The sequence below is a fragment of the Dermacentor andersoni genome, chromosome 3 (assembly GCF_023375885.2).
Source record: "Dermacentor andersoni chromosome 3, qqDerAnde1_hic_scaffold, whole genome shotgun sequence".
NCBI lineage: Eukaryota > Metazoa > Arthropoda > Arachnida > Ixodida > Ixodidae > Dermacentor > Dermacentor andersoni.
This window is the reverse complement of record NC_092816.1, coordinates 96,069,345-96,208,568: the sequence shown is the minus strand read 5'-3', so window position 1 is coordinate 96,208,568 and position 139,224 is coordinate 96,069,345. Positions and strand designations below refer to the sequence as shown.

The 139,224-nt window shown below is 44.2% G+C and overlaps 2 protein-coding genes across 4 annotated transcripts; one reads left to right on the top strand and one right to left on the bottom strand.

Annotated features, from left to right (window-relative positions):
- Window positions 1–20,158: 20,158 nt before the first annotated feature.
- On the bottom strand, window positions 20,159–128,745 carry pcm (5'-3' exoribonuclease pacman). Of its 3 annotated transcripts, XM_050188808.3 has the most exons (39): window positions 128,528–128,743; window positions 123,038–123,169; window positions 122,827–122,927; window positions 121,659–121,756; window positions 119,436–119,545; window positions 118,663–118,773; window positions 115,001–115,086; window positions 113,151–113,238; window positions 112,870–113,038; window positions 108,418–108,485; window positions 108,173–108,320; window positions 99,607–99,745; window positions 99,432–99,521; window positions 96,850–97,006; window positions 92,478–92,597; window positions 85,327–85,496; window positions 84,011–84,137; window positions 83,424–83,513; window positions 78,681–78,784; window positions 74,481–74,594; window positions 70,185–70,259; window positions 67,459–67,546; window positions 60,201–60,314; window positions 55,191–55,289; window positions 54,077–54,256; window positions 51,915–51,997; window positions 46,838–46,921; window positions 44,735–44,870; window positions 41,511–41,700; window positions 35,149–35,354; window positions 34,575–34,724; window positions 32,037–32,211; window positions 31,650–31,707; window positions 29,332–29,413; window positions 28,012–28,134; window positions 24,599–24,644; window positions 23,300–23,652; window positions 22,826–23,041; window positions 20,159–22,479 (listed from the first exon to the last, which is right to left on the bottom strand). In XM_050188808.3, the coding sequence occupies exons 1-39, from the start codon at window positions 128,600–128,602 to the stop codon at window positions 22,117–22,119; spliced, it is 5,118 nt and encodes a 1,705-aa protein (XP_050044765.1). In that variant the 5' UTR covers window positions 128,603–128,743; the 3' UTR covers window positions 20,159–22,116. The 3 variants fall into 3 exon arrangements, with proteins under 3 accessions (XP_050044765.1, XP_054932389.1, XP_054932392.1); XM_055076414.2 differs by lacking the exon at window positions 28,012–28,134 and having other exon boundaries at window positions 128,528–128,745; XM_055076417.2 differs by lacking the exon at window positions 34,575–34,724 and having other exon boundaries at window positions 128,528–128,745.
- A 125-nt stretch (window positions 128,746–128,870) lies between these two features.
- Window positions 128,871–134,654, top strand: Spase12 (Signal peptidase complex subunit Spase12). Its single transcript, XM_050188918.3, has 4 exons — window positions 128,871–129,064; window positions 129,164–129,223; window positions 129,723–129,809; window positions 134,376–134,654. The coding sequence occupies exons 1-4, from the start codon at window positions 129,011–129,013 to the stop codon at window positions 134,481–134,483; spliced, it is 309 nt and encodes a 102-aa protein (XP_050044875.1). The 5' UTR covers window positions 128,871–129,010; the 3' UTR covers window positions 134,484–134,654.
- The last annotated feature ends 4,570 nt before the right edge of the window (window positions 134,655–139,224 follow it).

Sequence of the window (139,224 nt, the reverse complement as noted above, 5' to 3'; positions counted from 1 at the left end):
ATATGGTTACTCTTCAGGGACGACGGGAATTAATTGCAGGTACTGATCCAGTTCCCCGTCACAGAATAGTTATTCTGATCTTGCCCTGCAGCAAGATACAGCCCGTGGTCACGTGGTACCACATTAAAGCCAGTATAGCTCGGGTCTCTCTAGCTCGAGGGCTCTTATACAAAAATACTGAAAAAGAGAAATCGTTTTTCTCGGCAACTGCTGCACCACATTTGTTTAGATTTGTTACGTTTAAAAAGTGAAAAGCTAGTGACTATAACGGTAGCAATTATTCGATTTAGGCTACCCATGCTTTAATAAAAATTGTTGAAAATCGCCAATTTTCAGAAAATGCAACTATCAAGACTGCAACTCTGTAACTTGGCCAAGAAAAATGATATCACGATTGTGTAAATTGCATCTAATAGCACATCTAAAGCGTACAAGAATAAGTTTATTGATTGGAAAAGGCAGAGAGGTCGGCCAGAAAGTGGACTATCTGGCCTGCTACAAGGGAAGGGGAAAAGGAGAAGAAAGAGGGTCACAATAGGGTTGATGATGGGAGCAACGTCATGAAAGAACACATTGCATAAGTTCTACCATCACAAACATGAGTCCAAGCCTGTTTCACCTAAGAAACGTGAAAAAGCATGTATTGCCCCTATCGTCTGCCAACTCTCCGGCCATGCGCCTAGCAGGAGGTCCTCCGATAGTGGTCTTCTGTCTAAATGCCTCAAGGTAGCTGCCAGTGTCGGTCTTTTGCGCGCATGCATAGGGCATACCATGCGCACATGGTCTATAGACTCAAGAACGCCACACGCTGAACAGCCCAGAGAGTCCGCCAGTCCAATGATCTGCAAGTACCTGCACGTGAAAGCGATCGACGCCTAAACGTAGTCTGTGTATCAGGCAGGCATGAGGGTATAGAATTCCATGAGGAAAATAAAAATGCATAGTGGTATCCAGCCTTTTAAGGCGGACGTGGCGAGCGTCTGGTGGGGCCCAGTATCTTCTCATCGCACTCCTCATTAATTCCGACAGCAGGCATGTGAGGTCTGGTGTAGGGAACGATACAACAGTTCGCAGGCCATTGCTGAGGGCACGCCTTGCTTCAGAATTAGCCATCTCATTACCACTGAGCCCACAGTGTCCCAGTAACCATCGGAACATTATTCGGTGGTCTTTGTCTTTAGCACATGAAAGGAGCTCGGTGATCTGCAGCGCCAGAGCCTGATAGTCAGTGTGGTGCAGGAAGCATGTGACCTCATCAAAATTTGCAGCGCGGGTTTCGAGTTTGTGAAGATGCACCACTCTTGAGGTCATTTCCAGCAGATGTGACGAATCGCTTCCCAAATGGCCACACGCTTTGCAGGGGTTGATGTAGAATTATGGTTTAAAACGAAACTTCGACTCGGCGGATATCACCACAGCTGCTGTCGATGCCTTTGGTGATGCGGATCTGTCAGTGCAGTGTACTCATGAACGCAAGTCTGGTATTCTGATCAGATGTATGCGAGAGCAAGTTGCTGCAGTCCGCTAACGGGAACCAATGATTTCTTTAGTATGCTGGGGGCATGCAGGCACACTGAAGGTTGAACCATCACCCACGGTGGTTTGAGGGAGTGATATGGAAGGGCATAGCCTGATGTTGTGTGGGGTAGATGGCGGTGGAGTGCACTTGTGAAACTGCAGTCTGGCCGCTCATGCAGAATCGACGTCATTGGATGGCGATGGTGTCATGTGAGTAAGTGTAAATACACACAAAGTGGTTTCTGGGACATGCATACCGATAATGGCCAGACGCAGGCTTCCTCAACTGTGCCTTTGTTAGAGACCCGCCGTGGCAAGCCAAGGCATATTTTGAGTGCCTGTGCTTGAACGCCCTCTCTAATGTCCGTAAGCGGTAAATGCTCAAGTTTGACAGTATCGGGAGGCTGTACCAAATGTTGTAGCCTATGAATAAAGACTGGTAAAGTCGCAGTAACGAGCCCTCCATGGGGCCCCACTTCATGCCTGCTACGAAGCGAAGAACATGGCATAAAAAGAGCAAGTTTTTGCTTCAGCATGTTAACATGCCTCGACCGTGCCCAGGAATCTGTGGTGGGAGACATAAGGTATCACAACACCATTAATGGAGATTGAGTAGCGGCAGGCATATTTGCGCGTGAATGCAACCACATCACACTTTTCAGCAGCTACGAGCAAACCCTGATGCTGTAGGTATCGTGAAACAGATGACACAGCACGTGATCTCGCACGCAGTTGTATATGGGCATGTTGAACCAGAAGCCCAGATGCAGATGTCATCAGCGTATGCACCGTTGTGGATGTGAGCTGGAAGTTCACTCACCAGGCCAATCAGCGCCCCATTATATAAGGTTGGGCTGAGAACTCCTCCCTGAGGAACTCCACGGCTTACCTGATCACGAGTAGCCTCTCCGTCAGGCGTGGGCATGTAAACGAAGCGTAAGGCGGACAGAATTGCAGTATGACACATATGAATCTCAAATTTATCACTAATATAGGAGTAGGATTTTTGCAACACCTACGTAAACATTGTAACAAATTCACGTAAGATATAAATTGATATATACAATTTGTTCACTTTGGATGCTCTAACGGATGTAGTTTACAGAACTGTGATATCTGTTCTTGGTGCATAGCTATAAGTTTGTAAACTTCTTGCTTCCATTGTTCTTACTGTCCGGTTTGTAAAAATTTCTTGTGAAACTGCACTCTAGTTGCACTTGAATAAATGTCATGTGACCTCAAAGAATGGTTCCCTGAAGTGACGCCCTTATATGAGTATTTACAAGGCCTCATAGTAGGAGACAGTTCACTTTCACATTCTCTCGGAGGAGCCATGCAACAAGCGGATTCAGCTAAACATGTTAGGGGGATGTATGTGTTTTGTGCATATTTGGACAAATACACATCATTGAAAAAAGCCATGTAACATGCTGTGAAAGTTTTAGTACACAAAGATACAATTAAGAAATATTTTCCTCGCACCAAGTGCGATTACTTCTCGGTTGGATTTTTAAAAAAGTATTGGCTGTCAAGTTAATTGGGAAGGTGGCCCTTACACAGCTGCAGCCCTTACATAGTAAGATTTTTTATTCGTGTAACTGTCTTATGCTTCCCTATCACTAACCCGGCTTTGCCTTTCTGGCAAAACTGCAGCCTCTTCTTTTTACTGTGAGTCCCAGTATAAGTGTTGCTGCGCATGACTGCTATGGATTCTGATTTCAAGTGAATCCAGCTTGGTGTCATTTCGGTTACCGAGTGAATTTTATATATTTATGACCTGTGCATACAAGTGGCGATGCTTCCATCCCTAATAAATGCTGAGAATTATTAGAAGAGTTTCTTTCTTTTTTCACGAGTTGTTAGCATTGCCTACTGGAAACAGAAACAATACTGAGACACATATCATTCATGTGCATTTCACATGCCAGTCACTGATGTCTGCAGGTTTTTTATAGGGCCGAAAAACAAGCAAAGGAATTCGAAGCGAGGTGAACACACAGCAACATATTCATTCCCTAGGCATAGGCAATCCATACCATTAGAAGTAATTGATAATTGGTCACCCACTTCTCCTTAAAAAATATAAGAAGAGTCTTTTGTCCTGTGTATATATTTAAGTATGTTATGTTCACAGTGGAAATAATAATAAAAAAATTTTGTTTGTATAATTCCCCATTACTCGATGGTCCGACCGGAGCCTGTGATGTACCTTTAAATAAATATAGATATGCCGAGGCAGGGGGCAGAGCCTCCCCCCCCCCCCGAAAACTTCTGAGTGGGCTTGGGCCCCGAATCCTCCCCTTAGTAAGTGCCTGTGCCATGTAGCAGCGATCATTGTCAATCACGATCAAGAAATTCTATCCATATTGGGCCCAGTGGCGATCAAAAGTGACCGTATGACACCGCAATAAGTCAGCGCCGATAATAATTTTGTCCTGATAAACTTCATGGGCATAATGCAGAGGCACGTCTTAGCCTCAATGTCACAGGGAATGGAAAGCAGTACGTTTATTTCACATTTCTAAGTACATGTAAACATGGTTTACTTTCAACTACATGAATATTTCCTTTTGTCCTTTTCAGAAGCAGTAAGATGTAAGTTCAGCAGAATACGCCGACACTACATCTGCACACTTTTTGCAAGAAGATTGTTTTCTGCCCAAGTGGCAACTTTTGACAGCTAGATATATTGTGCACTGCATGGCATACACCACTGCCCCTCACCCCTCAGGTCCGACCTTGTATATGGCACCCACTATATATATATATCAGCATTAACACTGCCAAGGAATAAATATACTAAACTGCTGCCAACTTTTCCTAAGTGCACCAGGTTTGAATCATTGTCTTGTGGGGCACATTTTTTATTGTCAAAAGTAATTCATCTGTCTAATTTTCAACGGTCTACCAACAATTACATTTTATATGGAGAAACAAGTTGTATCAACAATCAGTACATGACCTAGTTAAAAACATTAACCTGAATATCATTGCAAACCGACGTGGTCAATGGATATGTGATTCTGAATATACTTGACAAATGTGTCATTCTCCCTTTTACAAGAAAAAAATCTCCTCATATACTTACTTCCTTGGCACCCTATCTCTGTTTACAGTTTCTACTTACAAGTACTTAGGAACTACCAATTTGTCATGGAACTTACTATGTGAACATCATTTCATTCATTTGCGTACCGTAAGCTCTCTATATTTAGACATAGGCACTTTAGAAACCACATTTTCTAGCGTTAAACTTCTTGCCTATTTTTCAATTATACGGGTGAAACACAAATGTGCCATTCTAGCATACATAGGACCTGTATACTGTGCGGGTGATATAAAAAGTCTTAAGTGGTTCACCATTCAATGCAAATTTAATGAATTAGATCTACAGCCAAACACAGATCTATCGAACCCACATATTATTATTATTATTAAACACATATTACTGTGTAGAACGAACAGCTATAAAATCCCCTTGAAAATGTTTGTATAATATTTTTATTTTATATATTGAATTACCTATATATTTAACTTTTTTGTGATCTCCTTCAGATTCTATATATCTGGGTTCGACTGCGTCTACAAGCGCTCTCGGTCAGACTCACCAATGTGAATTGCCAAAAAAAGAACAGTGAGAAATAAATACTTGAAGAGCAAAGGAAAAGATTTACACTGGAGTTACTTTTGCAACTTCCTTACAAGAAACATTCACTAGGCCTGACCTTATTTGGGTCACCATTAGTATCCAGGCAAACAAGAAACCACCATCCTTGTTCTTGAACACCAGTTTTTGTTATAACTAATTCATACAAGTAATGTTTCTGTGAACATTGAATGACTTGCAATCAGCTTCCTCCAAGAGAATAATATGCATCTTTCCTAAACGTTCTGTTAACTCTGTGCATCTTAGTATCCATGTTTTTTGTGCTTCACATGTTATCATGTCTAATACACAGTTTTATGATCACAGCTCTTAAAAAACATTGTGCTACAGTGTTTCATTTTTCATACTTCATTGTACCCTGCCTGCTTGGACTTCGTCCCTACAGTACTTCATAAACAAAATATATATATTTTTTAAATATGTGTTGGATGTAGGTTACGCTATATGAATAAAGAACTCAAATGTGATTCAAAGTGAGAAATACAGGCACGAGGGTGCAGAATTTTTAAAACCTAAGCAAACTGTTGCCTGCATGAACAGAGCCACTGTTAGAAGGTGACACTGATCTTCAATCTCCAGAATGATAGTGTGCTAAAGTAAAATACAAAGGTTACAAAAGTGGAGAGTGGTCATCAGAAGAAAACAGCACTGCATCCGTGACTGCCTTCTTCCTTGTCCAGTCATTAGGCCATTTTCTTCACGATAGAATGCTAGTGCATCAAAATGATTTTCATTACCCAAACCCAACATGAAGCACTACAATTGATAGGTCCATTGGTCAATGCTGACAACTACCTCAGCCAATCTATTGTCTTATTAAAGGCGAATGCCAGTACTTAACTGATAGTTTGAAAAAGATTGCTCACACTAAGAAACATTTAATAAGACACTCACTTTGAAATCGAGAGTTCAACGAGAACTTGTCTGGTCAGAGATGCTCATAGTCAAAGGTAAAAACAGACCCCGACCAAAAACATTAAAATAAAAGAAAACAAGACCTTTCGGCTCCCATATGGGAGCGTCCATTTTTACCTTTGACTAGAAACTCACTTTCCGTGGCACCACAGGTGGGTTACCGGAAAATTGTGAACGAGTAAAATGCAAAATAAAGATGCACAAGGGAAAAGCAGTGTTCGTAGTGAGAAATGCATGCATGCTCAGTTGTTATGTCGCCATGATCCAATAATGTGTTGGTCCACCAGGTCACAATATGACCTGCCAAGTTCTAAGTCACATCAAATATTTGTGACATTATTTATCCATGCTGTAAAAAAAAGTGTCTCTTAAATGTTCTTCACCCAGTAACAAACAACAAAAAACTTAACTCTAAGAATTACGTTTAATTAGAACATCCACACCCAGAGGTCTCCTTCAAACTAGACATTTAGCAGACAATGGCTTTAGCAACAGCAGGTTGCCATTATCCCTCAAGAGAAAAGTTTATAACAGCTGTGTCTTACCAGTACTCACGTACGGGGCAGAAACCTGGAGGCTTACGAAAAGGGTTCTACTTAAATTGAGGACGACGCAACGAGCTATGGAAAGAAGAATGGTAGGTGTAACATTAAGGGATAAGAAAAGAGCAGATTGGGTGAGGGAACAAACGCGCGTTAATGACATCTTAGTTGAAATCATGAAAAAGAAATGGGCATGGGCAGAACATGTAATGAGGAGGGAAGATAACCGATGGTCATTAAGGGTTACGGACTGGATTCCGAGGGAAGGGAAGCGTAGCAGGGGGCGACAGAAAGTTAGGTGGGCAGATGAGATTAGGAAGCTTGGAGGGTCAACATGGTCACATTTAGTACATGACCGGGGCAGTTGGAGAAGTATGGGAGAGGCCTTTGCCCTGCAGTGGGCGTTACCAGGCTGATGATGATGATGATGGCTTTAGCAATAGCTGAAGTTTCACTGACAATCATTGCTGTGTACCCTTATTTTGGCACTTGATGACCAAATTACAGAGTGGCAGGAAAATTTGCAGTTTGTGTTCTCAGGCTGGCACTGACTCGAACAGTCCTTGAATGCAAGGTGCCAGCATACAGGTAACAGTGCCTGGCCAACAAGGTCTGGGAGGTTGTAATGGTGTTTGGGCAGGCACTCTGCAGCCGCACCATTACATTTGCACCCCCCCCCCCCCCCACCACCACCACTACTGAGTTCATTATAGACAGCCAGACGGTGCAATCTGGCCTCCTCTGTTGATGGCACATGGTAAGTAGCCACCAGCAGCTTTTTTGTTTTCCTCTAATGTTTTTGACATCAGAGATGAGAAGCCATCACACAGAAGTCAGTGAGCTTTGCGATTAAGCCCTGTCAGTTAATGTTTTCCAATTAGGTTCCAAACTTAGCACAAGGTTCCAAAACTGCGCAAGGTTGCACAAACCTCTGCCAACACATCCTTAGGCATGCTATATGGGGTAATATTTTGTACCTTTACAAGTCCATACACATGCACTGCTTCCTTTTGAATGGTATAAAGTTAGGTGCTCGCAACCACACAGCATAATTGCGTACAAGCCATGGCAGCAAAGCGAACGCTGAAAGGCAGTGAGCACAGCTTCAACATATGCACTTGGCTAGTTGGAAATTCGTAGCCAACACCCAATACTTCGGTGGATTAATGACAAAGACAACATGAAATGGAGAACGAATACCAGCTTGCAAGTGATGGTTTATCGGGGCACCATAAACATATTTATACAGAACAGGCCCACACGTGGGCACAAGGAAAATGGGCAACAAACTGGATGTTTCATAAAGCACAGTATCACACGTGTTCAATGAAGTGGGCTTCTATTCGCTTTGTACCCCGCGCATTGTGTACCCACTGAAGAAAATTGTGATGCTACTTGGCCGGGTTGCCAAGACGCAGTCAGAAAGCACAATGCCAGCAACCGGCAGCAGCTAGGGTTCAACTTAAAAACGCGTCTTCTAAGTGGGTCTTATGACGGCCTTTTTTTTTTGCGACGGCCTTCTTTTTTGCGACATATCCCCATAGTTGACAGCATGTTATTTAGTGCGGTTGGACCTAGTCCCACGCTTTTCGCGGCACGAGAAGCCAGAATGTTAACCTCAAAGGGGTTGCACGCAGTCGTACCTGCAACCCGCGGGGAGCTCCACTCGCTTATGTCCGTGAGTCCACAGTTGCTGCATACAATGCACAATTTCGCGGCGAGGCCGTATTCCCGCTCACCTCTGGCGACCGAGAGGTTACCCCTGCACGTCCGGCATACTGTCATTGCAAGAAGCCGGCTGATAGCTTCCAAGTGAACGATCATGTACTCCGTCGCCGGAGGGTGCGCATCGCCGTTACGCGCGTTGCCGTCGCTTGAACGTACTAACGATGAACTAGCGACATTTTCCTCGTCAGCCTGCACTCGGTCGGCATCACCACCGTCACCACTGCCGGGATCCGGATCCAGCAGTCTGTTTCGCTGCTGCCGAGCTTCCACAGCGGCCTCGACGACGTCGGAGTCTGATGTAGCAACGGTTTCATTCGTTGCGACGTTTGCGGATATTTGTGGCACTTTCTTCCGAAAATTCAGGTGCGCTTTCTTGCGTTTCTTGCCGTATTTGTGCACAGTACTGAACTTAGGCCCCGGCATCGCGCACTAAAATGAAGACCGCTTAACACAATGTTTGACGGCGGTCCCATAGAATATATATAGGGCAAACTTTGTCGGTCCAATTTGGCGGTCCCATAGAGCGGTCCAAGCAGCAAGAGCCAATGAAGAGTGTCGTATTTCTCATGTGACAGTAACGACCCAATCACTTTCTCTATGACCCAATCACGACCTACTGTATAAAAGGAGGCATTGGTATAAGGGGTCGTGTATGTAGGTCGTGGACCCAATAGGCGAGTAACATGCGAGTAACATTGTAATGTTCTTTGCTTTTTTTTTTTCACATAATCATTCCGCGTGTCTATTGGTAATATAATTGAACGATTAATCGATTAAAGGTATCCCTCAAAACAATTAATCTTCATCAATGTCCATCTTTCATTTAATGGACTTACTCGATTGGACATGTTTCAGCAATCGTTTACGAAAGTTTGACATGAGTGGCGCGAAAATTTTGAAATCGTACTAGAATGGCGGTGCACGAGAAGTGCAGCGACTGTGGTAGAGCACACCGTGGGTAGGGCGACTGCTTTTCCGAGTACCAAGTGATGCCAAACCGAGCGCATCCTCTCTCTTCCCCTACACCGCACACGCCGCCCGAAGTGGGAGGCTTGATATGCCCTCGCAATTCAAGGCATGCTATAGAAACCCTGTCGTTGATGGTCGTGTCACTCTCAGTCCACTAAAGACGTGACACAGCATATTCGCGCCAGTTTCGAGCATGCATTTGACATAGCGATTGAGTTCATGTCGATTGCAGCAAATTTATAGCCTCCGAGAGTCTGTTCTCGCATGCTGGTTGTGTGGCCATTTAAAGAAGGTGTCGGTTTGACCCAAACATCCTAGGCAATTGACCTCCACTCTGCAGAAGATAGCATGTGGCTTAAAATCCTAAATCAGTAGCTTTCATTTCCCCGGTGCATACTGCAATTTCTTGCATACTTCAGTCGATTTCACCTTTGCCATTTTTTTTATTTCCTGTTTAACTGCATAGCTCAGGAATTCACTAGTGTCATGTATGCTCTAAGTGCCGTTTCATAACATACATCCATTGTCTATATTTTCAGCGGCCACTAGTGCCAACTATATTTAGTATTTAACAAATTAATTATTTTTCTTTATCAAGCTTTCTACACTTGTATTTCTAACTTGGTTCCACCTCTCAAACATTAAATACAAAACTAGATAACCTTGTTTCAGCCATTACAAAGTGCCCAGCAAAATTTTGATTAATAAATTAATCGATGAAAAACTCTGCATCGAAAGCAATTAATCGATTAAAGGCCAAATTATTAATGATCAATCGTTAATAGAGTAAACAAATGAATCGACCATCCCTATGCGCATTGTCATAGGTGTCGTTCTGGTGCAAAATAGCAAAATCTTTTCGTGTTGGTTTCTGCTCAACTCTCCCCACTTCACATTCTTCTACAATGCTCTGCGCACCCCAACCCGAGCCATGGCATCTTTCCCTTTCTTTGCAAATGGCCTGTTGATTTTATCCCCCATAGTTTATCGCGGATGGCAACAGAACACCTTTTCTGCCGGTGTTCTTTTCAGTTCAGCCCCCACCACTCACTTTTTAGTACTTGCCATGTCGCCGCTTCCTGCTTTCGTGCTGGGTTTTGGATATACGTTTGTGTTATGCTATGCATATGTGTGTCATGTGTCACTTAGCTGGTTCTGGTCTAACTTATGGGGCAAAACTGGCGTGCAATCACCAAACAGAAGCCATAACAGTCATACATACAGTGCAATATATGCTCAGCTGTCAAAAGAAAGCACAAGCCTGTTTCCTCTTATCTAGCTGTTATTACCCAAAAGCATAAATGCATTTATACGTGGCTGCTAAGGGCAACGCAACCTTTTCTAAAGACGGTGAGAAAGTGTCTGCAATCCCCAGACAATGCTGCATTAACATGCGAGCCAAATAATACACTGCATGCAGCAGGGAGCCTGCAATCTTGCATACAAGTGACTGCTCTCTCCATCCTGCAGCTTTCGAGTCCCTCGCCCTATTATGCACCCCACTTATGAAGTCATATATAGGCAATTCTTTGAGTTGCTTCTGCGTACGCATGTACATCCCTTAATATAGTCCAGCCCATCCTATCCCCAGACCTTTGTCAAACGCTAACCTTGAATGGTTACCACAAATTGTGTCTCCACAAGCGTTGATCGCAGGGCTCTTGTAGAGCAGCTTCCTCTTTCGATTGGTTGTCGGTGCAGCCAACGATGGTACAATGCCTCCCGGATGAATAACCTTTTACATCCCGCTCACCAGATGTGGTAAGAACACGTCTAAAGCAAACACAATGACATATGAACATGCATCGCAATTAAGTGCATCCATTTTCTCCCGTCTCCTGCAGTCCTCGCAGCCATCACCAGAAGGCAGCAGCGTGGTTGACATTCACGCTACGAAGCTATAAAAAATGTGATTTATAGATCTAGACAACAGCGCGGCGTGCCATATGTTCTTGTAATAAATTTCTCACACCACCAAGTTGGCTGGCCTACCACTGCAGAACATCAGTTAAGCCAAAGCAGTGGAGCTGCAAGCCACCACTTCTCTTTTACAGGCAAAAGCGGTATTGTGGATATGGAAGTCCGTATGGTACCCCAGCATATGCTCAACCTGGTAACCCAAATGGTCACAGCAGGCCATCAGCCATGTCACACAACATAGATCAGTTCTTGTTGGACCGCTTGGTCGCCTCTGGGGGAGGACTGGGAATTGTAAGTGCTGCTCCAGTTCCCCTTCTGACACAGAATAGTTCTGATGCCTAGCTGCTTGGAGTGAGACACAGAGGAGGGAATTTTCTCCTCCACAAACCTTGGCGACCATAGTATTGTGGTACAATCACAGAAGCTTTTACTGCAGCATCCATAATAATGATGAACTGATGATAAAAATGGGTTGGAGTGCATATTGCAGGCATTGCCAGATCCTGACTGGGAGCTTACCACTATGATTGAAAAGAAGTGTGTACAATCACTGCATTCTACCAGTGCTGACATATGGGGCAGAAACTTGGAGGTTGACAAAGAAGGTCGAGAACAAGTTAAGGACCACGCAAAGAGCGATGGGACAAAAAATGTTAGGCATAATGTTAAGAGACAGGAAGAGTGCGATGTGGATCAGAGAGCAAACGGGGATAGGCAATATTCTAATTGACATTAAGAGAAAGAAATGGAGCTAGGCAGACCGGCTATCCAGCCCAGCGTGGGCTGGATAGCCGGTGGACCATTAGAGTTACAGATTGGCTGCCAAGAGAAGGGAAGTGCAGTTGAAGACGGCAGCAAACTGATAGAATTAGGAAATTCGCAGGTGCAAGTTCGAATCAGTTGGTGCAGGATAGAGGTAATTGGAGATCGCAGGGAGAGGCCTTCATCCTGGCAGTGGACATAAAAATAGGCTGATGTTGATGAACCTCATGGACATCATGCAGGGGTATGTGCCAGCCTCAAAGCAGTTTCTTTCAGACTTGTAAATAGATGTAAACATGGTTTACCTCCATCAACATCTCATAAATATCTCATGTCCTGTCCTTTTCAGCAGCAGCAATTTGTAGGTGCAGCGGAAAAAGTCACTACATTTGCTAACATTTTGTAAGACTTGTTTTCTTCCAAGTGGCATTTTTGACAGATGTGCACTGCATAGCATTGTCATCACTGCCCCCCACCCCTCAGGACCGACCTTATATGTAGCACCACTATAGGAGGTGATCATGTTTAAGTTTTACATAATAGTGTTTAAAAGTTACCTGTTGCAGATAGTGTAATTCCAGTGCTTGAGCTACATTATTCCGAGAGATGGACATTACTCGCACAAGAAATTGAAACACAGATTCAACTAATTAATATATATTAACTTCTTAATTACCTCGTGGCACATATGCCAATTAACAAAATGTAGCCAGTCAGTTTGTAAAGCGTATCCACTTAGAATGAATTTACAAAATGACACCAGTTCGGAGATATGCATAAACAAACTCACCATAAATATGCACTGGTGTTCCAATCACTTCTTTAAGAAATTGCTGTTTTATGCATTAAAGCACAAAAGTAACTGCAACACCCATGTATTCCATCCAACAATATTGGAAATATATTGAAATTGGTGTTACACTGGAAATTAATTTCAAGTGGATACGTCTTGTAAACTCACCGGCTACAATTTACAATTTGCTACATGTGCCGTAAGGTAACCAAGAAGTTAATTAGTGACTTTTCGTTAATTTGTTGAATATGAGTTTTGATTCCTTGTGCTAATAACGTCTGCCTCTTCGAGTAATCCAGCTCAAGGGCCAAGATTATGCCATCTGCCACAGGCATTTTTTAAAATTTCGGAAACCTTAAAGATGATCACCCCGTATATGATCATTGACACTACAGAGGAATAAATATACTACACTGCTGTCCACTTTTCCTGTGCACAGTAGGTTCAATTTGGTGTCTTCCGCAGCACATTTTCTTATATTAACAATATCTTCAAATTAATCCATACATATTCGATGGTCTGTGAACAATCCTGTTTCATTTAGAGGAATAACTTGTGTTGATTATCAGTATATGATCTAAACGTTAGTCTGAAGAACATTCTGAACTGATGTGTTCAATGGGATGTGACTGTTAATATACTGACAAATGTGTTGTTCTCCCTTTTAGAAAAAAAAAGATACTTGATACTTAGGTGGACTTCCTTGATGCCCTACCTCTGCTTCAAGTTTCTAGTTACAAGTACTTAGGTGCAACCTTAACTAGCAATTTGTCATGGAATATGCATGTGAACAGTATTTCCTTCAATTGCCTTCCGTAAGCTCTGTATATTAAGACACAGGCATGCTAGAAACCATGCCCTCTAGTTTTCAACTTGCCTATTTTTCAATTATACGGGTGAAACACAAATGTGCAATTGTAGTGTACATGGGACCTGTATACTATGCGGGTAATATAAAAAGTGTTAAATGGTTCACCATTCAAAGCAAATGATTTAGATCTACAGTCAAACCCAGATATATTGAGCCCACGTATAATGAATCATTGTGTAGAACGTACCACGGCAAAATCCCCTTGAAATTTTTTTTATATTATTATTTTCTATACTGAATTACATATATATAGAACTTTTCTGTCATCTCCTTCAGATTCTATATATCCGGGTTCAACTGTCTACAAGTGCTCTCTGTCAGACTCACCAATGCGAATTAAAATAAATAAATAACCCAACGAGATAGAATTACTTGGAAAAAATATTTACACTGGAGTTATTTTTGCAACTTCCTAACAAGAAACGTTCACTAGGCCTGACCTTATATGTGTCACCATTAGTATCTAGGCAAACAAGAAACCACCATCCTTGTACATTAACACCAGCTTTTGATAGAACTAACAGACACAAGTACTCTTTCTCTGAACATTGAAGGATTTGCAATCAGTTTTCTCCAAGAGAATAATATGCATCTTTCCTAAATGTTCTGTTAACTCTGTGCACCTTAGTATCCGTGTTTTTTGTGCTTCACGTGTTATCATGTGTAATACAGTTTTATGATCACAGCTCTTAAAAAACATTGTGCAACAGTGCTTCATTTTTAATATTTAATTGTAACCTGCCTGCTTGGACTTCAGTCTTTACGGTACTTTATAAATAAAATAGATTTCTTTAAATATGTGCTGGATGTAGGTTACACTATACGAATAAAGAACTCAAATGTGATTCAAAGTGGGAAATACAGGCACGAGAGTGTGGCCTTTTTAAAATCTAAGCAAACTGTTGCCTCAATGAACAGAGCCAGTGTTAGAAGGTGAGACTGATCTTCAGTTTCCAGAATGATAGTCTGCTAAAGTATGATACAAAGGTTACTAAAGTGGAGAGCGGTCATCAGAAGAAAACAGCACTGCACCCATGCCTGCCTTCTTCCTTGTCCAGTCTTCAGGCCATTTTCTTCACGATAGAATGCTAGTGCATCAAAATGATTTTCATTACCCAAACCCAACATGAAGCACTACAATCGATAGGTCCGTTGGTCAATGCTGACAAGTACCTCGATCAATCTATTCTATTATTACCAAGTTCCACAGAAGGTGAACACCAGTACTTAGGTGTTAGGTTGAAAACGGCAAAGACTGCTCGCACTAAACATTTCAGCAGAAACTCGCTTTCCATGTCCCCACAAGTGGGCCATCGGAATATTGTGAATGATGAAAATGCTAAATAAAAGTGCACAAGGGAAAGGCACTGTTCATAGTGAACAAAGCATGCATGCTCGATTGTCATATTGCCACAATCTAATTATGTGTTGGTCCACCAGTTGGCAATACCAGCTGCCAAGTTGCAAAGCAATATTTGTGACATTTTCTATCCATGGTGCAAAAAAGTGTACCTTTTAAATGGTCTTCACCTAATAACAGCAAAGAACTTCTTGCAGCTCTAAGAATCGTGTTTAATTCACCTATACACCCAGAGGTCGCTTTCGAACCAGACGTTTAGTAGACCATGGCTTTAGCAATAGCTGAAGTTTATTTTGCCGCTGGTGATGAAATTATGTAGCAGCAGGAAAATTCGCATTTTATTTTCTTTGGACGACACTAACTCAATCGCTCCTTGAACGTAAGGTGCTGGTATACAGGTAACAGTGCCTGGCTAATGTCTGGGATGTTGCAAGTGTGTTTGGGCAGGCACTCTTGGAGCTGCACCATTACATTTGCCCGAGTTCATCCCAGACAGAGGTCGCAATTTAGCCTCGTCTGCTGATGCCACATGGTAAGTAGCCAGCAGTAGCTTGTATGCCTTTAACGTCTTTGACAGCAAAGATCAGATCCCATCACACAAAAGTCAGTGAGCTTTGCGACAATTAAACCCTGTCAGTTGGCACTTTCCAATCAGGCTCCAAACTTTTATTATTTTGCGCTTCTGCACAAGGTTGAATACATTTCTGCCACCACATTCTTAGGCTTGTTCTATAGGGTCATATTTAGTAACTTACAAGTCCACACACACATACTGCTTCCTTTTGAATGTTATGAAGTTAGGTGCACGCAACCACACAGCATAACTGTCTACAAGCCACGGCAACGAAGCAAATGCTGAAAGGCAGTGAGCACAGCTTCAACATATGTACTTGGCTAGTTGAGAATTCGCAGCCAACACCCAATACTTCGGTGCAATAATGACAAAGACAACATGAAATGGAGCACGAGTACAAGCTTGCAAGCGAAGGTTCATTGATGCACGATACAAGTACGTAGTAAGGAACAGGATCCGCACGTGCACACAAAAAAAAACAGGCAACAAACTGGAATGTTTCATAAAACAGAGCATCACACATCTGTTCAAAGAAGTGGGCTTCGTTTCGCTGCACACTTGGTTTGCCAAGACACTGTCCGAAAGCACACTGACGGCAGCCGGCAGCAGCTAGTGTTCAACATAAAACGTGCCATAGTTCCAATGTTACTAAGTGCTGTGGGACCCAGCCGCACGTTTTTCGCGGCGCGAGAAGCCAGCACGTTGAAACCTCAAAGGGTCCCGTCGTGTGACACTGAGCTTAGTGTCACACAGTAAGGCTACGTGCAACCGCGCTGTGTGCTTTACTCGCTTATTTTCGTGACTCCGCAGTTACTGCAGACAAGGCACAATTTCGTGGCACGGCCACTTTCTCGCTCACTTTCAACGACCCTGAGGTTGTTGCCGCTGCACGTCCGGCATAATGCCGGGGCAAGAAGCTGGTTGATGGCGTTCAAGTCAACAATCATGTACTCCGTCGCTGGCGGGCGTGCGTTGCCGCCGCGCACGTTGCCGTCGCTTGAACGCGCCGACGACGAACTAGCGACTTTCTCGTCAGCCTGCACTCGGTCGACACCATCACTGCTTGGATCCGGATCCAGTCCGTCTCGAGCTTCCGCAGCCACCTTGACGACGCCGGAGTTCGGTGTAGCGACGGTTTCATTAATTGCGACGGCTGCAGATGTGTGTGGCACTTCCTTCCGAAGATTCGGCGTTTTCTTGCTGCCGTGTTTCTTACGCGCCCCACCCGGCATCGTGCCAATCCGAATCGTGCACTAGACAGCGGCGGCGGCCCTGAACAAAAAGTTTATAAAACGGCGGTCCAACAATATAAGCGGCGACAGCCAATGAAGTGTGTTGCATTTACCACGTGACAGTCACGACCCAATGGTAGGGTAACATTGTACTTTTCTTTGTTTTTTTTTCCAAATAGTTATTCCGCGCGTCGTAACATGTTGTTGGTCGTAAGTTGTTTGTTTATTCTATGGCGTCGTTTTGGCGCGGAATTTTACCTCAACTCCAGCCATGACACCTTCCCGTTCTTGTAGTGACAGCAAAACTGCCATACAAGATGTTAGCAAGGGAAGGATCTCGCCCTTATCGGCCAGAATCCTAGACCAGAGAAAGTTAAATAGAAAAATTCAAATAATTTGGACTCCGGCGCACGAAGCCGTCCCCGGCAACGAGGTGGCCCACGAGCTGGCTCGAGATCTCTACCGCCGAGCCGCTACGCGGCCCCTCGATGACCGAGGGAGCGGATAGCGCATGCTAAAACATGGGGAGATCACGCAGCATTATAGATTGGCTCGTAGACTGGTATCCCCGCCAGACCCGAAATTAAACAACAGACAAGCAGTCGCGTGAAGACGACTACAAACTTATACGTATCCGCACTCGGTCATGGCGAACCACATGTTCCCCGAGGCCAGGAGCGATAGGTGTAATCTTTGTGGGGCGAGAGGGACCCTCGACCCCATAATATGGGAATGCCCGTACTCTCCCAGGGGAACGCACAAAATAGGTAGTAGAGACACCTGGGAGACCCTGCTGCGCAGCTCGGACTCTGAGCTCCAGCTCCGGCTCGTCCAACTGGCTGAAGAGGTTGCTGGGACCCAAGACCTCCCAGCCTGCATCTGAGGCGGCGGCACTCGCCCCCTGACCTGCGTGTCGGGGGGGGGGGGGGGGGGTGAGTGGATCAGCTTATCCGTTGGAAAATAAAGTTTATTCTATCTATCTATCCCGTTCTTGTGCAAGTGGCCCGTTTATCAATAGATTTCATTCCCCGCAGTTCATGATGGATTTTGGACACACACTTGTGTTACGCTATGTATATGTGTCATGCCATTTAGCTGGTGCTGGTCTAACTGTGGTGCAATCACTATATACAATAGTCAAAATAACACTGCTCAGCGGTCAAAAGAAAACACAAGCACATTTCTTCCGATCTAGCTTTTCCTGCCCAAAAGTACAAATGCATTTACATGTGGCATCTAAGGGCAACGCACCATTTTTTTTTAAAGACGGTGAGAACACGCTCGCGATCCTTAGGCAATGTTGCCATTGTGAACCATATAGGTAATCTGCTGCATGCAAAAGGGAATCCGTGATGTCGCATACTAATGACCGCTCCTTCTCTCCTGCGGCTTTTGAGTTCCTCCCCACATTATGTTGTTTACTGATGCTCTCGAGCGAAAGCTCGTGTTTGCGTGCGTACCCTGTCAACCTTAGTCCAGCTAGCCCATCGTATCCTATCACCGGTCCTTCGTCAAACGCTAACCATATGCGCTAACCCAGAGTTGTTACCTTAAGTGTGCCGAGGAAGGAGAAATAAGAGAGCAATGGGCATGGAGGGCACGTACAGCTGTTGGCGCCGCCCCTGCTGAGGGACTCCAGTATGAGTTCAATTTTGAATATGCTGCAGGGCCCCTTTAAGTCGAGGGTGAAATGAGAAGAATCACTTTGTTAAATCTAAAAATAAACAAATAAAAAAAGCAAGGCAAGGCTTTTTATGGAACAAATTTCCCAATGCAGAAGGTCTTGTGGGTCGAGTCTCATTAATAGACAACCAATACCTTGTAGACAACTTCAGACTGCTTTTTTTTTTTTTCAGTGGATGCCAATGAAAGTTGCGTAGTGCCTTCTGCTTCGTGCATGGCCCATGTGCATGAAACTTGGTGAAATGATGTAACTGAGAAGTGTGCAATTTTCTTTTTCTGCAATGTATTTTATGCTCACAGTCTGTGCACACTTATTTCTGCTGGTCACTGTACTTGCCCGCCAGGGGTACCGGACAGAAAGACAGGGAGGTTAGCCAGTTCTCAGACCGGCTGGCTGGTACAAACCGTCCAAGAACGTTGGTAGGCACTGGAACATACGTTCTGGCAGTAATGTAACCTTTATAAAACAATACCTCCATTCATTGTGCCTCCCAGAAACACATGAAATAACAATGCAGAAATTGTAGTTCAGCACGTCGTCACAAGTTGTCACTGCCACTAGCATACTGGTTTCCAGCATTTGCTTTGGATACCGCAAGGCTTCCACCATGTCAAATTTGCCATGTTGTCAGCTCTAGTTGGCTCAGAAGGCTGCTAGCTAGAACTCTGTTCAGTTCGAAATGGCAGCATCATATTTTACTGTGTTCAGAAATTACACTAACAGCACCCCAGCTCCAATATAGCTAGCAATGCCACAAGTAGTAGCCTGCTGTGCTAGCTGGTTCAACTGCAACTTTGATAAATTTTGTTTTGCAATATTACCACAGCATGTTTATGTAAACTTCGCCATCTTAACATGGCCCAAGCATCAAAGCGATCTGAAATAATCATTTCCTTAAAGTGACAGAAAAGCCAAGGTAGTGCCTTAAAAAGCCCCTCCCTAGGCCACATTGCAAATTTGGTTATACACTGCAAGTTGTATATGCAGTCTTTATCGAAATAATTTTTTAAATCTGTTCATTACTGAAAGAGCTTCCCAAGAAACAGCTTTCCATTACCATGACGCCAGAAGGCGAGCTTCGCTGTAAACATTCTCTCTGTTTGCTTCAACTAGCATCTGCAAGCCACATTCCTGCCTTCTCCCATACCAGAGCAGAGGAACAATGCCCGGTTCAAGTGATGAGCCATGCCCCCTCCCCCCCCTTTTTTTCTCTTCCATTTTAATGCTCGGCGTTTTTCCAGTGGCGGCTTGCACCTTCTGAAATCAGTCACACACCACGGTTGACGTAGCAAGCAGTGCCTCTTGCGGAGAGGTATCTGTGCGTGTGACCTTGACTCTTGCTCGAAGCGCGGCTCCCTCGAGAGAAAGGGTGCGCAGCCTTTTCAAATTTCGACTGTTTTCGCGCCGCACAACCTTTCATACTTAGCGGACATGATCAACATTGCGTGATCTACAAGCCACGTTTGCTTGTGCAAACAAACAAGTATTTGCAATTCCAAATCCTGGTGAGGGGCCCTTTAAGCCACGGTTCAAATGTTCAACCAACAAATTATAAATGTCTTTTGGCATTGCATGGCACCTTGCCTTGCCTGCTTAATGAGAAGAAACAAAAACAAAAGCACACAATTTTTTGAAAGAGTTTATTTACAGGAACGTTCCCTATGTATGCGTGCATTTAAGCTCGCTTACCATATTATCATACTTAGCTTCTGAAACATGTCCACATTGAAGATGATTCCAAACAATTGGTATTTACAAACACACACTTAAATTACATTCTCGGCAGGCTGCCGAGATACACAATTACACAGGCATGCAAAATGGCAGGTACATGTAAGAAGAAAAATGGTCACAATGAAATGTACAAATGTTCCGAACATTAATACATGGCTTCTGCCAAAGAACTGCATACCAGACTTACTACGGCGAAGTGTGGTGTCAGTATCAATGCACACACCGCTGCAAGGTACAGTGCTTCACAAAGTATGGAAATGACAGGTACAGTAGTACACATGGATTTGTATAAACTTCATCCTTCTGGGTTCAAGCAAACCAACTTCTTGCGTTGTCGTGTTAAATTTCTTTTAAGGCAATTACTAACCTCATTTACCTACTCATTTTATCACTGTATTCTTCTCTGAACATTACAAGTAAACACGGCCCCTGGAAGTATATCAAATAGTCGCCGATGGCAAACGTTGCTTCAGGAAAGATTCATATCTGGCAACGTGCACACGAAGAAGTGCTCAGACTTATTTACGAGTCAAAATTGCATAAGATAATGAAATGTCCTTGTAAAACACTCTGCTGCTTTAAAACATGTGCCACTAGCACACAACACAGCTGAAGTGCAAAGGATGATAAAAAAATCTGCAATTTGCTTTGTCAACAAAGGCATGCCAATCCGTAGCCATGCCAAATCCATGCACCTATAGTACTACCAATGATTTATGGTGGTTAAACAACTGCAGCACCAAACTCTCCTCTAGTAACTTTAGTAAGAAACTTTTTGGCTTCTACCAACAAATGATAGCAACAGTAAGGAGTGTATGAAATAAAGTTTTAAAAAGCAACAACAATCAATAAATCTGACACGATTCAGAAAGAGACGACAACCAGCCTTAGCGTGCCATAAAAACGAAACAGCTCATGCAAGATCACACACAACTTTCTATGCCAACGTCAGGAAAAAGTGCACAGTCTTTATTAGCTGCCAATTCTCACAGACGCACAATAATGGCATTAACAACAAATCTACTAACAGGCTTTTAGTAATGCTATGCCATTCATAAAAAGTTCCTAAAAAATACACCACTGTTTAGTGGTTTTCTCGAGTTTCAACGGCTCAAGAAAAGACAAAAACGCTGCGATAGATAATGTTAAGTAATCAATAAAGTACGCAATTTAAATCACATATGTTTAGGTATATCTGTTGGACAATAAGAGTCACAAAAGAGAGAGGCTCCCATTGATAACCACTGCTCGTTGTTGTTGGCTTGTACCTTCATTCTGGCTGACTCAGTAGCTAGATTGATCACCATTTATATTAGTCCATAATAAGGGAGATCAATTTTGCTTTTATGTAGAGTAGGGCGAAAATAAGCATTTCCTGTAAAGGAAATGATGTGCGTGCTCTTGAAATTGCAATTTGCCGCTGTAACGGCCTTGTGCAATCATTAAAAAGCAGCTATTACAAGCACAGCTCGCAAGCTCTGACGGTCTTCACCCCTGCGAAAATCAACACAGCTTAAGATATCGCAACATGAGAGCGAGAAAAGAACAGTGATCCAAGGGTTACTAAACCCCTCTGTGTATGTGATGCAAAGCACCCGAAAGCGCAATTACGAAAATCGAAGAAAAGAAATTAAAACGTGTGTGGTAAATGGGAATCGAGACTTTACACAGCGGGGCCACTCACAGAAGTGAACTGTAAACCAGCAAACCTAAGTCTGGTTTTATATCATCCGATCTGCGCGTCCACGGGCGGCACCTAATGAGCTTCCACGTAATACAAAAGGAGTTCTCATAGGAGCTTTGCCTAGAATGCCGAAAACACACTATGTGACCTGTGACTGAGCTCCTCAGGAGGGGGCATTGTCGAATTTAACAGCCAGCCTCGACCTGCGTGCCGGAGGCTTTGATTGGGAAGCAGCAGCGGGCACTGTGGCAGTGGAAGTCTGGTTAGGCTTGGCCTTCGCAGATTGCTGTTGTGCGCTTGCTGAAGGTGCGGTCACATCCGCTGCCTCTGGCTTCTTGGCAGATGATGACGCAGCAGACGGCTGCTTTGCAGGAGGAGCACTTAGGTCGAGATCAAGAAGCATCGGTGGTGGCACTGCCCCCACCAGTGGGTCCTTTGCACCTTTCGCAGTTTCCTTTTTCTTTCTCGGGGAACTTGAACCAGCTGCTGCTGTAGCTGGCTTGGGAGCAGGCTGCTTCCGCATGACCTGGAACAGACAATGGCAATTTTCACACTTGTGATGTGGCTACTGTGTGTATTATTTTTGCTATTTTGAACAGTTGTAAGCCTTGTCACTGCTGAGCTATAACATTGTCGGTGTGTTGCATGGAGAAGAATCAGTGCTTGTGTCTCGTCCTTGGTACTTTGTGGTTGCATGTGTTTGCGCTGTTGCAATTCTTATGTCAAGAATCTGCACTCAACAGCACAAATGCGCACGAGGCTATTACTGCCGCAGCTAGGCATCCACAACATCCAGAAAAACGACCACTCCCACAATCGTTCGCAAACCTTTGACAGGATCTGCCACTGCCGTAGCTGTGGGAGAGCCTCACCTGAGTGGGCACAAAGACGCTGGCCGATGCCGAGAGCTGGTGCTCATGGAAAGTGGCTGGCCGTGGAAGACAAGGCTCAGACTGCTGTTCCGCATGACGGCCACCGCCCCTCTGTGCCAGCTGCCTGTCCTTCTGTGGAGACCTGCCAGGAAGTTGGGGTCGCAGCAGAGCGTCCGGATGTGGCTGCCTGTGAAGCTGCTGCTGGTGTTGCTGGTACTGCACATGTAGGAATGAGACCCAACCATAAGGGCTTGCTGTAGTTGTGAAAAAATGTGTGAAGGTTGTACAGAGAACTTGTACAGAGAATGTTGAGAACTTCCAAGGCAGTGCATAGGGTTTATTCCAAAAGTTTCAGAGTGCTTAGGACAGTGACACAGGCAAGGTTGGAAGGTTGTACAAAAGGCGAGTAGCTGGCCAGGCAAGGCCTGAACAGCTACACTGACTTTCGAAATGGGAGTCTTTCAACACACTTACCAAAAGCATCGTAGGCCGTGGTGCAAAAACGTTGCGGGGATTGGGAAAGTAGGGGCGCTGTTGGTACTGCTCCTTGCCAGGTGATGTCGCCATGTACAAGGGTGTGCGGGTAAATGGTGCCGGCATCCTCGGCATCTGCCACGACAAGCCGTAGCTGGGCTGCAGGGGCTGCTCGGCTGGCGTGCTGTTCAGCGTCTCCATCAGGAGGCGGTTGCTCTCCACAAAGGAGTCCGGAATGAGAGATGCCTCACATGGGGGCGGCATCCGAAACTGCGTCCCCAAGCTGCCGGTACCACACAACGGTGGTGGTGGGTTTCCGAAGGGAAGAGGCAAGCTGGGTCGCTGAGCTCGCACTGCGCAAACAATGGATCTTTAAAGGCGTGCTAAAGGTAGGCACGAAATCATCATCATCAGCCTGGTTACGCCCACTGCAGGGCAAAGGCCTCTGCCATACTTCTCCAACTACCCCGGTCATGTACTAATTGTGGCCATGTTGTCCCTGCAAACTTCTTAATCTCATCCGCCCACCTAACTTTCTGCCGCCCTCTGCTACGCTTCCCTTCCCTTGGAATCCATTCCGTAACTCTTAATGACCATCGGTTATCTTCCCTCCTCATTACGTGTCCTGCCCATACCCGTTTCTTTTTCTTGATTTCAACTAAGATATCATTAACTCGCGTTTGTTCCCTCACCCAATCTGCTCTTTTCTTATCCCTTAACGTTACACCTATCATTCTTCTTTCCATAGCTCGTTGCGTCGTCCTCAATTTAAGTAGAACCCTTTTCGTAAGCCTCCAGGTTTCTGCCCCGTACGTGAGTACTGGCAAGACACAGCTGTTATTAACTTTTCTCTTGAGGGAAAATGGTAACCTGCTGTTCATGATCTGAGAATGCCTGCCAAACGCACCCCAGCCCATTCTTATTCTTCTGATTATTTCAGTCTCATGATCCGGATCCGCAGTCACTATCTGTCCTAAGTAAATGTATTCCCTTACCAGTTCCAGTGCCTCACTACCTATCGTAAACTGCTGTTCTCTTCCGAGACTGTTAAACATTACTTTAGTTTTCTGCAGATTAATTTTTAGACCCACCCTTTGGCTTTGCCTCTCCAGGTCGGGACTTAAAGAGGCACGGAAGCACTTTCTGAACACCAGCAACTACTCAGAGTAGCCGTGAAATTTCTCTCTCCCCCTTCCACCTGTAATGACATTGCAACATTTTTTTTCTTTTGTCCTCTACAAGCGCCAGTAAAGGTTGTTGCTCAAAGAAAGAATGACAGCTTCACTAAAACATGCTTACCTGTTATAGGAGTCGGCTGCACCAGCTGAGGGGCAGGCGTTTTCTTCTGCAATATATATAAAAAAGAAATCGTGGGCATAAGCTGCAATGCAATGAGCAGCCCGTGCATTACACTTTACACAGGAACCACAAAAAAAGTACAGGAACACTCAGAAAGTCAACAGCTACACCAAAACAAACCATGAAAGGAAATGTGGCCTCAAATGCAGAAAACGCAGAAATGCAAGTACCATAAGAATGAATGCAAGCATGCATGTTCAATGTTTTTCTGCACAATTAAACTTTCTTTTTCATGGTTACACTGGTAGTTCAAGTTATTTGACATATTCACCACGCTCATTCCATTAACAATAGTTTTACGAAGAAATATCCTGTACATCTTCAGTACGGTGCTGTGCTAGTCATTCTAATACCACATTTAAATCTACTTGCAATTTCTTTGAATGCACAATTGTGTTATGGCCACTTCAGTTATATGGCAGGATGCTAAACAATATTTTCAACTTTCCATTAAACTATTTTTTCACTTTTTTTCTCTACAAGTGCCAAGGGAAACAGAACACGTGCATGATTTGCATGGTTATACTACATCCTTTTTTTTCTTTGCATAGTTATTAGCCCAAACTTGAGGACCGTCTCGTGAGGGATCTCTTCAAAAATTTTTGAGGGGTGGACAACTTGCGACCAGAAAAAAAGAGAGGATTACGCACCTAAGCCTCTCTCTCCTTTCTTTTTACAATATGACTTCCTGCCGTTTTGAATTGTATGGTCACCAATTATGGATTCTGGATGCATCAATGAAACTAATGTGAGTCAGCGATGCACCCTACTGCAATTGCCAAACTTCACTGGGACAAAGAAATGCACATTGGTGATGCTGCCAAATGCATGTGTAACATGGGCCAGCAATTTGAACCTGCACCAGCCAATAGGAGTGCTTCTGTGTGTAATAATGTAATTATGGGGTTTTACGTGCCAAAACCACTTTCTGATTATGAGGCACGCCGTAGTGGGGGACTCCGGAAATTTCGACCACCTGGGGTTCTTTAACGTGCACCTAAATCTAAGTACACGGGTGTTTTCGCATTTCGTCCCCATCGAAATGCGGCCGCTGTGGCCGGGATTCGATCCCGCAACCTCGTGCGCAGCAGCCCAACACCATAGCCACTGAGCAACCACGGCGGGTTGCTTCTGTGTGGCAGCAGCAACGAATCGCAATGCCATTTTCCCACTTTTCAATCACTTCTTTGCTTTTATTTTTGCATGGCGAAATACGGCACTACAGCTATCTAAAGGTCAGACCTCTTCTCTTTGCGATGGTTTCTAAATGACGACCTTGCATCAATGAAACATTGCCACTGTGCAGTGCGATATCACTTTTCAACGCCCAACTTTTTATCCAATTTTTGTCGACAGCACACCAGAAAAATGCGATTTTCTCAATTCTACATCACTTTTCTTTTTAATATTTCCCCACGTGATGAAAAAACACCCAAAGGCATTAAAAAAAAAACCGAATAAGAAATTTTGACCAGTTAACTGTGCCAAGAACCCTGCTCAGAAACTACGCCTTGAATATGTAACAATAGGTTTTGCTCCAAACCCTAAATTTGCATTTCAGAATGCAGTGAGCTCAACTGTTATGTGCTCTGGAGAAAAGCCTCCTGAAAAGATCAAGTTGGAAATGAAGTTGCCATTTATATGCATGCAATTTTCAAAGGACTGGAGCCTCAATTCACTGACATCGAGACAATCAAGACTGAATTGAGTGAGGTTAGAGGGACACTAAAGGCAAATATTAAATCAATGCGGACTGTTAAAGTACCATTCCAGAGACCTCATAATGCTACTTTCGTGCCAACAAAAGATTTCGCTTAAGAGAAAATTGCATCTGAAGGGTCCACATAGCTTTAGCGCAATTCAAATCGCCTGCCCCCAAGTGGGGGAGTGGCGACGTTGCATATGCCATCCCTGCCCTTTACAGCTGTCTGTGAGTAAAACGGTGCCCGAAAGACCGCATTAAGTTTTTATGTGCAAAACACAACCGTGCGACCATGGCGAAACCAAGCCAAGACAGAGCGCTAGATTTGCCACTGCAGCTGCTCTTGGTCAAGTGCCGTGGACCGTTCGGGCATCCCATGACATCACGTGGATGTGGAAACCTCTGCTACTTGCAGTTTGGGGGAGTTTCGCCGGGAAACAAAACCAACACACTACGCGATAAGGAAACTACTGAAACGAGAAGCCGTGGGTGGCGCACATATAGTTGAGTGAAAATGAAACCTTTCGACCGCCCATGTCGTTAAGAGTAACGTCAATGAGTTTTTTTTCTTCTAAACATCGAATAGCACTGGGCAAGTAGCATTTTATTCTGTCTTATGATGCAATGCAATTATCTTTTTATTATGAGAGGTTGAGTACTGGCGACAAATAAAATGAGGAGTGCCTTCATCATTGGGCTAGTACCAGGTGAGTCGCAAATCGTGTCCTACATTTACCTCAATTTCTCGAGTACTAAAACTGTGTTCACGATAATACTGATGACTTCCTCAAGCAATAATCTATCACTTAAGCTTGACTTACTATTTGCCTTTGGTGTCCCTTTAAATACCTGAGAAACATGGCATGCGACACAATGTACAGTTTTGCCAAGAAGAATGACAGAAAGAAACGAAAAAAAAACTCGGGGTGGGCGAATATCTGAATTTAATATTTGAGAATATCGTAGAATACAAATATAAAATTACCCATTGACTATTTGTATTCAAAAATGAACCCTTCAATATTTTTGAACAATAGAAACTACCATCTGCTAAACAAAGTATTACAAGTTATCAGAAGTTAAACAATGACAAAAGCTTCTGAAGGAATGCCAATACAAGATGGATAACGTAAGTTTTGTTTTTGGTCTCGCGATGGAAGCCTCGTGTAGCATTTATGTTTTATGGTACAACCAATGATGTTTTCCTTGCAATGGCCCAGGCCCTTTTGCATAAATTAACAGCCCATAAGTCCTTCAGCTCTCATTTTTTTCTATTTCTGAACTTCGTGTCATTTTTTGCCTGCCGTTTATTAGCGTTTTTGTAAAGCTCCATTTCACACAGTGGCCAATAATTCTTGGATAGCTTGTTGCCAACCAGACTATAAAAATGTTGAAAGGCTACTTGTGCAATTTTCAATGACAATTAGTGATCTTGTGTTTAAAGCATCCTTGTCCTTGATTGTAAGCTGTCTTCCTTGGGATTTGTCAATACAGGAATGGTACCCAATTATATATAAACAATTACACCTACTGTAAGTACCTGTATGAGTCTCCCGTTTCGCTATTCAATATTCGTATTTGTATTCAATTTGTAATAGAAAAATTTCATATTCGTCTGCCTCTAGAAAAAATTGTATATAAAAGGACGCACAGTGACAAAGGCAAGAGCCTGGTGGGCTGCATCCTGTAGTGCAGACTTCTGGTTGTCCATGCAGGCGCTGGCAAACTTTTTTCCGTTCGGAAGGATGACAAAGGCCTTGAATTTCTTCGGAGGCTGTAAGGAATTCACCGACAATGCTAATGTGTTCGCGGGTGTGCGAGTATTTGAAGTTTGAACATGAATCACATAGTCTGTGCTGTCTCATCTGTACCATATTTGAGAGTTTATTGTTTGAAATTTCAGAATATAAGGGGTAGCAACTGAAGTCTACACTGAGAAAGACAGGTGAAAGAAGGTTGAGCCATAATAACGTGGTATAGAACGCCAGCGTGCGCTGTGCAGATCGTGCTAAGAGCAATGCATCAACGTGGCATCCGAGATTTGCGTGTGTTGCATTGTGTGGTGCCGTAAATCTTGGAAGCCTTGGCTGACTGCACTTAGCTGCCGTGGCTGGTGCCCACGAGTGAAGCAAAAAAAGCACACTTTTGCCAGAAAGGGGGAGCATTGACGGCGATAGCAAAGAGACAACTACAGGGAGTAAGGATCGTGCGCTCAGGAAAATATTAACAGATCTCACTCGAACACGCTCGCTTGCATTGTGACTTTACAGAAACAATGCCAGCGAGCGCTTCACACTGTGTCTTGGAAACTTGAGATTACGTGACCATCTACATTAGACGCGCAGGAAAAGCAAGATGCGCGTGAATCCACCAACCACTTCTACTCTACCTTTGCACTTGCGCGAAGAGATTACCTCCGACGCTGCAAGTTCACTCCCTCCCCATTGCCCCCTTGTGCAGAAGGAATCGTCAGCTCTCGTTTCTTTGAACGCTGTGAGCTGCTGTGCACCCACAACCTCAGCAAGTTTACCAATGCGTCCCGGTGGTGCGCTCTTTGATGGCAGCTTTGCCGCTCAAATTTTTCATACACAAGAAGGCTTGAAGTTTTGCCTTGGATGACATTTTTTTATTTTTTTTTGATAGATTTACTAGCCATACAGGCTTGTAAATCTAGCAACGGTACAAGCTTGAAATGGCCCTTAGTTAGTTAGATCAAACTCAGTTAGATCAAAACCGCATCACGAAATTACTTTGTTAAATCATGAAAAAGAATATGCGCTGTTGTCCCTCAATGCATCTGAGATCAGCAAATAAAAATGTTTCGTTACATAGCGAATTTTGTTAAATCAAGGTCTGTCTGTATTACTAGATGTTGTAATCAACCACTCTGTTAATTAACTTCTAAAGCTTTTGAGCATCACCGGTAAACTCTAAGACTCGATCACGTTGCTTTGATCTCATTTTTACGCACCTGTCCATCCATTCCAATGCAGAAGTGCTCTGGCTCTGCACCCATGGACTCTTTCGTGCACTTCACCAATTCCTCGAGGATGCTGCAAAGACAAAGTCAATTTAAAGCGTAAATACCCAACCTCGCTCCACTTAGGTTCTCAACACAAGATGCTGCATTGAACCATCCCCCAGGACTCAGCTTTGTAATCAGTTCCATTAATCTGTACCCGTCAATGGTGCATGCACAATCTTCATTTTCCTTTACATTTTTACAGCTTACATTTAACCTGGCGGCCGATAAGTGTGCATTAAAATGGTCACAGAACAACCTCTTTGGCAGTACCACTTTGTTCTTTTAAAAGAGATATGCATTTTATTTTATTTTTATTTGATCTAAAACCAGTCCTCAATTCTTTTTATTTTATTTTTAGTATTAAAGGAATGAAGTTCTGCCCACGATTTCTTCTGTGACTTCAACAAGTAGGCACCCTGCTGGTGTTGTTCCACTGGTGCCTATGAATACTGTATTTTTTCTTGTATAACCCACACCTCCAACAGACAACCCAGAGAGAAAAAAAACCTTGTACATACAACGCTCACATCTATGAAAAAACACTGCATTCGCGGCTCCACGTTGTATCTTTGGCCAGCGGCTCTGTTCCCCCTCTCTTCAGCGATGCTGACAGTTTTCAACTTTGGCTGCGTTGTAAGTGCAGCTCACCGTGGTCCAAGTTCTAGTTCGCCTGTGCCACATGCACTTTTTGCTGACTACTAAATGTAAAATGGCGACCCGTAAAGAGAATGGGCGACCATGAAGAAGGGGAGAAGGGAGCTTCAACACGCAGGGCTGGAGATAGGGTGAGCTTCCCTATGAGATACCAAAACAATGAATGGCGGAGAACTTTGCCTTGAGGTGTGGTGTCACGGCAGCTTGGTGTGCGCTGTCGTGAAGCCATAACTCAATGTGAAAATTGCGTGTAACCTGCACCCCCACTTTACTGTGAAATGTTTTGAACTTTTGGTGTGGGTTAAAATACGATACATGGCGCTGATAAGGGCTCTGCGTAAGTTGTAATTCCAAATTTGTGGCAGACGCTTGGTGCAGTAGATACAGAAGCCACATAGACAAAGTAGTACTGTGGTTTCTGCATCTGTACTGCGTGGAGCATCTGCCATGGACTCACTGACCTGTTCCATACGTAGCAGCCAACGCTGTTTGTTATTGCGCAACCAAAAAGTGCAATAACTAAAGCTGGGTGGCGACGCCTCGCTGAAGTTCCCGCACCATCTCGCTATGACGTCATGGATATCGCCAGCGTTTTGCAGGGCCTAGTTAATTCTTTAGCTAAATATGACGAGTTTCAGGAACTTTTGCTAAGGCACCCCGGCGTCAGTATGAGAAAATACTTTGGAATCCCTGACGTCACAGTGACGTGCCGGCGTTGAGGACTCGGCGCGAGATTCAAAAATTGAAACTTTGTTCATCATTTTCTCTTCTAACAAGCAACCTATTATTTCGAAATCAACGGCAACAAAGCTTTATCCGTCTAAACTGATTTAGTGTTTTGCTTTAGTGTCCCTTTAAAGGGCCCCTAAACCAACCTGAGCTCAAAAATTAGTTACATTGTGGCCAATATGTAGTCTGCAATGAACATATGTAGACAAAAGAATTTTTTTTAATGGTGCAGTAACAGCAAAGTTATAGGCATTTGATGAAGCACTATGCGATGGCCACGGTTTCTCCCTCTCGCTTTCGCTGCCCTCTCCTCCTTCGCCACACACTCCCACCAACTCCATGCAGTGCATCAAAAGCTACAGGTCACATCGGCACAACAGAAGGCTCCTGCAATGTCCATCCCCAATTGCCTTTTGGAGGTTGCTGACTGAATGGAAGCTTCACAAAAGGTTCAGTGGCATTACAATGGGCGAGCCCGCCTCCATTTTCAGAACGCACAGTTGGCTCTCGTCGTGTAGGTGCTGTTGTCCCTTGCTGACCGACCAACGAACGCACTTTTACCCTGGCGACGTCAGATGCAGCACCATTTAACGAGTGGAGCGGCACATTCCTGTGACCACTGGCTGCAGAGCACTGCATGTAGTCCTGACCAAAACATAGTACGTCGTATACTGGAAGCGCTAAGGCAACAAATTATACACAAGTTGTTGCAACACATGAAGTACGTAGTTGTTCTTAAGATTGTGTCACAGATCAAGGACAAATGCATTGTAGGAACACATAGAATTAAACTTTTATCACCACACTACTTGGGAACCTTCCACAGTGTTGCCTTCTAAGTATGAAACAGAGAGTAAGTGCTGTCGGAACAGCAGACATACCTCGCTGATGACGGAACCACTGGAATGCCTGAGCCTTCCTCCACCTGGTTCTTTGCTCCTGCAAGCAGTAAAGCAGAATAAGAAACCCACACATTCTCAAGCTCTAAATAGAAAATAACTGCTTTCCAACAGCTTAAGATGGTGTATGCAGCTTGACCATTACCTATGTAGTCTGCTCCCTCTTAGCTGACATTGACTCAGCTGATCAAACCCAGTCGAACTCTGTCTGTTGTTTTCCACTCTTAGGTTTAGCAAAGAACAAATGTTCCACGACCAAGCCCACATTTGGAATTAGGTCCCCTTGGCAGTAACCTTTCAATTGGGCATTGACTAAGCTCATGTTTGAGTCACAGTTATTGTTATTTGGAAATGCAATAATCTCCACACCTTTGAAGAGCTCATCCAGTGAGAGGGGAGTGCCCTGGTGCTGTGAGGAAGGGGATGCCTTCTGAGCAGCTGGCAGGGTACTGGGCATGGGGGCCGCCGTCGCCTTCTGCAACCCCAGCCACAAGGAGGCAAAGTCTGACGTGCTTTCGCCGGATGACTCAGGAGCTGGGGATGACTGCAAGCAAATGAAGGGGCCAAATTTGTCCTAAGAGCTTTAGCTATTAATTACAGTTGAACCTTGGTAGAACAAACACTGACATAACAAATTATCGGATGAAATGATCTCCCTTTACGGCCAGTCGCCACGGACAACAACTGCATGTGAAGTCAATCTGCTAACCTGTTAAAACCAACCTGCTGAGTATGACAAGGTCGCATTTGACAAAGATAGACAACAGTGTTAATTATGCTGAACCAACTAGCCCGCTGCAAATTTTCCTGAATGACAAAGATAAGTCCTTCTATCGAAACACTGCCCAGCCTTTCTGACACACCTTATCCCTGTTTGTAACTTTTACACCACGAATGAGAGAGAAGAAAGAATATAAAACATTTTTTGCCAATATTAGTGTGCGATGGACATGTGCTTATAATGAACATCAGATATAATGAGGTTCAACTGTAGTTGTGCACCCATGAGTGTTTCTGCCTCCTGCTTCCAAATGCAACCACCATGGTCAGGAATTCAACCCAGAACCTTATTCACAGCAAGACACCATAACCCTAGAGCCACTGCAGCGGGCACGCCAATTATCGTGTGCACATTTATACCAACTACAAGACACAATAGAGGGAAACAACGCAATGAACTATGGCATGGAAAATGATAGGGTGAAGTCTACTTACAGACAAGAAGACAGCAGAAAGGATTAAGAAGCACATGCAGCTACCTGATGATATGGTTGAGATTCAAGAGAAGGAGGTGGAGTTTGGCCGTCATGCAATTTGCAGAGTAGATAACATGTAATCAATCAGAGTAATAGAATGAGTGCCAAAGGAAAAAAAATGCAATTGATGATGACACAAGATTAGCTGGTGCGGCAAGGTTAGAAAACTTGCAAGCATAGAACAGAGTCAGCTGACACAAGATGTAGGTGATTCAGTCACTGAAAGAGGCTTTTGTCCTGCAGTGGGCATAAAAATAGGCTGATGCTGATAAAGAAACACCAAACCAGGTAAGGTTGATAAAGTGTCCTATCAAAACTTTGTCAGCAACTCTTTGGCACAAGACAGTCAACCTTCACCTCAAGCACACCCTTTCCGCTATGCCATGCTACCTCTCACTACATGGTGGTCATGTTGGTTTTAAAGTGCCACGCTGTCACACCAACTCGTACTTTCATTCATTCATGTCGAATACATCAACATAATAGAATCCTGTTTCTGCCTGCATCACCAGCAACCTGGATCAACCTGCATTCATGACTTACGTTGACAACAATGCACGAAAAAAAAGGTGGTGGCCGTGAACAATGGTCGTCCCGTACACTCGTTTATGTTGTCGAGGCGGTTTGTCATCTTTCTAAGTGCTGTGTGACTGCTGCGAACAGATTTGAGTTGATTTGGTACGAGACTGGGTGAGGGAACAAACGCGGGTTAATGACATCTTAGTTGAAATCAAGAAAAAGAAATGGGCATGGGCAGGACATGTAATGAGGAGGGAAGATAACCGATGGTCATTAAGGGTTACGGACTGGATTCCAAGGGAAGGGAAGCGTAGCAGGGGGCGGCGGAAAGTTAGGTGGGCGGATGACATTAAGAAGTTTGCAGAGACGACATGGCCACAATTAGTACATGACCGGGGTAGTTGGAGAAGTATGGGAGAGGCCTTTGCCCTGCAGTGGGCGTAACCAGGCTGATGATGATGATGATGATGGTACGAAACTGCTTTAGTGGCTCATACCTGCAGACACAGCTCCGATTAGGCCTAATGTGCTGGACAAATCGATCACAGCAAAACTTTGCCGCCAGCTAATATGATAATGAGCCACAAACCATTGCAGAAAGCTCGATGCTAATATACTCCTACAGGAGGCTCATCAACGATTGGTCGAGAGACCACACAAACAAATTAGGTTGACTGTTGAAGGGGTGTTCGGCATTTGAGTCCGTGGGCAGCCAATTGGCAACTACGACGAGCACTCGTGCAAGTGTAACCACTACTGAACAAGCGTATCCGATATGATCTGTGTGCCTTCCGGGGGCTGATCGGCCCAACCTTCACACATGCTTCCGGGCTTTCCATGTGTCCTGCTTTTGTTGTTCTCTCTGTCTGTGTCGCGTTAATTGTTTCGTTCGGTCCCACTGACCTGGTTTAACGTTATACCTGAAGATATTGCGCGCCATGGGAACACTGCGCGCGTCATGGCGCCAACCACAGCTGGGTCTTTCGCTGATTATCCGAAAAATCAAATAGCAGATATTCGGTTTATGAATAGAATATTCTGAGTATTTGCACACCCCTAATGATTACAAGAACTTGCATGGTTCGTTTATGTCAATTTCGAATTGATGATGTGGAGCCTGATGATGGCTTACCTTTTGTGCCTCAAATGGAGAGTTTGGAGAATGATGGAATCGGTTTTTTGCTTGTCGACGTTGCGGTGACAAGTCCTGCCAGCCGTTATCCGTGCTCGCATGAGTAGCCCGTGGTTGAGCCGAGCTGGTTCTGACCTTGTTGCCAACAAGCTGCGCCAGACAAAGGCAAGTCGACCAAAACATCCTATAGTGGTGCTTTCGAACGGTGGATTCATTGATTCATGGGGTTAAATCTCTCAAAGCAACAACGCAGCTATGGAAGACAGTGTAGACGTCACTCTAGATTAATTTTTACCGACTTGGTTTTCTTAAGTGTGCACCCAAATCCACGTACATGAGAATTTTTGCATTGCCCCGCCTCCTGGAATGTGGCCATGGGAGCTGGGAATCGAACCCACGGCCCAGTGTTCAGCAACATAACACTATTGACACTGAGCCACATTTTATTCCCTTACAAGTGTGAAATTAGCTGGGGGTTGCATTATAATCAGGTGCAGACTTAGTGCCTCACAGCTGTGCTGCCCGTTTGCACACACACATACGTTACCATGATGGGAACCAGGCACTGTCTCACCAGTGAGTATGAATCCGCTTGCTGTTGACGGCGTGCGGGCACCTGGTAGAGTTGCTGGCTCCGCTGCCCTCGGCTGCCGTGCGAAAGGTTCACCAGGAACAGAGTGGAGAGTCGGTAGCCATGGTGTTCCGAGCACCGCAGGGGCAAGCCACCGGCAAACGGCTCGTCAAACACCACTTCGCACATCTGTGGCTCATTATTCTCCACTATAGGAATCGGAAAGCGAGATGCTGTTAGAAGCTGGAACTTTCAGTGTCCGAAGTTTATTTGAATTTCGTTGGAAAGGAAGTGTCAAGACCAAAGGCTACACGTGCCTGACAGGATCAGTAAAAAAAAAAAAAGCTATTGTACTGTAAGCGGAACTCTAAATGCGCAATTGCATGCACGTAATTTACGAGCGTCAGGTTTTACTGTTGTGGAAAGCACTCCGTCACTGTCGCTTGTAACATTGCCGTTTTTTGGCCACGCAGGTAATTTTACATGTCGCCTACAAGTCTGCGTAGCGACTTCCGCCAGAGGCAGCATGATTACGCAACAGCATGGCAGCAACCAGTCTGCCCGCTTCAATCTGAATTAGCTCATGCAATTTTCTGTTTGCCATAACAGCAAAAAGCAATAAGTAAATACAGTCAAACCCGGCTATATCGAACTCGCAAAAAAACGCCTATCAGTTCGATATAGAGCATAATTCGATATAAGCCTGCTAAATAATTGGATGTCATAAAAGCACATCCCATTTATAAAATCACTTTATTGACGAAACTAGCTTAGTTTCGCATAAATTAGTCCTGCATTTTCTTCTGCTTGGGCAATTTCGCTGCCTGCGACGCACGCACTTCCCCACGTTGTCTAAGGAGTCCGAGCAGCTGAGGCCACAACCTTCCGCATTCGCGCAGAAGCACCAGACTAATGCGAGTGCACCAATCACTTCGGAGGATGTGGGCAAAGGACCGTAGTTGCTTTCCTCAACGTGCCTACTTTCATTTGTGCTCGGTACAATGTCGGCGATGTAGTCTTCGTTTCGGTATCTACCGTCGTCGCGACACCATCATCTGTACTCACAAACTCGTCCACCGTTGATTCGAATGTCCCGGAAATTTTGACAGCTCGCCCCAAACTTCGGCAACACCGGCAACGGCTTCGTCGCATTCATCAGAATTTACAGTCATCACCGAGCACGCGGAAACCGGCACGTATGAAGAACGCCTCGTACACGGCCATGCGTACGCGTCGGGCGCCATGGGCACCGGGTTGCGAGTCTGGCCACTTTAGCCCTAATCGTGCTGAGAGTGCTCCTCGGAATCTTGCACGCTGCGGGGATATCGCGTTCGACGCGATTTATGATTTCGATCTTCACGACGAAAGGCGAATTCTGCCGCTTCGTCACGGCAACACTATGGGAGAAGGCCCACAAGGCGCAAACACGATAAACCAGAGAACACGGAGGAAGGAAACTAAGGAGAGGCCCTACCCCCTCCGCGCGGTAGGAGAAAAGTGTGGCGGAAGTGACGTAGTAGGTTCTCAGTCTTTTGCTGCTTTTTTATTTTTTTTGTTGTATGGCCACGCCTTTTGGGCCACAATGGCGGCGTTGTTATGGTTTTGAGCGCTCACACGTGTTGCTCTGGTAGGTTTCGGGCCGTGGCAAAGGCGCTGAGTGGGCGGGTTTGCGTTAGTCACCGTGTCTTGTTGCGCTGTGTTACCTGCACGGTGCTCTGCCAGATGTTGCGCGAGCGCGCGCGCTCCGCGCGCGACACCACGCGCAGCGCGGCGTGGTTTCGCGAAAGATGTAAACAAGAGAGGAGGGTGGCCCAAAAGGCGGAGCATCGCCATGAGCAGCGCCAAATTCCGGCTTCACTTTTGCTTCACAAAGAGTGACGTCAGGGCCTCTCCCGAGTTTCCTTCCTCCGTGCCAGAGAAGCAGCCAGACAACTCGCACTTTCGCCATCTTGCACGAAGAGCGCACAAGAGCCTCTGATTGGCTGTCTGAGCAAGCGCTGTAGGCGGGCCAGGATCATTTTTTGCAGGGGAGTGTCAATAGATAGTGATCTAAAGAAAGGAAGGACGCTTGATTCTGAAACCCGTGAGGGAGCACGGCGAAGCGTCGTCAGGGGAGAGGGAGTGGGAAGTGAAAGATGATAGAGAAAGAGGGAGGATAATAGACTTCACTATGCGCGACAGGGGGAGTGTCGACAGCTCGCCCGAACAGCCCGAGGCAGCGCGGTCACGGTAGGGAGAGCGGTTGGATGGAGCCGCGCCGCCGGGTTTCTCCGCTACCGCGAGGGAAAGCCAACTTCTGGGGGCACTTTTCTGCCGCTTGACGTTCGATATATCGGGAGTCACTGCAATATTTGTTCGATGTAAGCGTAATTTTTGCTATATATACTCATTGTAACTATACCGTGACCAGAAATTGTTCGATATATAGAATAATTCGATGTAAACGGGTTCGATATAGTCGGGTTCGACTGTAGTAAAATTAGCCATCACTTTGTCTTATCTCAAGCTAAGGACAAAGTATAGGCATCGTCTCGTCATTATTATTAAGATTGGTTGTTGTTTTTTATCCCGCTGGCCTCAGACGCGACTGAGAACTGTGAAGGTGTTTTGAGTTTCGCTCACCAGAAGGCGTCACGACATTTCACGCTGGTGGCTGGTGGAATGGATTTCCACTGGCGACGACAGAATATTTAAGCTGGTTTAATAAAGCTTGACTACAGCATTTGCCTTGTGGCAAGTTTGCGATTTCTGTAAATGCACACGAACATATTTATTTGGACTACAATGTAAATTTGTTCATACTTTTTTTTTTTGTGATGTCGGGTTGCTCCACACCATGATGCGACAGGCAGACCCCGTCGTGTCGCTTGAATACTATGTGCATGTGGTTGCCACTTAATATTGAAAAAGCTTCATAGAGCATGCATATTGATAAGTACCAACACAAAGCAGAAGGCAAATAAGTACAGTCAAGATGAACATACTTACACAGTTTCATGCAATGATGCCATCGATTATCGATCTTACATAGTCTTTGTATTTACACCACTACCAATGAACACTCATGCCAGATCTGTTACCTTCAGTGGCTACTTTTAACCCTTTCAGTGCTGGGTTTTTCTCTTGGATATTATCAAATGAACACAATGGTTTATTTTTGGTTATTCTGAGCGGAAAAAATTGGCAGTGGGGGGGTGGGGGGTGTCATTGGGGGGTGGGGTCAGAGACCCCACCCCCCCTAGCAAATGATGGGAAGATTGGGGGGGGGGGGGGGGCTGCTGCTAAACCATAGGACAGATGGAAGAAACACACAATTGTAGTCTTTGCACTATGGTTTTCCAGGAGTTCCGACAAACCTTTCCGATGAATCGTAGAATGACCTATTAAACATGTCTCACAAACCTCATGCCACACAAATTTTTCTCATCCTTCAACTATAACAGGGTGTCTACCAAGTTGACATTTCCAAATTCGCTGAGTTTTCTAGGTTTTCCCTAAGTGCCTTAGCAAAATTCCCTGAGTGATGCAGAACCATGTTATTGCCAAGACGGGCTGAAACCATATCGCCCGATGCTGTCACTCTCTAGTAAGCATAGAAAAAAAAAAGACCTACTTAATTCAATTTGAATACTAAGGAGTAGTGTTTATGTTATTCAAAAAGAGAATAGAAGGGAGGGGTTAGTAAAATGCACAGCAAATAAAATGTCTTCATAAAAAAATTGCAAATGGAGTCTGACATTCTCAAATACAAATAGAAAGGAGATGCATGCAGAAGCAAATATTTTCGAATATGAGCTATTTCTATCAACTGATACCAAGCTCAGTGGTATGAGGCCCAAACTTTGTCACAATTTAGATTCTCTCTCAACAGCTCGTAAGTTCTTGCAACATCAACTGTCCTGACATACTCTCAGCCCGCGCACGATGCCTCAGTGTTGTGTTTCACTGCTTTAAAGAGTTTATTTTGGTTTGGGTGAGGGACACCTGCATCTCGGCATCAGCCAACACTTTGCTTTACTGCGAAAGCAATACTATGCCAGGTCTAACTGCTCGTCACATATGCCGTGGCCTCCCCAGAGCCAGCGCTGCGCTTAGCAGGTGGTGTGACGTCAGCTCTCTCCGTTGTTATGACGACGCGTGATGTCAGCTTGCTCCCCGCCCCAGCTAGAAGGGAGCCGCTCATTGCGTGTGCCGTGGCCCCCGAGCCGGCGCCGCGCCTAGCAGGTGGTCTCTCCGTTGATATGACGACCTCCTCCCCTTGTGCTCGCTCCGTGGCGGCTTCACTGGAATATATAGTGGTACGCTACGCGTTGGTTGATCAGTATCGCCATGGAAGTTACCGACGAAGAGTCTATATCTGAATCTAGCTGCTTTACTGCTTCGGAACAGTTAAATTCTAAGGCGAAAGCTAAGCAAGCTAGGAAGAATGAGAGAAAGAGGTTGCAACATGCCCAGGAAACAGAGGAGCAACGAGAAGAATGATTGCGAAAACGATGAGAAGCCGAAGCAGCTAAGCGAGACACTTTAGAAGGTGAGTCAAGCCGTGCTAGACGGAATGAAACTATGAGACGACGACGTGCCAAGGAAACAGAAGAACAATGGGCCGAATGCCTTGAAAAGCGGAGGAGGAAAAATGTGTGTGTTTCTACTGAAGAACCTGTGTAAATAAGTGACATCAAACGAGTGGCTCAGTTTGCATCAGCTACATGCGAATTCCATCGCCGCTTCACCGAGAACCTGTTTGGAAGTGTGTGTTGTGTGGCATAAGCGGAACATGTATGTGACTCTTCGTGAAGCCTTCCCAGATTGGACTGAAGTGACTATAGAAACTGTCAAGGTGTGCTTTTGCAATTCAACCAGGTTTAACCAGAGATAAACCAGAGCCAATTTTCTTGAGCTCAAGCTCCTTCAAAATGGCGGCAGCGCGCTTCCTTTCCCGTTCATTGCTCAATGTGCAGGTCCTTTCTGTTCTTGTCCTCCTTCCGCCACTCGTTCGTCCCATGGACCATTTGAAGCATCTTCTTGGTCAGTTTCACAGTCCACGTACGATTTTTCGAACTCCCTAGGGGGCGTGAAAATGTCCAAAAAATCGGCCAGTTGGAAAAAAGTGCATGTCATTTACTGCCTTTAAGCTCAAACCACCACAGGCATATTCGAAAACACTCTGAAGGCCTGTCGGTAAACGTATTAGGCAAATCGGTGCTTGTACTATGACAGGAAATATCGGGTGCACGCGTGTATAATTAAGGAATACATACTGTGTCCCGTAGCAATAGCCCCTTCCCAGGCTTGTTATGCTTCACTGCAATACTTTTGTGTATGCTTTACCAAGTAATATTTCTGTACAGAGGCGAAGCTGAATTTCGGGAACCGGCATTATAAAACTCACCGTGCTTTCCAAGCTTTTAAGTCAATCGCAAGGACTACAAAGGCGGAGTCCATGCCATTACTGACAGCAGCGAATTCTTTCAATAAAAAACACGGCACCCAATGGCAAGAAGCTTCATAGCTAATGTCGAAGCAGCTAGGCCTAGCGTTGCCGCAGTGGTGGCTACGGCTGCCAGCGGATCTGCGTACGAGAGCACCGGTTCGAGGCAACGAGGTCATCAAAATGGCAGCGGTGGTGGCTTTGATTAATGCCATTTCAGACCTGCGGTCATGTCAAAACTTCGGGAAAATCGGACGGCAAAAAGTTCTTGTGTCAGAAATTTCAGATGTTCTGATACATTGACTCTATGGGGCACGTGGTGGTGCTGCGAAGCCAACCAAATTATTGGGAATCCGGAAAGTCGGTCGTTGACTGTACACTGGAACTCCTCCAGCCGACAACAGGAAGTCAAAGACGAATCATTAAGATTCCTGTCTTTTACTCAAGCCAGCATCACCGCGACTTTCAACCCTTTCAATAATATTACAGCTAATTTTCCCTGATAGAGGCACAAATTCCCTGAGTTTTCCCCGAGTTTTTCCAGACTACTCAATATCCCTGAGAATTCCCGGTTTTCCCGGTTGGTAGACACCCTGTATAAGTTATACCAAAGATACTCGGCTTTCTCTCTCTTTTCCCTTCTGCTAGCACACTGGAAGCTACATGGCGAAGAAGCCGAGAGGGCGAAGCCCCACCCAAAAGTTGTTTGTCGTGACAGAGAAAGGGCTCGTCATGATGCAGTCAGCAGGGGGCAGGGGCGCCTGAAAGTTTGGTAATCTGAGAAGTTCATTAATGTGGTGTTTATAGAAATAAGGTTTAGGTGTAACAATATTCAAGTGCCAAGAAAATACAATTGTTATACTCAGGTTGCACGAAAAAAAGCAGCGCTCGTTACTCTGGTGCAGAATTCCTGGCACAAAAGTTAAGAAACACTTACATGGGAGAAGGCCGATGACAGTGCCCCGGTATCCTACAGGAACTGCAATGTTCTCCCGGACATTCACTACTCGGTCAAACAAGTAGTAAGTGGCCTTTGGATCGGGCTGCACCCAGCCATACTGGAGACCCGGCCGATACAGGTGCTTGGGGTGCACGTCCAAAAGCACTTCCTGTGGTGGCTCTGTGTCCTGTTTCATGTGGTTGATGCAGAAAGGAAAGGATAAACAACACAAGATAGTGCAAGGATCACTAAAGTGGAGCAATAAGGGATCAATGAAAGATCACTGAAGGATAACACAATGCTGAAAGCATGTTTCGGCTACCTGTTAGTTATGCTGCATAAACTTCAGCACTGAAAAATTTTGAAAAATTTCAAGAAAGGCAAAGTGACTAAGAACTTAAGCCATCTTGGGCATGTCTGTGGCAGGGGTCTCGAAACTCTAGCCCACCTTCTTTCAAGTCCTTTTTGTCGCTTTGGCCAATTTCTTGCTGAGTACCATGTAGGTGAATGTGCGCTGGCTAGACAATGTTTTTCATTAAAGAGCTTTCTCTCACTTTCGGACTGTGTGTTTGGCTGTTGGTCTAAGGCGCTTGTAAGCAAGCCACATATGGCAATGCTGACAGCATCTGGATGGTCACAATGCAGCCTTAGGCATAGCTGCTGCAAAGTGAAAAAGACTCTTACGAGAAAGCTAAACTACCACCAGTGCTGCAAAAAGAAACCTATCAACAGTATAGATTTACTCGCACTATAAGATGATACTGAACAACATGTTGTAACATTCAAAATGCACCATTTTAGCAAAACAAACATGCCACACAACTCGAGCATCACCAACACACTGCCTCTCGTGACTTGAACCCTTGTGGCGTACTTCAATTAGCTCTGCAAAAAATTTCTACACACAACCCAGCTACCATTGCCACCTTTTACTTGAATACATGTACTTCAAGCCAATAAGGAGGCGGAAAGCTTTATACTCAGAGTGGATGCAGAATGCAGCACAAATTTTCAGCACTCACTTAACCTTTTCCAGAGACATTATGCATTAGAAGACTCGCTTCCAGTTAATCATCCCTATTCAAGAACAGGTGCGTATCTAGCAAATCAAGGTCAGTAATTAGTTCAAGTGAAACATGCTGGCTTGTAATCGTCAAGAGAGCGTCTTGTACACAACTCTTCCTAAACAACAATTTTACAAATGTAACCAAACAAACTGTTCCTGCTGGCACATGGTACTTTACAAACAAGATCACTGGTGAAGCTCTACAATTTTCCTATATGTATTTATTCTTTAAAGGGAAGCTGAAAGGTTTTCCAGAAAAAATGAGTGAACATCTGTACATAATGGTTTTCAACCCTCCAAATTCGAATATCGCATCGAAATTGAGTGAAAGAAAGCGCAAATATATTTTATTCCGACAAAAAGTGCAGCAGCGGACACGCCCAGCTCGCGCGTCTCGTTTCCGCCTGTGATTGGTCGGGCGCCTAGTGACGTCAACACTAGTAACCGACCGCTGCCGCTACACATGAAGCGCGGTGCCAGGTAGTTTGGTGCTGTTTTTCTGAGACGGTAATGGAAAATTTAGAGACTCGTTTTTCTGAGGAGTTCGGCGTTACTCCCTACATGTACGAGCCGATTGCGAAGAGCCGGCCTCTCGAAGAAGCAAACGATGCTGGTGCGAGCAGTGCTTTCGACGCGAACGAAAGCAAAGTCTTGGGATCTCCTCGTGTTGGAAATGCTCTTTGGTGAGTATGTTTTTTGCAAAGCGATCTAGTAATCTCGCTGATCTTTCGCCGATCTAGTGAGCTCGTTTCCGGTCAAACAACTGTAGTGTTGTGTTCCTGCATGCCTCCTCATGGAACGTAAGCGGGGATGCGATCGTCGGCATTTGTGCGCTGTCCAAAGCTGTCGGCAATCTACAAAGACGGTTTAAACGCATGAAAAGCTTCCCGGTTCATGCAGTACGTGTAGTGACCTTCATCTGTTGACTACCACTCACGTTGATTACCACTCACGTTGACTACCACGCACGTTGACTACCACTCTACATACACGCAGACGCACCAACAAAGGAATGCAGGGTCGATCGAAGCAGATTACGATGGCACGCACACAGAAACAAGCGCGGTCAGGCACGGTCGCGGACACTGCGAAGGAACGAAACACTAGAGTTGACGTCACAACACTGCGGTTTCCAGTCTCCGCTCGCATCGTCAGCGTCAGCAGCAGCGCGCGGCATTCGACGGGGGGCGGAGCTACGGCGCAATTTCAACCGACGATTACGTCGCTCCTAATTGAAAAAAAAAATCCCCCAAATTTTACCTACATGGTTTATAAGGTTCCCGCATCCGTATATGAGCGTCTTATTGAATTCGACAGACTCTTCAGCTTCCCTTTAAAGCACTAGCATAAAAATAGATGCTACAAGCTGCTAGTAGCAAAATTAAATAGATTTGAAAATCCTGCACTAGCCAGCAGTGAATTTAACGCTGTAACCACTTATAACAATATTCAAGTGCCACGAAAATTCCATTGTTATAACCAATACTTGTTAAAACCGGGTAGCATAAAAAAAATTAGAATAGGGGGATGGCAGAGCTAATGTTAGAAAACCATAATAGCGGAGATCCCAGTGCCCCTTCCCACCACTTTCCTCCATCCGGCCGATGATTGTGTTCACTCGTTTAAGAGCCTTAGAGCTTTAATGTTACCTCTATGTAAGTTTTCTAATTTTGACACAGAGAAAGTGGATGCACGTTTGATTTGGGGTTGTGTTAGAAACACACAAATACTGCGAATTGAATCAGCAGTGTGTTTTGGCGTGTTTTCTGCATATTGTTTAATTCAACTCGCCGGATAATTCGATCAATTTCCTCGGTCTCACCAGAGTCGAACTAACGGAAGTCAACTGCATTTCTTTTCTGAAAAGCTTGACAGTGGGAGAACTCACTTTTTTCTCGCTGCATTCAGTGTATAATACTTAAAATTAACCTGAGTTTTTAGTAAAAGACCTGCTGTTACACACTTTTAAAAAAATTATATTTGCCCTTATTCATAGGCCCACAAGTAACCACCACTGCAATAGGTAATTTGGTGCGTTTAATGATATCAACCGAATGAAAACAAAAAAATCACTATGAACTATAGCCCTCGAACATTTATCTGTTGGCCCTGTGCAGTGAAAAGGCAGGCAGGGAAGAAAGGAAACAAACTGGACCTTGGCTCTGTTGATAGTCTCTTCAATGGCCTTGATGACACCTTCGTCGAGCAACATTGCACCGCTTTTGACCCGCGGCACTTTGGAACACTCCTGCTCTTTTATCCACTTGGCCACCTCTCTCACCTCTTCTTTTCTAATAGGACAAGCAACGGCAAGACAAAACCATTAGTTGTTAGGAGCTAATTAACTTCTAACGAGACGTGTGCAAATGTTTATGACATTTTGAATAGCTATCAAATAAAATGATAGTTTGAAATGAGGCATTCAATTTGAGAATTCAGTTCCTGTTGAATTACTTGCTGCTACGCTAGGTCTATGGCTACTACTACAGTTAAACCTCGATATAACGAACTTCAATATAACGAAATTTTTGACATAACGAAGTATTTAACTTTTTATAACCTGCTGTCCATAGAATATCATGTATTTAGAGCTTTAATTTAACGAAGTGTGTTTGTATGCGATTTCAATATATGTAATGAAATTTCACTTCCACCGCAACGCAATGTCAAGACAATAAATGGAAACTTCCACGAACGCAGATGATCAAATGATCGAATTACAAGTGGCTGCTTCCAAACACACCTCTCAAATCATGAGTGGCAGCGGGACAAGAGTGACCCCCAAAGTGGAGCCGCATCATGTTCTGTAAAAGTCCAGCTGTGATAAGATCCTATTGCGCACTTTGTGTTTTAGGTGGAAGTGAAAGTGTGCGAGGGTGAGACAAGATGGTAGCTCCTCGAGTGCTGCCTTCCCGTGCGAGCGATGGGAAAGAGGGGGAGGGGAGTGATCTCGCAGTAACGCTACGAAGCGTGTGCGAGGGGTGGGAGTGGGGGTGGCAAATTGGCACGTGTCGCGATTTCTGGTGCACATCTCGGCCGTGGCTGCCCATGGCTGCAAGCGCGACCGAGCGCATACGCGTCCGCGCACCTGCTTTAGAAGTAATCGGCCGCGTGTGGAAAAAGGCATGCCGAGCCGGCATGGCATCATGTAAGCTATCTTACCGCGCGCTTAGTATTGGAGGTTGCGCAATCTCTCGAGTTTCGGTGACCTGTTGAAGCAGATGAAGCATTCGCTCCCTGTTGCCAGCGCTTTTCATGACAGCGTCATCTCAGTGCGGGTGACGCTATCGGCCGCGAGGGTGGAATGCACACGAAAGCGTGACTGGCTTTGCTTAATTCGTGCCACTGATTTGAAAATATCGTCGACGTGGCATGAAGCCGTATCATTCGTCGCCGACTTCTACATTAATCAATATTGCTTTCTCATTCAAATTTGCCTTTTTTAATTGCCCAATAATTCGAAAAATTCTGCGGCCCATTAATAGGTAGAAAAAAAATCCATCAGTGACTGTACTTATTTGCATAAAAGCTTAAATATCGATACAAGAAAATTTCAATGTAACGAAGCAAATTGCCCATTTGACCTACTTCGTTATATCGAGGCATAACTGTAGTTTCAACAAGAGGTGTGCAAACGTTTACAAGATTTTGAATATGGTAGATAACAAATAGAAGCAATTGGAACTAAGGCATTTTGTCACGTTTTAGCTACTTGTCTATGCATCTCGGGGCAACTTCCCCATGGCAGACCCTCCATTAGACAGAAGTTGAATGACTTGCATGCACAAATTAGGAAGCACATAGGAAGGTTTCCCTGCATATTTATTTCATTCTCTCTCTCCATTTTTTCGCAATTCTCTTTTAGGTCAACTTCGATGCTAAAATGTGCTGGCCTGCGAGGAAAGCTTAAGCCAGCCGATGGTGATGCACGTGGTTTAATGTGCAAGAATGGGTCATGCTTGCACGAGTCACTTGTAAGCAGAAAGATTTCTGCTCTCAAGTCAAAGCATGTACATTAAAAACGAGGACATTACATTCTTCTCTTTTCTGACCATCAAAATCAGTGAATGGTATCCGGATAGCGCAGTGAAACCCGGTGAAACCCGGACACACGAAGAAACGATAGCGCTTGTCTTCATCTTCGTTTCTTCTTGTGTCCATGTTTTGCTGCGCTATCCTGATACCATTCCACGATAACAAGCCCCATACTGCGACCTTCGTCTATAAAAATCAGGTTCGTGTTGTATGCGAAACTTACCCCGCTCCTTTTGGGTAAAGGTCTTCCACCGCAATTTTGTCCTGTCCCAGGAAAGAAAGAATTTTCTGCACGAAGTCAAGGTACCTGTGAAAAAAGGCAGAATTAAAGAAAGGTAGCAAGATCTTGAACATTTGTTTGAAGTAGGAGTGCGCTAATATCATAATTACTGAATACGAGTACGCAGCTTCGAATATCAAATTGAGTACACAATTATATGCACTTGGCATAAGTTAGCAAGTTTGGTTATTTGAACATGTTGGCATATCACAATTATATTCTCAATGGTAAAAAATGAGACTATACTCGCGGACAACTTTCTGTGGCTACGAAGGGAAAGCTACAAGGGTGGAGCTTTAGCACATGTGTTACCGTGCCAAGTAGTCCACCAGCGTTTTGACAGTGCTTTTAGTTCCACGAAACACATGCTGAATCGATGCAGCTTCCATGTGAGACGGTTTCGCGTTTGCCCAGATGCAGAAGGGAAAAGCGGCAAAATAAGTAAGCTTCCCCATTCAGTGGTGTGCTTTGCCTTATTTGACTGTTGCTAATAAGGTGTTTATGTTTTGTCTTCCCCTGCTTAAACTAACGTGGATGAAAACATAGGACTCTTCTCAGAGGCGCTCTCACTTGTGTGTGCTTTGCCTCCGTAGCTTTCCCTTCATAGCCACAGAAAGTTGTTCGTGAGTACAGTAAGCCATTATATACTATAATATTCTGTATTTAGCTCACATTAACTTGGAAAATTGAGTAATTTCTACTAGCTGTCTGTTCTCACCAACCTCTGCATTTTTACACAACATCAAACGCCCGTAAACTCGCAGGCACTTGACACTTTGCCAAATGTCGCTCATCGCATTTGCTCTCAAGCAATAAGCTCAGGTTAGGGGTAGTGCTGCAACAGAGTGCACTCTTGCTGCGCCCGTGCCCCTTGCTACCGAGAGACCGGCTTTCCGAAAAGCTTAGACGTGTTATGGTTAACCCTTTCGCTGTCACGGACGTACCGGTACGTCATCGCGCTTCCCCCCCCCACAGTGTCACTGACATACCGGTACATTCTCTATCGTGCGTTCAAAATTTCGCGCCTGAGCGCAAAGCTTGTGCTCCTGAACTGGCCACGCCATCTGTTGACTCTTTCTACAAGTTCGTATTTTCGCCCCGACCTGCGTTAGTACATGTATTGAAGAGTACGGTGCGACTGCCACTCCCCACTCTCTTTGCTAGGTGGCGCGGTGGCTCCGCGTTCGCTGGATCATGCGTCGCGTGCGTGTGGTTATGGGTTCAAGGGCTCCGCTGGTTTGAAGGTTTTTATTTTTCTTCTGTTGGTGTGTCTGCTACAACGCGTCAAGTTCAGGCGCACTCGCCTGTTGCCTCTCCGAAAAGAGTGACTCGATTGCTGCTTTCGCTCTCTCGCCGCACCCTCGCTTCCGACTTGCAGCAGTAAATGTAAAGCCCTCCGAACTTTGTTTTAGCCTTTTTCCATCTCCCTCTGTCTTCTTGATCACACAACGTCCCATTTTTCTCCGTTGTGCGGGCGACTGAAAGCGCATCCTCCCTGCGCGCGGTTACTTTCGGATGGCTGAGCGGCGCGGGACCTTCGTCTGCTCATAGGGGCGGTGGCTCTTCAGATTCAGAATACGAGCCGAGCTCAGATTTGGACTCGGACAGCGTCTCATGCAAGGAAGAGGTGAATTCCGCATCGTCAGATTCGGATGTTGAACGGATGTTATAGTCAGGCTGATGATGATGATGATGGTTACTAACAACAGCTGCAGAACACTGAAATGTGCATATTATATTGACTATGTTATTTGTATACCGATCATAATCAAAAATAAATTGCTATGTTCATTCCCTGTTATGCTCGTTCCCTGAAACCAAGCCGACACTGGGGGTGCGTCACGGCCAGAAAGGTCCGACAGCGAAAGGGTTAAGCATGCTTTACAGGTGAAATTACACCAGCAGCATGAAATTATCCCAATTCAGCACAAAATCAGATGCACATTCCTAGATTAGCTAGAAGCAAACATAAACCGTGCTTGCCACCGCACAGTCAGCAACATATTAGATTTGTTTTGAATATTCGTATACCAGAAAATGTTAGAAATTTTCTTATACCTAGCTTTCAAATCAAATACGAAATTAAAAATATGATCTCTAGCAATATTTGAAAGTTTTGAATATTCACACACCTCTACTTTGAAGTTATCAACAAGGAATGGCAGATATTACACATATTTGAATCTTTTGTTGAAAATTCGAGAGAATGTGAGTTAAACATGTTCTTTGTAAGGGTGTAATTCTATGCATGTTTTGGGAGATGGATGTTGACTAAACATAGGTTGAAAACATTTATTGTGCAACGCTGTACTTCAAACAATGAAGGTAACTTGCATTGCAATGATAAATGTATTGCGTTGCCTTCAGGCATTGGCAAGTGAATGTCAAACGTGTTCAACATCTGCTTTACAATTCGTGTTTGTGCTTTTGTTGTCCACATCACCGTGATCTAGGTGCTTTCCGATGCAAAGAACATGTCCCAATGATCACAAAATTGATGGTGTGCCCTTCATACTTGCTGATGCCGCTAAATTTGTGGAAACACCCAACTCTCTCGCATTCCCTGAGACTTGTCTTCCACACCTGACTCTCGCATCTCCTGGTGTTTGGCTTCCCAGAGTGACACGCATGTAATGGCAGAAGCCAGTGTGTTAGTTGTACAGCTATGATGACTTTGGTCTCGGGATGTTCACGCGCCTGCCTGTACTGATGGCGTGCTTGTTGGTGCACTTTGTTGGACGAACTTGTAAAAGGCTTCCCGTTTGCAGGGTGTCTACCAAGTTGACATTTCCAAATTCCCTGAGTTTTCCAGGTTTTCCCTGAGTGCCTTTGCACATTTCCCTGAGTGATGCAGAACAATGTTCAACATTGTTCACAACAACAACAACAAAAAAATAAAAAAGCGACTTAATCTAATTTGAATACTAAGGAGCAGCGTTTATGTTATTCAAAAAGAGAATAGAAGGCAGGGGTTAGTAAAATGCACCGAAAATAAAGCGTCTTCGAAAAATATTGCAAATGAAGTCGGACATTCACAAATACAAATAAAAAGGAGATGCACATAGAAGCAAATATATTCGAATATGAGCTATTTCTATCAACTGATAGCAAGCTCAGTGGTATGAGGCCCGAACTCTGTCACAATTGAGATTCTCTCTCAACCGCTCGTAAGTCAACCTCAACTGTCCTGACATACTCTCAGCCCACGCACGACGCCTGAGTGTTGTGTTTCACTGCTTTAAAGAGTTTATTTTGGTTTCGATGAGGGACACCTGCATCTCGGCATCAGCCAAAATTTTGTTTTTTGAGCTCAAACTTCTTCAAAACGGCGGCTGCAAGCTTCCTTTCCTGTTTATTCCTCAATGCGTACATCATTTCTGTTCTTGTCCTCCTTCTGCCACTCGTTCGCCCCAAGGACCATTTGAAGCATCTTGGTCAGTTGCACAGTCCACAACTGATTTTTAGAACTCCCAAGGGTCGGGAAAACGTTCGAAAAATCGGCCAGTTGGAAAAAAATAAATGCGTGTCATTTACTGCCCTTAGGGGCTCAAACCGCGACAGGCACATTCGAAAACGCTCTGAAGGCCTGTCGGTACACATATTAGGCATATCGGCGCTCGTACTGTGACAGGAAATACCGGGTGCACGTGTGTATAATTAAGGAATGCATACTGTGTTCCGTGGCAATAGCCCCTTCCCACGCTGGTTACGCTTCACTGCAATACTTTTGCGTATGCTTCACCATGTAACATTTCTGTACAGAGGCGAAGCTGACTTTCGGGAACCGACATTATGCAACGCACCGTGTTTTCTAAGTTCCTAAGCCAATCGCGAGGACCACAAATGCGGAGTCCGTGCCATTGCAGACAGCAGCTAATTCTTTCAATAAAAAACTCGGCACCCAATGGCAAGACGCTTCATAGCGAACGTCAAAGCAGCTCGGCCTAGCGGTGCTGCAGTGGTGGCTACGGCTGCCAGCGGATCTGCGTACGAGAGCACCGGTTCGAGGCAACGAGGTCATCAAAATGGCAGCGGTGGTGGCTTTGATTATTGCTGTTTCGGACCTGCGGTCACAGCAAAACGTCTGGAAAATCGGACGGCGAAGAGTTCTTGCGTCCGAAATTTCACACATTCTGATACGTTGACTCTGTGGGTTACGTGGCGGTGCCGTGAAGCCGTCCAAATTATCGGGAATCCGGAAAGTCAGTTGTTGACTGCACACTGGCAACTCCTCCAGCCGACGACAGCGCATCAAAGACGATTCATTACGATTCCTGTCTGTTGCTCGAGCCAGCATTACCACGACTCTCGAACCTTTCAATAAAATTGCCGCTAATTTTCCCTGATAGAGGCCCAAATTCCCTGAGTTTTCCCTGACTTTTTCCAGACTACTCAAAATCCCTGAGAATTCCCGGTTTTCCCGGTTGGTAGACACCCTGGTTTGGCTTAAAATGAATTAAATTCTAGGGTTTTACATGCCAACAGCATGATCTGATTGTGAGGCATGCTGTAGTCAGGGGTTCCGGATTAATTTTGACCCACTGGGTCCTTTAATGTGCCCCAAATGCAAAATATACGAATGTTTTTGCATTTTGCCCCCATCGAAACGTGGCCGCTACGTCCGGGATTTGGTCCCACAACATCGTGCAACGCCAAAGCAACTAAGTAACCAGGGCGGGGGTCCCGTATGGCTTCAAAGAGCAGCACTACCATCGATGAACATGATTGCTCGGACTCGCTTCTGTCTGCAGGTCTGCAACTGTGTACAACTTGGGCCTTGGAACTGTCAGGCATGTGTGAAAATTCACTTGGTATCCTTGCACGACGGGACAAATATCCTTAATTTCCCAATGTTTCATCAAGAAACTATTCCTTGGATGCATTTTGGCTGGCCGGTATGCTCGTATAAGTGGGGTAATAAACACCGTTTTTGTGTGTTCTCACTGGCCTGTTCTTTCTACTGTTACCAAAGCACACAAGAGACCCCACAAATTGAAACTTGACCTGAAGCCCTACTTACTTCTCCAAATACTGCTTGAGTACTTCAAGGCACTTCGTCGAGTAGAGCCATGAGTCATTCATTCTCTTTGAGTACCCAGGAATCTGCAAGTATAGAATGACAACACAGTGCTTGAGTGATGCCACAAATGCCAAGTGCGCTAGGCCTGCATCGAAACAAACGTGAAAGAACTTTTGAAATATGTCCAGCTGGTTACATATCTGAGCAGAACTTTACTTTTACATTTACATTTTACTGAATTTTGTGCTGACTAGGCTGAAACATGGTGGCGTGTGATGCTGCTGACAATTGTCTGATGTGGCAGGTCAAAAGTACTGTGAACCATCAGCTACCTGGCAATGATAGCAATAGTGGCAATGGTATGTGCTGTCTACAGGTAGAATAAAGTATGGTGGTGAGCATGTCCTCTGTCTGTGCTTTGAACTTTGTCCTCAACGCATTAAAAAGATTTCTCATAGTCAAGATATACAAGCTCAGACTACGTCGAAATACTGGAAGGCAAATAAAAGCAGCAAATGCCGTCAAAGCCATCTTGAGACATCGCTAAACAAAACCGTGCAGAACTTTCTAACGTGCTATGCAACCTCACTTGTTTCATGGAATATGTACAGTTAAACCTCGATATAACGAAGTAGAAGAAATCAACAATTTGCTTCGCTATAACGAAATTTTGTTGTATTGAAATTCAACCTTTCATGTAAATAAGTACAGACTCCGATTGATTTTTCTTATAAGGGGCCACAGACTTTTCTAAATTATCGGGCAATCGAAAAAAGCTAACTTGAATGAGAAAATAATTCATTTTAAGAACTAATGCTAAAAGAACACAAGTGATCATGTTTCGCACAAAGCATAAGGCCCTAAACCTTGAAGGCAGGTTGTATTTCAAAAGTGAAAAAATTAAAATTTCAAACGACGTTAAAACACTAGGAGTTGTATTTTCAGAAAATCTGCTTTGGAACAAACATGTGGAATCTCTTTGCAGAAAGCTAAACAGAATAACGGGACTGTTACATAGACACCGACATGTCTTGCCTACCACTGTGAAACGAACAGTATATAACTAACTTTTCCTTTCTACACTAAATTATTGTCACCTAGTCTGGGCAACAACATCAAAACAAAAGATCACTAAACTAAAATTATTTCAAAAACGAGCAATTCGTGCTGTAGCTACTCTTTCCTCCAAAGAACACACGTCTACATATTTTTACGAATACAAAATAATTCCGGTTGAATTCATTTCATCTAGCATGCATGTACAGAACAACGTTGAGAAGGGGAAATGTTGATTACGTAAATTTGTTTAACCTGAATTGTCACGAAATTCCCTATAACATGAGACATGCCGACATTTGGTTAACAAGCTTTTGTCATACTAATTATGGACAGCAATCTGTATCCTACCGCATTGCTGATCTACTAAACACCCTAGCTACAAGTGGATTAAACCCGGATACTATGTCTCCTCATTTTTCCACTTATTTCCTTTCGCAATATCCCGCTGTGTGATCCCTGTACTTGTATTTGATTATTGTATACATATTAGTACGTATATTGGTATTAGTATACATTAGTATCAGTGTATGTATATATGCATGTGCGCACATATGCGCATGTCGTCTATGTATATCGAGTTTGATGCATCTGATGTATTCAGTTTTGTTTCCTTTTTTTTTAGCTGCATTATCACAGCTTATTTTCTGAAATTATTTCGTATAACGTCCTTTCTTCATTTTTTTTTTCTGCACAAAAATATATGTCCATGTTATCGCTTCTTTTTTTCTTCACATTTCCTGTAAAGTGCCTAGATTTATGTTATGTACCTATGTTACTGCTGCACACGTCGAATTGTACCATAGGGGGCCGGGCTTAGTCAAGCTGCAGTAATGCAGCCTTTTCGTGCCACTCCCCTTTCTATCTTTGTTGAGAGATGAAATAAAATTTTTATTTGATTTGATTTGGCATGTTATTTGGACTATTTTTCGGCCCCGTGAGGTCTGGAAAAATTGGTCAGCGACTGTACAATCGCTTTCTGGATATATTGCGTGACTCAGCACCGTACGCATCAAAATGGCCAACACCATTTCCTGAAACTGTGCAATGACTTATGTCGTGCCAAGTCACGCGAAATTCCATGAACCACATATGCCAGTCCTCACCTCTTCAGATGTCTTGTTGAACTTGAGATGCAGGCCAACGTTGACAAGCGAAGCCGAATCAGCCTCCTTGCTGTTCATCTGAATATACACAGTGCCCGTGATGCGAGACACAAACTGTGCGTTGACCCCAAGCTGTTGCGACAGCTGATGAGCATTCATGTAATGGACCTGGCACAGATTCTGAAAATAAGAATACAGGCAAGCATTTAAGGCTTCGCTTTTACAAACTTTGGCTACAGTTCACAAACTAGACTATGTACATTCATGGAGGCAGATTGCAATAGAATACCATCAGACCTCTATTTAACAAAACCAGTTTTTATTTTATGAAATTAAAATTTTTATTGTTATGAAGTGCTTTTGATTCCACAGTACATAATCACAGAGGCTAATGTGCTGAAAACCTCTAAGCGATACACTCAATGTTCTGCCTGAACTAATTAAGATCTTGCAAAATATATGGGTAAAATACAAGTCACAGAAAACCTGTTGTGCTTAATATGCCTTGAAATTAATTAAAGTATTGCTATGGTAAACATTACTGCTTTGGTTTTAGACTTCTTTCCTTTTTCCTCTTTGCAGGGTCTCAGATTAAGCTAAGTGCTGAACCTACAAAATGGCGCCAGCTGCTCTGCTGTCGCCGACCTGAAACATGTGTCGTCTTCTCGGTGCAGCTTTGGCTTGCAATCTTTTAGTCTGACAAAGCCCATGCCAGCGAAGCTTGCATTTCTTTTTTCTCAGTCTCGAATAAATATGTTATTTGCATGAGCATTTTAAGTGTTTCTGACTTAGAAGCTCCCAGTTTAATGAAGTAATTCCGAGCTCCCATAAACTTCACCAAATCAAGCTTTAACTGCACAGCACCATGCACAAAGCCATGACTCTTATTTGAACCGAGGCTGAGACTGCTGGTGATTATGCATGATGTGTACAAGCATGACAAAATTTAAGGACATACATATTACGCTGCTACTGAAAGACAGCGCAGCGAAAAAGTGTTTCTTCCACATTTAATTCAGACATTCTTGCAATCTGTAGTTTTCAGAAAATTTGAATGTGGCCGCACAGAAACAGAATGCAGAGAAAGAGAAATAAGTTATAACAAACTGTTTACCCTTTCATTCCGGATGATGCCATCCAAATTTGGCTCGAAGGGCACTGTAAACTTAACAAGGATACGCCCAGCTTTGTTGGCTGGCTTGGCATCGACAACCTTTCAGGGAGAAAGAACAAAAACAATGCAGTAGTTTAAACACATTTGAGCGACTTCAATACATGGCATACAATTCATAATGCCCATCACACACTATCACGAAACCACTCCAGCACACTGTCATCATACGAGCAGAGTTTTGAAACTCTGTTCATTGGTACCTTTGACAAGCATCTGGGAATTAATTCAGGCACGATACATTAATATTGTAGTTGAACCAACATATCTCTGATGTGCTGAAGTCCAGAAAGAGATAATTCGCAAGGACCCAACAACAATGTGTTCAAGGCCAAGTGCACTGCAATTTCAGATCGTGCAAAAACCCTTCTGCCAGTGTAAGGCAATGGGCAGCTTCCCGAAAAATCTTAAACTGGTATAGTAGTGGACGCACCACAAAATCTCCCCAAAATAGATGTTTTTGATACTGAAGCTAAAAACAAAGCTGGGCAGGCATGCCGCAGAATGTTGAGAACAAGTGCAGTACCTGGGCATGGCCTCAGAGATTAGGTAGAACCCGTGGTGCACTGATGATCTCAGAGTCTACGTTCTAGGATCTGTGTTATATCCCCTAACCATCACATGTCTGCATCGGCTGCTAAGGTGCTATTTAGAGGATGTTAATAAAAAAACATTGGACCAGCAGTGCAGCTTTGCCAACATTGCTTCGATAGTACGTCCTATACATTCATAACCAATTTAACCTAAGTGAAATCTATGTGACTTTTAAAACTGCTTATGACACAGCAGAACAATAAACACTTTGTGTTATACCGTAGTCTACGGAAACCAATGTTTGGCAAACAGTGGCAGTGTGTGTAAAGTGTGTATAAAGTGGCAGTGTATGTAAAGTGCTCAGAGATATTGTTATAATGGAACGAACACAATGAAACAAACAAGAACAATGTGAAAGAGATGGGTTTATGAATCAACCAGCCAAAACCAGAAGTTGATCTAAATATACAGTAGACTTTGTAAATCAACTACAAGGAGACCAATGAAACTTATAATATATATGGCTGGTTGAACTAAACAAAAGGCAAAAAAAAAAAAATAAAAACGCTTCAACATATTGCTGGTTAATTTGCCAGTATTTGTCCGATTTTATAACACCTCTAAATAGAATTTGCACGCGCCTTTACTAAAGTGGAAATGACACTAGAGCTCCTACACAAAGTATAAATTAATGCAGACACAAGTTTTAAAGAAAGATGAGCAAGCCTCCAATTCTGGGATCAGAAAATGATGAAACCAGCAAAGTTTACCTACACAGAATAAAAATTTATTTACACTTTTTATCGTCATTTCTCATAAAGCACTGCATTGCTGTATGTGGACCACTACTTGTCAATTTCTGTGTGGTCCACTGCGCATTTCATATTCAGCATTCATCATATGACTATGCAGCACTTGCAAGACGCATAGTGACCCCCGCCTACACTAACCACCTTGCTAGTTCGTACTGCCATGCGAGCATGCAATTCTCTGAAATGCCAAAAACATTTATTTATTCATTTATTCACATGAGATGCAACTTGTTGTCGCTACCTTAGCATGCAAGATATGTCATTCATCTTTTGAATGAGCTTTCGTAATCAAACTGAAAGCAGCGCATCATCGCCGTGCTACGCGAAAACTTTGATTCTCATCTTATGTCGACAATGTGACGATGCTGGCTAGGCTGGAATTGACGGTAAGCTGTTGTGAATGTCGCAAACATGTTTTTGGTTTCGTATCCAATAGCAGTGACACAGAGTGCGGGGAATCGTTAGAATAGGGTTGTTAGAATCAAGTTGAACTATTCTCGTAATGTTTACTGCGGACTCGACCAATGTCACTGGAACACTGGACTCAATATTTTCAGCCCTGCCCACGCGGTCGTGCCTCTTACAGAAGTAGACCATGTATGTGCAGCATTGCATATGTTTAGTTGCTTTGCAGAATTGCCATGCGCAAGCATGAAATTTACTATTCAAGTACATTTGGAGCTAGATCTTGTTTTGCCGGACACGTTACAAATGTGCGCTGTGCTATGCAAAACTGGGTTGCGACTTTGCAACTGAGAGAATGATGAAGATGATGTCCGAAAGCATAGAAGTCTCGTTTGTGGAGGATTAAAATTTTTAATTGCGCAAGCTGCAGTGCTAAATGAGCTGCTGAGTAAAGCACCATGCCACCAGTGCTTCAGCCAGGAGTCACGATTGTGGCGCAAACGTGGCTTCGATTGGCAGTGAAGATGGTGATGAGCTGCTCAAGGTGTGGCACTACTGGGACACCTCTTCCCCATGAGAACAAGAAAGTCGAGCCTTCAATGTGAACAATGGGTCAGTACAGGCCATAAAGAGCACTGGCAAAGGCCCAACTGCTCTTGGCAACCTTTGGTCCATTATAAACGTGTCCCATCATCGAAACATTTTTCTTCAAGGCTTTCAGCAAGAACATTCAGCAAGAACATTACTGTTGTGTATGATGGGACATGGATGACGCGAAGCCACAGTAGTCACATCATCGTGGGGGTCGTCATAGTTTTACATAGTCTCGGTGCTCGACTTCATAGTTTTGTGCAACCGATGTCATAGGAGCACATTGGGACCAAAAAAAGAGGACGAGGGCTACAGCGCATGGAAGCAGGCTCATCAATGCCAAAAGAACACAGAAATCAGGCACTATGGAGGTAGTGGCTGCACTTTTTCTATTTGCCTGTTCCTTGGGAAAATCACCTGCAGTACACGAACATCATCTGTGTTTGTGACAGCTGCACATTCTTAGCATTAGGTGAGGATGCCCCCCCCCCCACTTATGGATTTATTCCATTTTCCAAAGAGTACGTCATCAATCTCGTGCGTAAGAGGATGGGAACTGCCCTACATAGTGTTGTCTCAAAAGGCAAAAACGAGCAACCACTCGGTGGCAGGGGGGAACCTCACACAAAATATTATTAAAAAGATGACAACCTACTATAAGTAATGGCTCTGCAAAACAACAAAATTGAGGACATGCAGAGGGCAGTCACGGCGACATTTCATCACATGACATCAACTGAGGAGGAGGAAAATCACAGTCTTTGTCCTCCAGGACCTATGAGCTGGTGTAGGCACATGGTGGCAGTGGCTAAAGGAGAGCATCGGCCTACCCGCAAGTACAAGCTCAGACGCCATGCAACTGCAACAATCTTGTCAATTTTCCAGTGGATTTCCAAGACTTAACTGCTGATGCAAAGGGAAGAAAACGCAAGATGCACCAGAAAGCTTGCATTCTGTGATCTGGTCCATCCTCCCAAAGGACGAGAGTGCATCGCTGACAGCAGTAGAAACGACTAGTCATCAAAGCAGCAAGCCATTTTAATAGTGGCCCTCTTCATGCCTACACAACGTGACGTTCTTCCCCTGGCACACAACCGGGCAGCTGAAGAAGATGCTTCTAGCAAAAAGAAAGCACAGAAAGCACTCCACACGAAGGAGAATAGAGCCAAGCCACGAAGCCCACCTGACACAAAGGATTACAAGAGTGGTGACTTCTAGAAAAATAAGTGCGATGTATAACTTCAAATACCCTTTTTTTTTTTTTTTTTGGCTGAGAACTGTATTTTGACACATATACCGTGCTTGGAAAGCTGATACTTCGGCAACCATTGCAAATGTTTTAACCCTGTTTGTTTTATTATACTCTTTAGACAATGCTGCACACAGTAACATTATTATTTAACTTATGCCTGTTATATTTTATGAAGGGCTCATTTGCGAGTACACAGTTTGCATCTATCCAAATTATTTGACAAACAATATAAATTAAAAATGATCTTGTTAGAAAAAAAAGAAAGGGAGAGAGAGGTGAATGTCACAGCGTGCAGCATGTAATGCTGCGCACTGTGACATAATGCAAAGCGTTGTGCGGATCGTTGCTGCACGAGACACCGATGCATGTGGAGCTAGTGGTGCTCTGGCAGCCCGAGACGTGTTTCGTTGTTTTGTTATTGCGTGCTGTTTTAAGAGGGCGACAGCAAACTGAAACAAAATTGAGCTGGTGGGCGACGCCGAAATGAAATGCAACGGCTACATAGCGCTGCCTGCAGTAAAGAATGGCGGCACGTTTGGATTATCGCCTACTAAAAGAATGCAGTACGCTACCAATGGCACTACGCAGTGTGCTGTAGCACAGATAGGTGAAGGTGCTTATTGCAATAGGTTTGGCAGAGATAGCTGTAAATGCGGCGTGCAACGATCGGGGTGGAGATCTGCTGGCACCGAAATAAGGAACTGTGCGCACCGTTGTTTTTAAGTGAGAAAGGTGGCGATGTACTATTCTCGATCATGCACGCCTCGCGCCTTTTCTTCTTCACATGGGATCTAGCGGCCGGAAGACATATACGATTGCAGTGTGCAGTACGGAACGGCAGCGCGTTTCAGTTATCGTCTGTTAAAAGCATGCACTGTGCTTCTGACGGCACCATGCGCTGTGAAACAGATGGGCAAAAATGCTTATCGCAATAGGATTGGCGGTGATAGCTGTGAATGCCACGTGAGAGAGCTGGTCCTGATCCTCATGTTCCCCGTTAAGGGAACCAAGCAAACGCATTGGCGAGTACCAGAGTCGTCTCTCCAGTATATCTTACTCCGTGGTCTTGTCTCTTAAAATTATCCAAACGTGCCTGAGAGCTCACCACTGCGGCATAGCACTATCAGTGTGCAAGCAAAAATGTGGCTCAATGGATGAAATAGGCATAGAATTCCTATGACATGCAACTGATGAGTATGCAGTAAATCAAAATGAATTTAGTTTGCCATGTTATTCTTTGAGAGACCTGTCTCCTACTCTTCATTCCTCTTCCCTGGTTTTCCTTATTTTTTTTTATGCAGTAACCGCAAAACACTTTGATAAGCAAAAATGACGAGAGTGGAGAAATGTTTGCGTTACCATTCCTTGGGAGCCATAATGGGGATTGCCAATCATGAAGCATGTCTTTCCAACCGGGAACAGCTCTTCAACCGTTTTGAACTCTTCAAAGTCTGGAGACTTTTCAGTGATGTCCTGAAAAGAATAGCACACCAACTGTATGATTAACTGTGGTTCCCTCTCTGCAACATATTTCAGGGTACACTCAAACAACCGGCAAGGGATATGAATATAATGCAAAGTTAACCTTAAGCTTTAATAATTCAACAGTGCACCAATATTAAAAGTTTGTTTCCTCACTACTATTCTTGGCATCATACTGGTTGTTACTTTACTCGAAAGCAAGCCCCTCAGTTTCGCTTTATTTTCTTTTGAAATGTTGTGCATTGGCTATATATAGGATGTGGCAGTGCGTGGGAATGTTCAAATAATGGGAAGGTCTGAATAATCAGTCAGCAACCGTAAACAAATTATTTGTCTTTTGCTTGTCTCGGCTATAAGCTGTGTTTAATGTAGATGCGGCTTGCTTACTGAAACCGAAACTGTTTGCCCATGTTCTAAAATTTATATTTGTTTGTTTTGAATAATTCGAAAATTCCAAATATTCACACAAGCGTAATTTCATCTCCAAATAAGAACTCTGAAAGTTGCCTGAACAAGTTTTCGTGCATTTTAAAATGCAATGTAAGCTATTTTCGTGGCTAAAAAAGATTCAACTAGCCTTGACTAGACCTATTTGAAACCATTGATTCCAAAGGTAAAATGGTGCAGGAACTTCAACAAGGTGCTGCTACCTGCCTTTTGTTTAACAGCCAACTTCAACAAAATTTCACTGCTGTTATTGCTGTTATTGTTATTGTTGTTATTGCCTCTCCTTAAATGGAACCTCCAGGGACCAGGGAAATTGGTTCCGTTCATCAGTAGTTCTATTTACTGAGAGACACTGCAGAGAGCATTGCATCCAACCAAACATGAGGGTGGTATTCCATTTAAGCGGCAGTTATATTTAAGCAATTTCCGTTTATCAAGATTCCACTGTATATTATTTAGAGTGAGTAATGTATATGTATTGAAGCAATCTTGGCAAGGCTGTAAGGGTAGCACAGTTGATCCCGGATATACCAGACTCGGATATATCGAATTACTGTCCATATTGAACAGTTGTAAAATCCCCTTGAAAATCTGATGCAAAAGTATAGCAATGTAATATGCATACATTGAACTCCCATTCACTGCCACACTCAATTTATCAAATGCTGCACCACGCCCTTGCAAGTGCGCTTGTCCTAACGGAGATTGCAATCACTTCTCACATAGTTGAGAATATTTATTGCAGTGAAAGTTGAAATGTCACTGTTATTACAGATGCTGCTAAACGAGAGATTTAGTCGGATGAGCAGTAAGTGCCACGGAAGAAAAATGAGCAGGGTGCTCTCTCAGTTTTGCTCACTGCGCATGTGGACGGCTCATAAAAACTGCAGCCGTTCATTGTCAGCAAGAGTAGGTCGCCACTCTGCTTCAAGAATGCAGGACTCCCGGTCTGATACGCATTTTACAAGAAAGCGTGGACAGCGTCCAATATTTAGTCTCAATGGCTCTGGGCATGGGATGCCGAACTGAGATGCTGTGCCACTGGGTTTTTTCTTTTAGACAGAGGCTTTCTGCAAATGGCATTTTAGGATTCTGCGAGCTGGCAAAACGAATCCAACCCCAACATCCACTTGGATGGGTCTTTACATCGCAGTTTGAATTTAACACAACCACCGTATGCCAAATCTGCACTTTACGAAAACTTGTCGGCGCAGGTTTTGAGAGTGGAGTTGCCACCATGCTTGATCATTTTGCGTCAAGTGACAAGGATCAGTCGGCCGACACTCTGTTGCTACATAATATGACGAACACACTAGATGTGTGGAACTCCTATTACACGTATGACAGGCATTATGGCGGTTAGCTGCTTGGCTTGGCTTAGCTCATCCTGTGGTTTGGGCACAGCTGGCAACTATTGGATTGATGAGGCTTCGATAGTTTGGTTTCGAAGAGGCACCAGTGATATGCTCGGCGTCCGTGCCGGTGATGCATCAAAACAAAAATATTTTTTCTGCTCGACTCAGTGGCCAATTTAGCATGCAGCCATGCAGGCAAAGTCAAAATGATCCCACGCTGCTTCATAAGGTGTCTGAAGTTTCCGCTGTCCTCGTAGATTAAGTCCGAGAGGCCAGTAGTGGTGCCAAGAAGCTCTCTGAATAATTTAGCATGTCTGAATTATCGATTGGAGACTGCATACACTACCCTAAAGCTTCTTATGCATTCCAAAATTTATTTGCAGTTGGCTTTTAACACTCTTTCTGGTGTGCTGAGCTCCGGCTCACAGCAAGACTGGCTTTTCTGCAACAGCACAAGTGTAATCGATGTACTTGCCAATTTTTTAAAATTCGCAAGATCCCACGGAAACGAAAGGCGGGGGAGGGGTAGGAGAGAGAAAAGCACTGATTTTTTTCTTTAGAGCTTGCCCTGAGCACATGCCTTTTCAGCAAGGGTGTGCGAATAGTCAGATTTCATGGGGAGGGGGGTGAGGAAAAGAAGAAGGCTCTGCATAATAAACATTTTATCCCTTCTAAATAAAGTAAGATAATTACTTCCGCGCAGACTGTTTAAGCAATAAAAGTCGTGTTTACGTTGTTTGATATACAGTTTAAATCTCGGTATAACGAAGTCAACAAAACAGTCAATTTGCTTTGCTATATCGAAATTTTGTTTTACTGAAATTCGACCTTCTATGCAAATAAGTAGAATGCTGCAGAACTTTCTGAATTACTAGGCAATCAAAAAATGCAAATTTAAATGAGAAAACAGTTTATTTTGATAAATTTCGGAGTCGGCGACGAATGATACGGTTTCATACCACGTACGTCGACGATATCTTCTCAGCGGTACGAATTAAGCGAAGCTAGCCACACTTTCTCGTGCACTCCGCTCCCGCGGCTGATAGCCCCGCCCTTGCCTATCAGGCGCTATCAGAAAAAGCGCCAGCATCGGGAAGCAAATGCTTCGTCTGCCTCTTGCTCCAACGGGTCATCGAAACTTGAGATTACGCAACCTCCAACACTAACTGCGCGGTAAGACAGCTTACACGGTGCCTTGTTGTCTTGACACACCCACTCCTTGCACACGTAGCAGGTTACCTTTAAAGCAGGGTGCATGGATGCTCATGCATTCAGCCATGCTTACAGCCATGCAGAGCCGCGACCAAGACCCGCGCTAACTTATCTTCTCCCACTACGCAGCACCGCCCCCTCCCGCCCCCTTGCGCACGCCTGATCGTGTTAACGCGAGCTCGCTCCCCCCACCTTTCCATTTGCTCCCGCAGCAAGGCGGCACTCGTGAAGCCACCATGTTTCTTGTCTCACCCTTCCACACTTTCACTCGCACCTAAAGCACACGATGCGCAGGAAGCGATAGGATCTTCTCGCACTTGGACTTTATACGAACATGATGCGGTTCCATTTTGGCAGTCGCTTTGTCGTGTGGCGTGCAATTTGAGAGATGCGTTTGCAAACAGCTGCTTGTAATTCAATCATTTGACCATCTGCGCCTGCGGATTTACTGTCTCGGCATTCTTTGCGGCAACAGTGAAATTTCGTTATATTGAAATGGCATACAAATGCACTTCGTTATATTGAGGTTCTAAATGCATGGTGTTCTATGGACAAGAGGTTATGAAAAGTTAAATACTTCATTATATCGAGAATATAATTTATATTGAAGTTCGTTATATCAATGTTTAAAGGGACACTAAAGGTTACCAGAAACTCAAGTTAAAGTGGTAGAGCAATGTTCTAGAACGTCTAAGGCGTCAATTTAATCGCGAACAGAGCTTTAGTAACCGAGAAATTGAGGTAAATGCATGACACGATTTGAGACCCCCCAGCGACATTCCGGTACTAGCCCGATGACGAAAGGACTCCTCATAATTTGTGTTACCTATACTCAACTACTCGTATTAAAAATATCATTTCATTCGATTATAAGACAGAAAAAAATGCTACTTGTTTACGTCTATTCGACTCTAAGAAAAAATAACATTTTGACGTTACCCTTCAGTAATATGGGTGTTCGAAAGGTTTCGTTTTCGCTCAACTCTGCGCCGCGCACGCTTTGGAGTTTCAGTACTTTCGTTATCGCGTCGTGCTGTGAGGGTTCTGCTGGCTCGCGAAACTTTCATTTGGATCAAGCAGCGAGAATGCCACGTCCATGTAATGTCGTGGGAAGCCCTCGTTGCTTTCCCGCTCCGGAGAGCCGGTGTCGAGGCCGCCGTCGTAGTACGCAACGACGCCAGTAGTGCGAGCCCTCAGCAGCAGGTCGCGCTCGTCGGTGCTCAAATCGCTGAAGTTGAGCCCACCATCGCGAGCCAATCTGTCGGTGTCAGGGTCCATTGCGACGAGCGTCGAAGTTTGCGCCATAGAATGAAGTACCAGCTTATGGGCGTCTTGCGCTGGAGTTTGAGGTATAGTAGCGACGCCTGGTGGCGGTGCGGAAAACAACATCTGGATCGTGCCAGCTTGGGTCTTATTGAGCCCTGGCTGTGGCGAAGCACGTTTCTAGGCCGAGTTTTGCGTCGATTGTCACTTTTTTATGCCCTGTTACGAGTGCGAAAAGGCTCGTCACTTCTCACAGACCACGCCGACCACGCTGCGAGCTCGCCGCAGCCTATAGTTTAACGAAAACGGACTCTCCGTGTGCCGTGGGACGTAATGTGGGACGTAATTCGTTTCTCCTTCCGCTAGCAACCATACTCCCGCTTTCGCTCTGCTGTCGGCTCTGTCTTGGCTCTGTTTCTGGCCGCGCGTTTGCGTTTTGCGCAGAAAAGCCGTAGCGCCGTCTGCGGACGCCGTTCTACTCACTGATGGCGCAACGTCACTATGAGACCATGATGTCAGTACTCCTCGATCGGAGGGCGGGCGATTTGAACTGCGCTAGAGGTACGCGGACGCTTCAGAACGCATTTTCTCTTAAAATAAGTGTCTCCTTGGCACGAAACAAGCGTTTCGAGGTTTCTGTGATGGTATTTCAACAGTCCACGTTGACTTAATAGTAACCTTTAGTGTCCCTTTAACTGTACTGAATGCCGTTATCAACTGTATTTTAGTTCAACTGAGAAGCTTTTAAACGAGAACAACAATATATAGTAATTCCTCTCACCACCTAACCTTGACCTAAGGTCCCAATACAGTCTTTGACTATGGGACCTCCTTTTGTGTTTCATATCTGTCAAAACTTGTAACCGCATTAAAGCAATAAACTTGAAACTTGCAAATGTGACTATCTGGCGCACCATGACAATGACACTAATTCAACACACACACAAAAAAAATTAATTAAATTCTGGGGTTTTATGTGCCAAAACCACTTTCTGATTATGAGGCACGCCATAGTGGGGGATTCCGGAAATTTCGACCACCTGGGGTTCTTTAGCACACAAAAAGCATGTCAGCAGATGCATGTTAAACTGTAATGCTCATTGAAGGAACCAGGTGCATTACCATACTGTACCACACATCATTTTAAAGGTATCCAAGTACGGCAACATTGCCCAAATATTACGTATACTTGCCTAAATAGGGAGAGAACATTCGCAGGCTGCCTAAGGTGCGACATGCGCGTTTAAATTGTGCATAAACGATTTCCTCCATGCATTGACTCAAGATCTTGTGCATCTGTGCATCAACGCAGTTCTCCTGCAGCAGAATCATTGGAAGACTCTCCAGTCTTTCCTTCTGAACACTTCAAAAACTCTTTCTGTCCTTTAGTATTCGAACAAAACAAATATTCGACACCTTCAAATAGTGAACTCACGAATTGATTATAAACTGAATAGCAAGAACTATTCAATTTGTATTCGGAATTGCAAATATTCGCACGTCCCTACTTTTCAGATACACATATCCACTTTACTACAACACATGATTTGACAAGCTAGATCACAGAGACTTTGGTGCTGCTGATTCTTGCCTGCTTCAGGAACTACCGTATTTACTCGCATAATGATCGCACTTTTTTGTCAGAAAAAATTGACGCAAATTCAGGGGTGCGATCATTACGCGGGTTAAATTTCCTGCGAAAAAAAAAATTTTTTTTCGTCCCCCGTTTGCTGCGGGATGCGGGTGCGGGACACCAAAACAAAAATGGCGGCCGGCTGAGCAAGCCGAAAGCGCCGAACGCGATTTTTTTTTTTTCTTTTCTTGAGTACATTACATGCATTGAAACAGTTTTTTCCGTATCAGTAATGAATAATATCGTTAATATCGGTAAGTTTGCGGCAATAACGTAGCCATGTCCACTTTGAGGGGGCAGAAACAGATGGGCGCGCTTAGCTGCCAGTGACATAGAAACACATGGTGGGCATGCTGCGGAAACTGCGGCATCTGTCTTCACTACTATCCTAATACCGCACGTTTGCGCTAAGGGTGGGTGAATATTTTAGCTGTGTTACAAGCGTTGGCGTATGAATAAAGTACACTTTTAATGTATCAGTGTAAACGTGGCTACTATCGTTGCCGCTTGCGATTTGTTGCTTGCCCACGAGTGCAGATGAGAAGAATCGAAAGGCGCCTTTTTTGTTATTGACCACAACCATTATAAAGCCTACACATAATAAAGGAAAGTTTGGTTGTGCCTCTTTTTGTCATGGAAGTGCGGAAAGTGATGAAAGTAATGAAATGAGGCATCTACTTAAGAGTGTTTGGTGCGTGCAGACCACCTGGTTCGTCTTGAATAGTCGTTCGCGTAGCATTCAACAGATGGTAAGCGCAATCATCATTAGCTAGACTTGGCACACGACATATCGCTGCGGCAAGTTCGGGGTGCGATCATTACGCAGGAAATAAATAAAATCGAATTTTGACGACAAAATTCAGGGGTGCGATCATTACGCGAGTGCGATCATTATGCGAGTAAATACGGTAGTTTATAAACCTGCCTGAACCAAGTACTCTCCCGTATCTTTTCACCATCAGAAGACTTCTAATGCTAAAAGGCAACACTACATTTTAGGTGGTGTATGAGATCTTGTGAACAGATCTGTCGTGAAACTTGATTCAACATTCGTAAAATCGCAAAATGGGCCTAAATTTGTAAGCTTTACGCTAAACATTCGGGAGGGTTGGCAGGTATGAATCCACCAATGGTCTCAACTAGGTAGTGAGCTGCCTCATCAGTGCGCCTTTTAGAGGCTGAACTTCTTGCAAGAGGCCTCCGTGGTCTCAACGAGACAGCTTACCTTGACAATAGACTGGCGTGCAAATGGGACACTGAGCTCTGCCCACTGCTTCTCAAGTGTGATGCGACCCTTGGACGTGCAGGTGTACCTGGTGGTGATGAGTGAGAGAGATGTGCACCGTTACTTAAGTACGGTGACATTGCTGGCTTGTGGGAGACCGAAGGGATGGGTGCAGAGAACACAAACGGTCACAAAAGCACAACCTCAGCGACACTGTTAACAGCAATTTTTGACAAAATTGAATGCAAGTGGCCATTTTGTAAACAATGCGACAATGCCACTAGTGTCTAATGAGCTGTAAGCATGGCAGGTCAGCCAACATGGGAATAATGGGCAGTAAATGGACTAGCTTCAAACTACATTGTGGATTTGCAAAGTAGACCATATTGTTACATGGAGGCAGACACAAAAGGAAAACATATTTACAATACATTTCCAAAGCGATCAAGCACTGAACCATATGGTCAGGAGCGCGGGCCATGTCAAATGCGCCTTCTTCATCGACACTCCTCTAGAGGAACAGTACCGTGACAATATTCAATGAATTATTTCGCTATAAATGCAAGAATTCATGATTATTACGCATGTGTGCAGTCTTACTGCCAGCTGCATTTAGAAGCAAGTGACCACTTGGAAATTTATGCCAATAAAGGCAGATAAAGCTTAATAAATGAATCCGCAACAACATCTGATGCCACAAGCACTAAGACAACCAATCCATGAACTACCCATCTTTGCCATGGTAGATGAATAATCACAGCACCTGAGTTCCCTCAGGTAAATTTTGTTGGAAGATAGGAGGGTGCACTAACTACACCATTACATACATTGCTTAGCACTAGTTTCAAAAAAGAAAATAATAAAAGCAGAACCCTGGTGGTACTGTCCACAACGGAAACTTTTTTTTCTACCCATGCACACGGTTACTACGGATGACCATAGCGGCAAGTCATCACAGCTCTGTAGCAAAAAACAAGTCATCACAAAAGCCAAGCCAGGAAGCAGCAGCTGCTGTTAACAGTACTACGACAGATGTAGTTGCCTGATAAGACATGCTATCTCCGCTGAATAAGCGGATTTCTGACTCTATTGGTAGTGATTCCTTTTGAAGATATTTACCAATGTTGATACAAAAGAGAGTCTCTGGTATTAAACACATGTACGTGCGCAGGCAGTGGCAGCAAGATCAGCAGAAAGGTGCATGGGTGGCCAATAAGTGTGCCCAGATGCAGTATAAACTGTGACGGCACAAAAGCTTTCTTGTGCAAGTCAAGTGCTGAAATGCTGTTTTAGTGGTATGCCGCATGGCATGACATGTGAAATACTCTCAAGCTCAAGCAAATGTAGCACAATAGTGGGCCATTTAACTCTTCCGTTACCTTGACAAAATGGCCGTTCTCAGCGTAGCTGGGCAACTGCAAGATTATGCATCCAAGCATATCTGTCTGCATTTTTGCAGATTGTCTTTATCACCTCTTTAAAAAGAAGAGTAGAAAGAAATCCCACGTCATTGTAAACTGTTTTGCGCTGATCCGTAGTGCTGGGCCGAGATGGGCTACGTGCGGCGTTCTTGGCGTGAATGGAAGTTTCTTCGCTGCGTCGGCAGCACATCATAACCATGCGAAGTATGCACCCTCAAGATAATCAGTAGAGCTCTCAGGTCGTGGAAAAAGATCGGCAGATAAGCGCGCACAAGGAAGGAGATCGCTCAAGGCCGTAAAGGAAACTCGCCGGTGAACAGCTGCGGATGTCCCATGCTGACTCAAAACATTGTCGCCGTCAGAGCTTGAATCTGCTTAGCTATCATCTTCGGAGTCATAACTCGAGTCCTCATCGCTAAACTGAAGTGTGGGTGCAGCATAGTTTTGAGCAGGACGCTTTTCTCGCGACACAGCTGCGCAGGACGATGCCATGGAAGCAACTCTCTATAACTGCGCAGTGACACCAGCAGCAACCCTTGCCGGGATTTTATGAGAGAAGCGTTACCGAAACTCTTGAAACTGGTTGCCAAAGCCGGGTCCATGTGGTGGACATGCGGCGGAGCTTCAGAAATACACTTTGGCGGAACAAAACGACCCTGACTCCAAATCAAAGGAAAGAGGGAAAGGGGAACCTTTCTAGTGAACAGCTGGCATCACTTTCAGTTAATTATCACTGCTCAGCCTTGTCGGATGGCAAAGCCGGCGATATAATTTAATTCTTGACTTGCTGGGAGTCATTTTATAACAAAATTTTGATGTTAGTGCAGCGAAATCGTAAGCGGCATGCTTTTCTCTCTAGTGTGGCAGAAGGTTACAGCCACACCTCTTTTCACTACAACATACGCACATTAGTCCGCAAAAAAGTCCGTCAAAAATCACAATGTTGCCGGAGCAAAAAAATTTAAACTGATTCTGAAAGTACAGTGTCTGTATGAACTACTGGATGGCCTTAAGTGGATAAGAAACGGCTCCAACATGTCGAAGTCGGCGATTTAAAGCATCGAACATCAGTGAACGATTTGAATAGGCATGGTAACGAAAGAGTTAATGATCTTAATTTGTGATGTGTGACTGGTCTACTGAAGATTCGCCCATCTCGACACACTGCTCACGTTGAAAATTTCCCTAAATTATACGGGCCTCATGACAACCTGAACTCACTGTATCGCTAAGGTGATAACCTGCAACGCTAATGTGCAGAGATACTTCATGAGAGAGAGTGAAAGAGAGAAGCAAATTGCTTACTTTCGACCAGTCAATGTTTTGCAAAAAACCAGGATGTCAACTTCACCGACGTTTACACCATAGCGCCCCAGATACCTGGAAAACATAGGGAGGACAGAAAGCATCAGACAATGAGCATCACGTGTGATCATTACCTTTGAGTCAACACAATCTGCCACCATAGTGGTACAGATTCATTACAATAGAATCTCAATGATATGAATGTCTCGAAACAGCGTAAAAATTTGTACCGTATTTTCGGACACATAATCCACAATAAAGTCAAGTTGGAGTGTGGTCTTATATGTGAATTTCACATATAACCCACACGTAAGGTGCAGATTTACGGCATCACGTTGCTGTGAAGCCACACCTCAAGGAAAGATTCTCTGCCATGCCATTATAGCCCAACCCTTCCCACACCCCTGCGTGTTAAAGCTCCCTTCTCTTCTTCTTCATGTTTGAACATTCTCGTCTTTATGGCTGCCATCTTGAGTTTAGAGGTTAGCAAACAGTGCACGTGGTGCCGAAACAAATTGCATACCATGTGATTATACGTCGCCGTTCCCACGGCACTCTCTCTGTCCATGCGAAGCACTTTGCAACACGGCGGAGAGCTAAATCACCGTTGAGATCTTTTGTTGCCCTTGCGAGGACTGCTCCGTCTGCGCTGTCATCCGCTGTCATGTGCACACTAGCTATGAATTGATCCGATCCACGTCCCATGTCGCGCGATCGATTCGTCCATGATCATGTCCGTTGTGCCGGTCCAGCTTTATCAGCATCACCAAAGAAGCTGCTGGCCAAAGATATGACATGGACGAGTTTTGTATTCGCAAATGGAGACTGTTATTGACAAGATTTGAGTATTCGGTGCATATATTTGTACGGTTTATACGTGCGGCTTTCTTTCTTTTCTTTTTTCAGGCTGTTTCAATTGGAGGTGCAGGTTATACACGGTGGCAAGTTGGCAAGTTATTTCCCCGATGCCAATGCAATCTTGAATGCCATGCCCTTCGTGGCTCGGCCTATGAGCTTGCATTGGCATTGGTGAAATCTCAGAATCCCCGAGCCAGCTGAGTATCTGGTGCGGCGAAGTTTCTTGCCTATTCAATCCCACAGCACGGCACTGTGCTGTATGCCACGTGCTGTTCGACCACCATGAACTAAGTGGAAAGTGGGCAAGAAAGACCATCATAATGGAACAGAAGGCAGCTATCTAAAGGCTGTTGCGTCAGGTGTTAAGTGGTGTATTGCACATTCTGAAGATTCTTTTGTTGTTTTATTAAAATTTCACCGCATGTGCGGCCGTGTAGTGGCCCTGTGGGCCACAAGGCCGGCCGTCTTCTTATTTCCATGTTTATGATTGTGCACCCTATTTGGCATATATTGCACTAAATGGCAATAATGGATAAAACTAAGCAACAGATATAACAGAGTAATTTCGGCTCTTCCTTTAACCTTGTTTTTATGAGGTTCGAGTGTAACACCGGTATTCCAGTGTGAATAAATGGCCTTATATGACAGCCACCCTGCTGCCAATATCAGGAGGAGGAGGAATAAACTTTTATTTTTGAAACAGTATCCTGGAGTAAGCCCCAGTTCTCCTCGCTTAGTTGTTACTAAACGTGTAGGAACAAGCTATGCTTAAAGTGTGAACTTGGCAACAATCAGCAGGCCTAGTGTGAGGACGTCATAAAGACAATAAAAAGAATACACAGAATCAGTCCAGACTGATACGGTTTCAGAACAATAGTTGGGTATTTATTCGAGGTGAGTGAATACTGCATAATAGATTTCGAAATGAATATCAAGTTGAAAGAAAAAAAGAAGCTGCACATCGAATGAAATACTGAATATCGGAAACCTGTTCACAAAATTTATTGCTTATGAATTTTTGGCAGAAAGATAGTGTTGCACATGTTCAGGAATCTCCTAGCATTGCATAACAAGAATGCTGCAAGCCATCAGTAACAGCACGGTCTGCTCTTATTAAAGGAAACACCAAATTAGTATGCCAGCACTGATCATAGCCAAGTTCTAGTACATATGAAAGGCTGGAAAATATTTTTTTTAAATAGAATTTCTGTTGAATAGAATAAAGTGCTTTTGTTCCTTTTTGAAACTACTGAATTAGTGATGTTCTGTTGTACTGAATACCAATGAGGTTCTTGGTATAAAAGCAGTTTGTGGCAGGTTTTTATTTATTGCATAGAAAGCTTTTTTTTTCCAGTTTATCAGCAAAATACAGAAGGGCTAAATGAACTTTAGGGCTGCTGGACTATCGTAAGGCCAATCTGCAAGACAGACAACAGGACCGCGCATCACGCGTCTCCACCACCACTCCGCTCCTAGCCAGCGCAGCTTTGCTCTTTCTATCTGCAGCCCTTTGTTTAGGCCTGACTGGAGAGAGACGCATCTGCGCCTGGCCAGGTACAGCCAACACCTCTGTTGCAGGTCGGTTCTCTTCTTCTCTCACAACCTTCAAGATAAAAATGTGGACGTGGCGCTCCATGTTTCTTTTTTTTTCTTTCTTTTATTCATGTTACATATTGGAGCCTATGCGCTTTCTCTACGAGGTGTTCTGCTGAGAAGTGGCATCAGGTTGCTTCGCTTGCAGCCAGTCACACTACGTTGCTTACGCTGCGTCAGCCAAAATGCAGTCCCCTTTTTCGGAGCATGTGCAGAACAATCCCCAACTCGCGTGCCGCTTTAACAGCTGTCGGTGTGGTCGGCGAAGCAGCGTAGGCACCTTTTTTTCTCCGCGCCATGCATTGAAGGTCAGTGCGATGAACGCGCGGATGGAGCAAGAGCCATCTCGACATCGGGATGTCACACAACGTTGGCAGCATCCGGTTATGTTGGCTGCGCTGGTGTGTTGAACTATAAACGTTGTTGTTCTCGCTAACGTGACGTAGTGTGTGTGCGCTCATGCTACGTCGCACTATATACATGCTTTAACCAAGCAATTTCTTCCGACTTTCATTTGTACGAATTTTGTATAATTCGAATTTTCATAGCATCCCCACAGAATTTGAATTAACAAGATTTCACTATATCTAATTCAGTGACAGTCGAGTATTCGCACACCCCTAGTATCTTTGGCTGTGAACGTTCAATGTTAGCACCAGAAACAAGCCAGATTTGAATGTATCAATTTAGCACCTAAATATGTTTCACATATGCAGCTGTCGTACATATTTCAGTGTATGCCTGACTGGCCTATGCATGCACTGCCAACAACCCAACACCACAATTAGATGGTGCAGGAATTGCAAGACACTGTTCCCATTAAAATTTCCCTTTTTTACCTTTTCTGGCTTCCTAATATACTCCGAAGACATGCCTACTTAGCATTCGAAAAGTGTGGTCTACCAACATAAAAAAAATGAATACTTATCATTAGCCTCCTCCTAAAGAAAAGCTCAAATGAAGAGAAAGAGGGGGAAAAGAAAGTTCGCGACGTTTCAATTTGTGAATGCGGGTTACACGCAAGCATTTGTACCCCATGAACATGCACAGCGAGCACCACAGCGTCAAAGTGCGAACTGAAATGGTGCGAATGCAGTCACTACGCTGACCTCGATGGTGTGATGACTGTTGTGCCACAGGGAAAGCGGAAGTGCTAGACATGCAAAGAGACGCTGCAAACATGTGCAGCGAGCACTGCAGCGACGAAGCACAAACGGAAAGGGCACAAACGCAGTCACTACATTGATCTCGATGGTGCAATGCCTGGGGACGTATTCTGTGACCATCACTTCGGCGACATTATCGCCTTTGCGTGACATACTGCTTAACCAGCCAATCAGATGCACGTGCCTGATCACAATACTATCGGTGAGATGATATTGTCGCTGAAAGTGATCGTTGCAGAATACGTTCCCTGGTGTGCCACAGGGAACGCACCATTGCTACACATGCAAAGAAGAGACGTCGCGAACATGCACAGCGAGCACCGCGGCATCTAAGCAAAACGCTATGCACGAAGGTGAGCTTTCTGGTAGAAATGCAATCTCTTTCGTGGGCCGACCTTTTGTTATTGTTTTGCACTCTTAATATTTCAGTCTGAGTACGTAAAAGGCATGTGCTGTTGCTGTTTTGTTTCATGATATTTGTTTATGGGCTTTCATTCTCAAAATTCCGAGGAATAACTTTGCAAAGAATGTAAGACAAAGTATGAGCAACTTTAGTGATAGAAAAACAACTTTAGTGCAGCTTCGCAGACTTAGACAAACACCGCTGATTTGAAGAGCTGGCCAGTTACGCTTCTGTGTAAAAAAAACAAAGAGAAAGAAAGATGCTATCAGTGCTTACCGTTCTTTGATTCCACTGACTTGCATATCAAACACTTCCTGGTCGCTACTGGTCAACTTGAAGATACTGACGCTGTCACAGTTCTTTGCATTCTTGTATTTCTCCAGGGAGTGTCTACAGTGTACACAAGAAAGAAGCACATCCAGATTTGAATTCTTAAAAGCTGCCATATGAAAGGGACACACAACCACCATTGCAGCTTTAACAGTACTCATCTTTGCCGTAGTTTTACAGAATAGCAAAAAGAAAAAAAAGGAGAGGCAGAGAGAGGGAGAGAGAAGAAAAAGAAAAGGGATGAAATGCTAGCCAAGATGTGGTGGCACCGTGTGGTTGACAAGTATTTGACAAGAAGTTTTTCAAGGTGAGATAACACATAACGTGCCACAACCACCGAATATACAGTAGATCCCCGTTCATGTGTTTTGGAAGAAAAACGCAAGAAAAAGTGTACTAACCGGGAAAATGTTCGATCCAAACTACAAAAATTTGAGACTCAACTACTGTTGACATCTGTAATGCGAAGCGTCCCGCGGAATGTGAGACATGCATCGAGCTGGTGGTGCTCCAGTGCCTGGAGACGCGATACATTTTGTTGTTTTCCTATTGCGTGGTGTTTTAAGAGGGCGACGGGAAACCACAAGAAATCAAGCTGGCGGGTGACGACGGATGCCGCCGAAGCGAAACGCGATGCCCACATCGGGCTGCCTGCCGCAGGTAACGGCGGCGTGTTTGGATTATCGCCTACTCAAAGCGTGCAGCACACTACCAATGGCACTACGTACCACGCGCTGTAAAACAGAGAGGTGAAGATGCTTATTGCAATAGGTTTGGCGATGATAGCTGTGAATGTGGCGTGCGACGATCCAGGCAGAGATTTTTTGGTACCAGAATAAGAAACTGGGCGCGCCGTCATTTTCAAGTGAGATGGGCGGCTATATATTGTCCTCAATCACGCGCGCCTTGCGCCTTTTCTTGTTCACATGAGATCTAGCGGCCGGAAGATGTATACGATCGCAATCTGCAGCAGGGAACGGTGTCACGTCTCGGTTATCACCTAATAAAAGTGTGCGCTACGCTTCCAACGGCACCACGCACTGTGGAACAGATAGGCGAAGATGCTTATCGCAACAGGATTGGAGGTGGTAGCTGTAAATGCCGTGCGTGCAATGACCCCGGAGATTTGCTGGTACTGAAATGAGAAACTGAGCGCATGCAGGCGCTTTCACGTGAGACGGGTGGGCGAGTATTGCACTGAAGCTGCCGTGGCAGGCAGCTATATACTGTTCTCAATTGCGCGCGCCTCGTACATGTTCTTGTTTACATGGGATCTAGCGGCCGGAAAATTTATCATATGATTGCAGTTTGACGATGTACTGAACGTTGGTGCCGAAAAATTTGTTTTCCAAGAACGTATGAACCAGAAAAAAAATGAGCGCAGCTCTACTGGGTCATTTTTTGTGTTTTCGACTGCGAACGTTGGCGCTGGGAAAACATATGCAATGGGGACGTGCAACGAGGTTCTACTGTATATCTGTAATCCACCATCCCTCTGATCGAAACTATCAGAAAACATGTAAATTCTGCATCTCTAGCAAAAATATTGTGTACAGTTTTACACATTGTTCAGCTGCTTGCTTAAGCCATTTTGTGTCTGCCTCTAGTTGTAGTGCTTCAAAACCACTCTACCTGACATAATGCATTGCATTATATTTTAGAGTGGTTTAGATAGATGTATACTGTTTAGATACAGTGTGTGGGGATGCGCGACTCTCGCGCGTCCCCTGATGTTTTTCCCGCATAGCGCATCCCCTGATATGCTGTTTTCCCGCACGGCTCGCGTGGCCTGGCGCCCGCGGCGTGGTACAAGCGCGGTGCGAGAGATGTCGCGACCGTCGCGCCGCGGCGGGGTTACTCGGGCGCCGAGGGACAAGGGGCTGCTCTTTCCCGGCGGGTCGGCGAACAGCGCCGGACGTACCGCGCGCGCGCGCGTGCCGACCATGCTTCTGCGAGACCGTCTCGCGTGGCCACCTTGGACACCGTTGGCGTGACTGTACACGCGGACGACCAGGCGTTGGGATCCAGCATGGGGCGAACATATTCGCTCGCAATGCGGTCGCGGTAAGTCGGATTTCTAGATTTGTCGCGCGCCCATCGGCATGTTTTGGGGATATCAACTCGGCTAGCAGGCATGGTATGAAAGGTGCAATAAATGCCCTTGTGACTGTTTGCACTACTGTGTGTTGTCGTTCCTTTGTCCCAAGAGTACGGAGGAGAGAAACCCACTTATCTCCCACAAGTGAAACCTCGTTACCAGGAACACCGCATTCACAAATTTTTCAGATTAACAAACTTTTCAGAAATCCCCTGGTGACTTCTTGTAGTTTCAATGTAAGAATATTTCAGTAGTATAAACTTCTACAATACTGAACTTTTCAGAATAATGATCGTTATTCAGTGAATGTTAACAATGCCAGAGTACTACGAACTAATATTCCAAAATCTTGGGATTCTTAGATTTCCGTGTATCCCTCATGGCAACCAAAACAGCAGGCTACCACACAAGCCACAGAAAGCGGACGCTGTGGCGCATGCGTTCGGAAAACCCCGAGAAATCACCCGAGGGGGGGGGGGGAAATGCAGGCGAGAATGTTTTTTTTTTTTTTTTTGTCTATTGCGGAGGCGATGACACGTCAGGTTTTGCGAGCGCATGCTCTACCCAGACAAGCGTTGCCAAGCAACGGAGGCACATCTCTTCCTTATTTTACCCTTCTGTCTAAGCATGTCTTTCTTTTGCACTTATTTCTACGGCCGTACTAGCTACTCACACAGAAAAATGTAACCTCTGTAACCGCGGGGATGTCCAGCAGTGGCACTTTGCATATGGTGTAGTTTACCAGCGCTTGTGCTTTGGAATAGTTCAGGTGTCCGCCACGAGCAAGACAGTTGTGGTGTCCACAGCAAGAAATACGAGAAACAAACAAACCACAAGAAACATTGTGCTTTGGACGCGACAAGGAGCTTCCTTTTCGTCGGAAGTTTTCTCGGTGACAGCGTCTGTTTTTCGCACGTTGATCTTATTATATGGTGCTTCGGTGGTGCGCTGTGGCGGAATCTATGAAAAATTGAAACAGTGCAGGTCGAGAGCCAGCAGCGACGTTTTCGTGGATGTCTCATATGGTGACAACTGATGGGTTGATGGTGTAACGTTAAGGGATAAGAAAAGAGCAGATTGGGTGAGGGAACAAACGTGAGTTAATGACATCTTAGTTGAAATCAAGAAAAAGAAATGGGCATGGGCAGGACATGTAATGAGGGAAGATAACCGATGGTCATTAAGGGTTACGGACTGGATTCCAAGGGAAGGGAAGCGTAGCAGGGGGCGGCGAAAAGTTAGGTGGGCGGATGAGATTAAGAAGTTTGCAGGGACAACATGGCCACAATTAGTACATGACCGCGGTTGTTGGAGAAGTATGGGAGAGGCCTTTGCCCTGCAGTGGGCGTAACCAGGCTAATGATGATGATGAATGATGATGGGTTGATGGGTGGAATGGTTCATTTTGGGGCTTTCAGTATAACGACCTTTCAGAATAACGAACAATTTACTATGATCCCCTGACGTTCGTTATATCGGGATTTTACCGTGCGCCTCTCACCACGAATACACAGAGGCTGCTACAGCAACTACGCACACAGTTTTAGGGGTGTTCTAGCTTAACATAATGCCAAAAACACTGCTAAGGCAATGAGCGCCATTACCTAATTTAAAGAAAGAATGAAAAAAATGAATGTTTTAGGCAGCAGTAGGCGAGAGCTTGTCAAGCTCATGCAAGCATACACTCCCATTCACCTACATTATTATATTCAGCGTCTCATATCCAACACATCCTTTCCAATATATTCACAGCGACTAAAGAAAGCTTAAAAGGGTACTAATAAAACAGCATCGCAAAAATGCCAGCTTCCTTGGATATACTGAGGCAGCCTGTCCAGTCTCTGAATAAATTGTTTCGTCGCTTCGCTATGTTTCAATTGAGAAGAAAACTAAGTGTACACATGAACTGTGACCAAAAGGTTCGATGCGTTTCTTGTAGTCCTCTCATTAAATCCCACATCAAGTAATTATGCGAGACTAATCACAAAGAGCGCGAGCTGGACGCCACCAGCGATTGGCAAGCGCCACAGGGCTGGAAGGGAGGTTACCTTTCATCCCTAGTGGAGACGGCCACCACCAGAGCTTCAAGTAGATGGGGCCAATAGACGTAAACGGACTTGCCCAGGAGCTCCGTAGATATCTCTGTGAGTGTCTGAAAGGGAAGTTCATTAGCAAAGCTCCATGACATAAATATTTCAAATAGTGCACTTCAGATTGCTGTTACCGCGTAAGCACGGGTAGATTTGACTGGCTTCAGCACTCCTTCGGCCTATTATTAACCCTTAAAGGGACTGACAACTGGCCAGAATGCGTTGTGAGACGTTGACAGAAATGAAATGACAACGATCTATAGTGATAGAATCTAGCACACTATTAGGGATTTAAGTAAGAATTATAAATTTTAAATTGGCAAAGAAAGTCTCAAAAACCAGTAAGTGGTGAGACCTAGCAGTGAAATCTTGGTACTTTGGATGCATTCTGCGAGATTACTGTACGTAAGTCGACTGTTATCAAGTACATCATAATTATTGCTTAAAATTGCAGTTAGTATATTATTGTACACTCGTGCATTACTCTATGCTTCGGAAATCAAAAACGCAAGCGTGGCTACGGCAACACGCTGAACTCCGTGTCACGTGTTAAGGCATTGGTTCGTTTTCGATCCCACTGGTTTCATTTTGACTGGTTAAATACCAAAGCAGTTGGACAGGGAAGCACGAAAACACGTAGCCTATTATCACAGAAATCATTTAACAATTCGGAAAACATTAACTACAGGAACATCAACTTGATACACAAAATCATACTTTGCTACAGCATGGCCACACTTATCGTCTGCCTCCCCACTAATGCCGGTGTACAATTGCAATCGTGCTCACCTATCACCGTTTTCAGCATGCTTCAAGTGAATGACTACATCCTCACTGCAGATCGAAAAATTTTGATTAAAAAAATTTTCCATAGCGTTTTCTGCATTATCATTTCATGATTAGACATTCTGACAAGCAAGCTTTCCATTGCACTAAAAAAAAAAAAATGGGTACCATGAAAATTGGTTATCAGTCCCTTTAAGGAGGGAAGAGATGCAACTGTTTTCTGGTGTGCAGTGGGAAGCACATATAATGACACACAGCAGTTTTGCCCCTCCCCCCCCTCTAGCGCGTGCTTGAGCATGTTATCCACCCACCCTCCCTCTGAAAAAATTGTGAGCTCTCGTGTTTCTCCGAGTGCACCGAGCTGCCGCATGGCTTGTGCAAGTTGTTACACAACAAATGGTGCAGCATCATCATCATCATCATCATCAGCCTGATTACGCCCACTGCAGGGCAAAGGCCTCTCCCATACTTCTCCAACTACCCCGGTCATGTACTAATTGTGGCCATGTTGACCCTCCAAACTTCCTTATCTCATCTGCCCACCTAACTTTCTGTCGCCCCCTGCTACGCTTCCCTTCCCTCGGAATCCAGTCCGTAACCCTTAATGACCATCGGTTATCTTCCCTCCTCATTACATGTCCTGCCCATGCCCATTTCTTTTTCTTGATTTCAACTAAGATGTCATTAACGCGCGTTTGTTCCCTCACCCAATCTGCTCTTTTCTTATCCCTTAACGTTACACCTATCATTCTTCTTTCCATAGCTCGTTGCGTCGTCCTCAATTTAAGTAGAACCCTTTTCGTAAGCCTCCAGGTTTCTGCCCCGTACGTGAGTACTGGTAAGACACAGCTGTTATACACTTTTCTCTTGAGTGATAATGGCAACCTGCTGTTCATGATCTGCGAATGCCTGCCAAACGCACCCCAGCCCATTCTTATTCTTCTGATTATTTCACTCTCATGATCTGGATCAGCAGTCACTACCTGTCCTAAGTAGATGTATTCTCTTACCACTTCCAGTGCCTCGCTACCTATCGTAAACTGCTGTTCCCTTCCGAGACTGTTAAACATTACTTTAGTTTTCTGCAGATTCATTTTTAGTCCCACCCTTCTGCTCTGCCTCTCCAGATCAGTGAGCATGCATTGCAGTTGGTCCCCTGAGTTACTAAGCAAGGCAATATCATCAGCGAAGCGCAAGTTACTAAGGTATTCTCCATTTACTCTTATCCCCAATTCTTCCCAATCCAGGTCTCTGAATACCTCCTGTAAACACGCTGTGAATAGCATTGGAGAGATCGTATCTCCCTGCCTGACGCCTTTCTTTATTGGGATTTTGTTGCTTTCTTTATGGAGGAGTACAGTGGCTGTGGAGCCGCTATAGATATCTTTCAGTATTTTTACATACGGCTCGTCTACACCCTGATTCCGCAATGCCTCCATGACTGCTGAGGTTTCGACTGAATCAAACGCTTTCTCGTAATCAATGAAAGCTATATATAATGGTTGGTTATATTCCGCACATTTCTCTATCACCTGATTGATAGTGTGAATATGATCTATTGTTGAGTAGCCTTTACGGAATCCTGCCTGGTCCTTTGGTTGACGGAACTCTAAGGTGTTCCGGATTCTATTTGCAATTACCTTAGTAAATACTTTGTAGGCAACGGACAGTAAGCTGATCGGTCTATAATTTTTCAAGTCTTTGGCGTCGCCTTTCTTATGAATTAGGATTATGTTAGCGTTCTTCCAAGATTCCGGTACGCTCGAGGTCTTGAGGCATTGTGTATACAGGGTGGCCAGTTTTTCTAGAACAATCTGCCCACCATCCTTCAGCAAATCTGCTGTTACCTGATCCTCCCCAGCTGCCTTCCCCCTTTGTATAGCTCCCAAGGCTTTCTTTACTTCGTCCGGCGTTACTTCTGGGATATCAAATTCCTCTAGATTATTATCTCTTCCATTATCATCGTGGGTGCCACTCGTACTGTATAAATCTCTATAGAACTCCTCAGCCACTTGAACTATCTCATCCATATTAGTAATGATATTGCCGGCTTTGTCTCTTAGCGCATACATCTGATTCTTGCCAATTCCTAGTTTCTTCTTCACTGCTTTTAGGCTTCCTCCGTTCCTGAGAGCTTGTTCAATTCTATCCATGTTATACTTCCTTATGTCAGCTGTCTTACGCTTGTTGATTAACTTCGAAAGTTCTGCCAGTTCTATTCTAGCTGTAGGGTTAGAGGCTTTCATACATTGGCGTTTCTTGATCAGATCTTTCGTCTCCTGCGATAGCTTACTGGTATCCTGTCTAACGGAGTTACCACCGACTTCTATTGCACACTCCTTAATGATGCCCACAAGATTGTCGTTCATTGCTTCAACACTAAGGTCCTCTTCGTGACTTAAAGCCGAATACCTGTTCTGTAGCTTGATCTGGAATTCCTCTATTTTCCCTCTTAGCGCTAACTCATTGATCGGCTTCTTATGTACCAGTTTCCTCCGTTCCCTCCTCAGGTCTAGGCTAATTCGAGTTCTTACCATCCTGTGGTCACTGCAGCGCACCTTACCGAGCACGTCCACATCTTGTATGATGCCAGGGTTAGCGCAGAGTATGAAATCTATTTCATTTCTAGTCTCGCCGTTCGGGCTCCTCCACGTCCACTATCGGCTATCCTGCTTGCGGAAGAACGTATTCATTATCCGCATATTATTCTGTTCTGCAAACTCTACTAATAACTCTCCTCTGCTATTCCTAGAGCCTATGCCATATTCCCCCACTGACTTGTCTCCAGCAGGCTTCTTGCCTACCTTGGCATTGAAATCGCCCATCAGTATGGTGTATTTTGTTTTCACTCTACCCATCGCCGATTCCACGTCTTCGTAGAAGCTTTCGACTTCCTGGTCATCATGACTGGATGTAGGGGCGTAGACCTGTACAACCTTCATTTTGTACCTCTTATTAAGTTTCACAACAAGACATGCCACCCTCTCGTTAATGCTATAGAATTCCTGTATGTTACCAGCTATATTCTTATTAATCAGGAATCCGACTCCTAGTTCTCGTCTCTCCGCTAAGCCCCGGTAGCACAGGACGTGCCCGCTCCTTAAGACTGTATATGCTTCTTTTGGCCTCCTAACTTCACTGAGCCCTATTATATCCCATTTACTGCCCTCTAATTCTTCCAATAGCACTGCTAGACTCGCCTCACTAGATAATGTTCTTGCGTTAAACGTTGCCAGGTTCATATTCCAATGGCGGCCTGTCCGGCTTGTGCAAGTTGTTACACAACAAATGGTGCAGCGCTGTTTCCCGAATACTGCGTCGTGACGTCCATGCTTCGAAGGCGTTTTTTGCCGCTCAAACTTTTCATGTGGAAGGATGCTTGCAATTAGCTTTGTTCTCGGCCAATATTTTATAGTTTTTTGCTATGTTATACCACCCATAGAAGCTCCAAGTACATGCTTGAAATGGTCGAAAGCTTTGTTAAATCGAAACTGTATGCCAAAATTACTTTGTTAAATTGGGGGAAAAAAATTACATGTTTTTCAATAGAACTAAGAACAGGAAATAAAAATAGTTTGTTACACCACGAATTTCATTAAATCAACGTTCATTTTATCGAAGTTTGACTGTATCAATAACTATGTTCGGCTGTGTCCACTATTTAGCAGCAGAAAGTTCATCGATAGTCATACCAAAAGTTCAATGACAGTCACGTCCTAAATGATTCCCAAAACCACAGTTGGTGTCAATGCAAATTTTATTCTTCAGTCTACAAAATGTCAATTTGTATCCCATCTGTACCACACGATCACTGGTTGCCCTGCAGTTGCACTCACACACAATGCTACTTGGGCTCTATACATTTCAGTAAAGGACAGTATTCAACTAAAGAAGAAAAGAAATTCTCCTACTTACTCGTTCATCTTTGTTATCTATCGTAATGACCATGCTTTCGTTCCTGGTCATGGACTGGAACACTTTGATGCACTCTTTCTTCAAGCATCCCTTTAAATGAGGAAACGTTACAGACTTCAGAACACATACACAGTCTATTGCAGCAATGCAAGAGAGAGCGTAGCCCCTTTGAAATTCGACCTGTTGGTAACCGCTTAGGAGAGACGACAACACTAGAAAAATAATGAGTTCTTCAAATCACAGCATGTTGTGACAAGTGGAGACAATGGTATGACCAAAGCACAAAAGAGATGAAGAAAAGTTTAAAAAAAAATTATTACTGCAATGTACCCACAAATAAGCAAAACAATTTTCCAAAGTTCACAGTGCTCAGATGTGACCCAATTACACTAGTAAGGCATTGAATTTTTAAAGTTTTTGAGACTCGTACATAAGACAAAATCATATACATTTTGCTATGGTTTCTGTCATCAAACCTGTGGCCTGCAAACTTTTCTTCCTGACTGTACTTCATATTTCATCAGAGCATGGCTTTGACAATGCAAATGCCACGTCATCTTGCATGACAGGAAATGCCACAGACTTACAGTGTAGCGCAGATGCTTTAGAGTTGGGAACCCAGGAAAGTAAACATCCAGCCTGATTCCCTCCAGAAGACCCTTCTTGATCATGGACACAGGAAGTCTAAAGGCATCCTTATCCAACTCAGTCACTCTGCAACATAACAGGAGACATTTAATGCAAACTCATTAAAACTGGTTCAGCCCTGACAGGGTTCCAAAGGTCTGACTATAAAAATAATGAAAATAATGGGTTCAACTTGGGAGAACGGTAAGGATCACATGAGATATTAAACAAAAAATTATTGGCACATTGTTAAAAGACAGGAGGCAGGCCTTGACTGGAAGAACTTTAAAATGTCTTGAATCCTGTTTTTATAAAGCGACAACAGTCTTTGCTGAAATGCCCATGCAGGCTAAGGGAATGTATAGTGATAAAACAAATGGATGCAAAAACATACATAGATAGCAAAAGTAGGCAAAAAACCTCACAATGTCTAACCTCAGCTCAACATCCAATCATATTTGATGACCTCACTAAACCTCACCACCCCATGACGTTGAGGTACATTCAGGAGTCCTCAGCTCAACCTTCAACAGCTGTCAACACCACCACCATGACCTCATCACTGAGGTTTATGTCGCATCTTCAAACACAACCTAAGTTCTTAATTCATTTTTGCGTGCTCATTGTTGAATGTGCTTCCCATGCTTACCTATGTAAACATGTTCCAATACCTCAAATACAGGTAGATCAAAGCCATGATATAGCAAATCATATACAAGGCTTCATGAAAAAGATTTCTTTAGTAGGAGGCTTCACCTGTGAAACATGCTTTGCCTTATGCCTTAGATAAACCAACTGCTTCGAAGATGTAAAAATTTGCGTCAAAACAAAGTGTAGTACCGTCAACTCATTCGCTCAAGAGGAAGTAATTCGTGCATTTTAGCAGCTGCAGAAAAGTCAGACCTCAAACTTCCACCTCCCTGTGCATTGGACTTCACTCAACCTCTAGCTCTAAGTCACGGTCGGAACAGCTGACCTCTCGGACCAGCAGTCATTAACCTCACTTCTCTGCGAGACAAAGGTCAAGTTGGGGGAAGGGGGGAGGGTCAAAACCTACCTCATGAGGTCTAAACCTTGTGAGGTTTCCCACATTTGATGACTCGTACTTGCAACATTTCAGTGGCACCTTTCAGAAATGTAACCCAGAAATTTATTTCTGCTAAGCAGACAATAAAGATGCAGCGAATGACTATTGTAAGTGCCAATACATCTGAGAAGAACAAGACGAAAATGCGGCACTGTTGGAGGTAGCCTCACTGATGCAGAAGGCACTCACTTGGCATGGTTTTCATCTATACTAGGCAGCAGTCGGTCGCCCTTGCAGGGGCGTGCTGGCTGCGTTTCCTTGGAGTAAACAAACAGCAGGTGTCCCGAGTGGCCATTGCGGGCCTTCTCTTCCTCGGTCAGTTGCTCGAAGCGCTCCTCCATGGCAGGAAGCAGGCGGTCCTGATAGGAGGTGCACACATACCCAGAACAGAGAGTGAGGAATAGCAACCCGCCAGTAGAACAGCACCAATGCAAAGGTTCGTGTTATTTATGGCCACTATCAGAAATATACAGTATGTACGCATGTGAGGGATTCAACAAGTGTTAAGCCTTAAGGCCAAACTAAACGTACGCATGCCAGCGCATGAAAGTGTGCGCCCACGCGCCTCATGCATGTGCAGGTGGTGCAGGTCAGATAGTATGCGTCGAAGCATGGGCGAGCTTAGAGATCTTCTCCAGACAAATATCCGTGCACTGGCTGCCTCACAAAAATATGAAACGATGCCTGTGAAGGCCAAAATAGTGTGTCAAGTGGGCCCGCGCTGGTGTGTATCTTGTATGTTCAAACTGCCATTCCTTGCAAGGCACAGCAAACGCAAAAGGTGCCAGCAAGCGTACGTATAGTTTGGCCTTTAGTGTCGTCACTTTTGACATAGGCAACTGAGGTGGCTGTTATGCAGCTGAATGCTCACACCAAACATGAGCCTGGCACATAGCTGACCAGAAAAAGAATCCCCGCATGATATATGGTGCTACCATTTCTCTATTGTTTTCTACAAACAGCATCATGAGACAAGGGCCTTTTTATTAGGTTTACTAACTTAGACCGTGAAAAGAAAAATGAGTCCAACAAGGTCAAAGATGTACATAGAGTCAACAGCCGAATTTTCGGACATGCTCGATAATTCAGATGCCTTGACAGCACGGCCATGTACCCCATAGAGCCAATGTATAAAGACATCTAAAATTTTGGACACTGAAACCCCTTGCTGTTTGATTTTCAGGGATTTTTGCCATGACTGCATGTCCAAAACGGGATTCATCAAAGCCACCACTGCCGCTATTTTGATTATCTTGCAGCTTTTGCATGACGATCCACTGGCACCACAGCGGCAAGGCTAAGCTTTGCTGCTTCAATGTTTGCTACCAAGCTTCCTGCTGTTCGCTGCTGTATTTTATATTAAAAGGATTCTCTGCTATCAGCAATGATGCCAGCTGCACTTTTGTCATCCTTGCCGATGGCTTTGAAGCATGGAAAGCATGGCAAGGGTCAAGCATTGCGTAATCCCAGTTTCCAAATGTCAGCTTCGCCGCAATACAGCGGTGCTACGTGGTTAAGCATATACAATGTACTGAGGTGAAGCATACCAAGAGTAGAAAGGGGCCACTGTTACGGAACACAGTAATGTATTCCTTAATTATACACGCATGCACCTGCCATCTCCTGTCACAATATGAGCATTTACACTCAAGCCTCGTTATAACAAAGTTGAAGGAGAAGCCACAATTACTTCATTACATCAGGGTGTCATTTCCAAATTCCCAGAGTTTTCCAGGTTTTCTCTGAGTGGCTTTGCAAAATTCCCTGAGTGACACAAAACTTTGTTTTATGTCAAGGCAGGCTGATACCATGTCGCCCGATGCTGTCACTCTCTAGTAAGCATGCTAAAAAATAAAACAGTGACAATCCAGTTTTTATATGGCGTACTGCTTATTTTATTCAATAAAATACCAGAAAAGAGGGTAGAGGCTAGTGAAGTACTCGGCAAATAAAATACCTTCTAATAAAATGGTAAAACCTATTGTGAATCGAGTCAAACATTCCAAAATACAAATAAAAATATTTTTGAATATGAGCTAATTCTATCAATTGATTACAAGCTCATTGGTATGACGTCCGAACTTTGTCACAAGAGAGATTCTTCTCAACAGCTGTTAAATCACCCTCAACTGTCCAGACATACTCTCAGGCCACGCACAACGCCTCAGTGTTGCATTTCACTGCTTGAAAGAGTTTACTTTGGTTTGGATGAGGGACACCTGCATCTCGGCATCAGCCAATACTTTTTTTTATCTCAAGCTTTTTCACAGAAGCAGCGGCGTGCTTCCTTCCTCATTCATTCCTCAATGCATAGGTCCTGTCTATTCTCGTCCTCCTTCTGACCCTCGTTCGCTTCACAAACTATTTGAACCATCCTCTTGGTCAGTTGTACAGTCAACGTACAATTTTTAGTACTGCCTAGGGGCCACAAAAACATCAGAAAAATCAGGCAGTTCAACAAAATAAATGCATGTCTTTTACTGCCCTTAAGGGCTCCAATCGCTACAAGCACATCCAAAAAAGCTCTGAATGCATGCCAGCACACTTATTATCTATATTGGTGCTCATACTGTGACAGGAGATGGAGAGTGCACACGTGTATAATTAAGGAATACATACTGCGTCCTGTGACAATTGCCCCTTCCAACGCTTGTTATGCTTCACCGCAATACTTTTGCTTATGCTTCACTACGTAAGACTGCTGCACTAAGGCGAAGATAACTTTCAGGAACCTGCCTTATGCAATGCGCCGTGCTTTCTGAGATTCGAAGCTAATAGCAAAGACTACAAAGGCATTGCGGATAGCAGCGAATTTTTTCAATGGAAAACATGCCACTGAACGGCAAGATGCTTAACAGTGAACGTCGAAGCACCTGGGCCTAGTGCTGCTGCGGTGGAGGCTATGGCTGCCAGTGGATCTACGTGCGAGAGCGCTGTTCGAGGCGGCGAGGTAATCAAAATGGCGGCGGTGGTGGCTTTGTTTTATTAATGCCATTTCAGACCTGCGGTCAGGGCAAAAAGTCCGGAAAATCGGACGGCAAAGGATTCTTGCGTCAAAAATTTCAGACGTTGACTCTATGGGGTACGTGGAGGTGCCGCGAAGCTGTCAGAATTATCGGGCATCCAGAAAGTTGGTCGTTGACTGTACACTGGCACCTCCTCCAGCCGACGACACGCCGTCAAAGTAGATTCGTTACAATTTCTCTTTGTTGCTCGAGCCAGCATTACCGCGACTTTCGTTCCCTTTTAATAAAATTACAGCTAATTTTCCCTGATAGAAGCACAAATTCCCCAAGTTTGCCTTGAGTATTTCCAGACTATTAAAAATCCCTGAGAATTCCCAGTTTTCCCGGTTGGTAGACACCCTGTACTTTGTTATACCGACTATTGCCCTTTCCAGCAGTATATGCCCAATGGTATGCACAACTTTGAACCTGCAAGAACGACTACTAATATGCTGTCCATCGAACCGCTGCACAACCACGTATGTGATGAAAATTCAACAAAACCGCAGCAAAAGAATCTAGGGCGTGTGCAACACACCCTGTTTTAGCACAGTGATGCGACAGCTGTTATGATAGATAGCGTTCTTATGGACCAATGTGATGGTCTTTTGCTTCCACTTTCCACTTGGCTCGCTCATATTGTCGTGAAACTGGCCCAACAAAGACGCGGTATTGGGGAACAGCTAGCATGCTGTGATGTGAGCAAACTCATCGTGTTCAAGCAGCACATGGCACACAACACGGTGCGCTGACTACGTATGCAACTGGGACAGTATTCTCACATAACCCCCATGACTTTCAGAGATAGTTTCACTTATGAGAGATTTCGTAAACCTGCTAAAGTATACAGCCAACAGAGCTTGGCACAGTGTCAGTAACGTGTATGTACATGCAGACGCGTTCAGCAATTGAAAGCGAAGTCATCTGATTCGCCGCTTTCTTGCGGCCCCACAACTCCGCTGTGTGAACATGCCGGCTTGGCTTGGGCGGATCGTAGCAGTTTTACGCCGTCTCGGAGATCACACTTAGCTGCGTCAGCGCAGAGCGGTACACTGCAGTGAGAGAGAGAAGTGGAGGCACTAGTATTTAGCATGCCATGCGTAGCTAGGCGTGGCCTCTCAGATTGCGATCTTGGAGAGTGCGCATAGCTTCGCCAACTATGTGCCGCAGCAACAGAGAGGTGTGAAATGATAAGAAACAAGTGCTGCTTGTGCGTGGCAGTGAGAAAGGCCAGTATTGCTCGACGGCATATTCGATGGTGGAATGTTAAACTGCCACACCGAACAAATGCAGAACCTGGCAGAAACCCGGCAGGGGAAAGGAAACATGGCAGGGTGCACTTACAGCGTTGGGCATGGAGTTGCGCTAGCGGGGGGAGGGGGGGGGGGCGAGCTGGTGCACGTTTCTGCCACGGTGCAGTGCATCTACAGCCGTGCACCCCACTTGAGAGAGGTAACCTGCCGTGTGTGCAAACAGCAGGCATGCTGAGATGGCATGGCATTATGTAAGCCGTCTTCTTGCACGCTTAGTATTAGAAGTTGCGTAATCTCAAGATTCAGTGACCCGTTGAGCTGAAGCATTCGCTGCCTGCTGCCGCCGCTTTTCATGATAGTGTCGTCCCAGGGCGGAGTGCACATGAAAGCGTGGCTGGCTTCGCTTAATTCGTAATTCCGATCTGAAGATATCGTTGACGTGGCATGAAATCATATAATTTGTCACAGAGTCCTAAATTCATCAAAATGAGTTGTTTTCTCATTCAAATTTGCTTTTTTTGATTTCATGATAATTTGGATAATTCAGCGGCCCCAGAAAATTAATCAGTGAATGTACTTATTTGCATTTGTTGTCAACAGAATTTTGTTGTCGCAAAGCAAATTGCCGATTTTACGGACTTCGTTATATTGAGGTTTAACTGTACAGTCGCCGACCGTTTATTCGGACCTCACGGGGACTGCGGAAATGTCCGAATAAACAGGTGTCCGAAAAATCAGATTAAGAAAAAGAAATGATATCCTTTATTTCCACGCACTTATTCGGGCTCGGCAGTAGGCTTGAAGAAATCGTGAGTGCGCCGTTGCACGCTGTTCCGTTTACGCGCAATCAGATAAGCACAGTCACTGCTTGTGCGCGCTCCACATGCGACGGCAGCGTAGCACATGGTGCGTCATCTTCCGACTCGGAGTCATCGTCCGGCGGTGCAGCAGAAACCTGACGAATGATCTCGCCGTCGTCAGCACCTGTGAAACTGTCAAATGAGACGATGTCCGGAATCGCAATGCAACCACTGCGCAGGTCTCGGCAGAACATTTTCCGCGTCAGTAGGCAGCACATCTTAGGCCTACCGGCACCCGCTTGCCGGCATTCCCCAGCGCAGTCTGCGCGGGCACTGTCGGCGCCATTAGACAGTTGACGCGATGTTTTCGTACGCCGCATTGGATCACCGAAACCTCGACACAGCACACAAAGCAAACACCACCGTGCCGACACCAGTCGTACAAACGAAAAACGTATCCTGCTCACAGCGTCGCGCGCGAAAGAAACAAATCAGCTGCTGGATTGTCTTGACATGGCTTACTAAGCTGACACCGGAACTGCTGTACGGCCACTCTATCGAACCAGGCAGAAACGATGATGATGAGCGGGGATTTCCAGTAGCGCCACTTCGTGGGGCAGCAAGGAGGCTCCGTTCAAAACGAAAATGGCGCTCAGCAAGTCGAACTATGTGCTGGTCAGAGTCTGTGCATGATGCCCTCGATCGAGTTGGCTCAAGGAGTGTCCGAAAAATCAGACGAGAGGTTGCAAGGTGTCCAAACTTTCGGCAGTTGTTATACATTATGGTCTATGGGGAGAACGGCGGTGCCCCGAAGCTGACCGAATAATCGGGCATGACCGAATTTTTGGAGTCCGGAAAATCGGTCGGCGACTGTACATGAATCTCTAAGGGGATTTCAAGTGTAACTGCCTTTACTTTGTTATATCCATTATTTCGTAATATCCTGTCTTGTTATAGTAAGGCCCACGTGTATATGCTTAGTGTACTGGCAGGCCTTAAGAACTACAGTCGAAATCGACATCGAACCCATTTACATCAAATTATCCTGTATGTAGTACAATTTCTGAACATGGTACAGTTAAAATGAGTATATGTGGCAAAAATTACGTTTACATTGAACAAAGCAGCGATTCCTTATATCAAATGTCAAGCAGTGCAAAAGTGCCCCCATAAGTCAGCTTTCCCTTGCCGCGACGGGGTAACACGGAGACACATCCTATAAGTGGTTTAGCCTGGCGGCGCGGCTCCACCTACCCGCTCTGCCTGCCGTGACTGTGCCGCGTCAGGTGAACCGTCGACAGCCATCTGAAACAAATGTTCCCTGCACGCCCACAGCACTTGCTTAGACAGCCAATCAGAGGCTCTTGTGCTCTTGTCGTGCAAGTGCGAGTTGTCTCGCTGCTTTTCTCGTTCATTGTGTTTGCGCCTTGTGTACCTTCTCCTGCAGTGCTGCCGTGATGGCTAGCGCAAAGCAGCAGAATTTGCCTTTCGCCGTGAAGCTCGAAATCATAAATCCAGTCGAATGCGGTGAGAGTCGGATGTTGCTGCGGCATACAAGATTCCAAGGAGCACCCTCAGCATGATCTTGAAGAATAAGGGGGACATTAGGGCTAAAGCGGACATGCTACCCAGTGCCCATGGTGCCCAACGCATATGCACGGCCGTGTATAGACATCAAGGTGGCCATGTACAAGTGATTCACCTGAAACTGCTTCAGACGTGCTGGGTTCCGCGTGCCCAATGACGACTCTGAAAATTCTGATGAGTGCGATGATGCCATTGCAGACGTTGCCAAAGTTTGGAGTGAGCTGTCAGAATTTACGGAAGCCATTGGCAGATCAACGGCCGACGAGTTTGTGAGTGCGCATCATGGTGTCACATGCGACCATGGGAGAGCACGAAAATGAAGACTACATTGCTGACATCGTACCAAGCACAAGTGAAAGCGGGACCAATGAGGAAAGCAAGGACGATACTTTGCCCACATGCTACACAGTGATTGGTTGTTGACAGTATATGACGACAATTGTACATATGGAAGGATGTGCCTTTTCTTAACAGGATGCTAATGTGCTTAGAGAGGGCCACTAAGAAAAACTGCGATTGAATAAATTATTTTAGTCCTTCTGAACATTTTACATTTGCAGATAAATAACCCAAAAGGAAGGGGTAGTGTTGCGTTAAAAAGAAGGATTACCAAAAGCTAAAGTTTTCGATTTGCATGCAACTATTTTATAAAAACGTCTAACTCAAGCTGTTATCGTAACAGTAAGGAACCATACCTCTTCTATGAAAGGTATGAGCACAACAGCTTCCCAATCATGCTGCTTCCCGTTCAAGTCTGTGTTGAATTCCTTTGGGTAGTAATCCAAGATTGGAGATGACTCATTCTCCATGAGATCCTGGAAACAAGAGAACATGAACGCAATATAAGCACCTTTTGAAATTATTTTCTTCACACAATTTGGCCCGACTACAAGTTTGACTTCACAGATGCTTTTTCTGGAACCACAGGTCTACAGCAAAAAATTTACACAGTCTAGCCTACATAATACAGTGCACTTACATTAATTTGACTCCGGTTAATTCAATTTTTTTTGTTAATTCGATCCTGAAGGAAGGTCCTGGCTGTCGCCCATGGAGCCCAAACTTTCATTATTTCATAAAAACACTTCTTGTTGGGCTAGTTGGTAGCTGTTCATTATAAAATATAAAGATGCCAAATAAACACACACACACACAAGAGAAGAGAACAGGACAGGGCGTTATTTCAATCCTAAATTTGACCTTCGCCGGATAATTCCTTGATGAGTCAGCATGCAAGTGCCTGGCCCCTATGGTGACCCCAATAATGACCCTTTTAGCGGTAGCGTCTGCCTCGGCAGTGCTTAGGGGACAAAGAAGGCATTGAACACATGTAATCTCTTATCTAATGCCTATTTCCAGCTTGCCCTAGAAAAATTTTCAAGCAGTAATCACAGCTCCCAATGCATTATTACGGTATTTATAAGATTATAACATGAGCGTTTTTGTTTTTTCAAGAAAATTGGGCCGAAAATTGTCTGCTACGAAACCAAGACTACCTTAACAATGTTTCTATGCGAAGCTGACTTTAGGAAACCTGCCACCGTGGTGCAACACATATTAGACCCCCACCCATTCTTCTTGCTAAAAAATCAGGTGCGCCTAAATTTCTACCTTTTTTTTAAGGGGCTTTAATGTTATGTCAAAACTAGAATAGCTAGCACCTCGCAGAGACACAGGCGGAACCTTCCAGAAAGTAACCGAGGATACCCTAACATCTTTTCAAACAGAGCTGAAGCAAATTAACTGGGATGACGTTTTACAGGAACATGATGCTGAATCAGCGTACAATATTTTTCTTAGCAGGTTTGTTACCGTATATAAAAAGCATTTTGTTTACAAAGTTAACAGGAGAAAAAAATGCCTCAGAAAGCCGTGGTTAACGAATGCTCTTTGTAAAAAAATGAAGAAGCGTGACAAACTATATGCTAAATTCATCAAAACTCGAGAGCCTCTGGATTTAGAAACATTTAAAATGTTTCGTAACAAATTAAGCAAAGAGCTACGGAAAGCACGGGATGCTTATTTTCTGCAGATGTTTTCGTCTTGTATGAATGACTCAAAGAAACTATGAAATAGACTAAATGCTCTTATGAATAGAAATCAGAGGAGTGATCCAATTGAACAAATTAGTTTAAACGGTAGATTGTTGGTAAAGGAGGATTTGGCAAACGCCTTCAATGATTTTGTACACAGAGACGTTGACCTCAATCATCCCATGCCCCACTATGTGCACATTACTCCAAACGCAAACACAATATTTTTTCAGCCACTCATGCCTTTGGCTATATGTTCTGTATACCTAAGACTCAAGACATCTCGCAGCTGCGATGCCGATGGTCTTCAGATTCAACCTATAAAATTTGTTATATATGATATAGCCCCTATTTTGACACATATTTATAATTTGTGCATTTCCACAGGCGTATTTCCAGAAAATATGAAGGTTGCTAAGGTAGTAGTATTATTTAAAAAGGGTAATAAATTAGATATAAAAAATTATCGCCCGATCTCGATCCTCTCTGTTTTTTCAAAAGGTCTTGAAAAAATTATTCTAAGTCAGTTGTCTTCGTTCTGTGAAAAGTACAAGATAATTTCAAATGCTCAATATGGTTTCCGTAAAAACAGGTCGACTGAATTAGCTCTTCTCGATCAAAAAGAATTTATATTACAGAACTTCGAACGTAAGCTATTAACAATAGGCATATTTGTCGACTTTACACAGGCGTTTTGATCATATTATTTACAACATTTTATTCTACAAACTAGAGAAATATGGGATTAGAGGCATTCCACTTCAATTATTAAAATCTTATCTTAATAACAGACGCCAGTTTGTTTCTGTAGGCCACAATACATCGGTAACCAAAGAAATATTCTGTGGCGTCCCACAGGGTAGCATTTTGGGCCCGTTGCTATTTAACTTATATGCTAACGATATTACTTCAATCTACGAAAAGGCGAAATTTATAATTTACCGCAGATGACACGAGTGTTGTCATCTCATCCGGTTCTTGCACCATTTAATTACTATGGCAAATGACTTCTTGTGCAGCCTATCCTATTGGTCCACTGAAAACTGTCTAAAAGTAAATACGGCGAAAACAAAGGCCATCATTTTTCATACCAAAGGCATGAGTCTTCTTCCTCCAGATCTAACATTAGCGTATAGATACACAAATATAGAACTCACTCTTTCTGCAAAGGTGTTAGGGGTACACTTCACGGGTACCATGCAATGGGACGACCATGTAAGCTTTGTATTACAAAAACTTCGCCGCATAACAGGTGTTTTAAATCGCTACAGGTATACTTTACCCGTCTTTGTAAAATTATTAATTTATAATGCCTTATTCGTGTCTCACATACATTATGGGCATCTTGTATGGGGCACCACAACTGATTGTAACTTGAGTAAATTATTTCGTATGCAGAAGAAAATAATACGTGTCATCGCTAATGTACCGTTTGCCGCCCATACTGAAAACGTGTTCAAGAAATACAACATTGCGACAGCCCATAACATCTATAACTGCAGACTATTATGCGAGTATTACTTTAATACCAAACGTAACAATACTTTACTTGTAGAACTTGCAAATCTATCCGTGAATTTGTCCGTCAAATGTTGTGCAACAACCTTCCAAGATTACTGAATTTATATGACAGAGCAGGCTTCAATTTACAGGATTTATCACTGTCAGAATTTAAAACTCTATTGCTTTCACCTCTTTAGAGCGCGTTTGTTAATGATTAATAATGTATGTTATGTTCCTCTTTCTTTGTCTATGTTACCAAGTGTATATCATTTATTTATTTCAATGCCGCAGTGTGTTTTGCATTGTTATTGTGGAAATATTTCACTGTTCTTTCATATATTGTATAACTGCAATGTTTTATGGCCACTATATAAATGTAATTTATATGGCGCTTGATGTGTTACCCCATGCAGCCATATTGTACCTAAGGGGGTGAGGTTACCTCAAGCCGCATCTGTGTGGCTTTTTTCCCTCATCCACCTCCATTTACCACTCCTCTGTACATGTGTGTGTGTAAATGGAAATCAATAAATCAAATGAAATCTCTACGCTAGTTTTCTACTTTGGGCACATAGCAAGTGGCCACAGGTTTGACTGAGAGGCATGCTGGAATCGGGCAAATACTACCAAATTAATCAGAAGTTTGTTCCAACGTTGTTTCTGCATCTTGTTTAATTCAACCCATCGGATATTTCAGTCAATTTCGCTGGCCTCGTCATCATCATCATCATCATCATCATCATCATCATCATCATCATCAGCCTGGTTACGCCCACTGCAGGGCAAAGGCCTCTCCCATACTTCTCCAACTGCCCCAGTCACGTGCTAATTGTGGCCATGTTGACCCTCCAAACTTCCTAATCTCATCTGCCCACCTAACTTTCTGTCGCCCCCTGCTACGCTTCCCTTCCCTCGGAATCCAGTCCGTAACCCTTAATGACCATCGGTTATCTTCCCTCCTCATTACATGTCCTGCCCATGCCCATTTCTTTTTCTTGATTTCAACTAAGATGTCATTAACGCGCGTTTGTTCCCTCACCCAATCTGCTCTTTTCTTATCCCTTAATGTTACACCTATCATTCTTCTTTCCATAGCCCGTTGCGTCGTCCTCAATTTAAGTAGAACCCTTTTCGTAAGCCTCCAGGTTTCTGCCTCGTATGTGAGTACTGGTAAGACACAGCTGTTATAAACTTTTCTCTTGAGGGATAATGGCAACCTGAGGGATAATGGCTGGCCTCGTCAGGGTCGAATAAATGGAAGTCGGTGGTATAGATTGCATACAGGTAATTAATGCATTCACAATTTGCAACGGCAAGAAACATGTTTCTTACACATGAAGACACCAGAATACATGTGTCCTTCAACAAAGTGCAAAACAAGACAAGTTTTCTTAGAAAATCTGACAGTAAAGATGCAGAACGAGACATCTTCTGGGACTACAGACACCTTTTTTTAGCGCACTTGAGAACATTTATGGCCAAGCACATTTGAAAAGACTGGTAGGACTGCTCACGTTCAATAGTTGCTTACCTGATATGCACCAGGGACGAGCTTCTTGCTGGCAGATGGCAGAATGGCCATGAGCTGTTGGAAGGGCAAGAAAGGCTTGCCCAGGTCAAATGACATGTCCAAGTTTTGAAAATCCTTGATGTCCGAGATGTAAGGAGAGTAGTGGTGTGGGTAGTACCTGCGAAAAGCGCATGGAGGCCAATTTGTCTGACTGATCTTTCTGTAAGCATTGCCCTGTGATTAACAATGCAATAATCGTGACAACCCTTAAAGGGCCACTGACACTAAGAGCAAATACTAAGTCGATGTGGACCATTTGAATATCATTCCAGAAACTTCACAACACTTGTTTTGTGCCAAGAAAAGACTTAGTTTACGAGGAAATCGCATCTGAAGGGTCTGCATACCTTGATAGCAATTCAAGTCTCCTGCCACCCAACCGGGGGAGTGGCGACATTGCATACGCCATCGCCACCGTTTGTTTCCGTCGGTGAGTAAAATGGTGCCGGACAAACGGCAGTACAATTTTTTGCACAAAACTGTACTGTACTTTCTCCATGGCCACAGAAACATGCGGCCATGGAGAAACCGAGCTAAGACAAAGCAGTGGATTCACAGCTGCAGCTGCTTTTGGTCAAGCAGTGTGGATGGTTCAGTCACTCCTGCGACATCCCATGGAAGTGAAATTCTCTGCTACTTGCAGTTTGTGCAAGTTTCGCGAGCCAGTAAAACCAACGAAGCCCTACACGATAATGAAAATACTGAAATATGAAAGCGCAGGTGGTACAGAGCTGAGCGAAAACAAAACTTTTTGACCGCCCGCATCGTGTCAAGGGTAATGTCAACGAGTTCTTTTTTCTAAAAATGAAATAAAACTGGACAAACAGCATTTTTATTCATCTTATAATGCAATACAATGGTGCTTTCATAACTAGTGGTTGAGCACTAGAGACAGAGTATTAGGTGCTACAATTTAAATGAGGAGTGCCTTCGTCATCGGGCAAGTACTTGAATATTCAGGGGGAGCCTAATCGTGTCCTGCATTTACCTCAATTTTATAATTACTAAGCCTCTGTTCACAATAATATTGACACCTTAGAGATTCTTGAGCACTAATCTATTACTTTAGCTTGACTTAATATGTGCCTTTAGTGCCCCTTTAATAAAGTATTCACCAATTTCCAACAGAATAAGGGCAACACTTCCGTCAACCAAGAGAACAGACTGGCTTCAGCAAGGGATCGTCTACAATGGATCACATCCATGTCATCAATCAAGTAATCAAGAAATCTGTAAAGCACAATAAATCTCTCTAGACCTGCTACAATAAACATAATGTTTTCAGCTTGATAGAAATGCGCTGCCTTACAAAAAACAAAGGATTTCAACCTGTTAAGGTTACCAAAGTTTTTAAGATGTGACTGATGCATATGGAAGAATTTATTATAACAAGTTAACAACTATTTAGTAATTTCACAGGGTTTAAAATCCTAAAGGAACACTGGGGTTATGTGAGATGCCATAGTGGAGGGCTACAGAAAAAAGGGTAACCACTTGAAATAGTTTAACGTGCCGCTAACGAGTATGAGTGGGCATTTTTGCATTCTGCGCCATCAAAATGCAACCATGGCAGCTGGAAATCGAACCCACGACCTCGTGTTCAGCAGAACAGCATAGCCATTAGGCCATTACGGCAGGTTTCTTTTGATAACAGTATGTTGTTCTGTGTATAAGTAGATCTTACCCCCGTTCGACGTCATTAAATGAAATGCAATATTCTTTGAAGCAGAAAACGACTTCGTTCTCGCACTGAAGAGATGCTTCAACATTTTGGAAAACACCGAGTGGCCATGTGAAGCACTGCACCTCAGTCACTGTGGCACTGTCAGCAAACAACGCTCAGTGTGAGCTACAACAAGACGTGGTCCATGAGAAGTAGACTCCATTTAAAAGCAATGCCACAGCTTTTGAGAAGCCTACGATTTCCATGGCAAATAACAAGAGCCGAGTCTTCAATATGGCAAATAAATTAATGTGTCACAACTTGCATTTCAAAATTTTTCCCCATTTCCGAGGTGAGGGGGAAGGGCTTGACCTAACTCAGTGTCGACTTATACGAGGGCCACGCAAGCAGCTACGAAAAAAGAAGCACAATATTAAAAGATGGAAAGGCAGCAGTGTGGATTGGACTGAAAACAAAAGGTAGCCAATATTTTAGTTGAAATACAGTGTAAGGAATGGAGTTGGGCAGGCCTTGTAATGCTTAGAACAGATACCGTTGGTCTATCAAATTTACAGAATGGATACCAAGGGAAGGAAAGTACACTAGAGGATGGCAGAAAACTAGGTGGCGCAATGAAATTATAAATATGCAGGTATAGGATAGAGTCAGCTGGCGCTAGACAGGGGTAAAGGGAAATCGCTGGGAGAGGCCTTTATCCTGCAGTGGACATACAGCAGACTGATCATGATAACATTATGTTATTGCAGCCCACGTTTCTCGCAAGAAGAACCCAATTACATGTGAACGAATATTTTCGAGCTCAGTTTCCAGTTCACATGCCAGCAGTTCCCTTTCACGTTTTACACAAAGAACTTCTTACCAGTTCCAAGACTGTACGCCATTGTAGTAATAGTGCAGGTTCCACTGAACAGCCCGGACGTAGCCATGTGCTTGTTCTTGCATAACTTCCCTGAAACAATGTAACAAGCCCTCTTGAGGTTAATACACAGTGAGAACACCACAGCCATTCTAGATAAGGAGAAATAAGAGCTCACTTGTTGACATCCTTGTAGTCCAACTTGTTGACATAATAGTCCCGCTTGTGCTGCCGAAATTCCATCTCGACGAGACCCTCCTGTTCATCATCACTGTCATAGTCGGGAATGTCCAGGTGGCTGAACTTCTCCAGCAGGCCTGACAAACAGCAAGCCAAGAAATGTCAGACACCAACATTTAACGTGTAGGAAAATGTGTGTGGCCATGCCATGCAAGTTCAGAAAGATAGTTCACAAAGCACAATTAACAGGAATCTTTAGCAATTAACCTCTCTATTAAGATACATCACAAATGGTGATATGGACACAGAGGTTGTTTGAGATCTCTGTTGCATAAGTTGCAAACTAGGGGTGTTCAAATAGTGAAATTTACTAATTGAATTGAATACAAATATCCAATGATGACGATGTTTGGTCTTTTATGGTGCAAGGGCCAGATACGTCCAAAGAGTGCCATGACATGTGATGATGCGCTGTAAATGACCTCTCAATGAAGTGGAAAGTAGAGTGCTAATTGTAGGTGTTACATGGTCGTAAGCAGGACTAAAGATCTGTTGCTATAAATGGCATAACACATATAGTTATTACAATAATGACAATGACTAGTGAGCGCTATGACAGAATACAAATATTCAAGAAAAAAATGACCTTCGAAGACAAAAATTTAAAGTCTCGCTCTATGTCTTTGTTGACCCGAGTCCCAAATATTTTCCTTCACTTTATTCCTTTTCGGCAACTCAATGCGGTTACACCAAAAGTTATAAATTAACCCCTTATCACATGGAGTACCATATATGATACACATACTTCTAGCAGAACATGATCAAAAAGAATATTCTACATATTTCCCTGGAACCTATGTCCACTCTAGTAAATGAATAAATTCAAACCTCGAGGTACGAAACTTCAATATAACGAAATTCTCGATATAACAAAGTATTTAACTTTTCATAATCTCTTGTCCATGTAATTAGAACCTCAATATAACGAAGTGTGTATGAGATTTCATAAACAAAATTTTGCTTCCACAGCAAAGAAATGCCGAGACAATAAATGGAAACTTCCGCAGACACAGATGATCAAATGATTGAATTACAAGCGTCTGCTTGCAAACACACCTCTCAAATAGCGTGACAAGAGCAACCATCGAAGTAAGGCTGCATAATGTTCCGTATAAAGTCAAAGTGTGATCACATCCTATCGCGCCCCGTGCACTTTGTGCTTTAGGTGAGAGTGAAAGTGTGCCAGGGTGAAAAAGAAAGATGGTGGCTTCACACACGAGTGCCACCTCCCCACCCAAGCAAAGGAAAAGAGGGAGAGCGAGCGAGCGAGCTATAGTGCGATCAAGTGCGCACGAGGAGCGGGGCAAGGAAGTGTTAAGCTGGCGCATGTTGCGGTTCCTGGCGACTGTCTCGGACGTAGCTGCGCATGGCTGTAGGCACGGCTGAGCGCATACGCAGCTGCACACTCTGCTTTAGAGTTAATCTGTCACAAGTGCAATCAGTGGACATGCCAAGACAGCTTGGCATCATGTCAGCTGTCTTCCCACGCGTATAGTATTGAAGGTTGCATAATCTTGAGTTTCAGTGGCCCGTTGGTGCAAGAGACCGACTAAGCATTCACTCCCCGCTACTGGTGTTTTTCATCCCAGTGCGGGCGATGCAATCAGGCGCGGGGGCAGAGAGCATACGAAAGAGTGGCTGGCTGCGCTTAATTCCTATCGCCTATGTGAAGATATAGTCGACATGGCACGAAACCACATCATTCGTCACTGACTCCAAAATTAAACAAAACGAATTGTTTTCTTATCCAAATTTGCTTTTTTTGATAGCCTGATAATTCGGAGAATTTTGTGGCCTCGGCAACTGCTTATTCGCATAAAAGGTGGAATTCCAATACAACGAAATTTCATTATAACGAAGCAAATTGCCGATTTTACCTACTTCATTATAGTCAGGTTTAACTGTACATAGTGTCAGCAGCACTAAAAAAAAAGCTTTTGAGTTTCTTCTGTTATAAAATGGATAGTGGCAGCATGTCACAGCAAGCAAAAAGTTGTTTAAGAAAAAGGTTATTTTCATGATTTATATTCTTCACATGGGAACAAAAAATACCAGACTGTTAGCTGTTTATTAGCAGACTGTAATATTTTTAATGAGAAATACATTAGGGTAGCTCTGTGAGGCAACCATTAGTTGCTGTATCGTATATAATACCACAGCATGCAGTATAGTGGGTTGCTTCTTGGAGAAGAGAAGAGATTTGTTCCGCCGCGAGAGAACACAATTGATGGCAAAATGTAATGTTTGTGCAGACTATACTCTTTCTTAGCAGCATTATCAGTAATGAATAGGTTAGAAAATGCAAATTCAAGCAGTAATTACGACAAAGATAGCCTGGTGCCCGCTGCATTATGAGAGAAAACAACAATAGCAGTAACCAGTGACGCTTGCAGGAGGAGTATGCAAAGCAGGAAATTGCCTGGAACCACAATCTATAAATGAACCGGCCGAGATATTGAAGCTATCAATTGTAGTTAAGGGACGTATAATATAAAAGAAGCTAGTACTAGCTGGAAGTGTGATAAATGCACTAGACTTTTTGAAGAAATGTTTAAAGTTATTTTCAATGGTGGCGATATACAGTCCAACCTCAATATATAGAATGTGGATATATCGAATTATTGCGTATATCGACCACTTTCTATATTACCTGGAAAATCGCATGCATTTATAATTTTTTATTTAGAACGGGGTTGGACATAAAAAGGATATATCTAACTCTGCCACCCCAGATTACGTGTGCTCTGTCGACAGGTGGCGAGCTTTCCCGCAACACCCTCGAAGATAGTGATGGCGCGATGGGTGTTCCTGACTGCTGCGCACTATAGCTGCCCACATTACGCCGAGCGTGCCATTTGAATAGTGGCATACGCAAGCGGCGGCTGGTCTGGTTTGACAACATCAACGACACATTGCATGTGCTGCACTGACTTCTCCTTGATGCCGCGCTCTGCACCTGCTGCGCCTCGTGAGGAATGGCAGTTTGCTTCCACAGATGCGCGCGCGGCAGCGCGAGTTCACTGGGTTTACTCACTAACGTCACGGCAGACGCAACTCAATACGATGTAATTGACAGTGTTTCAAAATGCTTCGATTGACGGATGTGGACAACGCAGTGGAAGTAGCGGCCAAACGAAGACGCTGCTGAGGTTGATTCCGCCAAGCACCGATTTTGCTCCACTCCCAACTTCAACTGAGGCTGCAGCTGCTTCGGCCCTTCTACGCCGCTACTGCGGTGCAATAGAAGGCACCGGCCTATCGCTTGTGGATAGTTTAGACTATGTTGAGGACCCTGTGGTTAAGCAAGCAGCTGCCAATAAGAAGCAGGCTACACTGCAGCAGTACTTTCAGCCAAACAAATAAATATTTTGTGTGAAGCTTCAAGTGGGTATTTACTGCACCACGAGTGCTTCATTGATTGATTTGTACAAGTCCTTTATGTGTTTTTTTACGTGATCTTATATATCGAATTCTATATCGAACTGTTTCGCGGTCACCATGCTGTTCGATATACAGTGGAACCCCATCCATACGTTTTTCACCGGACCGGGGGAAAAAACGTAACAGCCAGGAAAACGCAACAGTGAGGAAAGCTGCGAAAATGAGTGAAAAAAGTGCAGCTTCAACTATAGACAATTTATTTCCACAGAGTGTGCTTAGGACTTAAAGAAGTCCAGAATGGTGGCTTGCCGTTTCTTTCGCTCGCTAGAAATCACCACCCGTTTCTCAAAAGACTGGAAGGCCGCATTGCTGCCAGTGTCGTTGTGAGATGCGACGTACCTGCGGAGGAGGTCCAGAGCCACTACGGCTTCTCCAAAGCTAGGATTTGGCAACTCCCGGCATCATGCGGCTCGTGCTCCTCATCGTCATCGCGCCACGGCAATGGCAACGGACGAAGAAATATCCGCGGGAAATTTTGCCCTCTTTGGCGTAATCATGCTAACGATTGTTTAGTATTGCTGCGGAGCACGTGCGTCCGAGCAGCCCGGTTGCGCGCGGCGCGGCGTGGTTTCGCGAGAAATGTAAACAAGAGAGGAGAGCTGGCCCGATAGGCGGAGCACTGCCATGAGCAACGCCAACTTCCGGCTTCACTTTAGGGGCGCTATTCTGGACATTCCACCATTTTCTTCGATGCGTGACGTAGGCGCGACGTGAACAAAATGGCGCTGGTGGCCCCGTTTTGCTTACGTAACGTGACGCCAACTTGACGTTCAGCTTAAGAAACTGTAATGAAGGCACTGAATGTAGCGTTATCGGTAAAGCAAAGCAGTTTTCCTCCGCAGTGAAAATAAAGCAGCTATCTCAAAGCGTACGATTATTCCGTCGAAAACGCTTCTCGCTTCCGTCGTCTGCTGCGTACAAGCCGCTGTCTGCTTCAATAGCTAGGATGAGTGTCCCCTGAAAATGGAGAGTCATAGCATGTTGGCGCCAACGCGCTTGTTTTCTTGCTTGAGACAACATACGCGACCTACCAGTGGTGATGCGCGCACGTTCTAGAACACGTTATCGCTATCTCATGAAACGCAAGTGACTCAGCCCGACTCGGCTGGCTGAGAAACGGCCGAATATCACCGATAGCGTTGCGCGCGCCAGAGATATCCACTAGCGCGATGCAAGCGCCGGCGCAGCCATGTCTTGTTCATTTCACTGGTTACTCGCAGCGCGGGAGGAAACTTCAAGGCGCCGCCTTGCGTACATTTCTTTTTATAAATTAGAAAGAAACCACTGTCATAACTTCTGATTGTGCAAAAAGGCATTAATCTTGATTACAATACAAATGCAGCAGTGAAAAGTGGACAACAGTGCCGAAAGTTTGCTATGTTCAACCAATATTATTTCGTATAAATGCGTTTTTTTAAACAATTATGGCCCCAAACACAAATGCCAACACCACCCGAGAGCGATGCAAATTCTATGAGCACGCGTTATGAACAAAAGATTTTCGTGGCGCCAAACGACGGGGAAAATGTGACGGTACGTATTCCTCTCGACTGCCACTGCATATGGCTGCTCATTAGCATAATTCGTGCGGCTCGTCGCAGCAAAAATTATGGCGGAAAATCTCAGCAATGGCAGCCCAGCGCAACGTCACGCATCATCAAAATGACGTTTATGAAACAGCCCTTCCTGTGATGCTCCTCACGAGATATTCCTTCAGCCAATCAGCAAGCTGGCATGGCGCACATCTTGGATCGCCACCACATATTCGCGCAATTGCAGATGCATTGCACTGGCTTCTGCACGCTACTGCTCACATTCTTTTTGAAGCGCTAACATCACAATATATCTGCCAAGGACAAAAAAATCTATTAGTCCATAAAATTCGCAGCTCCATGTCACGTTTCGTCATCTTGATGAAAACGCAAAATGACATTTCGCAAAACTTTCGTTTCCCGGCACAAATTTCAAGGTACGTGAGCTCTCCACAACCAATCAGAGAGTCAACATGGCGGATAATGGCGGCCGTGCAGCCGCCATGCGTGTCGAGAATAGCACTCCAGCTTCACAAAGAGTGACATCAGGGCCTCTCCTGAGTTTCCTTCCTCCGTGAGTCGACCCGTCCAAAAACCATGCGGTGACCGTAATCACAGTGATGATAGTGAGAGCATTTTTCACGAATGGCCACTTAGTGGCGGCCTCTCGAACTGGCGTGCGGCTTCTTGCAGCCAGTTCTATAGCCAAGCCCGGCCACAACTCGTCAAAAGCCAAAATGGCGGTTGGGGCGCGTTGCCTACTTTAGCCCAGGCGGGCTCGTGGTGCTAAGTTGCGACGTATCATGCGGGAACGTTTTCACAGCTACTACGTAACAGCGGGGTTCCTTATACATTGGATCCTATGGAAGCTATGCCGGGACCGGATGAAAACGACGTAGCAGCCGGGAAAACGCAGCAGTGAGGAACGTAACAGCGGAGTTCGACTGTATTTTGCAAGCTTTCTGCCATTCATATGTTTTTATGCATCGCCATAAATGTACCCGTATTGCCTGCTGTATCATATATGATATGCGAGAACGTTAGCTCATAAAATCACAACTAAGCGTTTCTTTAGAAAAGTGAGGTTTGTTTAGGCATTCCTGGCCTAAACAAAGGTTTGTGTCATTTTTCGGGGTGTGTGAATGCCAAACAGTAGATTTCGAATCAAATCAGGAAAAAGAAGCAGAATATCGAATATTAGAAAATTTTTCACAAAACTTACCCTATTTACTCAATTCTAACACGCTCACGATTGCAACCCACACACGTTTGCCGTGACTTAAAAAAAGTAAAGTCCTTTACAGTACTGCACACCTCATTCTTTCATACAGAAATACAACTTTCTCTCATTTGGAAAAACAAAGATTTACTCCCAATACACTAAAGTTACGATAAATAGAAAAAGTCACAGTTTCACCCGAACGGTGAAGCATTGATTGCGATAGCAAATTAGTAGACAGCTATATGAAAAGCCAGGATAGTAGTTTTATTGGCCATATAAACTTTTACACACTCGCTTACTAACTCAATTAACAAACATGGCATTACAAGCGCACAAGCAAACATAAACACGTCTCACTCAGTGACCGAGGAAACTCTTTAAGACGCTGGAGTGAGGAAGCGCTGTAGCAGGAGCGAGCGAATTGACCTTTGTGCGGCCTCTCGCTTCAATGTGAACTAAGCGACGAGAACGCAGTGTGGTGCGCCTAGATGCGTAGACTGTCTCCATCGCAGGTCAACTTCGAGACAGGGGCCGTGTGGCTGCGCCATATGCAGAAGCTACCGGAGTATAACAGCTCTTCTGTTTGCGCCAGTCCTGCACGCAAGTTCCGGGAACTCCGAACACCCTGATGAGGCCAGATTTCCGTCTGTTTCCGCACACATGATCACTTTGTTTTTAATTGTGTCTTCGCAGTCGGCGCTTCCATGCTGACAGAGCAAACGCAGAAAACAGGAAGATGGACAGTGCACTAACCTAAGCACACGTGCTACAGCACATGGATGAAGCTACGGCAGAAGCTAGGCTCGAAGCGCGTACTAGGTGGCCATTTTGAAATGCCGATGGCATTATGGTAATGCGGATTTATGGTTGTACTTGATGCTAACATGCACGCAATTTTTGGACCCGTTTTATCGGAAATAAAGTGCGCTTTAGATTTGAGTAAATACAGTAATGCTTTCAAATTTTGGGCAGTAATATAGTGTTGCATATGCTCAGGAGTCTCCTAGAATCGCATAACAAGAATGTTGCAAGCTATCAGTAACTTAGGTACACAGAAATAAAGGTATACAGCACGGTCTGCTCTTGTTAAAGAGAACACCACAGTAGTATGCCAGCACTGATTTACAGCTCAGTTCTAGTATACGAAGGTCTGGAAAATACTTTTTTTTCTGCGAATTGTGGAGTTCGGGGGCTGTGTGTGCGATCCCCGCATAGGGTCGACATCAGGGAACGTTCGCAGTCACAGTCCACTGCCGCGTCAGACGGGGCGGTCTATCTGAAGCGTGGTCGGTGCTCCTTTTCGGCCAAAAACGTAGTGAAACGCTCGTTTGGGCGGCATCGAGCACGAGGGGCTGCACGGTGCATGCAACACGTTGCACTGTGTGGGTCTCTACACCGAATGCATAAGATATTAGAAAAATTGAATAGTAGTAGATATTTGATTGGCAAATCAAATTATTCATACATTCACCACTCGATTCGGTGATATTCAATATAAGTACGCCTCTACTAACTTATTTTGCAAGGAAATAAATATTCATGTAGCAGTAGGGGGTTAAATTGAGGTTCAACATTCCCAAACTGAGCAGTGAGTTATGATGGTGCAGAGCTCTGGATTAATGTTGACCAGCTGGAGTTCTTTAATGTGCACCTAAATCTAAGTACATGAGCATTTTTACATTTAACCTGTGTTGAAATGGGGCAGAGGCAGCTGCGAATCAAACCCACGCCCTAGAGCACAGCAGCGGAATCTGAAAGTTCTGAAGAAATGTCACTGTCACTTTTGGCTGCTTCAGAAGCTCGAGAAACAGTGTGAGCTATTAAATGCACCTGTGAACACTTGAGCACTCGGCGCATGCCAGCAGCATGATCACTATGTCATCTAGATTGGAACTTAGCAGCATATTTGTGGTTTTGATGGCCAGCTTCCAAAAAACTTTCACACCGCTTCTCTTCCAAACTATTTCCCACAAAAATGCTGAAAATGAGTGTGAACCAGGTGGGGGGGAGGGAATTACAAGTTATATACACTACAGCCACTAATTATAGATGCTCTAAAAACAATCCTGGTCTCTCTTTGAAAGTAACTGTCATACATGCAACTAAACAGCCGTAGCATTAGCCAAGAATGCCATCTGGCCACCATCACTGCAAACCCTGCCTTGCAGCCTTGTGCAACAGCCATCCATCCTCCTAATGTTTTTTTTTTTTCACCCAGCTACATAACGAATGTTTGACGCCCAGCAAATGACTTTGCTAATGGCACACACCAGAGTGCACACGTCGCATTCTCTGAATTTCGCACTTACGCTTTTCGTCTGGATCCTTGGTCTTCTCCTTGTCAGGTGGCGGTGAACCGTTCTGCTGCACAATACCATTTGGTGCTTCGGCATAGGCTCTCTTCGACGCTAAGAACTTCTGGTCTGCTTGAACGTCGGTGAATTTTTCGTAGTCGAACTGGAATGGATCAATACACCTCGTTAATCAGTAATTAAAAAAAAAAACAGTATGAGGAAGAGAAAAGAAAAGACAGTAAGCGGACAGGTAAGCATACCTGAGACAGCCTGGTGAGAAATTTTTCGAACCTTTCCAAATTTAGCTTTCCATACTCATTGATGTAACCTGCAGACGAAACAACGGGTAGAACAACTCAGTTCTTAGCACTGGTACTTCTGTGTCTGTTATGATTACTAAAGAAAAGCACAAGAGAAGTTATTAAGGGGAAAAAAATAAGTGCTCATTAGGCACCACTAAGGTGTTATGGTTATGACCGACTAATAATTGACTGAAACTGCAAAATAATATGTACAAATTACATGTAAAATGACAAGTTACACAGAGGCTAAATGTGCCAAACATTGAGCTTGGCCATGTCTAACAATAAAATTTGGAGGGCGCTTAAGCTTCACCTTTAAGAGAGGAATGCGACAGCATTCAAAGATCCCCAACTGCATCTCGCACGTCCCGGCGACTGGAGTGTATGCAACTGCTATATTTACCGGGAAACGCTGGCCGCGAATGCTATGCACAAAGGCGAGCGCCAGCTGGAGGTATTGCAAGAAACCGGGGGTGCCGCTCTGTGGCCCCCACGATGCCCATCACGCCAGTGCGCGCAAATGGCGGACGTCGTGGCTGTTCTGTGTGTGTGAAGGTTTTTTTTTTTTTTTAAGTTTCCGTGTAACAGCTTCAGCTTGTAGCTTGAGAAATTGAATTAGTTCAATAAATTCCTTGCGTCACATGGAGGGCCTGGGTATGGGTGGTTAGAAAATTTTTTTAGCCGAAACACCATTCGATGCCAGACGCCAACACGGGATTGCGATAGGGGACGTCGATGCCGGATTTTTTGCAACACGGGCTCCTTAACGCTATAGCGTTAAAAGAAGAAAGAAACATGAGAAGCAGCAGCAGCTTCTTTCAACAGCACCAACTGTCCTTTCACAGAAATTAAATTGGACTGTATATGTGTAACCCTGTATCACTTCACTTGGGCTGCGTTGACACTGTGTCCCTCTGCACAGAAATATAGACTACGATGGTTCTTGATTCAATTCTGTCTTTTACAAACCTGTGAAAAAAAAAAGAGATGGAAGAAACATTGCATTTTGTTGCAGCTTCCTTGCCCAAAGGATGTGGACGCAACTACATCACTGGACAAGCTGCTACAAGCCAAGCCAATTATGCTGCCTAGGCTCTGGGAAAAATGAGAAAACACGAGTTGGTCACAAGCACCGTTTTCAAAATGCGATAAGTGATGCATCACATTTCTAGTGCATCACGTCCATGTGAACGGTGGTAACGTGCTATGAAGGTGAACTGCATTAACGCAACAGGAGGGGGTAGTTCTTGACAAGAAAACTAATCTCACATGGTGCATGTAGACGCTGGCATATCACTCTTAGCAAGAGAGAGGAAAAGCGAGATGGCTGCTGCTGTGCACTCTCCTCCCCTCGAAGGCGAAACGTAAACCACCCTATACATGTTCCAGCTTGTTTCACATGAAGGAAAATGCGCCACACGTGCTGTCACGCAAGTATTAGCCCGTTTCACTGAGAAATGCGATGCGTTGCTGTCCCATTCATGTAAACTCGGCTACAGAGCGAAGTGACCACAATGCTGCTCGAGTGCCACAGGCCTGTCAAGCTTTCTGCATAGCATGAACATCTTTCATAACCAACACACATGGCACAGCCCTTCCTTTTAAGGCCTTTAAGGCCTTTTAATGCTTTTAAGGCCTTTAAGCTCTTCCTTTTAATGCTTTTAAGGGGGGACGTGGCTTTGAAGATCAACTTCCTACTTCTTCATGGATTTTGATGAAAATTGGCACAAATGTTTAGAATGTCTCTCTGATGCTTCCATAAAAGTTTCAGAATGATGTCTTGAGAACATTTTATTGAATTTTATTGAGCAGAATTTTTTTTCCTTGAACTTTCTGGAGAGCCTGGGGAACTTAAAAAAATGTGATAGAAGGCTTCTTAAGTATTGACTGCATAGCTATATGCATGCTGAAGGTCGTGACATTCTTGTTTTCTCTTTATTACAACACAAATTTTCTGGAGTGCCATTTTTTATGTTACCTTCGCATCAAGCACACTTTCGGGGTAGACGAATTGCCATATCGTAAACTTACAAAGGGTCAAGATAAGAAAGCGAGAATGTCACGACCTGCATTGTAGCCCAAGGAACATGACGAAGAAAACGGAGTCGAAATATGTTAAAGGGTAACAAAGAAATCAGCTCCAGAAACTGAGCAGAAAGGCAAAAAAAAAAAAAAAAACAGGTTTGAGAAAACGGCTTTCAAAGTTTCACTTTCTCTTCAGTTATCTAAAAGGCACCAAATTTGTAGTCTTTCGGGTGTTTTGTGATGCAGGACTTCTGCTACATGTGGCCTCTGGTCTGGTGTGCCTTCATCCCCCCCCCCCTTTTTTGTATGGCATTCTTTGCTGCTGCTCTACAAAGAGCACAGTGCCTGGGTTTCAAACCAAGGTGCAGAACTCTGTGTGGGCATGAATATAGTTCCAGTGTGTGGGGACACGCGACCCTCACGCATCCCCTGATATGTTGTTTTCCCACATAGCTCCCCTCTCCTGTAATCCGTCTTCGCCACGTGGCTTGGTGCCAGCAGCAGTCGGTCTGGTTGAAGCGCATTGCGAGAAATGGCGCGAGTGTGGGTCTGCTAACGCCACTTAATGGCGGGGTTACTTGGGTGCAGAAAGGAGAAGGCTCTTCCTCTTTGGCTTGGCGTCGGCAAGCGGCGCGGACGTTCTGCACATGCGCCGATCCATGCTTCTGGGAGACCGTCTAGTGAGGCCTACTCCGGAATGGACGAACACAATCGTTCGAACGTGCCACCGTTCGCGTGACCGTACACGTGAACGACCAGGCGTTGGTGTTCAGCATAGGGCGAACATATTCGCTCGTTATCCGGTTGCGGTGAATCGGACTTCCGCGATTTGTTGCGCGCCCATCGGCATGTTTTGTGGATAGCAACTCAGCTAGCAGGCATTAGTCTATGAAAGGTGCAATAAATGCCCTTGTGATTGTTTGCCCTACTGTGTTGTCGTTCCTTTGTCCCAAAAGCGCGGGTGAGAATCCCACAAGTGTTGTACCTGCAGGCTGCCTGATTAATAGTAGTCTCCAGTACAATCAGTGAGGCATTTTTTTCTTTTGAGAATAGACCACATTACTGAAACAAAGCTCTGAGTGTCAGTAGCCTTCCAAGTCATGTTCACCTGACAATGGCTGTGGAAGTTAGGATCAGAGAGCCAGTGATAGATATGCTGCTGCTAGGTGCTTTCCAGAATTGTACTTTTGTATGATGCCTCGATCACTTCTGCAGCCAGGTGTCTGTGCCAGCCCAAGGTGCCTAGTGAACAGAGCTCATGATGAGGTTCTCTTTATGAAGGGGTGGTATGATAGATATTGTTACGAGCTATCGTGACAATATGATAATAGAGTGAATGCGCAATATGCTTGGTTGCGGACCTAGCCACAGATAAAAGGAGTCTACACTCGATGCGCTTAGTCACGCAGTTCGAGGTGCCGATGCGCGAAATGCCTAGACGCGGGGCGGGCTTGAGGAGTCGACACTCAATGCGCTTATTCCCACAGTCCAAGATGCCGTCAACCGAAATGCGTAGACGCAGGCTCGAGGAGTCGACATTCGATGTACTTAGTCGCGCAGTCAGAGGCGCCGATGCACAAAATACTTAGGCGAGGGTCCAAGATGTCCACGCGTGATGTGCTTGATTGACGAGTCGGAGACTCCTGTGCGCGAAATGCTTAGCCACAGTATGAGGATGGCGTGCGCGATGTGCTTGGTCACAAATTTCGAAACACCGAGTGCTGAAAGGCCCTGACGCATGTCCGAGGATTCCGCGTGCAAATCTTGGTCGCGAAGTCCGTGTCGTTGACGCTCGGAATGATTAGCCGAGGGTCTGAGACATCCACAAACGTAGGGATCGGCCACGCTACTGTGATGTCCGCGTAGCGCCAGTTTTGACACGTCGATATTACGGCGAGTGGAAACTTCCAGGCTCGCGAGGTGCAAAGAGCCGAGCAGACGACCCGAGTGCCGGACCAATGGCGAACCGCGCTGGAGTCGCGTGGCGGGTGCGGCCAATCGCAGACTCCGGCACGACCTTCAATCATTTGCTTTTTATGTGCTTGTTTCTGTATGGAGGAGATAGCTGAAGCGGCAAATTTGAAGACAGAGTAATGCGCTTTGCAACGAGACTAAGATGGCGGCGGAGCTCGGTTACGCCGTTCCAGAGATACTGTGGCTTGAAAAACGCTGTTGTTGGTTGATTTCCGCGAAATTTTTCGCCACCTTGGCTGATAAAACAAATCCTTTAGAGCACTTCTACGTGGTTCATAGGTGTGATATTTCGGAATCATATGTAAAAAGAATAATAGAAATTGAAAATGTGATTTTCAAAAAATCTCTTTCTTGGCCATTTTTCGCGATGCAAAAGTCGCGTGCCCCCTTAATTTCGGGTCGAGCACTAACCTTCCAACGTTGGCATCACATCAATGTAGGCCTGGTAGAGAACTGGAAGTGCATTGTGAGCAATGTGGAGGTTGGGCAAGTGTGGAAGAAAGTCATTGCCCACTAGGAAGCACATCAGCACCCAGTCGTCAATGATGTTGTCCACATTGAACTCGAACGGGATGGTCTCCTGCAAAACGAAAGATGAGATAGTGGGGGCAAAGGACTCGTTTTAGCCACCAGAAAACGTATCCAATCTATCCCGACTCTAACGTGCCCACCGAGAAAGATGAGCTGCTTACCTTTAAGGCTTGAAACTCAAGCTCCAAGTATTCTCGAAGCAGTGACAAATGGAGAAGGTGAAATGTGATCTCTTCGGGAACATTGAGCCTGTGAAAGCAAGAAGTCAACGAGGAAATGTAAAAAAGAAGGCAAGAGCTTGTGTCACGCACGGCAAGGAATAAGATTAATGATATAAACAAGGTTCCATTGTCTGTGAATGTACTGAGACTATCTTTGCATAATTATTTCGGAAACAAGTAAAAGTACACCTGAATATAGAAAAAATGACAAACACAATAAACAAAAGCATGCACATAGTGCAAGAAGAGCAGCTTCATCCATATGCATGCCAGACAAACTTGGACATGAACCCGTTAGGACCTTACAATTGAATATGCACAACTTTTCATTTGCTAACTCAGTCCTCTTAACGAATCTTAGGACAAAGCACTGAAACAAAACTAATGCTAATAGTGAATATCAAGCAACGCTTATGCACAAGGTAAAACTCTGCAATTTCTTGCTGCAACCAAACCTAGCAAACCATGGGGAACTCCTTGGTCTCAACTAAAATGCAAATGTGCTGAGGGGAGACAAAAAATAAAGCTGATCTCGGAAAGCTTGCCAGCATTTTCCTGAAGCCTGCTGTGTTAACTAATATTTTTTACCCAGTTTGCATAGTGAGAATGAGTGCAAATGCAAGCATAAAAAAAACTCATCTTGCAGTTTATGCAAAGAAAAATATGCAACTATGACAAAAAGGCAATGTCAGTTGGCCACAAATGTTTACACAGGTTCTACGAAAAACTTAAATTTTTGCTCTGATAAAGGCTAACTGCTACAAAATTTTGGACAGCCTAAAAAGCCTACTTAATGATGGCGTAGGTAAAGAGCCTCCATGCAAAATTTGACTTTAGCAATATGAGTGAAAGCATCATGAAAAGCTAGCAAAATAGCCGTTCTTTATCCTGAAAACAGAGATGGGTGGGGGGGGGGGGCTAATGATGAAAAGAATTCAGTGGCAATTTAGTGGTAGATGGGAGAAAAGCATTAGCATTATGTCGCACCTCTTTGAGATCCCAGATCCACGATTTAAACTGCATTCACCACATCACAACGTGTTGTTCAGGAGCTCACTCGACACACATCCTGCCTCTTAAATGAGTGAAGTGCAATTGACCGTAGTACAAGGTAGACCACCGTCAGTTGTGCTACAGACAGACACACACACACACACACGTACCCACCACATGACCTACTTCTACCACATGACTGGCTTTCCACACTTCACATACACCTTTCTTCACTTTAAAAACTCACAAGGCTGATGCAATAAAATGAAACACACTGCCATTATTACTATTACACTGCCATTATTACTATTAGTGGCTCAACATGACCTCCAAGATAGGGAGGCACCATGCTGGAACTTATGTCATAGCGACAACCACTAGGTGCAGGCATTGTCTACTTAGGTACTGTTTACTGAGTGCTAACAAGAAAAGTACACATACAATTACCAGCCCAGTGGCTTTGCCACAATTGCTTCAATGGTATATACTAGTCATCCATATACAAATTTAGGCAGAGTGAAATACCATTGCAGTTGGGTTTGAGGCATGGTGATTCTAATTAGATCGCTATGTAGATTGCAATCTTTTTTCACAAATACAGTGTACCATAAACTTTTGTGGTCAACAGTAGCTACTGCGTCACAGGGTGCACATAAAACATCAATTCACAGCCAAGTATAATAAATTGAGAACCAAGTAAATAATAATAATAAATAATAATAATAATTAATGGACAAAAGTAGTCATGAACATACACTAAACAACACAGAACCTTACAAAGAGGAACAAAAACTAACCTCTTTTGACTCTGCCTCTTGCCATACACAATCTCCTCCCGAAGAAGTGCAAAGTGTGGTTCGTGAGAACATATGCCTAGCATAATCTGCAATGGAATGCCACCCACATGAAAAAAGAAGAGAAGGAGTATGGACCTGTTGCTAGCAAACAAAGCCTAACGCCTATGCTTGAACATCTACAGTTTTTGTCCTAACTTTCAAAGCCACTCTTCAAGTGGTATGATTTGTTTCTGGGCCATGTGGCAAGGCCCTTTCCCATACCCCACCTTAAAAGTCTACAGCTTATACTCCGTTTCGTAATTATCAGGCAACACTGTAGAAGCTTCACAAGTAGTGCGATCACAGAAGGCCCACTCTAGGTGCTTTGCAGCGCAGTTGTTTTCGACCTGCAATGCTTTCAGTGGAACAATTACTTCAAATACAGATGACTTTCATGCATTCAACTTTAACGGCCCCGCCGAAATTGATCAACTTATTCCAGCAGATCGAACTAAACAAGATGCAGAAAAAAATGTCACAACACACTAGTAATTCATTTGCCAGCATTTGCCCGATTCTAACATGCGTCCGAATCAAACGGGCACCCACCTTCTGCGTGCCCAAAGTTAAAAACTATCATAGATATGACATTAAAGCACCTTAACAAAGTAAAAATCTCTTTTTAGCAAGAAAAATATGTGTTCCGCAATGGCAGCTAGTTTCCTAAAGCCAGCTTCACCGAATGGTTTTTAAAGAGCCCCTCACCAGGCCTGATAATATTGAGCTGACAAGCATGGTGCATACATACAGTGCGAGCTAATGATCATGATAATGAGCAGGCGCTGCAGTCCCAGCTGGAGAGTCGACATCAGTTGCACAAGTGCAACTATGTAAATGGCAGTGCTGTGGTGTCACTCACAATGACATGCGACTTCTAGAATTATTCGAGGCAACATCAGTTATTTGTTTGATCTGTTGCTTCAGTATACGAATTAATGTTTAGGGAAATAAATAATAGAACATACAAACTGAATGCCTGCATGTCTTTGTTTAACTTCATACGTAGCAAGAGAAATGTACTTCCGTTTTGTCTGCTTGTTCCTACGTCATGCAGTCACGCGTGTAGAGAACGAAACTATGTTATTTTCTACTGTGTTCCGGCACGCTATCATGCTCTTTCATCTACTCGCATCTACCTCATTGTTCATATGGCACTGACTTACTGTATTTGCACAATTCTACTGCGCCACCAATTGTAACGCGCAGTTACATTACCACCCAAATATCCGAAAAATAACTTGCTGTTGATTCTACTGCACACATCAAGTAATGGAACCCGAGTCAACGCATACCGTGTTCACACAATATTATGAGACATACAAATTCACACAGACACACACACAGCTAAATCTTAGTGGCTAGTGACTACCTCAGTCCGACGACACCCCGTTTTCGCTGCCTATCGACCCGAGAAAGTCATCTTTAGTTCCATTTAATGCATTAGAAATGGCACGTTTCTGCAGGCTTGCACAACCATCGTCTACGGGAGGGCATTCCTCCCGAAGCAGCGCAATGTGTGGTTCATGAGAACATATGCCTAGCATAATCTGCAAAGGAACCTCCCACTACAGGAGGTTAATGCAAGCTTCGTCGCAGTACACATGCGACATGCGCTAAAGCATACAAGCCAGCCTGCTTGTTCCACGGTAAATAGATTCAGATCTGCAGTAATTTCCGTGCAACAATTACATCACATTTTGCAACGTAAAAGTATGAGGCCTAATGTTACATCTAATTACATGACGCTTACCTAAACCTCTGTTTCATGTGCATGTGCGATGCACATAAAAGATTGTTATTTGCCCACACAGATGAAATACGTGTGGGCCAATAACAATAGATAATGTTAACACAATGCACTGCGGTGCAGGTAAATATTACAGTCAAACCCGGCTATATCGAACTCGCAAAAAAACGCCTATCAGTTCGATATAGAGCATAATTCGATATAAGCGTGCTAAATAATTGGATGTCATAAAAGCACATACCATTTATAAAATCACTTTATTAACGAAACTAGCTTAGTTTGGCATAAATTAGTCCTGCATTTTCTTCTGCTTGGGCAATTTCGCTGCCTGCGACGCACGCACTTCCCCACGTTGTCTAAGGAGTCGGCGCAGCTGAGGCCGCAACCTTCTGCATTCGCGCAGAAGCGCCAGACTAATGCGAGTGCACCAATCACTTCGGAGGATGTGGGCAAAGGACCGTAGTTGCTTTCCTCAATGTGCCTACTGTCATTTGTGCTCGGTACGATGTCGGCGATGTAGTCTTTGTTTCCGGGGTCTACCGTGGTCGCGACACCATCATCTGCACTCACAAACTCGTCCACCGTTGATTCGAATGTCCCGGAAATTTTGACAGCTCGCTCCAAACTTCGGCAACACCGGCAACGGCTTCGTTGCATTCATCAGAATTTACAGTCCTCACCGAGCACGCGGAAACTGGCACGTAGGAAGAACCCTTCGTACACTGCCGTGCGTATGCGTCGGGCGCCATGGGCACCGGGTTGCGAGTCTGGCCACTTTAGCCCTAATCGTGCCGAGAGTGCTCCTCGGAATCTTGCACGCTGCGGGGACATCCAACTTCTCATCGCGTTCGATGCGATTTATGATTTCGAGCTTCACGACGAAAGGCGAATTCTGCCGCTTCATCACGGCAACACTGCGGGAGAAGGCCCACAAGGCGCAAACGCGATAAACCAGAGAAGCAGCCAGACAACACAACTCGCACTTTCACCATCTTGCACGAAGAGAGCACAAGAGCTTCTGATTGGCTGTCTGAGCAAGCGCTGTAGGCGGGCCAGGATCACCTTTTGCTGGGGAGTGTCGCTAGATAGTGATCTAAAGAAAGGAAGGACGCTTGATTCTGCAACCCATGTGGGAGCACGGCGAAGCGTCGTCAGGGGAGAGGGGGTGGCAAGTGAAAGATGATAGAAAAAGAGGGAGGATGTGGCCTAATAGACTCCACTATGCGCGACACGGGGAGTGTCGACGGCTCGCCCGAACAGCCCGAGGCAGCGCGGTCACGGTAGGGAGAGCGGTTGGATGGAGCCGCGCCGCCGGGTTTCCCCGCTATCGCGAGGAAAAGCCAACTACTGGGGGCACTTTTCCGCCGCTTGACGTTCGATATATCGGGAGTCACTGCAATATTTGTTCGATGTAAGTGTAATTTTTGCTATATATACTCATTGTAACTATACCGTGACCAGAAATTGTTCGATATATAGAATAATTCGATGTAAACGGGTTCGATATAGTCGGGTTCAACTGTAAACATATAGTTTATTATTATTTATTAAAAAATAAACATCATAGTTTATTTGAGATACATCATGCGCATTTATACGTCCTCCAATGTAGCTATTGCTTGGTTTCCTACTAACTAAATCCTCCTGCTTTGGGGTTTATGCTTTAAAACTGTCCCATTTAAAATCACAGATTCATACAAAAGCATCCAAAGTTGGCAGGTATGTGAACTATAAAAGCAGCTACAACTATGTCTCTGCGAAAGGTCAGTGAAATGGTAATGGCATCAGCACACATTCTAATGTCTCTAAATCCCTACACTGCGACAACAGCATGAGCAATGCACAAGCATGCTAAGTTAGTAACAAACTTTCTCACCAAGTCAGCATCAAGCCCGTACAAACAGTGCCTTGTGTTTGGGTCATAACCAGGCTGGGACCGTTCAGTTCGGATAAAATCCATCACCTTGTGTTCCCCTTCACCTGGCGTCTACTCCAAAACACAGGAAAGAAACGGTTTGTCTCGTAAACAAAAGAACTCGCCATGCTACGCTCAACAAAACTATTCTACTAATTTACACTTACAGCAAACCGAGGGACTAACATATACATCAGCACAGTGCATGCACAGTTAACTACAGCATGCACAGATATACCAAATTAACTGCTATACCAAACCTTCGCTAAAACATTATTTGACGTGCGATTCACATGCACTTAGGACTTCTTTATAATAAACCTGCACAAGCAAATTGTGAATATACATCCAACTTTTACGCCTGAGAAAAGCACGAGGTATCTGGGGTGCCCTCATGTTCACTGAATCTCAGAAAGGGCTAATGTTTGAAAATGTGACCCTTTAAAGCCGAGGTGCCCAAACCAGGTTCCGCGAATAGCATTTTAGGATTTCACAAGCGGCGAAAATGGATCTGACCCAATCGCCCCTTTGGCAAATCTGTACATGAGAGTTTGAATCTAACAATTAAAATGACCCCATTTGCATCAGGAGTAGGCAGGGTTCCCCCAAGGCAAGGAAGTTTGGGAATCCCTGCTTCAGAGCATGGCCAACTGTTTGATGTGTAGCAAATGATGTGCAAGCCAACCTTTACACTAGTGTCATCAATTAGCCAAAATTAACTTGTGGCAACAAACCTGGTGGCCCGAGAGGTAAACCTTGACGCCTTGCCACAGAGGGTCGGTGGAAACCTTTGTGGCCACAAACTGCTGCAGCTGATCCTGCAGCCGTGCCATAAATTCAGTGCCTGCATTGAAATGCATGTTGTGGTAGTGTTACTCTTTGTATAAAGCCCTAAGTGTCACCACAAGGATACGCACTGGGGCTTTATGATGCATGTCTTGAAAATAATGTCTACATACAAACATGCATATAATTGTACAGTAAGCCACAGAAGTCTACAGGACACAGCTTCTACAACAAATGTGAATTTCTTCTCTTTAAGGCATGGCGCACTCAATTTGATGGATTACTGTGTACGCTGCAAAAGCTAACACAAATTGAAACTTTGAGGCTATAAGCCCAAGACTTGTGGGAATTTAGTTTTTTTGCAAATCCTGTGTCCTGCAAAATTTTTGTGGCCAACTGCACACACCCGCATACACGGGTGCGTACACATCTAAAACAAGCTCAAGCGTGTAGTACTTTGCAGACAACCTTCAATGACAATAAAGGCAGTACTGTGCAGTGAGAGCTTTTGCACACTATGGGGATGCTCAACTCTTGTGTATCCTGACGTGTTCCCTGCATGACTCTCACATTTCCTGGATTCCAGCTTCCTCGCATAGCACATGCGGCTGAGGGAGTCAGTGTTGTTAGCTATGCAGTACGGCGAGAGATGGAGCAAGCGTTCCGATGCTAGTATCCCGTGAATGGCATGGATACTAGGGTGCAAGAGACAATTGCTTCCTCCCTTTGGCTTGAGAATGGTGTTGTGCGCGGACCAACAACGTGCTTGTGGGTGTGCTTCACGGGACTGACCTGCCGAGGGTCTCCCTATCACTCGAATGCACTTCTGTTTATGAGACTGCACCTGTGAATGACTTAGGCGCCGGTATCCATGCATGGTGAATCAAACCTCAATTCTAGCAGTGTGTTCCATGCCTTGTATTTCTGTGAATGGTAATCTTGTATAAAGTTTGCAATAAATGCACTTAATGTGTTTGCACAACTGTCTCTGCTGTTATTCCATTGTTGCGAAGAGCAACTCAGAACCCACATGTACTGAAATGAAAATCAAACTGTGGGGCTAAAATTAAAAATTAAGTGGTGGGGTTTTAGCTGTCAGAAGCAATATATTATTACCATATTTACTAGAATTTAGGCTGGCCCCAATTTTAAGCCGACCCCCGAATATACGAAGCCAGAAAAAATTTTAAAAAGACTTAGCCCGAATGTAGGTCGAACAAACAAGTGAGAGCAGCGTTCACAAAATGAAAACAGCATTTATTTAATATGAACTTGCCAAGCTCACTCTACGTTATCATTGCTGCTAGCCTCGTCGCTATAGCCCAGACCACACGCATGCTTGCGGACACACACAAGCTTGCATGCTTCCGCACGCCTATGCATGCGCAGACAGTGCGGCACGGCTCCCACGCATTGAAATGCGGCGCGATCTCGGTGAACAGCTCCTCTCTGTTACTGCGCGCTTATTTTCTTTATCGCTGTCATCTCTTCATTGCGGAACATGCAAAAAGCATCCCCACTGCCCTCTCCAATGACAGACATTTTTCTCATCGATGCCTGGCTTGAAATTTTGACGCCTCTGCGGCTAGCACAACTTTTCGTGTGAAAGCGGCACTATAGTGGCATCGACTGTTTGTTGCCATTACGATAATGCCATGTTATGGGCCACGTCGCACGCCGATACGACACAGGTAAAAATAGCGACGTCGCTCGTGTACTTGTCTTAAGTTGGCTACTGGCGTGGCTAGTAGCGGATGTGATACTGACTTTTCTAGATGGCGCTAGCTATGCACCACATTTATCCTTTTTAATTACAACCTGGCGTGTTTTTATAATCCTCGAATCTAAGCCGGCCCTAGAGTTTGGCATATGATTATTTGAAAAAAAAAAAACTATCGGCGTAGATTTGAATAAATACAGTATAAGGCACGCCATCATGGCGGGGGACTTTGGATTATTCCTTACAACCTGGAATGCATCATTGTACACCTAAATCAAAGCAAAGGAGTGTTTTTTGCCTGTTGATCCCGTCGAAATGTGATCGCTGCGGCCGGGAATTGAGCCCATGACCTCATGCTTGGCAGTACAACGCCAAAGCCACTAAGCAACCATGGAGTGAGCAGCTTACCAACCACAGTTCTGTTAAAAAAGATATTTTAATTAGCTCTCACCAGGCGAGATGCAGTTTGAGTCAAACCTCTCCTCAGTAGGCAGGACCTCTCCCTTATCACGTGCCTCCTTCTCCAGTGCCTGGGCCTCCTTTGCAGACCTGACAACAAACAGAAGTGTGGGATATTAAAAAACACACAATGCCGACAGTACAACAGCAGCCTGGTGCGCTAGGCCTCGTAAAACTTCTGTATCATAAAACTTACAGGAAATTTTTTTTTTTACACTCTGCAAGGAAGTAAGCTACAGCTAAATGTAACGTGTTGGAGCGATTTTTGTTGCAGAAGTTTTAAGCTGGGCTGGTTGGCTCATGTTCAACTTGACAAACAGAGCAGACAGCAGAGCAAGTTGTCCAGTTCATATCACTTGTCTTGCTGTCTGCACAGTACACCATGTTGATCATTGTTGCCCTTTAGGTTTAGCAGCCAAGCAAGCTTCAGAAGCAGAGAAATTATTCTATTGTGGAGGTAGGGCCTACTCTAACCGTTTACTGTGGCAATATTCTAGATAAAATGAATGTGGAAAATTTCTCAAAATTGTAACAAACCAATAGGCAGCACACAATTTCTTTGATGCCACTATGCATTGGTTCTGCACAGCTTTGTCTAGGTCCAAAGCACCAAGCATACGAAGAGAGAGAGAGGATGAGCTAACATAGACGTGTCATAGTGCCATTGCGATAACTAGTAATACATCAACAAAGTTTTTTCTTATAATGATTGTATGTGAAAGTGACCTGACACTTTAATGAAAGAAGAAGCAACAATTGTTACTTTTACTGTAATCTAACTGAATAATTTCAGACTGCGTTACAAGTGGCACTACGTGTGGCACTAAAGCGGTTCAATGCATAAAAATATGCTTGGTGCAAGACGCAAGGAGAAAAAAGAAACAGATGTCAATGCCTATGCAGTCCTTTCATGCTGAAGTTTACAAGCTGTCAGGCAGGAACAAATTCAACAAATTGTTATGTCTGTACATAGGCGACTATGAAGAGCCTGGTGACAAAGTCACAGCCCAGCTTCATCTAGAGAAGTTTAAGATCCCCACGTGCTATCTCCAACTAGAAGAAGAGAACAATTTCGAGCAATACTATTTCAAGACATGTGGCAGACTAGCTGAAAATGCACCCCATGCACATGCAAACCAAAACGAAGTGTACGTATTTACTTGAATCTCCGGCCTCGCTGCTGATTCATCTTGGCCCTGGGGGCAACGCCGTCAACAGCCATGAAGAATGTCTTCTTGGGCTTGATCATCCGAAACAGAAACTGAAAACATGGAAAACTGGCCTCAGACAAACAGGCCAATAACTCAGTTCTCTGTCCCCATTACAATCAACGAAATACATGACATCCATATAACATAACCCTGTACTCACATCTATGTAATTAAAGATGTCCAAGAAGATTTTTTCTTCTGTAATGCGAAAGTGTGGGTCCTCATCGTTAGGGTGCGAGCAGACGTGGATAATTCCATTCATGTCAAGGTACAAGTTGTCGAACTCTGGAATCTGGGAACACAAATTAAAGCACAATGAAATGGCAGGTCAGTCTGATAACACACAGCTTGTCTTAAGATACATTAAATATTTGAAACTGGATATTGCAACTTATGTTTTAGTTTAGCTGGCTTAGTGGAACAGTGGAATCGAAATGTGCATGCGCAGAATGCTAAACGACCCATAGTGTTTAGCGCGTGTGTGCTGTTTCTCAGATCTAGTGTTACTGTCTTTCCTAATTTATATAATTTATGTAAAAGCATGGTGGCAGTCCTGGCTGCCCGCTTCGAACTAAATTTGGTGCTGCTTTTGTATAGAGTTCACTTCATTCGTAGCAAATGAATGCGTAAACAGCTTTCGCATAGCCCCAGGCCGATTTGATGGCAGCCTATTATGAGAAACCTTGTGGATTTTTTTAGATCATCTGTAGTTTCGAATGAGTCGAGGCTTAACGAGGAACTTTCCGGATGGCTGCGCCACCTATTAGCAAGGTCGAGAAGTAGGCACAACGGCATGTGGCCTCTGAGAGTGGGAGATCTCAGAGGCCTTAGACGACAGGCTTGTACCGATTTTCCTATGGATCGGCAGAATGGAGAGTACAAATACAGTGTGCTCCCAACTGTCACCGTGCTGCCTCTTGCACTTTTCAGACAACATGCAATGCTTGGTGAATAGGTAAATCACTTATGTGCACCTTGTATGCGAAATTTAAAGCATAGTTGAACAGTGTCCCACACAAAAAGTACGCTATTACGCTATACTAAAACTCGCTTCCTGCAAAGTTCATTTGCGGAATGGTAACAATATTTCCCTTAATCCCGCTATTATGCTAATTTTAAACTAAAACTGTGTATTGCCTGGCTATGGTCACATGACTAATGCTGGCATATTTGTGTTTGGAGAAAGCCAGAGGAAAGTTTGCTGTCGCTTGATGGTGTTCACGTTGATATCACAGTGTGGGCAGCAAGATGGAAGATAGCATCATTATCTCTATGCTGAAACTTCATAATGATAAAAAGGAATATGAAAGAAACCAGGACACAAAGAAATGATGACAACACAACTGCTTACAAACTAGTTTTTGGTATTGAAAGAAATACAGAGTATATACCTACTAAATGGCTAAAGTAGTGATGTACCCTATAGCGTATGCATGCATTAGTTGTCTTGCTCTTCCATAATATACGAAATGTGTGCTTTCTTTGTGTTGATGTAGCAGCAGCAGCAGCAAAAGCTAGCCAACTGTTTTCAAATGTCTTGATAGCAGAGCCAGGTTTCACTACTATATACCATAGCAGGCAGGCTGTCAGCACACTGCTGTCCTTTACACTACTCCAAAGGCCGCTTATGCCTGCCATGCGGCACCAAACTACTAATTGCGGTCGAAGATGCAACATTGCTGGAGCCAACGCCTTGACAAGGCGACTTATCTTCATCATCGCAGCTGCCCTGATGAAGATAAGTTGCCTAGTCATAACACTGGCTCCAGCGACATTCCTTGTTCAACCACCATTAACTTCAAGCTCCTGTCTGGATTGAATTACTAACGCAAATTTTCAGTGGGAATAATGCTAAGGTAAACCCATAAGTACTTTCATTTCATAGATGTGTCAGACAGCATGGATTGTATAACCTTGCAGTGCATTTGGCAATTGAACTAAGAATGCAAAAGCGGCCTTCTGTTAAACATTCTGCGGCTTGTGTTAATGCCGGTACCATGACTGCCAAAGCGAGAGGGCCTGCCCATGTCATTTCATGCCTGGAGCATCAAACATGCTACCCTCAAACAACAGGCAGCACAACCCTTCGAGTTAGATGGATGAGTGCCGGCAAAACACTGTGTGAGGTCACAAGACTGGTGAACGTTCATCTGGTACCACCCGATATCACAAACCGGTCAGATGGCACTGTGCCCCAAAGTTTATTACGCATCATTAGGCCACATGCTGCACACACAAACATACTACAGTTGAACCCAGACATATCGAATCTGAAGGGTTCCACAAAAAAAAAAAAAAAGAATATATACATATACATATATATATATATATGATATATATATATATATTAAGGAATTAAGGAGTGCGCAATAGAAGTCGGTGGTAACGCCGTTAGACAGGAAACCAGTAAGCTATCGCAGGAGACGAAAGATCTGATCAAGAAACGCCAATGTATGAAAGCCTCTAATCCTACAGCTAGAATAGAACTGGCAGAACTTTCTAAGTTAATCAACAAGCGTAAGACAGCGGACATCAGGAACTATAATATGGATAGAATTGAACAGGCTCTCAGGAACGGAGGAAGCCTAAAAACAGTGAAGAAGAAACTAGGAATAGGCAAGAATCAGATGTGTGCGTTAAGAGACAAAGCCGGCAATATCGTTACTAATATGGACGAGATAGTTCAAGTGGCTGAGGAGTTCTATAGAGATTTATACAGTACCAGTGGCACCCACGACGATAGTGGAAGAGAGAATAGCCTAGAGGAATTCGAAATCCCACAGGTAACGCCAGAAGAAGTAAAGAAAGCCTTAGGAGCTATGCAAAGGGGGAAGGCAGCTGGGGAGGATCAGGTAACAGCAGATTTGTTGAAGGATGGTGGTCAGATTGTTCTAGAGAAACTGGCCACCCTGTATACGCAATGCCTCATAACCTCGAGCGTACCGGAATCTTGGAAGAACGCTAACATAATCCTAATCCATAAGAAAGGGGACGCCAAAGACTTGAAAAATTATAGACCGAACAGCTTACTGTCCGTTGCCTACAAAGTATTTACTAAGGTAATCGCAAATAGAATCAGGAACACCTTAGACTTCTGTCAACCAAAGGACCAGGCAGGATTCCGTAAAGGCTACTCAACAATAGACCATATTCACACTATCAATCAAGTGATAGAGAAATGTGCAGAATATAACCAACCCTTATATATAGCTTTCATTGATTACGAGAAAGCGTTTGATTCAGTCGAAACCTCAGCAGTCATGGAGGCATTACAGAATCAGGGTGTAGATGAGCCATATGTAAAAATACTGGAAGATATCTATAGCGGCTCCACAGCCACCGTAGTCCTCCACAAAGAAAGCAACAAAATCCCTATAAAGAAAGGCGTCAGACAGGGAGATACGATATCTCCAATGCTATTCACAGCATGTTTACAGGAGGTATTCAGAGGCCTGGAGTGGGAAGAATTGGGGATAAAAGTTGATGGAGAATACCTTAGCAACTTGCGATTCGCTGATGATATTGCCTTGCTTAGTAACTCAGGAGACCAATTGCAATGCATGCTCACTGACCTGGAGAGGCAAAGCAGAAGGGTGGGTCTGAAAATTAATCTGCAGAAAACTAAAGTACTGTTTAACAGTCTCGGAAGAGAACAGCAGTTTACGATAGGTAGCGAAACACTGGAAGTGGTAAGGGAATACATCTACTTAGGGCAGGTAGTGACCACGGATCCGGATCATGAGACTGAAATAACCAGAGGAATAAGAATGGGTTGGGGTGCGTTTGGCAGGCATTCTCAAATCATGAACAGTAGGTTGCCACTATCCCTCAAAAGGAAAGTGTACAACAGCTGTGTGTTACCAGTACTCACATATGGGGCAGAAACCTGGAGGCTTACGAAAAGGGTTCTGCTGAAATTGAGAACGACGCAACGAGCTATGGAAAGAAGAATGATGGGTGTAACGTTAAGGGATAAGAAAAGAGCAGATTGGGTGAGGCAACAAACGCGGGTAAACGACATCTTAGTTGAAATCAAGAAAAAGAAATGGGCATGGGCCGGACATGTAATGAGGAGGGAAGATAACCGATGGTCACTAAGAGCTACGGACTGGATTCCAAGAGAAGGGAAGCGTAGCAGGGGGCGGCAGAGAGTTAGGTGGGCAGATGACATTAAGACGTTTGCAGGGACAACATGGCCACAATTAGTACATGACCGGGGTAGTTGGAGAAGTATGGGAGAGGCCTTTGCCCTGCAGTGGGCGTAACTAGGCTGATGATGATGATGATATATATATATATATATATATATATATATATATATGTATGTATGTATATATATAATTTGACATATGATATGAAAATATTTTATGCAAAACATTTCAAAAGGATTTTACTGCTGTTTATTATACACAATAATTCATTATATGTGGGCTTAGTACACCCGGGTTCGACTGTATGACCTTGCATTTACTGCATCGTGAATAAGGAACCCATAAGGGTTCTACAATGTTCATGAACTTTCGACTTTGTATTCTTTTTTTCCTCCTTTAAGAGAACATTTTAAGGGCACAAGTCATTATGGTAGCGCAGACTGCCAGCAAAATGAGCATAAGATTTGCCAACACCAGTCTAGTGATCTGTCAGTCAAAGTTGACATACCGAATGAGGGTATGTTCGTAGCACATGCCCACAATGGTGGATTAGTCAAGCATCGGATACGTAATATAAATGGACAAAGTTGTCGCATACAGATACAGTTTTAGGGTCAATGTAATTTTTTGAATGGGTTCGTGTGATTCTGCCGGCTGTCGTTATGTAATCACAGCCAGTCAAGGAGCACGAACCATGCAGTGAATGCAAAGACGGGACTCAGAACTGCCGACCAATTTTCTTTCAAGCAAATTCAAACTCAAGCTAGACCGCAACTGTCTCGTGTACATCGTTTTTGTAAGCGACATGACGCTTATGCGAGGCTCGAACAAACAACGAACAAACGACACTTGTCAGAAACAGGTTGCACTGTTCCCTCGTCGTCGTGTCGTCTTTTCACCGTGTGTTTGTCCCTTCTAGCGCTATCATCAGTTTTAAAGAAAGGTTGCACTGTATTCAAAAACAATGTGAGTAATGAAGAAACTTAACAGAGGTTTTCTTTTTGTACTCGCAAGGGAAACATCGCGTCCTGTAACTGATCCCCTACTTCTGTTGTCAGGCCAAGTTTTAAATAACGTTAAGACCACGGCGAAACAAGGTAAATGACCCTAGCAAACACGCGTCACTTTTGTTCGTCGGCACACAGAAACTGAAACATGAAGACACTTCCCCCCTTCAACGTTGAGTGGCACTCAAACTCATCGACGGCGCTCATAATTAGGTGCTTCGGATGTGGCGCTCGAACCGAGACGGAAATCGATTCAATACAGAACTTAGCACGGTTGAGCAAACTGTCGATTTTAAGCGAAGTCGCAAGAGCTATGCGCGTGATACGCAAGCGAGACCGCGCTTATCATCCGCACACTATGTTTCACTCCATTCCCGACAGCGTCTGAGACGTGCTATGAAACGAGGAGTAGCTAGAACGATGTAGACGGTAACACGATCTATGAACTGCGTATTGTGACGGTTGGGCTACCTGTCGCGACGTCAAACCTACCTGATATTCCTTGACAGCAGAACTCAGACAGGGGTAACGTTCGCTTATCCATCGGTAGAACTTCGGCACTCCCATTCTTATGCGCGGTTCGTTTACCTAGAAATTTATTTAGTCATAGAGCCAATAAATTGCTTGGGTCAGAATTTACAATAGCGCGGATGCAGAGACAGCAGAGATCGAGAAAATGCTTAGTTGCTGCGTTCCTTCACCTCATACACTACTACATACTATATAATAAACAATAAAATTTAAAATATGTAAAACAAAAATAATAATAAATTTTGGTAAAAAGCGCTATTGCTGAATAGTGAACTTTAAAAACTAATATTCTTTTCTGCGTACTAGTCATCGTAGCAGCTTGCCCGCCAGGCGAAAAGAAGCTGTATGCTTACGTGTTCCTTGTGGCTGTTTCTGAACCCGTGTTGAAACTGTTTAAACTACCTTCCTGCTTGTGGTACTCCCACTACAAACGTACGTACAGTCATGATTGACATACCGTTCCTGACGCCACTGTTGGACCGGATTCCTACATACATGGTATGTTATATGGGCTACGGCTCTCTGCTTACGAGCCGGCTGGTTGCTGTGTTGCATGTTGGCTCGCTGACTGTGAGATTGTTTTATCCCGTTTCGCAGGATTTCGAGGGACAGAAGGTAGCGGAGAAAATATTTCAAGTGGTCATAGTTGCCTTTGCGGTAAGTGGATTCGCACTGTGGCTTCCTTCTCGCGCATTGTAACTTCAGTGTAAACGGAAACCGCGAACAAGCCGAATGTGTAACGTGTTCGTTTTCGTTTCGTTTGCAGTAGAGGCGGAGCAAGTGACTGTATAAAAAAATAAAGGTCGCATTGTTTTCTTAAAATTTTGTTTTGTTCGCGTAGTTGGCTATGTTGCGATGCCTTTTTGCGCTGGTTTCATTTTTGGGCGCATGGTAGAAAAGGAAAAAAGCTCGTGTCAGTGCAAGTGATGGAAGTCTAAAGCACTACAGAGGTAATAGAACAAACCTCACCATGCTAATGAAACACTCATGGCATGTATTATATGCAGACTAAACTGTCAGTGATAAGTCTGAGCACCACGTCACATTCTTTCCTTTCGCTTTTTGATGCGCGTGTTGGTCTGCTTGCACACAGTTTTTTTTTTTTATTTTCTGTGTTGACACTGACACCCTCTAAAGCCTTTTATTTTTCTTACAGGCGGCTGGACTTGTCTGGGGATACATTGTGCAGCAGTTCTCCTACACTGTCATCAGCCTCGGAATTGGTTTTGTCATTTCTTGCCTGGTAAGCAATCCGCCCGTGTGTCAGCGTGGATGTCATCTCCCAGACAACATGTTTAATTGGCAGCCTGTGCAGTGGCGATGCAGTGCACAGTTGGGTGCAATACTGATTTAACGTAAAACACTGCCCTGCGTTGCAAAAGAAATAATTCTTCGGACAGTATGACATAAGGCACAAACAATATTTGTTTGAAAACATAATGTTGGGTCTCACTCACACCTTCTTTACTGGAACTATCCCAGTCGCTGTGGCAAGAAAAAGAGGGTGCATGTCTCCTTACAGGTGACGGTTAATTTTATGTTTTGAAAATTTGTTTTTACATTGTCTTCAGCATGACTAAAAAACAGACAGAAGCAGCTTGGGCAAAAATTCTTGCAGTTTTTTTCAGTGGGTCTCATTGCATTCATGTATGTGAACTCTGTACCAAATTCTACAGTTGCTGAGTTAGAACATTTAACAGTCGGACCTCTATTTAATGAAACCCAACTTGGTTAAATTTTTTATTTACTGTAGCTCATTTGATTCTACAACTCATGTTCACAGAGCCTTATGCATTGAAAACTTTGGAGCAACTAAGTGAACTCAATGTCTTGCTCAATTTAATAAAGTCTTGGGGAGGAAGATGGGAGAAAGTACGGATAAACACTAAGTTTAAGGTTTGGTGATGCATGCTGTTGACCTGTATATAAAGTTCGGCGCTCCTATAAAAACAATACATGCGAAATGGGCTTGGTGCCTAAAAGAGAGAGTAGTGCCCACATAGGTTAAAATTCCATCATTTTTACCCTCTTGAATTCATATGCTACTCACATGAGTGTTTTAAGTATTCTCAATTCAATAAAGTTCTAGATGAAACGAAATATGTATCGAGTCCCATCATCTTTGTTAAACTCTATGCAGGAATAAAATAATTGTCATCTTCAGTTACCTCAACACAGGAATAAAATCATCTATTTCGTGTGTTCTGTGCTTTAAAGGGACACCAAAGGCAAATACTGAGTCGACGTGGACTGTCTAAATACCATTCCAGAAACCTCACAATGCTTGTTTTGGCCAAGAAAAGACTTAGTTTACGAGAAAATTGCATCTGAAGGGTCTGCATACCTTTTTTCTAAATTAAAATCTTCCGCTACCCACCCGGGGGGAGTCGTAACATTGAATACGCCATCACTACCCTTTGAAGCCGGCGGTGAGTAAAACGGCACCCGACAGACGGCAGTACCGAGTCAAGACAGAGTGGTGGATTCACAGCTGCAGCTGCTTTTTGGTTAAGTGGCACAGACCGTTAAAGAATCTCGTGACATCACATGGAAGTTGAATTCAATACTACTTGCAGTTTGTGCGAGTTTCACAAGCCAGCAAAACCAGCGCAGCACTACACGATCAGAAAAATATTGAAACGCAAACGCATGGGTGGCGCAGAGTTGAGCGAAAACGAAACATTTTCACCGCCCGCGTCGTTGTCTAGGGTATAATTTCAATTTGTTACTTTTTCTAAATATTAAATAGAACTGGACAAGTAGCACTTTATGTCGTCTTATAAAACAACGCAGTGATGTTTTTTGCAACGAGTAGTTGAGTACTAGTGACAGAATTTAACTGAGGAGAGCTTTCGTCATTGGGCAAGTACTTTAATGTCCCGGGGAAGTCTCTAATCATGTCTTGCATTTACCTTAATTTTTCAATTATTAAGGCTCTGTTCATGATAATATTGATGCCTTAGACATTCTCGAGCACTAATCTATCACTTTAGCTTGACGACTTAGTATTTGCCTTTAGTGTCCCTTTAAGGACATCCAGACGTTTCAGAAATTTGTGCCATGTAATTCATTACTGTCAAAAGCAATGCAAGATGTGAACTCACTACATACCCACATACTGGTGCTGCCAGCAATCACATAGGCATCAGTATGCCACTGCTTCTTTTTCCAGCACACTTGGAAGATGTGTCATTTCATGTTGCGTTTCCTTCGTAGCTTCATGCTACACTTTGGTGGATGACATTTTGCTTTTGTGAACCTGATAGCCGCAACATGGCCTATTGATAGTGACCTACTGCACTCGTGAAAGATAGCTGACCTCCTTTTTGGGTAGCGGCAAAGTAGGTGCACTCATATTCTGGCTGTCTAGCCCCATGATCTATCCTGTTAGATTGTCACATGCTATCCACTATATCCAGTGTTTCATCATAACAGCACCACTTACGACGGGAACAAAGAGAACAGGGCGCATGACTTATGTTCTGTTTGCTCTTCCCTGTTGTAAGTGGTGCTATTGAAGTTGGATCATTACAAACTTGCGCAACTTGCCACTTTTAATTGCTGGCGACATCCAGACTGTGTATTCATTGCAAAGTCGATAGTTGTGCAAATTGGTTGACATTCGTTGTGATGAACGCAGCGCAATGATCACAATCATCAGTAAACACAGTCAACTGAGCTCATTCTTATCTGTATCTCTCATATCCTCTTAGTTTACATACACTAGTTTGCCACGAGACATTGTGGGTCGAATGCCATTTCGGGGCTACTGCATGCTTAGCAACAGGCTACATAGCAGTACAAATTTAGCCATGCTGCGTTTTCTCCTAATCACACCTGGGGTGTTTATTATTGCTACCAATTGCTCTCTGCAGTGGCTTAATGACACTGGTGTTCTGTTGCTGAACAAGAAGTTGTAGATTCAGTGCTCAGCCACCGCATCCTCATTCTGATGGGGATTGGAATGCAAAAATACTCATGTAACGTAGTTGGGCATTACATGGTAAAAAGCCACAGCTGGCAAAATTAACCTGGAACCCTCAATAATATTGCCTTTCATAACTGCTGTGTTGCTTCAGGATCTATTAATCTATTCCTTGTTATAAGCGGGAAGTGATTTGCTCCTTTCTTAGTCATTTTTGTAGTTGCCCTGTTGCTTGTCAAGGGTTATAGACTTGTCTGCATCGAACCGTTCCTAATTAAAAAAAATTAGATTAGTTGTAGTCTTTCATTTATAAATCCTATCGCAAGGGCGAACTTTGAAAAGATGTGTACTGAAGTCCAGATTCATACCCTCGGCTCTCAAGAGCGAATTAGATGCTATCTCCATCATGACCTTACTACAGTCGATCCTAGATATATCGAACGTGGATGTATCAATCGAACAGTTGAAAAATCCCCTTGGGAATCCCATGCAAAAGTATAGTGCTATTGTTCGCGTATATAGAACTCCCATGCACTGGCATATCGATGTATTGAACTCCGTGCTGAGCTGCACCCAGGCAAGTGTGCGAAGATCTCGCGATGTTCCCGCAATCTCACGCGCGCCGCCTCGCACTCTGAGATAGGGGCGTGTGGGTAAAAGGCACGTGACGAGGAGCACTTGGAGTGCGATTGGGTGTGAAAGGGACGCGGGAGGGAGAAACCACGCTGACTGCAGGCGCCTGTTTCCTGTGTTTTGGTTGGCTGACGCCGCTGGCGCAGCGAGACGAACGAGGCCAGTGCAGCTTGGGCTTGTAGTGTGGAGGCGCAGAGCGTTGCGTTTTTCGATTTGCTTTGTTCCTTTTATTTACGAGGCCAACGCGAAGGCTTGAGACTTGTGTGGTGCAGTGCATTTTTCTTTCCGCTTTTGGCACGTGTTCCGAAGCCATGGCCACGAAAAAATGCAAGAATTCGGATTTTTCAACAAAGGCGGACATCATTCGACGGATGGAGGCTGGCGAGAAAAGTCGTTGGTCGCCGCGGCGTTCCGAATTCCTCGCAACACCCTGAGTACGATCCTGAAGAGCAAAGCCGATGCTAAGCTTAAGAAGAAGGCAATGTACGCTTGGTTTTTGGAGACACGTGCCAAGAGCATACCTGTTGACGGCCCAATGCTCGTGGAGAAGGCCAAATGGTTCGCTGTGGCCTTCAGAGAAGAAAGCTTCACTGGTGGCACTGGTCGGCAGCAGCGATTTAAGTCGCTACAGCATCGTCGGAAAGACCCTTTCGGGTGAAAGCAACACGACTAGCTAGTCTAGCTAGCTAGTGCTAGTTGCCTTGCTTTCGCCCTCGCAAATATTCAACGCAGATGAGACGGCACTGTTTTGGCAAATTCTGCCAAACAAGACTCTGCATATGAAGGGCACTGCATGCCACGGTGGAAAGAACGGCAAAGTGCGCGTATCGATTTTGCTTGCTGCAAATATAGATGGGTCATGCAAACTACAGCCGTTTGTTATCGAAAAGAGCAGGTCGCCACGTTGCTTTAAGAACGCAACAGGCCTCCCTGTTCGATACGCGTCTAATAAGAAAAGCTTGGATGACACGCAATTTTTTTCATTGAGTGGCTACAGGCATGGGATGCCGAACTGGAGAAGTCTGGCCACAAAGTTTGTCTTCTTCTTGACAATAGTTCGGCCCATCATGCCGTCTGCCCATTAAAGCATATCACCCTCAAGTTTCTGCCGCCAAACACAATGGCAAAACTTCAGCCTCTCGACCAAGGCATTGTGAAAGTGTATAAGGTTCACATTCGAGTTTATGCTGGTTGTACTTGTTATTCTAGAGTGGTCTTCTCCCTGAAACCATGTATTTATTGCTCTTGCAGCTCACGCTACCTCCCTGGCCAGTGTACCGCAAGAATCCCATTCCATGGCAGAAGCCACGGGATGAAGCCGGGTCTTCTTCAAGCAAGTCCAGCAAGAAAAAGAAATGATCAACCACAAACGAGCCTTTAATAATCTTTATCGCTTCTCTCTCTTTTTTTCTTCATTAAGACTATTTCATATTTTGAGCGAATCTGGAGCTGTGGTGGGTGTACCTTTTCAATAAATTATCCACAGTCTGCCTTCAATTCAGGGCATGAATAAGAAGGCAGTGCTTGGCAGCTCGTGTTTCTTGTTCTCTATTGGAACTTGCTGATGCACAGTGCCTCATTGCATGCAGCTCAGTTGATATATAAACGGGCAGGAATACTTTCTTATATTTTTTTCCAAGTTTGAACATTTTTAGGTAAAAATCAGTACATAAGTATATTAAAAGGACATATGAAAAACATGTTCTGTCCTTGGCATATGTTGTAGCGTAGCCGGCCTCTTTCATTTTCCAGTGTCGTTATGCAAATGTTGACATTCCTTTGTCATCCTATGCATCCCAGTTTCTTCCCTATGCTTGTCCCTTCCCACGATGCTTTCATGAGTCAGATGGTTCGCTTGGCCAGTTGGTGCATGGTGATCGTGTGAGGGTTCCAGCAGGTACAGATGCAAGCACGATAAAACAGATGCACATGACATTGAATAAGCAACCATCACACTATTGTGATGCTTTCGTGAGTGTACTGTATAAGATAGGAATGGGGCATAAGCATCTTAGGGGCTGCCAGAATAAACTATTTGTAGTCATTTGTAGAGCTATGTTGTATAGGAGGCTTCCACAAGCTGGCATTCATTAATACACATGTCGTAAATGGCACTTAGTTCAGCCCTTCCAGTGTGCCATTTTGCAATTTCAAATCTGCATTCAGCAGAGTTAGTTGCACGGTCAGGAGCGATGCAACAGCATTTTAACGGGCCCGGTGTGACCCCTTGTGGAAGGTGTAGAATGCATCTGGTTTCAAAGGGCGTCACAAATCCTTTCCAGTTATGCTTTTGAATGTGCCTTGCATAATCGGAGTAATTGGCAATCAAATAAACAGAAGAACTTCACAAACAAAAGTGACATTACCTGAAGTGCAGTCAAAAAGCAGGAAGGAGGCTAGGTAGAAATTGAGGTGTAGCTAGTGAAGCACTATAAGAGGAATACCTTGTGCTGATTTGTCTTGTAAGTTGACTGCAGCACCTAATATTTATACATTTGAGTCATGTTATCCATATGCATTCACATGAATGCAGCAGTAGCCTAGTGTTGCTGTTTTTATTCTCTTGAAACACGATGTAACAGAAAGCAGGTGTAGCAGACTTTTGCAGCTTCGAAATTCTTAGCCATGGGTAAGTACTTGAGGCTCAAAATAAATAGAAAGTGGGAGGCATAGTGAAGTGCTTGGAGGATTTGTAACCCTAATATGGATAAATGTGGGGAAGAGAGCAGGCACATACTGTTGCAGTACTGTTTTTGTCGCGAAGCCTGCCTACATCAAATCGCTTATTAGTATTTCTAATCGATGTACACGAGCAGTAAAAAGAAATTTAGCTGACTCGATTGTAGTTGATAACTGTAATGCTCAGTGTGGTGGATTCCATGCGGGAAGTTATCCACCCTTTCAGGTAATGTGTGCACAATTTTGTACACCGAGATATTGCGTCAACAGCAAAAGCATTGATGAAAGAAATGATAAATGTGTTGCATACATCTTGATACAGTTATGATTGGAACAGGGCTGCAAATTTTAATATCGGGCAAAATGTTTTAATAAGAGGAGTGGGAAGGTAGATGGGTGTTTTTTCTCAGTGTCAGTATGTTGTGTATAGTGGGCTCACTTCTTTCATTCTTTTCCATAATGTTTTGCACCAGGCATTCTGTTCAAGTGGCTAGATAGATCTTTTTCAAACCTGCTAGACGTGAAATAGTTTGTGTTCCTGTAGCGAGTTTTCGCATGGAGTGTACATTCTGTAAAGTTGTCAAAACTTGCTAAAAAATTGAAAATTCATCTGCTCTGTAGCTGATGCTTTTCATGATTCTGAAGAAGTAAGAAATGTGGTGAAAGTAAGTTTTCAATCAAAAGGTGCCTGAATGTATTAAGGGTGTTTTATTCTGCCTGTAGAGGCATGCGTCCATGGCCAAATTGAAATGCGCAAAGTATCTCAATGTGCTGGCCTGCGTGTGGGAAATTCCTATGGGTTTTCCATTCCGCCTGTTGACACATGCATCCGTGGCATAACGATTACAGTATATGCCTCTTGTCCTACGGGTCCCTGTTTGAAATTAGGCATCAAACAATTTTATTTATGTTTATTTATTTAAATAAGTACATTCTATATCTGGAACATCAGACCGACTAGTGGCCTCAGGAAGGCATACCCAGTAGCACATATCCAATGGTACATAATTTTAGACCACTATCTTCGGGATCTGCCCAGGAAAAAGCCGAGATACATTGCGAGATACACCACAGGAGCTGTCCTGATATGGAGAAGAATGTTCCATATTATCTACCATAAAATAACTATGTAAAACTTGTAGTCACGGTTCTATTAACACCTTTGGTTTTAACGTGGTAACGTTAAGGGCCCCATGTTGCAGAAAATCCGGTGTCAGCGGTGTTGTCCATCAGAAAAAAAAGCATCCCGAACCACAACGCAGGCACTCCGCATGGCGCATAGGCATTACTGAACTAATTGAATTTCTTAAAGGAAAATGTGTCAGAAAATTTGTAAAGTTTGACATACGCATAACCTACAGACATGATAGTGTTGGATTGTAATTTAAATATATGATAAAACAATTTTGTTTCGCGGAATCTCAAAACACCTTTTTGCTTGCTTACAAACACCACTGCTTGTAGCCTCTGCCTTATGGGGGTATGAGCCCTGCACTGCCGCCGGGATCAGCCCACCATTGTTTTCTTTTGGGCCCCATGACGCAGAATATCCAGGTTCGAGGTCAACAGGGCCCGATAACGTTAACGCATTCCACTCTTAAAGGTGAAGCTTAAGTGTCCTCCAAGTTTTTTGCTGAAGACTAGGGTACAACTGCTGACTCCCTTAGGCTTGCTCTGTATAAAGATGCCTCGGTGGTTTAGAAGGCCGCCATGTAGTCTGGCTGTTGTCCTTTTGGAAGGCTTGTGCTCCAATGGAAAACCATGATTTTGAGCATAGGAAGGGAAAAGACTGCATGCACTAGGAATTACTTGCGATCCCCCTCAAATATTTGCTCGTCTTTCTCGTGTTGTCATGGCACAGGTATCGTCTTATGTGCTTCATAAAGGTACAACGCGTAACACAGAATAAGCAGCTTACCCGGCAAAGTGTTGATTGCATATCTACATAAATACAAGGTGTCTACCTACCAGGAAACCGGGAGTTCTCGGGGATGTTGAGTAATATGGAAATACTCAGGGTAAACTCGGGGAATTTGTGCTTCATCAGGGAAAATTAGCTGTAATTTTATTGAAATGGGACGAAAGTCGCGGTCATATTTGCTCGATTAACAGAAAGAAATCGCAGCGAATCTTCTTTGACGCCGTGTCATCGGTTGGAGGAGTTGCCAGTGTACAGTCAACGACCGACTTTCCGGATGCCCGATAATTCGGACGGCTTCACGACGCCACCACGTACCCCATAGAGTCAATGTACAAGAACAGCTCCGAAAATGTATCTGAAATTTCGGACGCATTTCGGACGCAGGAATAATTCGCCGTCCGATTTTCCGGATTTTTCGTCGTCAGCACAGGTCCCAAACTGCAATAATCAAAGCCGCCCCCGCTGCTGCTTCGATTACCTCGCCGCCTCAAGCCGGCGCTCTCGCACGCAGATATGCTGGCAGCCGTAGCCACCACCACGACCTACTGGCCACCACTGCGGTAACGCTAGGCCTAGCTGCTTCGACATTTGCTATTAAGCTTCTTGCCGTTGGCGGTCGTGTTTTTCATTGAAAGAATTCGCCGCTGCCAGCAATGGCACCGAGTCCACCTTTGTGGTCCCTGCGATTGGCTTCGAAGCTCGGAAAGCACGTTGCTTTGCATAATGCCGGTTCCTGAAAGTAATCTTCGCCTCAATACAGAAATGTTACGCTGTGAAGCATACGTGAAAATATTGCGGTGAAGCATAAGCGTGGCAAGGGGCAATTGTCACGGGACCCAGTATGAATTTCTTAATTATATACAAGGGCACCCGCCATCTCTTGTTCCAGTACGAGTACCGATGTGCCTAATAAGTGTACTGGACAGCTTTTTCAGATGTGCCTGTGGCGATTCGAGCCTTTAAGGGCAGTTAAAGACATGCACTGATTTTTACAAACTACCCGATTTTTCGGACGTTTTCGCGGTCCCTAAGGAGTCCGAAAAATCGGACGTTGACTGTACAACTGACCAAGAGGATGCTTCAAACGGTCTGTGGCGGAAGGAGGATCAGAACACAAATGACCTACACATTGACGAATGAACGGGAAAGGAAGCGTGCCGCCACTTCTTTGAAGTAGCTTGAGCGCAAAAAACAGTGTTGGCTGATGCCGAGATGGAGGTATCCCTCATCCAAACCAAACTCTTTAAAGCAGTGAAGCGCAACACTGAGGCGTTGTGCGTGGGCTGAGAGTATGTCACGGTAGTTGAGGTTGATACACCAGCTGTTGAGAGCTAGAGAATTTCACTTGTGACAAAGTTCGGGCTTCATACCAATGAGCTTGCTATCAATTGATGCAAATAGCTCATGTTCGAAAATATTTGCTTCTGTATACACTCCTTTTTATTCGTATTTAAAAATGTTCGACTCAATTTGAAATGGGTTTTACCATTTCATTTCGAA

Bases quoted from the DNA above. Each gene is read 5' to 3' on its own strand.
- pcm (XM_050188808.3), bottom strand. From the start codon at position 128,602: ATGGGAGTGCCGAAGTTCTACCGATGGATAAGCGAACGTTACCCCTGT. The intron at 99,746-108,172 runs GTAAGTGCGAAA...GCTGTTTGTCAG, and splicing joins CAAGGATCCAGACGAAAAGC to GCCTGCTGGAGAAGTTCAGC. The intron at 44,871-46,837 runs GTAAGTTTCGCA...TTGTCCTATTAG, and splicing joins CTTTACCCAAAAGGAGCGGG to AAAAGAAGAGGTGAGAGAGG.
- Spase12 (XM_050188918.3), top strand. From the start codon at position 129,011: ATGATTGACATACCGTTCCTGACGCCACTGTTGGACCGGATTCCTACA. The intron at 129,224-129,722 runs GTAAGTGGATTC...TTTTTCTTACAG, and splicing joins TGGTCATAGTTGCCTTTGCG to GCGGCTGGACTTGTCTGGGG. The intron at 129,810-134,375 runs GTAAGCAATCCG...TTGCTCTTGCAG, and splicing joins GTTTTGTCATTTCTTGCCTG to CTCACGCTACCTCCCTGGCC.